General features: G+C 43.0%; 2 protein-coding genes across 4 annotated transcripts; one reads left to right on the top strand and one right to left on the bottom strand.

Moving 5' to 3' along the window:
* Window positions 1–21,897: 21,897 nt before the first annotated feature.
* Window positions 21,898–23,173, bottom strand: LOC109891725 (relaxin-3 receptor 1-like). The gene has a single exon (XM_020484216.2). The coding sequence runs from the start codon at window positions 23,171–23,173 to the stop codon at window positions 21,911–21,913; it is 1,263 nt and encodes a 420-aa protein (XP_020339805.2). The 3' UTR covers window positions 21,898–21,910.
* A 29,561-nt stretch (window positions 23,174–52,734) lies between these two features.
* Window positions 52,735–135,051, top strand: LOC109892469 (ankycorbin). Of its 3 annotated transcripts, XM_020485026.2 has the most exons (18): window positions 52,736–52,953; window positions 53,486–53,565; window positions 91,685–91,815; window positions 97,607–97,695; window positions 111,535–111,599; window positions 114,896–114,953; window positions 115,928–115,998; window positions 125,505–125,611; window positions 125,825–126,012; window positions 126,414–126,442; window positions 126,933–127,019; window positions 127,427–127,516; window positions 127,809–127,964; window positions 128,311–128,412; window positions 128,621–130,150; window positions 130,317–130,481; window positions 131,549–131,614; window positions 131,714–135,051. In XM_020485026.2, the coding sequence occupies exons 2-18, from the start codon at window positions 53,530–53,532 to the stop codon at window positions 131,798–131,800; spliced, it is 3,057 nt and encodes a 1,018-aa protein (XP_020340615.1). In that variant the 5' UTR covers window positions 52,736–52,953; window positions 53,486–53,529; the 3' UTR covers window positions 131,801–135,051. The 3 variants fall into 3 exon arrangements, with proteins under 3 accessions (XP_031682220.1, XP_020340615.1, XP_031682219.1); XM_031826360.1 differs by lacking the exon at window positions 126,933–127,019 and having other exon boundaries at window positions 52,735–52,953; XM_031826359.1 differs by lacking the exons at window positions 52,736–52,953; window positions 53,486–53,565 and adding an exon at window positions 74,277–74,831.
* The last annotated feature ends 9,128 nt before the right edge of the window (window positions 135,052–144,179 follow it).

Raw genomic sequence — 144,179 nt, 5'->3', positions numbered from 1 at the left:
GCGGGCCTCTTTCTAGATCTCCGACCTGAAGATCACTGAAGTCATGATTCAACCATGTTCTTTTAAACCCAGAGAATGACAGACTTTGATGACAAGGTTTGATGACAAAATTTGCCCACAACGACCGCCGCTCCACCTTCCTGCTCAAGTGAGCACAGCAAGGTGAGTCCAAAAATGTCTTGTATGCTGCTGCATAAATTATGTAATATACCAGGGAGATATATATACTGTAGCAAAGAAAGTAATACTAAGTGTATGTTGTGTAGTAAAGTGTTAGAAGCCTATGTGCCCTGATTGGTGGGTAGTCTCTCGTCACAGCCTTGGCTGATTGGTTCTGTGTGCCCAACTATTAATTGCCCTGTAATGAAGACATTGACAGACCGGCTTTATGGTGGTCAGGTCTCATCTGATCTGTATGCTGATGACTGCTCTTACGCAGGCTGCAGTCGCACGGTGGTGGTGATTTAGTGGTTGAGACTGAGGCAAACTAAGCAGCAGGTCAGACCTAAAGATACCGTGCTTTCACTGTATCAATAGAGAGCAGTGGCAGATGTTGTTTATGTTGTTGACACAGGCTTTGGCAGCTATAATAACAAATGGGATGGGACTTGTTAACTGTTACAAGCTACTGTACAGCACATGCATTATAAGATAAATACATCATCGTCCTCCATCACTTCATGCAGGCACGGGCTTTTATCTTAACCCTCAACCACCATACCACCACTTATTGATTATATGTCAAAGGAGTGGGTAGAGATTAGAGAGACATATTGAATCAAACACCACAGTTATGTAAGTAACTAGTTCAATTCGTATTCAGCTGTGGTGGTGACTTTGTCTCCATTGTGCATGTAATTATCATAATGATGATAATCATCATTATGAATCATACTTCATAAAGTGTGTGTCAAACCCTGACCATAGTTTGCTTTGTATGTTTCTATGTTTTGTTTGGTCAGGGTGTGATCTGAGTGGGCATTCTATGTTACATGTCTAGTTTGTCTATTTCTATGTTTGGCCTGATATGGTTCTCAATCAGAGGCAGATGTTAGTCATTGTCTCTGATTGGGAACCATATTTAGGTAGCCTGTTTGGTGTTGGGTTTTGTGGGTGATTGTTCCTGTCTTTGTGTTCATGTTTAGTTGTCTTATTAAAAAACATGAACTTCAACCACGCTGCCTTTTGGTCCGCCTCTCCGTCAACACAAGAAAACAGTTACAGAATCACCCACCACAACAGGACCAAGCGGCGTGGTAACGGGCAGCAGCAGGAGCAGCGAAATAAAGACTTCTGGACTTGGGAAGAAATCCTCGACGGGAGAGGACCCTGGGGAGTGTCGCCGTCCCAAGTTGCAGCAGGAGAAGCGGCAGCAGGAGAAGCGGCAGCAGGAGCAGCGCAAGGAGGAATGGACATGGGAGGACGAATTGGACAGAAAAGGACCCTGGGCACAGCCAGGAGAATATCGCTGCCCCAAGGAAGAGCTGGAGGGCGGTGAAGGCGGAGAGGCGCTGGTATGAGGAGGCAGCACGGCGGCGTGGATGGAAGCCCGAGAGTCAGCCCCAAAAATGTATTGGGGGGAGGCACACAGGAAGTGTGGCGAAGCCAGGTAGGAGACCTGCGCCAACTTCCTGTGCTTACCAGGGGGCGAGAGAGACCGGGCAGGCACCGTGTTATGCGGTGGAGTGCACGGTGTCCCCAGTGCGGGTGCATACCCCGGTGCGGTACATACCAGCTCCGCGTATCGGCCGGGCTAGAGTGGGCATCGAGCCAAGTGCCATGAAGCCGGCTCTACGCATCTGGTCCCCAGTGCGCCTACTTGGGCCGGCTTGCATGGCACCAGCCTTGCGCACGGTCCCCGGTTCGCCTGCATAGCCCAGTGCGGGCTATTCCACCTCGCCTCACTGGCAGGGCGACCGGGAGCATTCAACCGGGTAAGGTTGGGCAGGCTCGGTGCTCAAGGGCTCCAGTGCGCCTGCACGGTCCAGTCTATCTAGTACCACCTCCACACACCAGCCCTCCGGTGGTAGCTCCCCGCACCAGGCTTCCTGTGCGTGTCCTCGGCCCAGTACCACCAGTGCCAGCACCACGCATCAGGCCTACAGTGCGCCTCGCCTGTCCAGCGCTGCCAGAGCCTTCCTCCTCTCCAGCGCTGCCGGAGTCTCCCGCCTGTCCAGCGCTGCCGGAGCCTTCCTCCTCTCCAGCGCTGCCGGAGTCTCCCGCCTCTCCGGCGCTGCTAGAGCCTTCCTCCTCTCCAGCGCAGCTGGAGTCTCCCACCTGTTTGGCGCTGCCAGAGCTCCCGCCCCTCATTCCAGAGGCGCCAGAGCCCCTCATTCCAGAGGCGCCAGAGCCCCTCATTCCAGAGGCGCCAGAGCCCCTCATTCCAGAGGCGCCAGAGCCCCTCATTCCAGAGGCGCCAGAGCCCCTCATTCCAGAGGCGCCAAAGCTCCTCAGTCCAGAGGCGCCAGAGCTCCTCAGTCCAGCGCTGCCAGAGCCTTCCTCTCCAGCGTTACCGGAGCTTCCCATCTGCCCAGCGCCATCTGAGCTACCCGTCTGCCCAAGGCCGCCTGAGCCACCCGCCTGCCCAGCGCCGCCAGTGCCGCCAGTCTGCCCAGTGCCGCCAGTGCCGCCAGTCTGCCCAGCGCCGCCAGTGCCGCCAGTCTGCCCGGCGCCGCCAGTGCCGCCAGTCAGCCAGGGGCCGCCAGTGCCGCCAGTCAGCCAGGGGCCCTCAGCCCAGAGCCCCTCAGCCCAGAGCCCTTCAGCCCAGAGCCCCTCAGCCCCTCAGGCGCCATAGCCCCTTAGCCCCAGAGGCGCCAGAGCCCCTCAGCGCCAGAGCCCTTCAACGCCAGAGCCCCTCAGCGCCAGAGCCCCCAGATCCCCCAGAGCCCCTCAGCGCCCAGAGCCCCTCAGCGCCCAGAGCTCCTCAGCGCCCAGAGCCCCTCAGCGCCCAGAGCCCCTCAGCGCCAGAGCCCCTCAGCGCCCAGAGCCCCTCAGCGCCAGAGGCGCCAGAGCCCCTCAGCGCCCAGAGCCCCTCAGGCGCCAGAGGCCCCTCAGCGCCTCAGGCGCCAGAGGCCCCTCAGCCCCTCAGGCGCCAGAGGCCCCTCAGCCCCTCAGCGCCAGAGGCCCCTCAGCCCCTCAGCGCCAGAGCCCCTCAACGCCAGAGCCCCTCAGCGCCAGAGGCGCCAGAGCCCCCAGAGCCCCTCAGCGCCAGAGCCCCTCAGAGCCCAGAGGCACCAGAGCCCAGAGGCGCCCAGAGCCCCTCAGCGCCCAGAGGCGCCAGAGCCCCTCAGCACCCCTCAGCGCCAGAGCCCCTCAGCGCCCAGAGCCCCTCAGCGCCAGAGACGCCAGAGCCCCTCAGCGCCCAGAACCCCTCAGCGCCCAGAGCCCCTCAGCGCCCATCAGCGCCAGAGCCCCTCAGAGCCCAGAGCCCCCAGAGCCCCTCAGCGCCAGAGCCCCTCAGAGCCCAGAGGTGCCAGAGCCCAGAGGCGCCAGAGCCCAGAGGCGCCCCTCAGCGCCCAGAGATGCCAGAGCCCCTCAGCGCCCCTCAGCGCCAGAGCCCCTCAGCGCCCAGAGCCCCTCAGCGCCAGAGGCGCCAGAGCCCCTCAGCGCCCAGAGGCCCCTCAGCCCTTCAGCGCCAGAGCCCCTCAGCCCCTCAGCGCCCCTCAGCGCCAGAGCCCCTCAGCGCCAAAAGGTGCCAGAGCCCCTCAGCGCCAGAGCCCCTCAGCACCCAGAGGCGCCAGAGCCCCTCAGCGCCCAGAGCCCCTCTTAGCCCCTCAGCGCCCAGAGGCGCCAGAGCCCCTCAGCAGCCAGAGCCCCTCAGCGCCCCTCAGCGCCAGAGCCCTTCAGCGCCAGAGGCTCCAGAGCCCCTCAGCGCCCAGTGGCGCCAGAGCCCCCAGAGCCCCTCAGCGCCCAGAGCTCCTCAGCGCCCAGAGCTCCTCAGCGCCCAGAGCCCCTCAGCGCCAGAGGCTCCAGAGCCCCTCAGCGCCCAGTGGCGCCAGAGCCCCCAGAGCCCCTCAGCGCCCAGTGGCGCCAGAGCCCCCAGAGCCCCTCAGCGCCCAGAGCTCCTCAGCGCCCAGAGCTCCTCAGCGCCCAGAGCCCCTCAGCGCCAGAGGCTCCAGAGCCCCTCAGCGCCCATTGGCGCCAGAGCCCCCAGAGCCCCTCAGCGCCCAGAGCTCCTCAGCGCCCAGAGCCCCTCAGCACCAGAGGCTCCAGAGCCCCTCAGCGCCCAGTGGTGCCAGAGCCCCCAGAGCCCCTCAGCGCCCAGAGCTCCTCAGCGCCCAGAACTCCTCATCGCCCAGAGCCCCTCAGCGGCAAGAGGCGCCAGAGCCCCTCAGCGCCCCTCAGCGCCAGAGCCCCTCAGCGCCCAGAGCCCCTCAGCGCCAGAGGCGCCAGAGCCCCTCAGCGCCCAGAGTCCCTCAGCGCCAGGGGCGCCAGAGCCCCTCAGCGCCCAGAGCCCCTCAGGCGCCAGAGGCCCCTCAGCCCCTCAGCGCCAGAGGCCCCTCAGCCCCTCATCGCAAGAGGCCCTTCAGCCCCTCAGCGCCAGAGCCCCTCAGCGCCAGAGGCGCCAGAGCCCCTCAGCGCCCCTCAGCGCCAGAGCCCCTCAGCGCCAAAGGCGCCAGAGCCCCTCAGCGCCAGAGCACCTCAGCGCCCCTCAGCGCCAGAGCCCCTCAGCGCCCAGAGCCCCTCTTAGCCCCTCAGCGCCCAGAGGCGCCAGAGCCCCTCAGCGCCCAGGGGCGCCAGAGCCCCTCAGCGCCCAGAGCCCCTCAGGCGCCAGAGGCCCCTCAGCCCCTCAGCGCCAGAGGCCCCTCAGCCCCTCATCGCAAGAGGCCCTTCAGCCCCTCAGCGCCAGAGCCCCTCAGCGCCAGAGGCGCCAGAGCCCCTCAGCGCCCCTCAGCGCCAGAGCCCCTCAGCGCCAAAGGCGCCAGAGCCCCTCAGCGCCAGAGCACCTCAGCGCCCCTCAGCGCCAGAGCCCCTCAGCGCCCAGAGCCCCTCTTAGCCCCTCAGCGCCCAGAGGCGCCAGAGCCCCTCAGCGCCCAGGGGCGCCAGAGCCCCTCAGCGCCCCTCAGCGCCAGAGCTCCTCAGCGCCCCTCAGCGCCAGAGCTCCTCAGCGCCCCTCAGCGCCAGAGCCCCTCAGAGCCCCTCAGCGCCAGAGGCCCCTCAGCCCCTCAGCGCCAGAGGCCCCTCAGCGCCAGATGTACCAGAGCCCCTCAGCACCCAGAACCCCTCGGCGCCAGAGCCCCTCAGCGCCCAGAGCCCCTCAGCGCCAGAGGCCCCTCATCCCCTCAGCGCCAGAGGCCCCTCAGCCCCTCAGCGCCAGAGCCCCTCAACGCCAGAGACGCCAGAGCCCCTCAGCGCCAGAGCCCCTCAGCGCCCCTCAGCGCCCCTCAGCGCCAGAGCCCCTCAGCGCCGAAGGCGCCAGAGCCCCTCAGCGCCAGAGCCCCTCAGCGCCCAGAGGCGCCAGAGCCCCTCAGCGCCCAGAGCCCCTCAGGCGCCAGAGACCCCTCAGCCCCTCAGCGCCAGAGGCCCCTCAGCCCCTCAGCGCCAGAGCCCCTCAACGCCAGAGACGCCAGAGCCCCTCAGCGCCAGAGCCCCTCAGCGCCCCTCAGCGCCCCTCAGCGCCAGAGCCCCTCAGCGCCAAAGGCGCCAGAGCCCCTCAGCGCCAGAGCCCCTCAGCGCCCCTCAGCGCCAGAGCCCCTCAGCACCCAGAGCCCCTCTTAGCCCCTCAGCGCCCAGAGGCGCCAGAGCCCCTCAGCGCCCAGAGCCCCTCTTAGCCCCTCAGCGCCCAGAGGCGCCAGAGCCCCTCAGAACCCAGAGCCCCTCAGCGCCCGGATGCGCCAGAGCCCCTCAGCGCCCAGATGCGCCAGAGCCCCCAGAGCCCCTCAGCGCCCAGAGGCGCCAGAGCCCCTCAGCGCCAAAGGCGCCAGAGCCCCTCAGCGCCAGAGCCCCTCAGCGCCCCTCAGCGCCAGAGCCCCTCAGCGCCAGAGCCCCTCAGCGCCCCTCAGCGCCAGAGCCCCTCAGCGCCCAGAGCCCCTCTTAACCCCTCAGCGCCCAGAGGCGCCAGAGCCCCTCAGCGCCCAGAGCCCCTCAGCACCCCTCAGCGCCAGAGCCCCTCTTAGCCCCTCAGCGCCCAGAGGCGCCAGAGCCCCCAGAGCCCCTCAGCGCCCAGAGCTCCTCAGCGCCCAGAGCTCCTCAGCGCCCAGAACCCCTCAGCGCCCAGAGTCGCCAGAGCCCCTCAGCGCCCCTCAGCGCCCCTCAGCGCCAGAGCCCCTCAGCGCCCAGAGCCCCTCAGCGCCAGAGGCGCCAGAGCCCCTCAGCGCCCAGAGTCCCTCAGCGCCAGTGGAGCCAGAGCCCCTCAGCGCCCAGAGCCCCTCAGGCGCCAGAGGCCCCTCAGCCCCTCAGCACCAGAGGCCCCTCAGCCCCTCAGCGCCAGAGCCCTTCAGAGCCCAGAGGCGCCAGAGCCCAGAGGCGCCCAGAGCCCCTCAGCGCCAGAACTGCGCAATCTGTCTCACAATCTCTCTCTCTCTCTCTCTCTCTCTCTCTCTCTCTCAAAATTCATCCACCATCTCTCTCTCTCTCTCAAAATTCATCCACCACCTCTCTCTCTCTCTCTCTCTCTCTCTCTCAAAATTCATCCACCATCTCTCTCTCTCTCTCTCAAAATTCATCCACCACCTCTCTCTCTCTCTCTCTCTCTCTCTCTCTCTCTCTCTCTCTCTCTCTCTCTCAAAATTCATCCACCATCTCTCTCTCTCTCAAAATTCATCCACCATCTCTCTCTCTCTCTCTCTCAAAATTCATCCACCACCTCTCTCTCTCTCTCTCAAAATTCATCCACCACCTCTCTCTCTCTCTCTCAAAATTCATCCACCACCTGTCTCTCTCTCTCTCAAAATTCATCCACCACCTCTCTCTCTCTCTCTCTCTCTCTCAAAATGCATCCACCATCTCTCTCTCTCTGTCAAAATTCATCCACCACCTCTCTCTCTCTCTCAAAATTAATCCACCACCTGTCTCTCTCTCTCTCAAAATTCATCCACCCCCTGTCTCTCTCTCTCTCAAAATTCATCCACCACCTGTCTCTCTCTCTCTCAAAATTCATCCACCACCTGTCTCTCTCTCTCTCAAAATTCATCCACCACCTGTCTGCAGCTCAAATATGGAGTGATGCGAACAGCTGCCCTTTTAAACTTGAATGCTCACCATGTCATTTACCACAGTGGAGAGGTGAACTCCCCTTTTCCTTTTGATGGAGGTGTAAAGGTACTTTCCAATTATCTTTATTGATTGCCTCTATAGTCTGGTTTCTGTCCAAAGTGTCATAAATCACTTGTAATTCACATAGCAAATGTAATCCCACTGTAGGTTGGTGTCCGTGGAATACTTGAATATCATCTATGCCAAATTACTTTTTACCCTAATTTCTTTTGAGTTTATTCCAAAACTGTCTAAATCAATACCCATCACCCTCCAAAGAAGAGGGAATTTACCCGCCAGCTTGGCCCGAAAATATTTTTGGGTATTACAGATTGTTCTCGCAGTTCTCACATAAAAACTTCATTGTGTAATGTGTAACTTGCTTTTTACATTTGAAAAACACAAACAATGTTTGGGAAAATCATGCTGAAAGTGGCCATTCTTGGGCCTTTTAGACCCTATTCTAAATCCACTTTGAGCCAGGAGAGATTCACATGCATATTATTAATGTTAGCTCTCCATGTACATTTAAGGATCAGTGGCACTTTACCATATCCCTGGACAGTAGTCCGGGTGCAACAAAACTATGGCCTGTAGGTCTTGTTTTGTTGATAGCAATATCAAGAAAGTAGAGCAGCGCTTTATTTCGGACAGACCTCTCCCTATCTTAGCAATATGTTTTGACCATAACAGTTTACAGTATTTAAGGTGCTCCAATGCTTGGTAAATGAATCGCACAAAGTCAAAGAACTAAAAATCCTACAGCCTATCCCACCCCGAGCTGCAACACTGACAGGCTAGGGGCTGTCCACACTTGAAGAGCTGAGTGAATATTTGTTTTTAGAAGCTCTGTGCACAGGCATGACAGTTGGTATAATTTACTTGAAACAAAAGTCTACTGCAATGAGACTTTGTCCTTGTGTTTCTTGGCTATTTACATTGTTATGTTCACAAGCTAGGTTGTTTTCAATGTTTGAGTTTCAACTGATAGGGAAGAGAAGACAACGCAGCCACAGATAGAACAATGAGACAGATATTTCACCGGATGTGTAAATGTGACGCATCTGCTTGGCATTTCCACTCACTACCCAATATGGTAATGAGAGAAAGCCCAGTGGCTAACATTCTGCAAATGTTCTCATCGATAGTTCCCACTCTTCCCTAGTTTTCTGTTCGCAAAACTAAAATCTGTTATGAACAGAGTTGGCTACGTTTTAAATACTTTAACCTTTGTCAAAAAAAATAAGTGTTGTTTAGGAGTGCAAAGGTGAATTTAGTTATTGCACACGTGCACTTCACAGAGTAGGCGTTCCCTAGTGGAAATATGCAGATGTATGCTAGAATGGGCTAATAGGACCTCCTTGCTTGTTCTGCCCACGATGATTCATTTGTTCCCATTGGAAACGACAGTCTATCTTGGTTTATTTATACAAATCTTTGATGCAGTCAGACTCATTCTCACAGGAGAATGACTCAAGTCGCATTGCCACGGTAATCTCCCACCCTTACAGGGACAGGTGAACATCTGTTAAACAATATACCACATTACTTCTTATTAGTAATGCATTTGTTGTTTTTGAAACATTACAAAGCATGCTCACCCATTTTTGTTTTGTTGGTGTAATTTTTGCTGAAAAAAAAATATTTTGGCTGGTAAAAATCTGAGTGGCTGGTAGACTTTTAAATCTACCTGACACAGTGGCTGGTGGACAAAAAAAATACATTTTTGGCCCTGATAATACTATATTGAATGCATTAACAGAAATGACCATAACCAAACAAACATTGCAGATTAGAAATGGACAGTAACGGTAAATGTAGGCTACTACTGGTGATATATGTAATGGGGAATTGATAGACAGCAAACACACACAATGAAGTTATGAAACAATGAATACGCACAAAAAGGAGGTAGTGAGCACATCCTGGAGAGAGATGTACCTAGTGCATCTGAGCCACAATCCCCATATTCTTGGTCCGTGTCATCCCTACGGCTTCTTCAATGGATTAGTCCACTGAGACAGGCGCAAATCAGACAGGTCTTGTGTGATGCTTAACTTGACATTTCTGCCATCCTTTGTGAGATCGTGGGAGGACAACCAACCTTTCAATTAATGGCAATGCATTTCTAATATGCAATAAATGCTAGGTTACACAATTTCTTATAATAACAGTCTCCAGTATCATCATTTCCAAGCAAACAAAAACAGGGAGAAGGTCGTATCTGTAGACATGCTGAGATAAAAGAACATCCTCTTTGTCAGAATTCAGTCAGCCTTCACAAGATCATAACATGCAAATGTGTCCCATTATGTGTTTTACACCTTCAGCAGAGATATTTTTTATTTATTTATTTAACCTTTATTTAACTAGGCAAGTCAGTTAAGAACAAATTCGTATCTACAATGACGGCCTACACCGGCCAAACCTGGACGACGCTGGGCCAATTGTGCTCCGCCCTATGGGACTCCCAATCACAGCTGGTTGTGAAACCAGGGTGTCTTTAGTGACACCTCTAGCACTGAGATGCTGTGCCTTAGACCGCTGCGCCACTCAGGAGCCCATAATAACATTTCTGAGTGCATGATATTCAGTTTCACTGGCAGATACTGTAGTATGTTCTATAGATGGTCTTAAACTGCAGTAATGTATGTCTGAGATGATATGAACATGACTGGGCATTCAAAAATATCTGTATCCACTTGTCATCATCAATAGTGTCTCCCAGGTCTTCCTCACATTTTAGTTTGACATGTTTTGTGTTATTGGGAAAAGCCTCTATCAACCTTAAATACAGTTTGGAAATCAACTTGAGGTTTGTCAGACTGCCTTAAAATAGTTTCAATCTTTGAAGTTTCTGGCTTGTCCAGTGTTTTCTGCACTGAGAGAATAAAGTGTTGTATCTGCAAAAGTTCACCTCAGCGACGTCACAGACTGGTCTTGCCTGGTTGCCTGGCCCTGATGAGACCCCTGTCACCATCTGATCCTGCTCAGATGAGGCATGACAAAGAATTACCTTGGTGTACATTTATACATTGTTTTATCCAATAATATAATCAATGGTTCTATAATTGAAATAAGCATTATTCCCAGATCCCAGACTGTAGCCCACCCATCAACTCAAGAAGGAACTTTATACATTCATTGATTGTAATAATATACTGCAAAATTCACCTGTTCTCCGTAGACTGCTCTTCCCTGGCTGTCTGACCCTGCTGGGACACCTGTCACCATCTGATCCTGCTAAGACTGACTGTGCACCATGACAGCATAGCCTGTAGAGCTTTTTATACTGTGTCAGTGTGAAAAGTAGGGAATTAGCTAGGGAAACCGAAAGATCAATAACGTTACATTGCTTTACAATCATTTGGCTGCTGGTTTCATTGTTTGATTCAGGTCTAGTGTGATTGAGGCAAAAATAATAGCTAAAGTTAGTAAGATAGCTACCTAATGTTTGCCAACTTATTGCTAGCTCTAAGGGTACATCAACTGACGAAAACTAGCCAAGTTAATTGCCTTCTGTTGAAACGGGACAAAAAGGATACAAAACATTTTCATACACACCCCAGCTGTTAGATACTGCTACCAGACAGATAACTCAAGCTGCACTGGCTGTGGTAGCTACTAACTAGCTAGGTAGTTCATTCTCTTCAGACAGAACTTCAATCGAGAAAGGATGAAACATCACCATAGCTAAAATTACATGTTAGTTACACTACTAGTTCAACAGTTACCTCGCCAGCTACATCAGTCAAATAAAGAGTAGCCAGTTTCTGCTCTGCTCGCTTTTACAGCTAAGAGAAAATGCTCAACACACACAGCGAAAGCAGCTGCAGAGTGTCTTTCAGAATCTTTGCCTTCATGCAGCCTATCTGCATGCTCTGTGGTGTCCGCGTGGTACTAAATCTATCCAGCCTGCTGAAACCGCCAAACAGCCTATCCGACTGCTCTGTCGCATCTGCATGGTCCTAGAGCACACCAGTGGGACTTCTGGTATCACAGTGCAATGAAAAACTGGGAGAGGCAAAAATGCAATTTTAGAAAGTGGAGGGTCATGCCCCCCCCCCCCATCCCCTTTCTGTCCTTACAACCCCCATCTCCCAATTAACATGACTATAATAGTCTGGCCATAGTTCAGCGTTACCTGCTGAGCCTGTCAATGCTGAGTGATCAACAATTTGTTGGTCAGTATGTGACCTAAGCTAAGAACACACGTCGCAAAAACCCTCCCCTCTCTTCAGACAGAGGACAACCTCTTCCTCTCCTTAAATCAGCAGTCAGCTGTAGAAACAATAAAGCAGTCACCCAGGCCCTGGTTCGGAAAAAAGCTGAGGGATGGGGCTGGAGAAATTTAACCACTCTAAAATTCATAGACAGAGCTTTGGATGCAAGGACTGACTATCCATGATAACACAATTATTGCTTTAACCATGTTTTAAGGCTATATAGTGTTTGTTTATATTTTTTGTTCAAAAATGTTGAAATAAAACCAGATGTTATTTGGGGTTCTGATGGACTAAGCTCATGAGGCATTTATAAGTAAGTTATTGTTACGGTTTTCTAGTGGTGATGAAGGAGAGTCGGACCAAACTGCAGCGTGTCGATTGCGATCCATATTTATTTAAACAAAACGTAAACACGACTAACCACTAAACAATAAACGTAATGAAAACCGAAAACAGCCTATCTAGTGCAAACTAACAGAGAGTACAAGTAAGACACTAAGGACAATCACCCACGACAAACTCAAAGAATATGGCTGCCTAAATATGGTTCCCACTCAGAGACAACGATAAGCACCTGCCTCTGATTGAGAATCACTCCAGACAGCCATAGACTTTGCTAGAAAACCCCACTAGCTACAATCCCAAATATATACACACACCAAAACCCCAAGACAAAACACACCACAATACAAAAACTCCATGCCACACCCTGGCCTGACTCAATACATGAAGAAAAAACACAAAATACTTAGACCAGGGCGTGACAGAACCCCCCCCCCCTAAGGTGCGGACTCCCGAACGCACCTCAAAACAATAGGGAGGGTCCGGGTGGGCGTCTGTCCATGGTGGCGGCTCCGGCGCGGGACGTGGACCCCACTCCTTTAATGTCTTAGTCCCCTCTCCCTTCGTCCCTGGATAGTCCACCCTCGCCGCCGACCATGGCCTAGTAGTCCTCACCCAGAAACCCACTGGATCGGGAGTGAGGGGAAGCTCGGGAGTGAGAGACAGCTCGGGAGTGAGAGACAGCTCGGGAGTGAGAGACAGCTCAGGCAGGTAGGTAGATCTACCAGATCCTGGCCGGTTGGCAGATCCTGGCCGACTGGCCGATCTGGAAGAGTCTGGTCGACTGGCCGATCTGGAAGAGTCTGGTTGACTGGCCGATCTGGAAGAGTCTGGTTGACTGGCCGATCTGGAAGAGTCTGGTTGACTGGCCGATCTGGAAGAGTCTGGTTGACTGGCCGATCTGGAAGAGTCTGGTTGACTGGCCGATCTGGAAGAGTCTGGTTGACTGGCCGATCTGGAAGAGTCTGGTTGACTGGCCGATCTGGAAGAGTCTGGTTGACTGGCAGATCTGGAAGAGTCTGGTTGACTGGCAGATCTGGAAGAGTCTGGCTGAATGGCAGATCTGGAAGAGTCTGGCTGAATGGCAGATCTGGCGGCGCTGGGCAGACTGGCGGCGCTGGGCAGACTGGGCAATACGTGGAGCTGGAATATACCGAACCGGGCTGTGCACCCGCACTGGAGACACCGTGCACTCCACAGCATAACACGGTGCCTGCCCGATCTCTCTAACCCCCCGGTAAGCACAGGGAGTTTGCGCAGGTCTCCTACCTGGCATAGCCATACTCCCTGTGAGCCCCCTCCCAAGAAATGTTTGGGGCTGACTCAGGCTTCCATCCGCGTTGCCGTGCTGCTTCCTCATATCTGCGCCTCTCAGCTTTCTCCGCCTCTAGTTCTTCTTTGGGACGGCGATATTCTCCAGGCTGAGCCCAGGGTCCTTTACCGTCCAGTTCCTCCTCCCATGTCCATTTATCCAGGTGGTGCAGCCTCTCCCATTGCAGCTGCTGCTCCTGCTGCTGCTGTTGCCTCTGTTGCCTCCGTTCCTGCTGCTCCTTTGGGCGGCTACACTCCCCTGGTTTAGCCCAGGGTCCTCTCCCGTCGAGGATTTCCTCCCATGTCCAGGGATTCTTATTGAGCATCTCCTTTTTCGGCTGCTCCTGCTTGTTGACACGCCGCTTGGTCCGTTGGTGGTGGGTGATTCTGTTACGGTTTTCTAGTGGTGATGGAGAGTCGGACCAAACTGTAGCGTGTCGATTGCGATCCATATTAATTTAAACAAAACGTAAACACGACTAACCACTAAACAATAAACGTAATGAAAACCGAAAACAGCCTATCTAGTGCAAACTAACAGAGAGTACAAGTAAGACACTAAGGACAACCACCCATGACAAACTCTAAGAATATGGCTGCCTAAATATGGTTCCCAATCAGAGACAACGATAAGCACCTGCCTCTGTTTGAGAATCACTCCAGACAGCCATAGACTTTGCTAGAAAACCCCACTAGCTACAATCCCAAATATATACACACCAAAACCCCAAGACAAAACACACCACAATACAAAAACTCCATGCCACACCCTGGCCTGACCCAATACAAGAAGAAAAAACACAAAATACTTAGACCAGCGTGACAGTTATATTCTTCAAGAATCAATGAGTACATATCCAGTCCAAAAATGCTAAAATGTAGTCCAAAAATGTATGTGGCTCATTGACCCTTTGACTTTAACGCAGATGGGTCATCCCAGCTCAAAAAGTACAAGAAAGAGTATTTCAACACCCACCATCTCAGATTGTTCTGAAATCGTTTATGTTAGATACAGATAAGATTAGCATTCCTGCAACATTATTCTGAGAAATTAAGCTAATTGATTGCACCCAAAATGGCCATTTTAATATATAGCATTCATATAATATTTAATAAATATAGTACCTAACATCTGATTTTTCTAACAATGAGTTAGGAATCCAAAGAAATTGTGAAAAGCCACCCAAGGACACCCCACGTCAATCCTACCATAACAACCAGTATATAGTATCAGTTCTCTATCTCTGACAAGTAGTATGGAGCTGCAGCTCAGAGTATTGTTTCTTCACCCTATGTAACATATTCTCAGTGAATTTGGTGATGTTCAGAGAAAATAGTAATTGAAGTTGTTAGGTTTTTGTCCCACCCCACATTCTGATATTACCAGGTTCTGACCAATAGATGGTGGTGTTCCCTCTATTAGGTGAAAATCTGACACTTTTGTTGGCCACTGTTTCAAATGTTGTTTCACAAGTCAACTGTACATACAGTGCATTCAGAAGGTATTCAGACCCCTTGACTTTTTCCACATTTTGTTACGTTACAACCTTACTCTAAAATGGATTCAATACTTCCCCCCCTCATCAATCTACACACAATACCCCATAATGACAAAGCAAAAACAGGTTTTTAGACATTTTTGCACATGTATAAAAAAAAAAATGAAATATCGCATTGACATAAGTATTCAGACCCTTTACTCAGTACTTTGTTGAAGCACATTTGGCAGCGATTACAGCCTCGTGTCTTCATGGATATGACGCTACAAGCTTGGCACACCTAAATTATATTTGGGGAGTTTCTCCCATTCGTCTCTGCAAATCCTCTCAAGCTCTGTCAGGTTAGTTGGGGGGTTCAGAGAAAATAGTCATCTGAACAGAGGAAAACAAATCCCACAACTCACTGAGAACACAGGACATAGGATGAAGAAACAATACTATTTGCCACAGCTCCATACTACTTGTCAGACATAGCAAACTAATACTACACTGAAGAAAAATATAAACGCAACATGTAAAGTGTTGGTCCCATGTTTCATGAGCTAAAATATAAGGTTCCAGAAAGGTTCCATATGCACAAAAGCTTATTTCTCTCATTGTGCACAAATGTGTTTACATCCCCGTTAGTGAGCATTTCTCCTTTGCCAAGATACTCCATCCACCTGACAGGTGTGACATATCAAGAAGCTGATTAAACAGCATGATCATTACACAGGTGCACCTTGTGCTGGGGGACAGTAAAAGGCTACTCTAAAATGTGCAATTTTGTCACACAAACACAACTCCACAGATGTCTCAAGTTTTGAGGGAGCTCGCAATTGGCATGCTGACTGCAGGAATGTCAACCAGAGCTGTTGCCAGATAATTTAATGTTAATTTATCTACCATATGCCACCTCCAATGCCGTTTTAGAGAATTTGGTAGTAAGTCCAACCGGCCTCATAACCGCAGAGCACGTGTATGGCATCGTGTGGGTGAGCGGTTTGCTGATGTCAAAGTTTTGAACAGAGTGCCCAATAGTGGTGGGGCTATGGTATGGGCAGGTATAAGCTACGGACAATGAACACAATTGCATTTTATCGATGGCAATTTGAATGCACAGAGATACCGTGACTATATCCTGAGGCCCATTATTGTGCCATTCAACCACCGCCATCACCTCATGTTTCAGTATGATAATGCATGGCCCCATGTCGCAAGGATCTGTACTCAAATCCTGGAAGCTAAAATGTCCCATTTCTTCCATGGCCTGCATACTCATCAGACATGTCACCCATTGAGCATGTTCCACCCAATATCCAGCAACTTCACACAGCCATTGAAAAGGAGTGGGACAACATTCCAAAGGACACAATCAACAGCCTGATCAACTATGCTGTGTGAAGTGTGTGTCGCACTGCATGTTTTCCCAGTCATGTGAAATCTGTAGATTTGGGCCCAATGAATTTATTTCAATTGACGATTTCCTTATATGAACTCAGTCAAATCTTATAAATGATTACATGTTGTGCTTATATTTTTGTTCAGTGTATATATACTTGTTGTTGGGGTGAGATTGGCATGCAGGGGTCCGTGGATGGCTTTTCACCATTTCTTTGGATGCCTCATGTCTTACTCATTGTCAGAAAAAACATTTGGCCCAATTTGGATGATAGGTACTATATTTATTGAATGTTATATGAATCCTATTAAATTACATTTTATCTTATATTTCAAAATGATAATGTTTCAGAAATGATAATCTTATCTCTTTCTAACTACAGAAACGATTTCAGAACAATCTGAAGTGGTGGGTGTCATGATTTGCTGAAATGACATGGAACTACCCAGATGTGAAACAGGCTTCGCTAAGACATAATGCTTGGAACCATGGAACCATGGAACCATGGAACTACCCAGATGTGAAACAGGCTTCGCTAAGACATAATGCTTTTCTATTAGTGCTTTGGTTTAGGATGTAAATAGGGAAAGGTTTGGTTTAGGATGTAAATAGGGAAAGGTTTGGTTTAGGATGGAAATAGGGAAAGGTTTGGTTTAGGATGTAAATAGGGAAAGGTTTGGTTTAGGATGTAAATAGGGAAAGGTTTGGTTTAGGATGTAAATAGGGAAAGGTTTGGTTTAGGATGTAAATAGGGAAAGGTTTGGTTTAGGATGTAAATAGGGAAAGGTTTGGTTTAGGATGTAAATAGGGAAAGGTTTGGTTTAGGATGGAAATAGGGAAAGGTTTGGTTTAGGATGTAAATAGGGAAAGGTTTGGTTTAGGATGTAAATAGGGAAAGGTTTGGTTTAGGATGGAAATAGGGAAAGGTTTGGTTTAGGATGTAAATAGGGAAAGGTTTGGTTTAGGATGTAAATAGGGAAAGGTTTGGTTTAGGATGTAAATAGGGAAAGGTTTGGTTTAGGATGTAAATAGGGAAAGGTTTGGTTTAGGATGTAAATAGGGAAAGGTTTGGCTTTGGATGGAAAAAGTGATTAATGAGATTATCTTCGGCCGATCTGCACTTTACCTGATATTCAACCCTTCCTGTCACCTTCAGTAAGGACATCTCTGGACAGCACTTTTCACTGGTTAGTGAAAATATCTATAAACCTAGGACAGTTTTGATCCAAATCAGAATTTGATCTAAATCATTTAGATTGATTATGGTAATATATCTCAATGAAAATCAATTTTCTTTGAGATTTAATTAGCATAATCAATCTAAATGATTTGGATCAAATTCAGATTTGGAACAAAACTCTCCTGAGTTTAAAGATGTCTACTATTTTATCAATATTATCTTATAATATCCATATTATCCACGTGAGAACATAATGTACCGCAATAAAGTCCCAAATTACTAACTGTAGTCCAGTCTGCCGATGCACGAGGCTGATTAATTTTAGTAGAGATAATCCTTAAATCACTGCTTTCACTATAAATTGGGGAAATACTAATACTGCATAATAAAACAGATGGAATGATTCCAAACAAGTCCATAAGTGACAAAGCAAAGGTTTTCCACCCTAGCTCCCGGGTGGTCAGCGGTCGAAGGCACTGCAGCTCAGTGCAAGAGGTGTCACTACAGTCCCTGGTTCAAATCCAGGCTGTATCACATCCGTCCATGCTTGGGAGTCCCATAGTGCAGGGCACAATTGGCCCAGCATTGTCCAGGTTTGGCCGGGGTAGGCCGTCATTGTAAATAAGAATTTGTTCTTGACTGACTTGCCTAGTTAAATAAATAAACACATTTTAAAAATCCTCAATTTCACTACCATAGAGCACACATTTGTAATGTGCCTGCTTTCCACTATCCCCTCTGATAGATTAGTCAATTACACAGATTTATTTCAAACTCAGCTCCATTGCCTAGTAATCTATTGTGTTATCAATTTATTTACTCCCTGTTGTAATGATGGGGCGGTGAGTCAGAAGCAGGTGCAGATGAAATGTTTTAATAAAACAACAAGAACACGACACTAACATAAGGCAGGACATCAATACACAAGAACAATGCAAACTGGTGAATGAAATGGGGACTGACATATAAAGAGGAGGAAATTATGAAGGTAACAGAGTCCAGGTGTGAATCATAATGATAATGATTCCCAGGTGCACGTAATGATGAGTGCCAGGTGTGAGTAATGATGAATCCCAGGACCGGTGGTTAATATTCATTCTGGCGATGTCGTATGCCAGAGGGGAGGAGCAGGAGCAGACGTGTCACCTACAGTATAGAGCAGGACATGAAGGGGATTTGTGTTAACTAGTTTATTGATTTGGAGATGAGGCATTGCTTCTAATTCTGCTTACCAGGCATGTTCACAAGACTCTTCCCCAGCCACTCTTATTCAAGTATTGTGTCACCATGTCTCCCATTCCCTTCAGTTTTACCACATGATTTTCACTACATGTTTTATAGTGTGAACTGTGAATACGTTTGTCATGAAAACATTTTGTTGTGTGTGCATATGTGTGTGTGTGCATATGTGTGCACATGTGTGTGTGCGCATATGTGCATATTTGTGTGGTGTGCACACTTGAGTGTGAGAGTGTTTCTTATGGAATTTCTGAAAGGAATTTTTCCTCTTGTGACATTATACTTGTAAAAATGGAACGTTTTCCATCCTCCCACCTGGGGAAAGGTAATCTTGCTGGACAGGATTGAGGTACCGGCATGGATTGTGCAGCGGTCACGTGTATGATGCAGCTGACTCAGATCATCGTAGGGGCGGGACTGGGTCGTTGGTCAACATGGCAAGAAGTGTGATTGTGGTGGTCCTCTTCACATCAACAATGTCTTTACTTGGTTGTCTGTTCATCACCCTCCACATCAGATATACGTGGAATAATCTCTTTTAATAAAGATATTTACGAAGACCCTGTATTAACCTGGTCTCCCTCTATTCTTTAAATCCTTTGAAGGGTTTTGTAAATGGCTTCAAAAGATGCATTATACAGTTGAATTCTGAAGTTTAAGTACACCTTAGCTAAATACATTTAAACTCAGTTTTCACAATTCCTGACAATTAATCCTAGTACAAAATCCCTGTTTTAGGTCAGTTAAAACCACTTTATTTTAAGAATGTGAAATGACAGAATAATAGTAGACATAATGACTTATTTCAGCTTAAATTTCTTTCATAACAATCCCAATCAAAAATGTACATACACTCAATTTGTATTAGTATTAGGTAACATTGCATTTAAATTGTTTAACTTGGGTCAGATGTTTTGGGGAGCCTTCCACAAGCTTCCCACAATAAGTTGGGTGAATTTTGGCCCATTCCTCCTGACAGAGCTGGTGTAACTGAGTCAGGTTTGTAGGCCTTGCTCGCACACACGTTTTCAGTTCTGCCCACACATTTTTTATAGGATTGAGGTCATGGCTTTGTGATGGCCACTCCAATACCTTGACTTTGTTGTCCTTAAGCTATTTTGCCACAACTTTGGAAGTATGCTTTGGGTCATTGTCCATTTGGAAGACCCATTTGCAACCAAGCTTTAACTTCCTGACTGAGGTCTTGAGATGTTGCTTCAATATATCCACGTAATTGTCCTTCCTCATGATGTCATCTATTTTGTGAAGTGCACCAGTCTCTCCTGCAGCAAAGCACCCCCACAACATGATGCTGCCACCGCCGTGCTTCACAGTTGGGACGGTGCTCTTCGGCTTACAAGCCTCCCCCTTTTTCCTCCAAACATAACGATGGTCTTCATGGCCGAACAGTTCTGTTTTTGTTTCATCAGACCAGAGGACATTTCTCCAAAAAGTATGATCTTTGTCCCCATGTGCTGTTGCAAACTGTAGTCTGGCTTTTTTATGGCAGTTTTGGAGCTGTGGCATCTTCCTTGCTGAGTGGCCTTTCAGGTTATGTCGACATAGGACCTGTTTTACTGTGGATATAGATACTTTTGTAGCTGTTTCCACCAGCATCTTCACAAGGTCCTTTGCTGTTGTTCTGGGACTGATTTGCACTTTTCGCACCAAAGTACGTTTATCTCTAGGAGAAACCGAACCCGTCTCCTTCCTGAGCGGTATGACGGCTGCATGGTCCCATGGTGTTTAAACTTGCGTACTATTGTTTGTACAGATGAACGTGGTACCTTCAGGCGTTTGGAAATTGCTCCCAAGGATGAACCAGACTTGTGGAGGTCTACATTTTTATTATTTTTTACAATATCTTTTGATTTTCCCATGATGTCAAACAAAATTACTTGCACTGAGTTTGAAGGTAGGAAATACATTCACAGATACACCTCCAATTGATTCAAATTATGTCAATTAGCCTATCAGCAGCTTCTAAAACCATGACATCATTTTCTGCAATTTTCCAAGCTGTCTGAAGGCACAGTCAACTTAGTGTATGTAAACTCCTGACCCACTGGAATTGTGATACAGTGAATTATAAGTGAAATAATCTTGTCTGTAAACAAATGTTGGAAAAATTACTTTTGTCATGCACAAAGAAGATGTCCTAACCGAATTGCCATAACTATAGTTTGTTAACAAGACATTTGTGGAGTGGTTGAAAAACTAGTTTTACGCCATCCTAAGTGTATGTAGACATCTGACTTCAACTGTACAGTATATGTTACTGAGCATGGCAGAACTAACTGTGTGCAGATCAATGATTTCCATTCCACCTCCCTCTCTTCCGGTGTAGATGTTCTCAAAAAGATCTTGATAAAAACATATGAAGCATTCTGATGTTGTACCCTTAGGCAAGGCTTTCAACCTGACTACTCTCCAACATCAATCCATCTATTAAAGCCTAAACAGTGAACCAAGTGGCTCCAGATGAATTCTGCCAGGCACATAAATCGAAATGTAATTAATAAAAATTAAGAAGTTTAACTCCTCTGAAAGGGATTTACACAGAAGCATGTATTGTGCAGTTTATCGCATGGTATGCATCCACAGAGATGCAGTTTGTCATGCGGTCTACACTGAGGGTTATTGTCAATGATGTGCCCCTTGCAGTGCTATTTATAGTTGGTGCAGAGTGAGTAGGTGTCTGTCAACCCCCCACCTTTCGTAAGCAACTTTACAGGTCACTGCACACCTCTGGCATGCCAATTTTTCCTAGAAGCAATTAGCTCAGAATAAAGGACTAACTGCTGGTGTATGCTCTTATAATAGTCATGATTACAAGTGATGTCAAATAACTATCTCACACATTGCACCTCTAAATTGAACTCCGAAAGACAATGAAGGACAGAACATTCAGATAAATGTGGGGGAAGAGAAGAGGGTAAGATAGCCCACTGTTTTTTTCCACTTCAATTACTGACTTCTAACATCTTTGTGCAACTTAAATAGATTCTGCACAACTGAATACATTCCCTACCGGTTAGATATATCACAGTAATTGTAAAAAGGCAGTGCAAGTCATGTAAAACCAAGGAGCATGTGTAAGATTGATTTACCACATCACAGTTGTAATCTATCAAGCTGTGTATGTCAAGATGATCCAGGTCTTTATTTTGATGTGCCACACATAGACATTAAAGCCCACAATTTACATAAAATTAACCGACTGACTTGTTTTACACATGAATGATGTGCATCTATGAAACACATTTCGAAGAGGGAAATGCCCGTTATTCAGTTGTAACACGATTGAGTGGCATTGGAAAAGGTCTCTACAATACATTTCTGAATCTGTCTAGGCAAGTTTGGCTTCAATCAGTCCAGGGCATGACACATTTGTTTTGACAAAAATAGTGTTGATAGAAATAAATAAATACATGTATACATATTTAATTAATAAATAAATCGATCAACACATTAATACATCCAAATAAATCGACTTGGCACCGTTGACAGCTTGGTAGGCTGCTTGTATTAAGACAGGCTACGTACTGTTCGGGAGCATATCGTTTCTCCCATTGTAAATGACAACACCAGGTGGATAGAAAACCAAGGCTGGCTCTGCCGGACTTAACGGTACCAACGCATGTCCATGCTCGTCTTGCTCTGGCTTGGTCGTCGCCGTAAATGGTCTCATGTTGGTCACGGATGGAGAAGTTATTTGCCAAAAAAGTTTTTTCAAAGCCTTTCTGAACTCTCTTCTCATTAGACAATACAATATGGGGTTTAGACAGCTGTTAGAGTGCGCCAAACAGACAGACACTGGGAATAGATATGCCTGCGTGGTGTAATATGCCCAACTGAAATGCACAACGTTGAGTTTTATGAGAATCCCCCAAGCCGTTAGTGCCTGGTTCGGCAACCAACAGAGGAAGAATGACAGAACCACTATAGTCACAGATTTTGTCACTTTGGAGCGCCTCTTTGCGCTGGAGGTGTTCACATTCCTGGATGTGATGAAGCGCAAAAGCAGCAGGTAGCAGACGGAGATGATCCCCAGCGGTATTAGAAACCCGATCAGTACTTTTTGACTATGGTAAAGTCCAAGCCAGAATTGTGCGTCAACGGTGTCTGGAAATTTAACAAGGCACAATTCCTCGTTGGAGACAGTCGCGGTTGTGGAGAACACCGCATGGGGCAAAGCTGCGGATATAGCAGCAACCCATATGACAATGCTCATAAAGCGCGCGGAGCAGCAGCGGTGACGGCGCCGCCTGCTCTTGAGAGCCGATGCAACCGACCAGTACCGTGCCACACTCATAGCAGTCAGGAAAAACACACTTGCGTACATATTCATCGCTGTCACGTAAGACACTATCTTGCACATGGCTTTTCCAAAAAGCCAGGTGAAGTCCAAAGCGTTCTCCACTGCCCAAAAAGGAAGAGTTAATACAAACTGGAAATCAGTCAAAGCTAAACTCGTCACGAAAAGGTTAATGGACGATTTCTTCCATACTTGTTTAGACTTCATGAGATATAAGACAAGGATGTTTCCTATCAACCCCAAGGTACAGACCACAGAGTAAATTACAGAGATTATTATTCTCAGGACGGCGGATCCATCCCCGAATAAATAACTTTTCTCCAAATCAGACAAGTGAGCGTACTCTCCAAAGGACTGGTTCGTTTCGTTAAGCATGAACGAGAAGTTGAAGTCAGCAACAGGATATAATCCTGAACCTTCCTCGCTTTGTTCCCCATGCATCTCCGACCTCAGCCCCGCACCGCTGCCGCTCAGAAAATCCATTTATTTTCCTGACAGTTGCCTCGGATGTTATGGGTATCCCAAGTGTCGAGACGCACCTGCTGCAGCTTGGTCTCTCTCACAATGTTATGGGTAGTGTTCTTGTTGAGTCTTGCAGAAACACACACAACAACCTGCTAGATGCCAAATCCGCTTTGAAATGGTCGAATCACGATCCCAGATGACCATTATCAAGTTTTGAATTGAATTAAAAAATAAATAATAATATCAATAAAACATAATGCGTAAAAACATTAATATTGTGTGAACGGTTATATCATCATGAAGAAATGAAGGGACCCTTCCTCTGAGTGTTAAGTGGGGTATGACTTGAAAGGATCTACCTGGGACGTGTCTTATTTAAACATCGCCGCAGGGATTGGACAATGTGCCTTTTTACGCATGTGCATTTATGGCGCTGGCAGCAGTGCTGGTTTTAGGGAGTTTGTGAACATGAGCGACAATGGATCTATCCAAATCTCTTCTCCCCGCTGCAGTACATCTTTAATGGAACGAAAAGGGAGTCATAAACCATTTGAGCTCATGCATTATATCATAGACCCATAATTGTATTACTCTGCCATTAATCCTGGAGAGCTCCATATTACCTGAAAAATGTATGAGGTAAACTTAAGTTTGTGGCTTCAATTCCACTGCCACGTGATCTGCAGTTGTGTGAGAGAGCCATGCCTTCCAGTTAGGCTTTTCAGTACATTACATACATTTATTTTGATTATAAATACAAATGTTATCTCAATCATCAACTGTAAACCACTTTTTGACAACTGTTGATGCAAAACGGATTACTACTTATAATGTAATTGATTGATTTGATGAAGTGAGATAATAAAACAATAATTATCTTTATCCTCCTCATCAGTTTTACCAGGCACGTCGCCCTGCTCCACATCCCCAACACTGTCTCGGGACTCGTCTGAAGTGGGTAAAGCTGATATGGCAACTTCTGTCTGTAGCGTATGAACCGTTTGAGCTACAAACTAATATGACCTACTATGGAAAGGGGAGATTCTCACGAACACGATGGTACTCTCCTTCTGAAGGCAATCCATACAAACAAATGGAAATATGGAGGTAGTTTTGTGCCAACAAAATAAAGGGTTAAATATGTGTCCAAGAAAACCAAAACATTTCCTAGATATAGGACAGACACTTCAAAACCTTATTCTTATACTTTATTTTTTGACTGTCTTTTTAGCCATTTATGAATGTGTTATTCAGGCGAAATTCAATATTTTATTAAATCATTTGTTTTAAAAAATCTTGATACCTGAAGGCTAAATTATCTATGGCATGTATTGAATTACAGACATTTTGTCGTGGCGTATTCATTTTGACAATAGATGTTATGCCGGTTAAAGCAACTGTTATATTATTCCATCTACAGAGGTCCGATTGAATTGATTGGACTGTTCTGTTAATGTTTCTGTCTGTTTTATCTAAGGAAGTGCCGAGGGGCAGTAGGGCTGACTTGTTTAGATTCCTTTTATAACTTTTCTTGAGATGAAGCTGCATTTATCTATGCTCTTCAAAGCGTTTGGGAGCGGTTAATATGCATTGCCTAGATAGAGTAAAATATCATCTGCATATAATGAGATAAAGTGATCAGTAGATTTGAGGAAAAGTGGATGGCAAGGTTTTGAAATGATTTTGACATTTGATAGCAGTCATACAGCCAAGAAAGGGGAAGATATCAAACGCTGACAACTATAAAATCCCATCAACGGACATTTTCATCTTCTTTAAGACATTCCATGCTAAATGATTCAACCCTTTATAAAAATGTATCCATTATTTTTATATTGGTCGTTTCATAGCAGCAGGAAGTAGTTTAGAGTTGGGGGTGTTGCGATGCAGAAAACAAATATTTGCCCCTGCTGAAGAAGTCTATTGGTCCACTAATATAGACTAGTAAAGGCCCAGTACACTACTTTTGTAATTTTTTAAAATACGACATCTATTTGAGTGTTTACCAGCATTTGTGGCTTGAGTCTGATAATTATCTGTACAAAACAGTTAATCTAATAATATTTGTGGAATATAAAAATACTTGCTTGATATACAGCAGGTTTTCCTACTTACAAAGCATGTAGAGGTCTGTATTTTTTAAAATCATAGGTACACTTCAACTGTGACAGACGGAATTTAAAACAAAAATCCAGAAAATCACATTGTATGATTTTTAAGTCATTCATTTTATTGCATGACATACTGTAAGCATTTGATACATCAGAAAAGCAGAACTTAATATTTAGTACAGAAACCTTTGTTTGCAATTACAGAGATCATACGTTTCCTATAGTTCTTGACCAGGTTTGCACACACTGTAGCAGTGATTTTGGCCTACTCCTCCATACAGACCTTCTCCAGATCCTTCAGGTTTCGGGGCTGTCGCTGGGCAATATGGACTTTCAGCTCCCTCCAAAGATGTTCTATTGGGTTCAGGTCTGAATACTGGCTAGGCCACTCCAGGACCTTGAGATGCTTCTTACAGAGCCACTCCTTAGTTGCCCTGGCTGTGTGTTTCGGGTCGTTGTCATGCTGGAAGACCCAGCCACGATCCATCTTCAATGCTCTTACTGTTGGAAGGAGGTTGTTGGCCAAGATCTCGCGATACATGGCCCCATCCATCCTCCCCTTAATACGGTGCAGTCGTCCTGTCCCCTTTGCAGAAAAGCATCCCCAAAGAACGATGTCTCCACCTCCATGCTTCATGGTTGTACTCATACTTCTTCTTCCTCCAAACACGGTCTCATCAGACCACATGACCTTCTCCCATTCCTCGTCTGCATCATCCAGGTGGTCATTGGCAAACTTCAGACGGTCCTGGACATGCGCTGGCTTGAGCAGGGGGGACCTTACGCTCACTGCAGGATTTTAATCCATGACGGTGTAGTGTGTTACTAATGGTTTTCTTTGAAACTGTGGTCCCAGCTCTCTTCAGGTCATTGACCAGGTCCTGCCGTGTAGTTCTGGACTGATCCCTCACCTTCCTCATGATCATTGATGCCCCACGAGGTGAGATCTTGCATTGAGCCCCAGACCGAGGGTGATTGACCGTCATCTTGAACTTCTTCCATTTTCTAATAATTGCGCCAACAGTTGTTGCCTTCTCACCAAGCTGCTTGCCTATTGTCCTGTAGCCCATCCCAGCCCAGTCTACAATCTTATCCCTGATGTCCTTACACAGCTCTCTGGTCTTGGCCATTGTGGAGAGGTTGGAGTCTGTTTGATTGAGTGTGTGGACAGGTGTCTTTTATACAGGTAACGAGTTCAAATAGGTGCAGTTCAAACAGGTAATGAGTGGAGAACAGGAGGGCTTCTTAAAGAAAAACTAAAAGGTCTGTGAGATCCGGAATTCTTACTGGTTGGTAGGTGATCAAATACTTATGTCATGCAATAAAATGCAAATTAATTACTTAAAAATCATACAATGTGATTTTCTGGATTTTTGTTTTAGATTCCGTCTGTCACAGTTGAAGTGTACCTATGATAAAAAATTACAGACCTCTACATGCTTTGTATGTAGGAAAACCTGCAAAATTGGCAGGGTATCAAATACTTGTTCTCCTCACTAGGTTTTCCAGTTTCTTGAAATACTATGCAAATGAAACTTTAAAAAAATGAAATGGTCTATTCATTCCTTTTACTAAACACTCTACTTACAGTAGTGAATGCATATATTTTCGTACTGCCCCACTGTTGGAATTAAACCCACAACCTTAGCATTGCAAGCACCATGCTCTACCATCTAAGCCACATCATCACATCACATCATCACAAACCACTTGATGTCTCATTGTAGGCCTACTCAATTATTGTATTGCACATGTTTTTCTTCATGGTGATGGAAAGTCTACAGGTTCCAAACCTAGATGACCATCCAATGTACAATACAGTAATATACATTTACATTACGAGGTTTGTAAGGATGGTAAATTAATACTGCAGAAAAGGTGGTTGTTTCAATGTTATTTGATGAAGAAAAATATTTAATTTGAGGTGAATGTTTTGTGTCTTTGCCCATAACTTTGCACCTTTTGATGTAAATGTTTGAGGACAGGGTTTTGTTCATTATGGATTCCATTAGAATGACAATAGCAGAGAAAGTGACAAGGCAATAACTCTTACAATTCAAACTATGGCATCCTGAAAAATACTATTCTTAATTACACAACTACCGTTTTTGCCAAGGCAGAGATGCTGAACATTTTTGGGGGGCCTGCTACAAGGTCTATATCTGTCCATTAGTACAAGACCCAGTGCACTACTTTTGTGAACAAATATTTATAAAAACAATAATTATATATACAGTGCATTTGGAAAGTAATCAGCCCACTTGACATTTTCACATTTTGTCATGTTACAGCTTGATTCTAAAATGGGTTAAAAAAAAGAAGTAAAAATCATCAATCTAAACACAATACCCCATAAAGACAAAGCAAAAACAGCTTTTTAGAAATCTTTGCAAATGTATGAAATATCACATTTACATAAGTATTCAGACTCTTTACTCAGTACTTTGTTGAAGCACCTTTGGCAGCGAATACAGTCTTGAGTCTTCTTGGGTATGAAGTTATAAGCTTGGCACAACTGTATTTGGGGAGTTTCTCCCATTCTTCTCTGCAGATCCTCTCAAGCTCTGTCAGGTTGGATGGGAAATGTCACTGCAGAGCTATTTTCAGGTCTCTCCAGAGATGTCCGATCAGGTTAAAGTCCGGGCTCTGGCTGGGCAACTCAAGGACATTCAGAGACTTGTCCCGAAGTCACTCCTGCATTGTCTTGGCTGTGTGCTTAGGGTCATTGTCCTGTTGGAAGATGAACCTTCGCCCCAGTCTGAGGTCCTGAGCACTCTGGAGCAGGTTTTCATCAAGGATCTCTCTATACTCTGCTCCATTCATCTTTCCCTCAATCCTGACCAGTCTCGCAGTCTCTGTCGCTGATATAACACCCCCACAGCAGGATACTGCCACCACCTATGCTTCTTGTGGTCTGAGAGTCCTTTATGTACCGTTTGGCAAACTCCAATTAGGCTGTCATGTGCCTTTTACTGAGGAGTGGCTTCCGTCTGGCCACTCTACCATAAAGGCCTGATTGGTGGAGTGCTGCAGAGATGGCTGTCCTTCTTGAAGGTTCTCCCATCTCCACAGAGGAACTCTGGAACCTTCGGGTTCTTGGTCACCTCCCTGACCAAGGCCCTTCTCCCCCGATTGCTCAGTTTGGCCGGGCAGCCAGCTCTAGAAAGAGTCTTGGTGGTTCCAAACTTCTTCCATTTAAGAATGATGGAGAGCACTGTGTTCTTGGGTACCTTCAATGCTACAGATATTTGTTGGTACCCTTCCCCAGATTTTCGCCTCGACACAACCCTGTCTCTGAGCTCTACGGACAATTCCTTTGACCTCATGGCTTGGTTTTTGCTCTGACATGCATTGTCAACTGTGGGACTTTATGTACAGTGAGGCAAAAAAAAGTTGAGTCAGCCACAAATTGTGCAAGTTCTCCCACTTAAAAAGATGAGAGAGGCCTGTAATGTTCATCATAGGTACACATCAGCTATGACAGACAAAATGAGAAATAAAAATCCAGAAAATCACATTGTAGGATTTTTTATGAATTTATTTGCAGATTATGGTGGAAAATAAGTATTTGGTCACCTACAAACAAGCAAGATTTCTGGCTCTCACAGACCTGTAACTTCTTCTTTAAGAGACTCCTCTGTCCTCCACTCATTACCTGTATTAATGGCACCTGTTTGAACTTGTTATCAGTATAAAAACACCTGTCCAGAACCTCGAACAGTCACACTCCAAACTCCACTATGGCCAAGACCAAAGAGCTGTCAAAGGACACCTGAAACAAAATTGTAGACCTGCACCAGGCTGGGAAGACTGAATATGCAATAGGTAAGCAGTTTGGTTTGAAGAAATCAACTGTGGGAGCAATTATTAGGAAATGGAAGACATACAAGACCACTGATAATCACCCTCGATCTGGGGCTCCACGCAAGATCTCACCCCGTGGGGTCAAAATTATCACAAGAACGGTGAGCAAAAATCCCAGAACCACACGGGGGGACCTAGTGAATGACCTGCAGAGAGCTGTGACCAACGTAACAAAGCCTACCATCAGTAACACACTACGCCGCCAGGGACTCAAATCCTGCAGTGCCAGACGTGTCCCCCTGCTTAAGCCAGTACATGTCCAGGCCCGTCTGAGGTTTGCTAGAGAGCATTTGGATAATCCAGAAGAAGATTGGGAGAATGTCATATGGTCAGATGAAACCAAAATATAACTTTTTGGTAAAAACTCAACTCGTCGTGTTTGGAGGACAAAGAATGCTGAGTTGCATCCAAAGAACGCAATACCTACTGTGAAGCATGAGGGTGGAAACATCATGCGTTGGGGCTGTTTTTCTGCAAAGGGACCAGGACGACTGATCCGTGTAAAGGAAAGAATGAATGGGGCCATGTATCATGAGATTTTGAGTGAAAACCTCCTTCCATCAGCAAGGGCATTGAAGATGAAATGTGGCTGGGTCTTTCAGCATGACAATGATCCCAAACACACCGCCCGGGCAACGAAGGAGTGGCTTCGTAAGAAGCATTTCAAGGTCCTGGAGTGGCCTAGCCAGTCTCCAGATCTCAACCCCATAGAAAATCTTTGGAGGGAGTTGAAAGTGCGTGTTGCCCAGCAACAGCCCCAAAACATCACTGCTCTAGAGGAGATCTGCATGGAGGAATGGGTCAAAATACCAGCAACAGTGTGTGAAAACCTTGTGAAGACTTACAGAAAACATTTGACCTCTGTCATTGCCAACAAAGGGTATATAACAAAGTATTGAGATAAACTTTTGTTATTGACCAAATACTTGTTTTCCACCATAATTTGCAAATATATTCATTAAAAATCCTACAATGTGAATTTCTGGAGAAAAAAAATCTCATTTTGTCTGTCATAGTTGAAGTGTACCGATGACGAAAATTACAGGCCGCTCTCATCTTTTTAAGTGGGAGAACTTGCACAATTGGTGGCTGACTAAATACTTTTTTGCCCCACTGTAGATAACTCTCCTTCCGTGGTCTCCAATTGCTCTTAAATACAAGTAAAACTAAATGCATGCTCTTCAACCGATCGCTACCTGCACCTACCCGCCTGTCCAACATCACTACTCTGGACGGCTCTGATTTAGAATACGTGGACAACTACAAATACTTAGGTGTCTGGTTAGACTGTAAACTCTCCTTCCAGACCCATATCAAACATCTCCAATCCAAAGTTAAATCTAGAATTGGCTTCCTATTTCGCAACAAAGCATCCTTCACTCATGCTGCCAAACATACCCTTGTAAAACTGACCATCCTACCAATCCTCGACTTTGGCGATGTCATTTACAAAATAGCCTCCAATACCCTACTCAACAAATTGGATGCAGTCTATCACAGTGCAATCCGTTTTGTCACCAAAGCCCCATATACTACCCACCATTGTGACCTGTACGCTCTCGTTGGCTGGCCCTCGCTTCATACTCGTCGCCAAACCCACTGGCTCCATGTCATCTACAAGACCCTGCTAGGTAAAGTCCCCCCTTATCTCAGCTCGCTGGTCACCATAGCATCTCCCACCTGTAGCACACGCTCCAGCAGGTATATCTCTCTAGTCACCCCCTATAGCCCACCTATAATTTAGCCCAAACAACTACCTCTTTCCCTACTGTATTTTATTTATTTATTTATTTTGCTCCTTTGCACCCCATTATTTTTATTTCTACTTTGCACATTCTTCCATTGCAAAACTACCATTCCAGTGTTTTACTTGCTATATTGTATTTACTTTGCCACCATGGCCTTTTTTTGCCTTTACCTCCCTTCTCACCTCATTTGCTCACATCATATATAGACTTGTTTATACTGTATTATTGACTGTATGTTTGTTTTACTCCATGTGTAACTCTGTGTCGTTGTATCTGTCGAACTGCTTTGCTTTATCTTGGCCAGGTCGCAATTGTAAATGAGAACTTGTTCTCAACTTGCCTACCGGGTTAAATAAAGGTGAAATAAATCAAATAAATAAAAAAGGTGAGTGCCTTTCCAAATCATGTCCAATCAATTGCATTTACCACAGGTGGACTGTAACATCTCAAGGATGATCAATGGAAACAGGATGCACCTGAGATCAATTTCGAGTCTCATAGCAAAGGGTCTGAATACTTATGTAAATAAGGTATTTCTGTTTTAGTTCTTTTAGACATTTGTACATTTCAAAAAAACTGTTTTCGCTTTGTCATTATGGGCTATTGTGCGTAGATTGCTTAGACATGTTTTTTAATTTATAAAAAAAACAATTGAATTCATTTTAGAATAAGGCTGTAATGTAGCAAAATGTGCAAGAACGTAATGGGTCTGAATACTTCCTGAATACACTGTAAATAGAGTCATTGAACACTGGTCACTTTAATAATGTTTACATACTGTTTTACCCACTGTTTATGAATATACTGAATTCTGTCATGGCTCATCCTATATAACTACTGCTGTACACACCTTTTCTATTCATATCTGTCCATATTGTCTATACAAACCATTTATATACGCTGAGTATACCAATCATTTGGAACACGTTCCTATTATTGACAAGGTGTCAAAACGTTCTACAGGGATGCTGGCCCATGTTGACTCCAATGCTTCCCACAGTTGTGTCAAGTTGGCTGGATGTCCTTTGGGTGGTGGACCATTCTTGATACTCACTGGAAACAGTTGATTCATACCCCGTTCAAAAGCACTTGTGTATTTTGTCTTGCTCATTTACCCTCATTATTAATTTAATCCATTTTAGAATAAGGCTGTGATCTAAAAAACTGTAGTACACGCTCCGAATGCACTGTAAATATATTTTATATCACAATTCTTCAGCACCCCTACTTCCCGTGGCTATTGGTGGTTTGTCCTTTCTGTTATACTTTGAGCAGTGATGAAAAGTAAGGGTTGAAAGAAGAAGAAAGCATTTGTTTTTCAAAGAAAAGAAAGCGAAAGGTTAACATATGGGTTAACAGAGAACTGTGCTTTGCTGGTAAAACCTTTGAGCGACACAGTGTGATTATATTCACCTCTGAATAAAAAGCTTTGATTTAGCCCCGGGGTGAAAAACATGCATGATACCTGCTCCTCGATTATAGAAACACATGTCCAAAAGCCATATCAAGACCCCCACATCTCTCTTGCGTTCACACACACACACACACACACACACACACACACACACACACACACACACACACACACACACACACACACACACACACACACACACACACACACACACACACACACACACACACTTTGTGTATTATGTAGGTGTGAGTGTCTCACTTGAAGGCATGTTTGTTATCATTTATCGTCTCCTCTTCAGAATGGCCTCTAACAAAAGTTCACATCCCGCAATCCTCTTTTCTATCACTGTCACCTGCCAACCTCTGTCACATACTCTTGAGGCATTGCAACTTAAAATAAGTCACTTTCCTTCAATTGTACTAGCTTGCTTTGAATACACATACTCAGTCGAATCAATTTGTATTCTGCTTAGTAGGAAATCATTTTTATTTTCTTGTTTTACCACAATACTTATTGAGGGGCTCACATCACAGGACCCAGAATAAGGGCTTTGGCACTCTTACTTACATAAAGCCCCTTGTCACCTGTGGAGCATAAGGCCTTTACTGTGACACAAACTGTAAGTGTACACAGGGTTGGGTAGGTTACTTTCTAAATGTAATCTGTTACAGTTACTAGTTACCTGTCCAAAATTGTAATCAGTAACGTAACTTTTGGATTACCCAAACTCAGTAACGTAATTAGATTACTTTCCCCTTAAGAGGCATTAGAAGAAGACAAAAATGTATGTTACCAATTGAATGTCATCTATTGCAGGATATATCAATGTTAAAGTTTACATAGCTGGCCATATATGGATGTTATATTTTACTTTATGGGTTGGTTATGTATAGTACGCTTCTTCTAACCCATCGCTTTCTACTACATATAATACGATTAAATAATACGATTACTCTTTACATTAAAATCCAAAGTCTATCAGTATTCCAGTCTTTCCAATAATTGTTATACCCCTTGATCTTCAAGAATAGGACTTGGAAATATGGAAGTATAGATTCGCCAAATTGTTTTACATGAGCATGACCCCAAAATTAAGGACTTATTAGCCAGCCCTACTCTGTTGTTTGTGATTTTCTTGTCATGGAGGACTGATTGGGCTCATTGATTCAAGTCGAAAAATGAATGCTGCGCTCATGGAATGGCATGCTTTGTGCACTACTGAAAAGTGCTATTTACACGTGAAAAAAGAATGCCAAATGCTGCATTTGCTAGAGGCCTATTGTTTACCTTTTGTTGGTGAAACTTTGATATCTAGGTAATATGCAGCTGTTTAGAGGTCAAATCCAGAGATGAAACAATAACAAAACGGTTGTCCCACCTCTGTTTTGGTAAAAAGCTGAGGGATGTGCCTGGAGAAATGTAACCACTTTCAGATTAATAGGACTGACCATGCATGATATAAAAAGTATTGTTTTAACCATGTTATGAGGCTATACAGTGCTTGTTTACATGTATAATGTTTACAAACATTGGAATAAAACAAGCTTATATTTTGGGTTCTCATGGAGTGTGAAAGTTGATCTAAGCTCAAGAGGGATATGTAAATTATATTCTTCAAGAATAAATGTTAATATATCTATAATTTATACGTCTAAACATGTATGTAGCAATTACGGATTGCTCTTGTAAGTCTATCAAAAGTGTGCAAGTTTGAGCATGAGTCCATTCGGCCGATGGATTATTATTATTTAGATCAGCATGAATTAGACTGAGCATGAAAGGCCCACTTTTATTCCATAGGCTTGGAACCGCACTATGCAGCTGATGCAAGAGCCCATTTTTTTCACTGGCTGTCCACTGGTGTCAAAACAATGATTGACAGGCAGTTTAAACTTCTTGAATTCAACAATTGTTGTGGTCAAAAACACATTTAGATTTGTGAACAGCCATCCACAACAACCACAATCAGTAATGCGCAAATAGTTAAATGAGAGAGCAGCAGTGTGATTCACATCAGTGCGCTACTGTATGTAGTCAGCGGCGGTTCTAGCTTGTATGGCTCCCTGAGCGATAGAAAACCGATTGTGCAAATGCCACCATTAGGATTTTATTTGTGCGGGCACCACGCAAGATGCCTCCCCGGGTGGCCGCCCATGTCGCCTATACCTAAATCCGCCACTGTATATCAATAATAAGTGATATCCATATCGCCGTAGACTAAACCTCTGCTTTCATTCTTATCACCAAGCATTTATTCAAGTTGGATAATCTTTGGATGCTGACAGCAGTCGTACCATTGGAAGACATAGCTTGGACTGTAGCCGACAAAAGCCTTTTCCTGCTCTTTTCCCGCGATCCATCAAACACATTTGGTGTGTCATCGTAGTGGTCTTTGACTTGTGGTCAGACCCACTCAGGTGCAACAAACTTAAAATTGCCCTTTTTTCCAATGCTGATTTGAATGTCATTGAGAAAACAGAAAAGTGTCAAATATTTTTTTCTGCAGACATCCTTTCTGAATTTAAAAGTAATCCTTGAAGTAATCATCTAGTTTTTCAAAAGTGTCTGTAATCTGGTTACAATATTTTTGCTGGTAATGTAACGGTTACCGTTACCGTTTTTTTTGTAATCCCTTACATGTAACAGTACGTTATATACAACCATTTTCAAAAATGCCTCTTAGGTGAAAGATTGTAAAGTTTAGTTACACTTAAATTGAGTTCTTTCCTAATGCCAACCCAAGGTTATCATGAATATGATTTAGAACTTTAAACTATGTATTACATTTATGACAATTTGATCCTAGTCTCTGTTATATCACCTTATGTTCCTCTATGCTGCACTCTTTTTAACACTTCAATTCTCAGGTGTCATGGTACCTTCATCTTTAAATCAAATCAATGTTTATTGGTCGCGTTCATAGTTTAGCAGATGTTATAGCAGGTGCAGCGAAATGCTTGTGTTACTAGCGCCTAATGCAGTAAAAATATCAAACAAGTTTTTTCTCCTTCAGACTGCATTATTTATTCAAGAATATGTCATGACAGCATGAGAATAATCAGTGAATTCTGCTACAGCACTGAACACAGGGACATCTAAGAGCATGTTGTGGAGAGACACCCAGCTGATATGTAAAATTGAAGATTTGCCAGTGTGCTTTTGCTCTACTCGCTATGCAAAATCAACCACAAGTCAATGGGTCTAGATGTGAGCCCTGGGAAGATGACAGTTTGTTTTGAAAATACTTTCAGTGAGAGACTTGGAAGAAGAGAAAAAGTAATATAACTTTTTCAGTTGAATAGAGTGCTTTCTCTGCTGTTTCTATTCAGGTGAGTACAGAAAACTACATTAATAATTTACATGATATGAATTACCTAGAGGCAAAATACAGTGTGTGAGGCATGATTTACTATTTCACATCTAAATGATAATATTTCCATGGCAAAATTATACCCTAGAGATAGTTAGCTTGATCTATTCCTATTACTTTTTATTTTTGTTCATTTTTCCCAATTTGTAATATTTTGTTAGCAATTAAGTAACGCATTTGGCAGTAGTGAAGAGAAAGTCTAAATGAATTTCAGGTGATACAACACAGGTTACAATAATAGCTTTTTTATTATTATTATTATTCACCACGCACGCACGCACGCACGCACGCACGCACGCACGCACGCACGCACGCACGCACGCACGCACGCACGCACACACACACACACACACACACACACACACACACACACACACACACACACACACACACACACACACACACACAGCAATCCCAGTAGAAGGGTTTGAAGGACATTGTGTAGGTGTCTTACATGAAAGCATGCTTGTTATCATTTATCATCGCTTCCTCTTGAGAATGGCCTCTAAAAATTGATCACATCCAGCAATATTATTTTCTGACACTGTCACCTGGCGACCTATGTCACCTTGCTTCAATTGTTCCAGCTTGCTTTGAAAACAGCAGCTTGCTTTGAAAACAGATATTCAGGTGAAACATCTTCAGCTGCCAATCTGTATTCTGCTTAGTAGTTTTTATACTGGACCAATTAAAATAATTGGTATTCTCAAAAACAGAAGAAAAAGAATAACCCCACCCCCCTAGGACTCTTGATCTACAGCCTAGTCAATTCACTCAGACTATTCTAAAAAATGTTTTACCTCGAGGCTAATGGATGATCATGGTAATAGGGTCGGTCAAAGAAGGAGCTGTGTCCCATGGGCATTCAAATGTATCTCTTATCTTCTTCTTCCAAACTTTGGACTGTTATCCTTCCTGTTCTCTCCTTAGGAAAAAAAATGCATATACTCCCCCCCACCCCCCACTATTTTTTAAAATGTTTTATTTAACCTGGCAAGTCAGTTAAGAACAAATTCTTATTTACAATGGCAGCCTATGAGCAGTGGGATAATTGCCTTGTTCAGGGGACAACAGATGTTTACAGATGTAAACAACAGATGTTTACTTTCACTTACTGGTCCAATGCTCTAACACTATTTTGTGTATTGCTATCAGCTTCTTATGAGGTTTCTTATAAGGTATAATGCCAGCAAGCCTCCCTGTGAGATTTTAGTTGTACTGTTATTGTCATCAGATAAAACAGTGAGAGAAAGATACTGTGAATGTTTTGTAAACTCTTAGTTTCTATGTGTCTGTCATCTTCAACTCAGAAGTTGGGAAGAGGGTTGATGACCACAAGTTACTCATACACACCACATAGTCCCTATACCTTGTTTGAACAGTTAACCTCACGCTCTATACTGGTGACAGGTAGCCTCGAGGTTAGATCGTTGGGCCAGTAACCGAAAGGTTGCTGGTTGAAATACTGGAGCTGACAATTAGAAAAATGTGTTGCTGTGCCCTTGAGCAAGGCACTTAACCCTAATTGCTCCAGGGGTGTTGTACAATGGAGCCCCTGGGAGTTGAAATATGCAAAGCAAATGTTTCCATTTCACACTTGTGTGTAACAGGACTAATATAAGCACCCCCCCAGTTATTATTATCTTTGTCATATGGCAGTTTTCTTGGTCCCAGGTCATCTGACATGTTTTTGTGTCTAACAGCAGCTAACATTTGGCCCCTTCAATCGTTCAAAAGCAGTTGCAACAGTTATAGAAGTTGCAATTGACTTTCTTCATCTTTTATAAAGGTTGTCTGCAGTACATTTCCTCCAGTGAGTTTTCTTCGCCAACCATTGTTCATACACCCGGAGCATCTGTAGTTAAAGTAGAACAAAGACATACTGAACTGTAGTTGCTTAGTATTTTCCTTGTCAATGAAGTGTGTGTGTGTGTGTGTTTTTGTGTGACTACATAGGACAGAAATTATATTTCTAATTGCACAAAAACAAAACAGTCCATATCCGTGTCTACAACTGGAAACATTTTTAAGGACAGTTGAGTTGACAATGTCTTAGATGTCAACTTTGAGTGCCCAAGGAACCATATTGGATGGTGTGCTGTACATCTCTGACAGAGCATAAAGAACAATCTGGCCATTAATTGTCTGTTTGCTTGTCTATGATAGAACAAAATACAAGTGTCTTGAAGTTTAAAAGATCACCACAGAAAGTATAAAGATGAATATGTGTATAATCTGCAGGTATGAGGTAGGCCTAAAACAGAGACAAAGTTAATTAACAATGGATTAAGCAAGACACTTTTATCTCAGGTAGTGCGGCTGATAAGATATACTTCTTCGGGCTACTCTTCTTCAAAGAATTCTGAAATATGATGAAAGGTGATCTACTGTTGCACAAGACCCCTGTCTCTGAACTGATAGAAAGGTAACAACTCAGCCCTAGGTCTAAACTTAAGTTTGATTGTCAGTGTCAAAAACTGTTAAAAGAGCCACATTTTACAGTGTAAGAGTTGTGTCTTTAAATGTTTGATATCTTTACACAGCGCTAACATTTCAAGAACGACAATGGATTAAGCAAGACAATATATTTAACATGACACATTAGAGATTTAGAAAATCCTCTGAGACAAAATCAAATCTTCAAACTCATACTGCATTGCCTTGAAAATTGTACATTACTCTCTGTTATAAAAATAAAAATAAACATTGAGTGAACAGTGTTGACAGGAAGTATCTCTGCTCTGCTGTGTCTGACTGAGAAGCAAGCACTGGGTTGAGTCCACTAGCTTCCATAGCCAAAAAGTCAGATTGCACAGCCAAAAAGTCAACATGTGCTTTTTGGTCTTAATTTAAGTTTACGGTTAGGCATAAGGTTAACAGTGTGGTTAAGGTTTGGGTTAAGGTTAGAGTTAGAGTTAGGTTTAAAATAATATTTTAAGAACATAAATTGTGGAAATGGGTGGGGTTTATACCTTTGTGCACTGGGGAGAAAGCCCTTTTCTCAAAAAGCTTTTAACACCTCTTAGATGTAAAGTTCCCTGCCCTGGTTCCCATTTTTTGCACCTGTCTGATGTAGGATGTGAAATCTGAAACCACTTGATGCTGGGATGTCCCTCCTACCATTTCATTTTCTCTTCTGACTGTCCATCAACTCCTGACTGAACCAACTCAAACCTCCCCTAACTCTGACGACGCTGAGTCAATTGCGGGCTGTCAGGGAAATTGTAAGGAGTAAAACGTACATCATGTTCTTTAGGAATGTAGTGGAGTAAAACTACAAGTTGTCAAAAAATATAATAGTAAAGTTAAGTACAGATACCCCAAAAAACGACTTAAGTATTTTTACTTAAGTACTTTACAGCACTGCGTAGATTACATTTTAGAGTACATGTCGTTACATTTATTAAAACAACAGTGTTAAACCTTAAGTAACAGCCTTAGACAAGTGTTGTTTCAGAAGATCCATGTAACGGCTGTTGGAAGGAGTGGAGGACCAAGGCGCAGCGTGGTACCGGTTCATCTTTATTATTTGAACTGAACACTGATTAACAAAAAAACAACGAAGAGCACGAACGAAACCAAAACAGTTCTATCTGGTGCAGAAAGACAGAAAACAGAAAACAATTACCCACACCACACAAGTGGGAAAAGGCTACCTAAGTATGGTTCTCAATCAGAGACAATGATAGACAGCTGCCTCTGATTGAGAATCAAACCCGGCCAATCACACAGAAATAGAAAACATAGAACACACAACATAGAATGCCCACCCCAACTCACACCCTGACCAAACCAAAATAGAGACATAAAAGGATCTCTAAGGTCAGGGCGTGACGGTACCATCCCCCCAAAGGTGCGGACTCCGGACGCAAAACCTAAACCTATAGGGGAGGGTCTGGGTGGGCATCGATCTCTAAGGTCAGGGCGTGACAATCTACCTTAAATCAAACTTTTATCAATTTATCATGTACACTATTTCAATTTGAGTCTGGTCTGAATGAGACAGTGCATTCGGAAAGTATTCAGACCCCTTGACTTTCCTCACATTTTGTTACGTTACAGCCTTATTCTAAAATGAATTAAATGGTTTTCTACACACAATACCCCACAATGACAAAGCAAAAACTGGGTTAAGAATCGTTTACAAATGTATTAAAAATAAAAACTGAAATATCACATTTACGTAAGTATTCAGACCTTTTACTCTGTACTTTGTTGAAGCACCTATGGCAGCAATTACAGCCTTGAATCTTCTGGGGTATGAAGCTACAAAATTGGCACACCCTTATTTGGGGAGTTTCTCCCATTCTTCTTGCAGATCCTCTCAAGCACTGTCAAGTTGGATGGTGAGCGTCACTGTACAGCTATTTTCAGGTATCTCCAGAGATGTTTTGATCGGGTTCAAGTCCGGGGGTTTTCTGGGCCACTCAAGGACATTCAGAGACTTGTCCCGAAGCAACTCCTGCGTTGTCTTGGCTGTGTGCTTGTGGTCGTTGTCGTGTTGGAAGGTGAACCTTGCTCTGGAGCAGGTTTTCAGCATGCATCTCTATGTACTTTACTCCGCTCATCTTTCCCTTGATCCTGACTAGTCTCCCAGTCCTTGCCACTGAAAAAAATCCCCACAGCATGATGCTGCTGCCACCACCATGCTTCACCGTAGGGATGGTGCCAGGTTTCCTCCAGATGTGACGCTGAGCATTCAGGCCAAAGAGTTGAATCTTGGTTTCATCAGTCCTGAGAATCTTGTTTCTCATGGTCTGAGAGTCTTTAGGTGACTCCAAGCGCTCTTTCATGGGCCTTTTATTGAGTAGTGACTTCCATCTGGCCACTCTACCATAAAGGCCTGATTGGTGAAGTGCTGCAGAGATGGTTGTACTTCTGGAATATTCTCCCATCTCCACAGAGGAACTCTGAAGCTCTGTCAGAGTGATCATTGGGTTCTTGGTCACCTCCCTGACCAAGGCCCTTCTCCACAGATTGCTCAGTTTGCCCGGGCAGCCACCTCTAGGAAGAGTTTAGGTGGTTCCAAACTTCTTCCACTAAGAATGATGGAGGCCACTGTGTTCTTGGGGACCTTCAATGCTGCAGAAATGTTTTGCTACCCTTCTACAGATCTGTACCGCAACAGAATCCTGTCAAGGAGCTCTACGGACAATTCCTTCGACCTCATGGCTTGGTTTTTGTTCTGACATGCACTGTCAACTGTGGGACCTTATACAGACTGGTGTGTGTCTTTGCAAATCATGTCCAATCAATTGTATTTACCACAGGTGGACTCCAATCAAGTTGTAGAAACTCAAGGATGATCAATGGAAACAGGAGGCACCTGAGCTCAATTTCGAGTCTCATAGCAAAGGGTCTGAATACTTATGTAAATAAGGTGTTTCTGTTTTTATTTAAATCATTTTGAAAAAATTCTACAAACCTGTTTTCTCTTTTCACTATGGTGTAGTGTGTGTAGATTTTTTAGAATAAGGCTGTAACGTAACAAAATGTGGAAAACGTCAAGGGGTCTAAATACTTTCCGAATGCAATTTTTGGGACAGTGAAGAATGTTTTCTTCTTTAGGCTCTATACTCCAAAAGTTTGGATTTTAAATCAAACAATGACTCTGAGGTTAAAGTGTAGACTGTCAGCTTTAATTTGTGGGTATTTTCATCCATATCCGGTGAACCGTTTAGAAATTACAACACTTTTTGTACATTGTCCCCCCATTTTAGGAGATCAAAAGTTTGGGACAAATTCACTTATGTGTATTAAAGTACTCATAACTTTAGAATTTGTTTCCCATATTCCTAGCACTCAATGATTAAATCAAGCTTGTGACTCGACAAACTTGTTGAATGCCTTTGCAGTTTGTTTTGGTTGTGCTGCAGATTATTTGGTTCGCAATAGAAACTAAGTAAGGGATAATCAAAGAGGGGCTATGTGTTTGTTTTATGGAAAATATTGAAAAACGTGGAAGGTGTGTAACTGACCTTCCACGGAGTTGCATTATTTTCCAGAGAACGCAGAGAGCCCCGAGTTGATTATCCCTTTTATACCATGGCTATAATTTAACACATTTTCCACTAGAAATGTGTTCATTTGCTGGTAGAAATGTGTTCAACATCCACTGAAGTAGCTAGCAAGTTTACTAGATGGCTACAGTAGTTGCCGTGGTAACCATAGACTTGCTAGTTTGGCTTACCAAACCATCAGTCCTAGTTTGCTATTATGAAAATCAAATTCAACAATACCAATACTGTTTTCAATTTGACTTTTGCTTTTAAAAGCAGCTCAAACAAAACATATAAAAATGAACTATAGCCTTTGACTTCTACCATGCAAATACACTGTGTGTTATAGGGAAATAATACATGCTCTAGAACGGCAATCAGAAAGGAGTATTCAACAATGCCATGGTATGATTAGGGCAATAATTTCCGAGGAGGTGTGGCATATGGCCAATATACCACGGCTAAGGGGTGGTCTTACGAACGATGCAACGCAGAGTGCATGGACACAGCTCTTAGCCGTGGTATATTGGTGTAACGTCCATCGTTAAATGAAGACCAAGGTGCAGCGTGGTAGGCGTGCATTTTCTTTAATTATACACGTTCCACCAAAAAACAATAAACAACTCAATGAACGTAAAGCTAGGAGTGCAACATATGCAACACAAAAAGACAAGATCCCACAACCTAAATGTGGGAAAAAGGTTGCCTAAGTATGATCCCCAATCAGAGACAACGAGAGACAGCTGCCTCTGATTGGGAACCACACTCGGCCAAAAACAAAGAAATATAAACATAGATTTCCCACCCTAGTCACACCCTGACCTTCCAAATAGAGAATTTAAAGGATCTCTAAGGTCAGGGCGTGACAATACCCCCCCCCCCCCCCCCGCAAAGGTGCGGATGCCTGGCTGCAAACCTGTACCTATAAGGGAGGGTCCGGGTGGGCATCTACCCTCGGTGGTGGCTCCTGTTCGGGACGTAGCCCCCGCTCCCTACGCTGATCCCTCCGCTTCTGTGGAACCGGACCGTGGATCATCGCCGGAGACTCTGGACTGCGGATCGTTGCTGCAGGCTCCGGACCGGGGACAGTCACTTCAGGCTCCGGACAGGGGACCGTCGCTGCAGGCTCCGGACAGGGGACCGTCGCTGGAGGCTCTGGACTGGGGACCGTCGACTGGAGGCTCCGGACTGGAGACCGTCACCGGATACACTGGACCGTGGAGGCGCACTGGAGGTCTCGAGCGTAGAGCTGGCACAACCCGTCCTGGCTGGATGCTTACTTTCGCCCGGCAAATGCGGGGAGCAGGCACAGGAAGCACTGGGCTGTGAAGGCGCACCGGAGACACAGTGCACAGAGCCGGCGCAGGATATCCTGGGCCGAAGAGACGCACCGGAGACCAGGAGTGCTGACCCGGCTCAATCCGTCCTGGCTGAATGCCAACTCTAGCACAAATGCGAGGAGCCGGCAACGAGCGCACCGGACTGTGAATGCGCACTGGAGACACAGTGCGCATCATCGCATAACACGGTGCCTGAACGGTCACAGGCTACCCACGGTAAGCGCGGGGAGTTGGCTCAGGTCTAAACCCTGACTCCAACAATCTCCCCGTGTGCCCCCCCCAATTTTTGGGGGGAGCTGCCTATCAGGCTTCCGTCGTTGCCGTGACTCCTGGTCTCGTCGCCATTTCTCCCTCGATGCTTCCACCTGTTCCCATGGGAGGTGATCCCTTCCGGCCAGGATCTCCTCCCACGTCCAGGATCCTTTGCCATCCAGGATGTCCTCCCATGTCCACTCTTCCTGGCCACGCTGCTTGATCCGTTTTTGGTGGGATCTTCTGTTACGTCCGTCGTTAAATGAAGACGGTGCAGCGTGGTAGGCCTACATTTTCTTTAATTATACACGTTCCACCAAAAAACAATAAACAACTCAACGAACGTAAAGCTAGGAGTGCAACATAAGCAACACAAAAAGACAAGATCCCACAACCTAAATGTGGGAAAAAGGGCTGCCTAAGTATGATCCCCAATCAGAGACAACGATAGACAGCTGCCTCTGATTGGGTACCATACTCGGCCAAAAACAAAGAAATATAAACATAGATTTCCCACCCTAGTCACACCCTGACCTACCAAATAGAGAATTTAAAGGATCTAAGGTCAGGACGTGACAATTGTCCATATATCACAAACCCCTGAGGTGCCTTATTGCTATTATAAACTGGTTAGTAACGTAATTAGAGCAGTAAAAATACATGTTTAGGCACGATGCAACCTTGAACCACCCTGTTTACATTGGTAAATAATGTATTGTGTAATTTTGGAGTCACTTTTATTGTAAATAAGAATATAATATGTTTCTAAACAGTTATGATGAGTGAGAAAGATACAAATACATAGATAGCAACTTGTCAAGACGCTGACTGTCCACGTGGTCACTTTTAAATGTTTCTAAACACACAGAAAGTTACAGATGCACAAATATCATACTTTCAAGTCACGCTAACCTTTCACCATTGCAATAGCAGGGGAAGATAGCATTTTGGGGGGTGTATGATATTTGTGCGTCTGTAACTTTTTCACTCATCATTATTCACAATTAATTCAGGACTATCCGTAATCATGGTAGCATCCACATTCATGTAGAAGTGTTTAGAAACATGTTCCATTCTTATTTACAATAAAAGTGACTCCAAAATGACACAATATATTATTTATCCATTAATTTCTATAGGGCACAAAATAATCTGAAAAAAAAACCCCAACCAAAACAAACAGCGAATGCATCCAATAAATTGGTAGAGTCACAAGCTTGATTAATGGGAATATAGGAATATGGGACCAAATACTAAACTTTTGAATACTTGAAAAAACACAAGTGAATTTGCCATAATTCTTTTTCTCCCCGAAAATGGGGGGACTATGTATAGAAAGTTCTGTAATTTCTAAACGGTTCACACAATATGCATGAAAATACTCTCAAAGTAAAGCTGACAGTCTGCAGTTTAACCTTATAGTCATTGTATAATTTAAAATACAAAGTGCTGGAGTACAGAGCTAAAATAACAAACAATGCTTCACTGCCCCAGTAATTACGGAGGGCACTGTAAATACTGTACGTGCTAAAACACATGACACGTTTCTCCAGCTAGTTCACACTTTTTGCAAGCAGTGTAACAGTCGGAAAGAGACCAGAAACACAGTCTTGAGAAAACATCTTTCAAGTCAAAGTTGTCAAAACCAAGGCATCGTCTGCAGGTGGTGTGAACAGCATATTGGCTATGTGTTTGTATTTTCCAAACTTGAAAATCAAAACCACAAGAGAAAAAAAAGAACCACAGTAAAAGCAGAGCCCTGTCTTATGTCAGCCCCCTCACCCCTCGTGCTGAACACATACAAGGTGCCTTCTTCCATGGACTCAGTGGGCTGCTCTACCAGGCCACAGGATGGACAGATTCAGCAGAATCATATGTTTTGGGGAACACTAGTGCAAACCACCCTCTTGATTGCCTCTGTTTGGAAATTAGCAAGTAGTTACCTTTATGTCCATTTTTCAATCTGTCAGTGGCTGTCACGTTGTGTTACTCTAAAGCACTGTGCTGTACTGTATCTACTGTGACACAGCTTGCTCTGAGGTTACCATCGTGGGAGGACATGAGGTCAAGCCTCACTCCAAGCCATGGATGGTGTCCCTTCAGGTCTATAATGAGGTCTATAAAGATGGTGTCCCTTCAGGTCGATATAGTCACCTTTGTGGAGGGACTCCGAGACCAGTGGGTTCTAACAGCAGCTCAAATCAAATCAAATTGTGTTGGTCACGTACACATATTTAACAGATGTTATTGCGGGTGTAGCGAAATGCTTGTGTTCCTAGCTCCAACAGTGCCGTACTATCAAACATTCACAACTATACACACAAATATAAAAGTAAAAGAATGGAATGGAATTAAGTAATGTATAAATATGAGGACGAGCAATGTCGGAGTGGCATTGACGGAGTGGCATTGACAAACATACAGTAGAATAGAATACATATGAAATGAGTAAAACAGTATGTAAACATTATTAAAGTGACTAGTGTTCCATTATTAAAGTGACCAGTGATTCCATGTCTATGTATGTTGTGCAGCAGCCTCTAAGGTGCAGGGTTGAGTAAACGGGTGGTAGCCGGCTAGTGATGGCTATATAACAGTCTGATGGCCTTGAGATAGAAGCTGTTTTTCAGTCTCTCGGTCCCAGCTTAGATGCACCTGTACTGACCTTGCCTCACTGGATGGTAGCGGGGTGAACAGGCTGTAGCTCGGATGGTTGATGTCCTTGATGATATTTTTGGCCATCCTGTGACATCGGGTGCTGTAGGTGTCCTGGAGGGCACGCAGTGTGCCCCCGGTGCAGACCACACCACCCTCTGGAGAGCCCTGCAGTTGCTGGCGGTGCAGTTGCCGTACCAGGCGGTGATACTGTAAGGGGTAGGTTAATTGACTGATAGCCTGTATTAACACCATGGTAATACAGTATCATATTTACAGAGTTCAGGCAAGGACACCATACATACACCGTACTGTAAAAATTATCGTTTTTTTGCTTTCATTTATATTGTGTGTGATTATACTATTTAGAAATGGCCAGTTCAGAGGAAAGTATACTGCATAATGTGAACAAGAAAAACTGTGCCTTGAATTGCAGTTTCTTTGGGGAGTCTAAGAAATCAGTGACAGCCCTCCTTGGAGCTCACTCTGACGAGCAGCAAAGACACACAGTGGGTGAACATAGAGGAGTACTATATGCCGGGCACCTACAGTGACAAAACATAGGCAGAAAACATCATGTTGATCAAGTTGAATTAATCACAGCAACTGTAGACACATTAGGGCCTCATTAGTAGAACATGCGGCATCAATAGTTCTATTTAGGTTGATGTCTGAATGTATTTGTTTATTGAAGATGCCATGACGACGCTTGCATCATGTAGCGCAAGATACACCAATATCCATTTCAGACATAGGATGTGGTAAAAGAAAAGGTCTGGATCATCATCACAAGATAATTACCTGGTGCTAAACAGTAGGGGGGTATTTTTGTTCTTACTTTTTCTTTATTAAACTAGGCAAGTCAGTTAAGAATAAATGCTTAACATTAAATGACAGCCTATTCAGGGGCAGAACAACAGATCTGTACCTGGTCAGCTAGGGGATTTGAACTTGCAACCTTCTGGTTACTAGTCCAACGCTCTAACCACTAGGCTACCCTGCCGCCCGAAATGGCAAGAGTCAAGACAACAAAGTCAAGACAACAAAGGCAGACGCTTGCCAGGTATGGTGTGTGGGGGTACTGGTAGATCTAACTCTATTGATTACCACTTTTTTGCAACATACTGTGTGTGCATTTTTCCATGGTTAATTACCTTTTGAACCAGTCAGATGCCATGAGGTCTAGCTACTTTGCATGAAAGATCAAATGTGCAACTAGAGTGGTGCCAACTTTTTCCTGACAGTTATTTTTCTTTCTAGGGGATGTATGTTTCAATGAAAAATAGAGAGGGGCTTTTCAGTGGGCTTTTCAATGCATTCTCAAGCTGACTTGAAACTTAGGCAGGTTACATTAGATAGGCTACATGGATGAGGTGAGGTAAACATTAAGCATTGGGCTGGGCAGTACATGCTAGTTGCTGCCTTTGTTCACACAGATTTTTGATGCCCATAGCACATTGACATTATGCAAAGATGTGAAGATTCACAGGGCAAGAATGAACTACAGTATAAAGACCACAGCACAGCGAAGACCACAGCAAGGACAAGCACAATAATAACTTTTAACTTTTGTTTTGTTTGCAAAATATATTTCATTATGCAGTAAAACAGGTCCTGTCACTTAATAATTTACAAAATCCATAAAACAAGAAAAGCAGCTAGTTTGAAGGATTTATTTTCTCCGACAATAACACTATTCTCGGTCTACCATTATTTCTAAAATTAATATAGTCGTATTCTTGATTTTCCAAATATTACAACACCAACATCAGACTAAGGATGGATGAAAAGGACTAAAATATTAATGAGAGGAGAGACTCATGGGAGCAGAATTCTTGTTGCTGTAGGACTGCAGCAGGACTTTCAGTACCAATCTTATTCCCAAAAGACCTGTGGAAATTGGGGGAAAATATCAAGATAAACATACAAAATGTTGAAATATGACTGCTGTGCTGTCATGAGATCCTTTTCTGTGGATGTGTCATGTCAAAGTAATGCTCGCCGAAAAGGCTTCTGGAAAAAGGCTTCAATCAATGTAAGAGCTGACAGTTTATTAAATCCAAGAGTAGAAGCCTAAAGGTGGGTTCTACTCTTGACAGAAAAGGCTATACGGACACTCCTGACCTGCAAACAAACATTTTATTACCGAATTGGTTCAAATTAAATTAAAGTTAGGATTAGGGTTAGGTTTAGGGTTACGGTTAGGTTTAGTGGCTTGGTTAAGGCTAAGGTTAAGGTAAGGGTCAGTTTTAGATGTTGGTTAGTCGTTTTACAAGTCAGGAGTGTCTTTATAGTCTCCCCCCTATGACCGAGCCAAGCAATCTCTTCTCTAGGCCAAGAGAGGCCAGAGAGTGGCCATCTAATAGACAGGCATTGAGGCATTCATTTGCTGTTAGATGGGAAGTTAAAATGGGCAAAACGGGTGACCGAAGTGACTTTGAGCGTGATATGATCGTCAGTGCCAGGCGCCGGTTTCAGTATCTCAGAAATGGACGGACTCCTGGGCTTTTCACACACAAGGCTGTCAAGGTTTTACCGAGAATAGTGCGACAAACAACAAAACATCCAGTCAGAGGCTGTCCTGTGGGTGAAAACAGCTCGTTGATGAGAGAAGTCAAAGGAGAATGGCAAGTATCGTGCAAGCTAACAGGTGAGCCACAAACAGGCAAATAACAGTGCAGTACAACAGTGGTGTGCAGACTGGCATCTCTGAACACACAACTCGTTGGTCTTTGTCATGGATGGGTTATTGCAGCAGACGACCACACCGGGATCCAGTCCTATCAGCTTAAAACAAGAAGCGGCTCCAGTGGGTACGCGATCACCAACACTGGACAATTGAGGAGTGGAAAAACAATGCCTGGTCCGACAAATCCCAGTTCCTGTTGCGTCAGGATTTGGCATAAGCAGAATGAGTTCATGGCCCCATTCTGCCTGGTGTCAATGGTACAGGCTGGTGGTGGTGTAATGATGTGGATAATTTTTTCTTGGCACACGTTAGGTCCCTTGATACCAATTGTGCAACATTTGAACGCCACAGCGTATCTGTAGCTGTTCTGGAGGCAATGGGGGGTCTGACCCGGTATTAGATGGGTGTTCCTAATAAACTGTCCACAGAGTGTATATATCTCGAGAGCAGAGCATCTTGCACTTTCAGCCCACACACCCCTACACGATCTCAGCACCATAGTGAGGATGAATGAGTAGAGAGGAAATTACAGAGCATTACCACCATCTACTGGACAGATTTATAGAAAGAACTTCCCATAGTGTAACAGCACCAACAGTGTAATCCCTGCAGAGCGTGCAACATTGATGCAATCTCACTCTGGGTATTATGCAGTCCTGACTACAAAGCCCACATAGGAGGGTTTTGGTGCAGTAATTGCCCATCTCTGTTAACAGTTAAACAGAATGGAAAAAAAGAAGACCGATACTATTGAATTTTTTGCTGATGCCCCTCGTCAATTGCTAAAGTCTTGCGATAAAACTCTCAGTGGATGATATTTCACTGCTATTACATCATGAATGAGACTTGAGCAATGATGCTCCTTTAATCTCCAGGGTAGAGTTAGCTCAATATCCATCATGCTGAGGCAAAATTGAGGTCAGCCTGGTAGAGGCTGTTCTTCAGTACTGATCGTTACGTTGAGACCTATAGGGTGTGCATGTTTTTGTTCCAGCCCAGTATTGTAGGCAGGGTCGGCCCTAGCCTTTTCGGGCCCTGAGCGAGATCTACCTTGCGGGAAAAACATTTTAGTGTCCCTCCTGTTGACAGAGAGAAAATAAATGTTTTAAAGAAAATGTCCTTCAATTTTACACCTTTTGCCATGGGACGTAGAGAAAGTGTTGCAGTTTTAAAGCAAGCTTTCTGCAGTTCTACACATTTGCCATGGGACAGAGAGATCATTTTGCAATTTTACAACAAATTTCATGCAATTCTACTAATTTTGCCAGGACTTATGCCATATTGATAATATGAGAGTGTGATACAAATCAATCGGAGCCAACTGGAAGTCCCCTGTGTCGCCCTGACCGTAGATTGCTTTGTGTGTTTCTAGTTTTAGTTTGGCCAGGGTGTGATGTGGGTATTCTGATTTGTTCTATGTTTGTATTTCTGTGTGTTTGGCCTGGTATGGTTCCCAATCAGAGGCAGCTGTCAACCGTTGTCTCTGATTGAGAACCATACTTAGGCAGCCTGGTTTCGTGCATTCCGTTCCCAGTTGGCATTCGTCCATAATTACTACAAGTTTAGATAGATGGTTTGACTAATTTACCAATCTTAAATTGTTAGCTGAGTGACTGACATAACAAGAGAAACTGCTGATGAACAACCAAATTCTAACCTTGCACTATTCTAACTATTAACAGTAAGTTGAGAGCTAACTGAGTTCCTATATAAAGTGGGGAGAACAAGTATTTGATACACTGCCAATTTTGCAGGTTTCCCTACTTACAAAGCATGTAGAGGTCTAACTTTTTATCATAGGTACACTTAAACTGTGAGAGACGGAATCTAAAACAAACATCCAGAAAAACCCATTGTATGATTTAAGTAACTAATTAGCATTTTATTGCATGACATAAGTATTTGATACATCAGAAAGCAGAACTTAATATTTGGTGCAGAAACCTTTGTTTGCAATTACAGAGATCATATGTTCCCTATAGTTCTTGACCAGGTTTGCACACACTGCAGCAGGGATTTTGGCCCACTCCTCCATACAGACCTTCTCCAGATCCTTCAGGTTTCAGGGCTGTCGCTGGGCAATACGGACTTTCAGCTCCCTCCAAAGATTTTCTATTGGGTTCAGGTCTGGAGACTGGCTAGGCCACTCCAGGACCTTGAGATGCTTCTTACAGAGCCACTCCTTAGTTGCCCTGGCTGTGTGTTTTCGGGTCATTGTCATGCTGGAAGACCCAGCCACGACCCATCTTCAATGCTCTTACTGAGGAAAGGAGGTTGTTGGCCAAGATCTCGCGATACATGGCCCCATCCATCCTCCCCTCAATACAGTGCAGTCATCCTGTCCCCTTTGCAGAAAAGCATCCCCAAAGAATGATGTTTCCACCTCCATGCTTCACAGTTGGGATGGTGTTCTTGGTTGTACTCATCCTTCTTCCTCCAAACACGGCGAGTGTAGTTTAGAAAAAAAACTATTTTTGTCTCATCAGACCACATGACCTTCTCCCATTCCTCCTCTGGATCATCCAGATGGTCACTGGCGAACTTCAGACGGGCCTGGACATGCGCTGGCTTGAGCAGGGGGACCTTGCCTGCGATGCAGGATTTTAAATCCATGACGGCGTAGTGTGTTACTAATGGTTTTCTTTGAGACTGTGGTCCCAGCTCTCTTCAGGTCATTGACCAGGTCCTGCCGTGTAGTTCTGGGCTTATCCCTCACCTTCCTCATGATCATTGATGCCCCACGAGGTGAGATCTTGCATGGAGCCCCAGACCGAGGGTGATTGACCGTCATCTTGAACTTCTTCCATTTTCTAATAATTGCGCCAACAGTTGTTGCCTTCTCACCAAGCTGCTTGCCTATTGTCCTGTAGCCCATCCCAGCCTTGTGCAGGTCTACAATTTTATCCCTGATGTCCTTACACAGCTCTCTGTCTTGGCCATTGTGGAGAGGTTGGAGTCTGTTTGAGTGAGTGGACGGGTGTCTTTTATAAACAGATAACGAGTTCAAACAGGTGCAGTTAATACAGGTAATGAGTGGAGAACAGGGGGCTTCTTAAAGAAAATTTAACAGGTCTGTGAGAGCCGGAATTCTTACTGGTTGGTAGGTGATCAAATACTTATGTCATGCAATAAAATGCAAATTAATTACTTAGAAATCATACAATGTGATTTTCTGGATTTTTGTTTTAGATTCCGTCTCCCCCAGTTGAAGTGTACCTATGATAAAAATTATAGACCTCTACATGCTTTGTAAGTAGTAAACACTGCCGATTTTGCAGGTTATCAAATGCTTGTTCTCCCCACTGTATATATATTATTAAATATATTTATTTTCAAATTGGTCTGGGGCCTCCTAGTGGCCAGGGGCTCGAATAAGCGACCGCTTAAGTCGCTTATGTCTGGGGGCCTTGACTGTAGAACAAAAATCTAACCAGGCTGGTGACATCCTTTATGGCAATGTGGATTAGATGGACAGATGTAGGCTACCACAGGCAACTTTTGTTGCTTCATTAATCCAGCCAGATGTCTTTGTAACATGGCTTCATGCATGATTCAAATGCTGTAGGTCTACCATGAAATAGCCTATATATCTGGTGAGGCTAGATTGCACTGATGTTTGGGGTCTAAATGTTTGTATAGTAAACCATTCTGCTGAGCTAAGAGAGCAAGAGCCTGATGATATCACAGATGTTCACATTGGATAGACAAAGCATTAAAGCAGACATAAACCATCTCATAAGTAAAACAATTAATGTTAACAGTGAGAGAATAGATTTGCATCGGAGAAAATATGAAAAATAGACAGAAGGGCAGAACACTGTCTATTTGTAGCTTATACAGTAGTGTTGCTATTTTTGCGCATACCTATGGGGTGCAGCCTTTAGGAGAAATGTAGTGTGCTTTTGCGTATATGCTATTGCTGTCTACCTATTAGAGAAGTGTGATCAGTCACGTTGGTGTTGTAAAGTGTTTACCTGTTGTAATTGTTGTCAAATATTACAATAAACACAAGACTATAATTCAATTGCACATTTAGCCTACAAAAGGTTTATTCATGATTGGGAATATGCAGAAATATTTGGTCACGGGGGAGGAATGACGTCACCATTTCAACTGGAGTAACACTCAGTGAGCTAGCTTCCGAGCAAAGCGATAGGCACTTGAATAGTCCAACTTTTAATGTATTCAGCCTGAGCCTAGCCAGCATAGCCTATCTAGGCGGGCTATTTGTTCACACTAGCTATTCCTTTTCTGTTTGTCGATTCTATTTTAATATATTTCTACCGACTGACAATTTAGTCAAATCTGTAGGCTGTCGAACAGAATATTACTGTGAGTCCCAACTTTTAAAGGGTAAGTGTGCAGCGTGTTCATACATTATTTACAAAGTTGATGCTAGACTGAATTGTTAGCTTGCTAGCTGTTCCTATCTTTCGCTAAAGAGCAAGCGTGGTTGAATGATACAAATGTATCGGAGTACAAATAAAATCTGTTGCCGTTGAACGTTGTGCACTAATTGTAGCAATTATATACAGCAATCTATTGCTACAGGCTAACGTTACTGTGACCACCTCAAAATAACTTCAAACCGTGCCATGGGACTCGCGATGGATACTTTGTATCAGCCTATACGTTCTGTCCCATAGTTTGTTTTTATTCATTAGTGCTGGGAAGGCTATTGCGCGGATGAGTGCAAGACACGTTTATATTGCAAATGGTTAAAATTACAGTTACACATGCATAATAATAAGGGCCAACTCTCAAATAAGTTACCATGAAATCAGAGAAAAGTGTTACATTTGCACATGTTGCTTCTCCCTGTTGCACTTTAGAGACGACTTATGAGTTACACATCTTATACTTTTAATATTTTTGTTTGTTTCAGAGGCTCACCTGGACACGTGGGAAACTGTATGGACCAGGCCTAAGATGAAGAGTTTTAAAGCAAAGTTTAGGAAGAGCGATGTAAGAACATGCATTACTTTTCAATGGGGTTTTGCGGTTGTGGTGGTATGTTCTTGCCTGACAATGTTTTCATTCATTCATCGATCCGTATGGCTCTGTGACTGTCATAGCGACGAAGCCCTCTGCCATAAAGTTATTTCAGTAACAGCCTCCATGGTAGTTTCTCCATAGTTGTGACTGAATCATTTGGGAGTGACTTTTCCAGGCTGTGTTTCCTAAAGATCCTACAGGGAGTGACTAACTTCCACTGAGTGTGACTCATCAGTAGTCACAGTTAAATAGTTTCCTACTTAAATAAAGTTTAAATTAAAAATGAAGACAGTGACTGTAATCAGATGGCATCAGTGCCAGAGAGGAAGTGTGGCTATGAAGGGGGTGATTTAAACACTTTAAATTGGGTACATCCGTCATCTTGGATGAGTACGTACCTAATCTGGAAGCTGGGGATAAACCAAAAGTCAGGCAACTAGTTTTTTTGTTTTTTTTAACACATTACATTTCATAAATCAATGTACATTTCAGAACTGTTCCAATGTTTTTGACAGATGGATTTTTAAGGCAGAATACATTCACTGAAATATGTAGGAGTTGAAGATTCCTTCTGAGTCACTGGAATACTTTGTTTTCAAGAGGCCCAAGGCAGTTTTGGGGTGTGATTGTCTGTAGGAAAGTACTCTGTGTTTAGTACTATTAATTAATGTGCCCATATGACATACGGAAGATAAGATATACGTAGATTATAAACCTAGAAACCTTTATTAGCTTGTAATTATAAAAGTGAGAGACTATATGCAAATATTATTTCCACAAATAACAGGGTATTGTATCTGATGCTGTTGTAAAACATAACCATTGCTTATGGCTGACTAACGTATTTTAACAGTAGGAGTTGCAACCCGTGGGTGTTTTTCACATTTAGGTTGCTTAGGAACAGTCCGTCCGTATCTCTGTAACCATCCTCTTTGATAGTTAACACCCACATAACCACTTCTCACACTTGCTTTGCTATTTAAAAAAATAATATTCTGTCCACAAGATTGGCTACAGTTTACTGTTTCCACTGGTCCCCTTAGTGTTAGTAGATAGAAAATGATCTAAACTGTGATCCGATAGTCAACTCTCATTCTCCCTGGCGAAACATGCCATTGGCGGTTGTGGAAGAGTCTTGGACTGAAACACACTTTCCAAAGTGTTCACTCATGAAAAAAATATCTGAAGCAGTTGAAGACCTGCCTTTTTAATAACAGATTTATTATGTTTTGGTTGAATTCTGGTTTTGCATAGAATTCACCCCATCATATGAATTTACTAGTTTTGGGAAGTGTCTCATGAGTGGTTTAAGTTGAGCTATTGGCCCATACATATTATATGTGGCCTATAGATGGACAGCCTTAGTCAATACCATACCCATGTGTCATTATGTCTATTGACTGAGAAAACCCTCCTCATATACTGTAGTAGTGGGGTTACTGTGGATCATCTAGCTCCACAGACCACATTCATTTTGCTTTCAGCAATACCACATACTGTGCTTTTTATAAAGAGCTCATCAAGAGCAATAGAAACAAAATATCCTGATTCTATTTTAGGGCTATGTGTCAGCTTGACCTTGCAGTGGAATTCATTCCAGAGCCAGACATTCATTCTTTTCACAAAAACAAGGAATGCCAGTATAAATAGTTGTATGAAGTCAGCCATTTGCCAAATAGCCCTTGTAATATAATAGTTATTTTATCCAAGGACTACCACAATGTTAGTGTCAAATCAATGCTAAATGTCTTTCAGGATCCCTTTAATCTACAACGATCTACCTGCAATAGGGATTCAAGTTAATGAGCAACTCAGCTGAGAATAAATTTTTTATTTTATTTATTTATTTCACCTTTACTTAACCAGGTAGGCTAGTTGAGAACAAGTTCTCATTTATAACTGTGATCTGGCCAAGATAAAGCAAAGCAGGGCGACACAAAACAACACAGAGTTACACATGGAATAAACAAACATACTTGATCAAGAATGATCAGGAATTAAGTGGAGTGTCTACAGTAATTAAAAAGTCTTGCTCAGCGCTTCCAGCTGTGTCTTTAAAGTTCATAGAGTACATCCTAGTCCCAGCTACTCTTCCCTATGCACCTCCTCCCCGCCCCCCTGTTTCTCACGGCCCAAGTGCATCTTTTTGTTTTGAAATAGGAGACAGACCAGACAGTAATCCCCTAAAGGCATGTCCTCACCTGACACCTCCAGTCTGTTACAGGTTAGCCTATTTTGCTGCAACTTTATCTTACTGGTTAGGCTAGACCCTGTTGCAACTGTTTCATACAGGTTAGACTGTGTTGCATTGACCTAAGGCTGTTACGAAGTGCAAGCGCCTTCAACACCCTAATTGGAACTGGATCATTTATTGTAGACATGTATTGACAGGGCCAGGTGGTGTAAATGTACTCTCCCAGTTTAGTATTAAACACAATGTTGCATGAAGGAAACTGTTATATCAGGAAGCAAGCCATGTCTAAAAAGAAGTTTCACTGGTAAAGAAAAAACAACAAAACACAGTAGCAGGTGTCTTACAGTTCCTAGCTATACAAGGTCATCCTAAAGGAGAAGAGCTCATGCATTTTTTTGTGTCTGTGAATACATTGTTAGAATTTTAGCCTAAGCATTTTTGGCCCTGTTTTTCTGTCTCAGTAAGTCCGTCTGTGGTTAATGGCCAAGCACATTCCCAGAAACCAGGTTATATCCAGTCTGCTCCATCCTAGGCACCAATCAGAAATCCACAGCTGCATCTTGACTACAGAGCCAATCAGGAGAGAACTTGAGACCTGGTCAAACTGCAGGTGACCAGTCATAGAATCTGTTAGTGGTTCAGCAAAAGGAATGAGACTGGCTGGGTGCATCAATGGGACAGGGAGGTGTTCAAGCCTTTTGAAGTACTACGATATTAGAGTCCTTGTGTAGCCCTATTCCTGAGGTCTCTGTGATTTACAGCACTTAGCTCCCTTCTGGTCTGGCTAAGTTATCATGCACCACACACCTACACATTTCACAATATTCCTCATTTTAAATATTAGTGAAATATAAATATTGGGAGTGTAGTCAATGTCGTTCCATTAATTAATATGAGAATCGTGCTTTTCCATCTAGACTTACCCCCACACCAGGGTATCGCCAGTGTTTTATGTTAATCTGAGCTCTAGTGTTATTGTGTTTCCTAAAGACTTGTGGTGAGCAGTATCAACAACCTCTGCATCACTCAAGACTGTTGCTTTGTGAGGAGGTGTTAAAGTTCATAGTTAGCCATTGTTATGTAAATGACAGATGAAAAGTACCCAGGGCCTTGTCTTGGCTCCAAGTCAGAGCAGGTTGTCATCTTGGCCAGTGAGACACGGGTGTCGGTCCACGTAGATGGAAACAGAAAAGTCACTTAAACACCTTGGTAAATCCTTAGTGGAAATGTCCCATAGTGTTCTTACATTACCCTTCTCCTTCCCAGACAGACTCTTTAGCTTACTACCATACAGTTTAAACATTACACTGCTCCCAGCTGCCCTGCATTGGCTGCTCAGAGGGATTAAGTAAGGCTTGTAAAAACACACTGCCCCCTCCACAACCCTCTCCAGCCTGTGCCTAATTCATGTGTGTGGTGGATTATGCATCCTCGACTCAAACACAGCTGTCTGAATGGCTTAGAATGATCTCAGAGCAGCAGACTGTCTCTTATCGCTGTCATCTCACTGAAAGGCCTCTTAATGGGGGACAATGACAGTAAACCAGTGTAGTATGGCATTAATCTGGGCTGCCTGGAGGGGTGTGGGGGGATGGTTCCTCGAGGCTTGTTTTAGGGGGGTCCCAGAGACAGCCCAAACACTGCAATGAGTCTATTAAAAATAGGACCATGCGATTTCTTTATCTGTTGTTTACAGAAGCAGAGAGACAGTAGGGGAACTTCTGGTCAACAACAGATGGCTTGACTCAGTAATTGTAGATTGAGCTGACTCTATCCTTGAGCATGGTATAGAATGACTCTGGATGTTGGAGATGTTTAGTGTGGCACTAATTCTGTCTCTGTTTGAACACAATAATGAAAAAGATGTGTTAATAAATCAAATGTTCCTTGCCTCCCTGGGCTCAGACTGGTGTCGGTTACTGTATCGCCAGGAACGAGGTAATGGTACATGCCAATGATCACAGTTACTAGAGCAGAGTAAGAGAGAAATGTAAGCAGTGGGGAGCAGAGAAGTCAAGGAAGGCCTCACTTTAATGTTAACTTGGAGCATATTGTGTTACTGGATCCATGGCAAGTGAACTGAAAGAGTTCAGGTGAAAAGCTTGGCATGAGATCAATGACAAGGTCATACTGCTATCTGTAAAGATTTGGCAACCTTGTGTTCATTTGTTGTTCTCATAACATTCCTCAGTCATCTGATTTAGCCGGTATTTTGTCAGTTGCTCCTCCTACTGCATAGATTCAGGGTAAGAAGAAGATATTCACATGCCTTACCGTAACCATGTTACATGTATGAATGTGTGTCTGTGAGGGAGAGGTGTTTTTCCTCAACCCCAATTTCTGAACAGGCATTCAGTCTTTTCAGAAATGTTTATTTATAGAACAGGCTATTTTTGTTAAAGGAAGTGTAGTACTCTGGCAATTTTTTATATTTGCTTCAAAAGTGACAATTAGGCCTCTGCTCTGGGACGTAAATGTAAGGAAACTCCTGCACAATGAACCTCACTCCACCAACTGCAATGGTTCAGAAAACCAACATCTTCACCAAGATCACATATGAGGGAAAACATGTTGTTCTTACTCTTCAACCCATAGCATATACATAGATGCATATGCCACGTTATGTCTGTGACTTTGTGTTGTTTGGCTCCCTGCTCTCTCTCTGACTCAGCGCTCCTCCAACAACAGTCCCTTGTCTGTACTCTGCCTTGGCCTACTCAGAACCTTCACAATAAGTGAAGGCCATCTAGCCAAGCTCAGAGTCAGCTCTGTGGTGATGGGGAGGGAACAACTGGGACTTAAGGCAAAAGGAAATGTTGACATTATAATATATAGCAGCTGTTTATATAGCAACTGTTGATGCCATGGCAATACTGTATACAGTAGTGTTTGCATGATTTTAATACTCCACATGTTTATCTGCGATTGCTAGTCTAAATAGGCTCTAAAGTTAATTTGACTAAATGTGCGGTTATGCATTCAAACACATTTTTAGATGTTTAATACCATGAGGTGATATATGGGAAAATGTATAATTTTGTATGAAAAAAGAACGCTGTAGTATCTGAGAGTGGAAGTCTGTCTGAAACGTACCATATGGTCTTTGTTTAGCCATGATTTCTCTGTGGTTTCCAGTCCCTTATGTTGGTTAGAGTTTCTGTCATGTAAACGGCTCAAGTCTATTTGAGACTGCTTAAGCAGTTTCAGCTGTTATTTAGTAGAACGGAGGCATTGTTTGGGGACATTGTGCATATGCTTTGTATTAGGAAGTGCTTGAAATGAACATTTAATTGTTTATCGTAAGGCTGTAGATACTATACTTGCCACACTTTCTACACAAACATGCATCGTTGTGGTGGTAGACAGACAATACCCATAGGGACACATTGGCATTGGTGTCAAAACTCAGGTCATCAGCTGTTCCTCTGATCATTGTTTTATTCAGTTTTCTTTGCTGAGACATATGAGAGAGATATGGCATTGCCTGTAGCAAGTTTTTGCTCCAGTATAAAACTTTACTCACATTTCAATTATGAAAAGCGTACTAGTCTACACACAGTAAGGCATACACTAGATCATGGCTCTGGGGTTTCGGTTGTCTTTGGGGGGTCCAGAGCAGAGAGAGTGACTTTTACAGCTGCTGTCTGTCTGCACTTACTGGTATCAGTATAAATCTAGGCTGATGATTTCACCAGCAGGCCGTAGTGGAAGTCGTTCAGACCAGACCCCAGACTTGGATGCTACTGTAGTATAGTGCGAATACTGGAAGCAGCAGGTATGTTGCTCTTATTGTGTGGAGAAGTAATCATTGAAGAATTGGCACAGTCCAGTATAGTGAGCATTGGAATGAGAACAAGTCTACATATTTGAAAATTTGGGTGGAATGGCAATCCAGAACAGAACACCCCATATACTTTAGTATTGTGTAGAAAGTATATGCCTTGTTTTGCAGTATTTACAGGAATACTGATGTTGAAGGAACACACTTTCCATGGACTGCTTGATGTTGAGTTTGCCCCCCCCCCCACAAGCTCCATGATCCCTCTCTCCCAGGTCATTGCCCTCTCCCTCTGTTATGGATTTCATCAATATGTAGAGCAGAAGAAAATCTATTGGGCTGCAGATTATGGCTTTAGTTTACTTTTGCCCTAAGGAAACTGCATCCAGGATAGAGCTTTGCAAGATGTCCTCATCTTTGTTTGACTGGAAAACAACAGTGCAATTGAAGCAGTTTCCAGAAATGCTGCATCTGCATTTCTCATGGTTAATCTCTGCTATATAGGGAAAGCTGTGCTGCTAAACTGGTGTGACCCAGTGAGCATCATTTACAGTGTGTTTATGATGTTGGCCCAGTTGTCTGCTGTACTGTAATGTAAGTGGTACGTTATGTTTATTACATACCTGGCACAGCTAGCAGACCCTTGCATGACCTGTGGCTAAATAAGTTCTGCACTACAGTTTTTTTAGACAGACGGCACTCAGTCTTTTGATGCGTTATTGTTATTATGTAATTAGCAACATTGGTATGTTTTTTTTGTTTTAGCCTCATACTCCAGTTACTGCTTGAGAGGATGTGAAAGTCTTCTGATGTAGACATTTCCTTTTTTGATTTTTGATCTCCCTCTTCCTAATTTAAAAAGTGGGTAAAACTAAACAAATACGTTGAGTGTAGCTGAAGGAATTACAACTTTGCGGGCCGGGTTTGTTTTTTCTTTTGGAGACATGGGGGCCTCAGAGGACAGGAAATGGACTCTAGGACAGATTTGGAATAACATTTGATGTGAACATTTACGTTCCCCTAATTAATGTCTATTTTCTTTTAATTCTCCAGGCTTCTTAGCAAAATGCTTATGATGACTTGGGATGCATTTGTATATATATGTGTTGCATTCAAAAATTATTTTGTTATTTGCTATGAGGATAAGCATTTAAAGTGATACAATGTGTCACCTAAATGTCTCCCAGAGACTGAAATTGATAACCTGTTGGGGTTTTGACAGACACACCCAGTGAGGTTTACAGTTCTCACATAAAGTAGTCCCTCTGGACACCGTAGTGTTACCGGACTCACCAGGGATAGAGCAGTTTGTGGAAAACATGCTCGGATGCATTACAATAATACAATTTCAAAAATACTCTCGGGCTACTTTATGGCAAATTTAGTAGGGATGCATGATATCGGTGAACATATCGGAATCCGCTGATATTAACTAAAAATTCCAACATCGGTATCGGCCAATGTCTAGTTTAATGCTAAACCGTTGTCAAAGCTGACGTGTATACCTATATAACTTAGGTACATGCCGTAATGACGCCACATAAAATGTTGCGCTATATGTGCAACACAGCATTCGTAGCCTAGCCCACAATGTCTGCTGTGTGGATCGAGCAGTCATTTGAAAGAGTAAGAACATTTCAGCGAGATAATTCAAAGTGAAATCCATTAAAGCCAAGATAATGAAATTCATTGCCCTTGACAATCAACCGTTCTCTGTCGTGGGTGATGTTCGCTTTCGCCGACTGGTCGAGCACCGGTACACAATACCAAGTGCGCTATTTTTCAGATGTTGCCCTACCGGAGTTACACAGTAATAGCGTCACTGTTATTAGCTTGAAGACATACATACTTTGGAAAGCCATTTGGGTCTTTGCGTGTCAAAAAAGATACAGCAGCACTGTCAAAGCTGTACAAAAAAGTCTGCAAACACAGGCCACGAACGATGTGTTTACAATACCGCGTTGGTAATAAAGCATTTGTTCGACCGCAACTTCTGGGGTAGCTAGTTTTAGCTTGGTACCTAGCTAGCACCAATACAACCAGCCTGAAAATAATGACCAGTGGAAGCTGCAGTAATTTTCATTATTCTTGGCAATGATTTACGAATCCTTGCGTGTAAGTATTAGCTAGATTACCACTTGCTGTTCCCCTATTGAAATTGAACTTCAGTTCATGAAAATAAATAGCTAGCCAGCTACTTAACCCTGTTGCCCAAAGCTAACATTATAAGCAGTCGTGCTAGCTTCATCTGGCTAGTGAGGCTCAACTGGACTTGGCACAATAGTGAAATTTACGGTTTGCCTTCAAAATTACTACTACATACTTTTATTTTGAAGGCTAACTGCAAAGTCCACTATTGTGGCTAATTCTTATTGTGGCTAGCTAACTGGAGCTCCTGAAACTGATTGTCATTTTGCTATGTTTTTAGCGAAGAACATTATTTACATCCATGAGCTAGCTAGCTTTTTTATGACCAGCACGGTAGGTGTGCGAGGCAACTTTACTAGCATCATAGCATACGTATCGATGAATCGTTGTGACATGAAATACAAGTGATGGTGTAATAACGCCGTAAAAAATGTATGAAGGCGTTCAATTATTATGTGATGTGCAGTCATATTCAGGTCGTGATTGGTCAACAAGCTTTTTTGACACGTCAAATAATGTTATCTACTGGTCATTGTTTTCTTTGACACGCAAAGACCCACCCAAACGGCGTTCCATAGCAAAGACCCACCCAAACGGCGTTCCATAGCAAAGACCCACCCAAACGGCGTTCCATAGCAAAGACCCACCCAAACGGCGTTCCATAGCAAAGACCCACCCAAACGGCGTTCCATAGCAAAGACCCACCCAAACGGCGTTCCATAGCAAAGACCCACCCAAACGGCGTTCCATAGCAAAGACCCACCCAAACGGAGTTCCATAGCAAAGACCCACCCAAACGGCGTTCCATAGCAAAGACCCACCCAAACGGCGTTCCATAGCAAAGACCCACCCAAACGGCGTTCCATAGCAAAGACCCACCCAAACGGCGTTCCATAGCAAAGACCCACCCAAACGGCGTTCCATAGCAAAGACCCACACAAACGGCGTTCCATAGCAAAGACCCACACAAACGGCGTTCCATAGGAAAGACCCACACAAACGGCGTTCCATAGGAAAGACCCACCCAAACGGCGTTCCATAGCAAAGACCCACCCAAACGGCGTTCCATAGCAAAGACCCACACAAACGGCGTTCCATAGAAATCCTGGTTGAATGAAACGACTGAACAAATGAACAACGAAACAGCACAGTAAGTAAGTGAAAGAAATAGGTTTTGATTATGTTTTACTTGTAATGGGGACATACATAAATGCCAACCATTACTTTTTGGTCAGTGTGGTGTGTGTGTAACTTTTATTTAGCTAGACAAGACGGTTCAGAACAAATTCTTATTTACAATGACAGCCTACCCCGGCCAAACCCGGACGACGCTGGGCCAATTGTGCGCCGCCCTATGGGACTCCCAATCACGGCTAGATGTGATACAGCCTGGATTCGAACCAGGGACTGTAGTGACGCCTCTTGCACTGAGATGCCGTGTCTTAGACCGCTGTGTTCATGTGTGTGTTAATTATTTAACTTCTTGACGCTACCCATCCCTGTCGAGGGATCATTTGTCAGAAACCGCTGAATAGCATAGCGCAACAGTCAAATAATATTACTAAAAAATATTCATATTCATGAAATCACAAGTGCAATATTGCAAAACACAGTTTAGCCTTTTGTTAATCCACCTGTCGTCTCAGATTTTTAAATGATGCTTTACAGCGAAAGCAATCCAAGCGTTTGTAAGTTTATCGATAGCCTAGCATAGCATTATGTACACTTAGCATCAGGAAGCTTGGTCACAAATCAGAAAAGCAAGCAAATTAATCGTTTACCTTTGATCTTCGGATGTTTTTACTCACGAGACACAGTTACACAACAAATGTTCCTTTTGTTCCATAAAGATTATTTTTATACCCCAAACACATTTTGTTTGTCACGTTATGTTCAGAAATCCACAGGAAAGAGCAGTCACGACAACGCAGATGGAAATTCCAAATAGTCTTCATAATGTCCACAGAAACATGTCAAACGTTTTTATAATCATTCCTCAGGTAGTTTTTAAAATATATATTCGATAATATATCAACCGAGTGTGTAGGTTTTTCAATAACAGTGGGAGGAACAATGTAGCGCAAAACTCTGTAGCGCAAAAACTCACTCTGAGAGCCCCCACCTATCCACTTACGCAATGTGATCTTTCACGCTAATTTTTCAAAATAAAAGCCTGAAACTGTCTAAAGACTGACACCTTAGGGAAGCCAGAGAAAAATGAATCTCGTTGATATCCCTTTAAATGGAGGATAGGCATGCATAGGAACAGAAGGGTTTCAAAATAAGAGGCACTTCCTGATTGGATTTTCCTCAGGGTTTCGACTGCAATATTAGTTCTGTTATACTCAGACAATATTTTGACAGTTTTGGAAACTTTAGAGTTTTCTATCCTAAGCTGTCAATTATATGCATATTCTACCATCTGGTCCTGAGAAATAGGCTGTTTACTTTGGGACGTTATTTTTCCAAACATGAAAATAGTGCCCCCTAGCTTCAAGAGGTTAACTGTACTAGAATGCTTAAAAGGCCGCAACAAATTTTTATGTGATAGGAGTGAAGCCAAATACGAACTGGCTTCCCTTTAGTCTTTTTTTGGTGTTCCAGGACCATTCACAGTTGAGCTCACTAATTGTGTATTTATACTTTTTTAACAAGGGAGGCTCGCTGGCTTCCCTTGCATTCAATGCTTCGGGCGCCAACAATGTCATACTCTTTTTGACCAGACAGCATTGGATATATGGCCTGCCTACACATACAGAGGCGCTGTTTCGCTCACTTGGATGCTTTCTCTGGTGATATACAGTTGATGTCGGAAGTTTACATACACTTAGATTGGAGTCATTAAAACTCATTTTTCAACCACTCCACAAATGACTTGCTAACAAACTATAGTTTTGGAAAGTCAGTTAGGACATCTTCTTTGTGCATGACACAATGTTTCCAAGAATTGTTTACAGACAGATTATTTCACTCATAATTCATTGTATCACAATTCCAGTGAGTCAGAAGTTTACATACACTAATTTGACTGTGCCTTTAAACAGCTTGGAAAATTCCGGAAAATTATGTCATGACTTTAGAAGCCTCTGATATGGTAATTTACATAATTTGAGTCAATTGGAGGTGTATCTGTGAATGTATTTCAAGGCCTACCTTCAAACTCAGTGACTCTTTGCTTGACATCATGGGAAAATCAAAAAAATTGTAGACCTCCCCAAGTCTTGTTCATCCTTGGGAGCAATTTCCAAAATGCCTGAAGGTACCACGTTCATCTGTACAAACAATAGTACGCAAGTATAAACACCATGGGACCACGCAACCATCATACCGATCAGGAAGGAGACGCATTCTGTCTCCTAGCGATGAACATACTTTGGTGCGAAAAGTGCAAATCAATCAGCAAAGGACCTTGTGAAGATGCTGGAGGAAACACACACATGAACGCAGCGGTCTAAGACACGGCATCTCAGTGCAAGTGGTGTCACTACAGTCCCTGGTTTGAATCCAGGCTGTATCACATCCAGCCGTGATACAAAAGTATCTATATTCACAGTAAAACGAGTCTTATATCGACATAACCTGAAAGGCCGCTCAGCAAGGAAGAAGCCACTGCTCCAAAACCGCCATTAAAAAATCCAGACGACGGTTTGCAACTGCACATGGGGACAAAGATCATACTTTTTGGAGAAATGTCCCCTGGTTATTTATACGTGCCTCCAAAATAAATGTCCAACAAGTGGTGGGAGTTAAATCATGAAACAAAAATAGAACTGTTTGGCCATCGTTATGTTCAGAAGAAAAAGGGGGAGGCTTGCAAGCCGAAGAACACCATCCCAACCATGAAGCACGGGGGTGACAGCATCACGTTGTAGGGGGTGCTTTGCTGCAGGAGGGACTGGTGCACTTCATAAAATAGATGGCATCATGAGGAGGAAAATTCTGTGGATATATTCAAGCAACATCTCAAGAAATCAGACAGGAAGTTAAAGCTTGGTTGTAAATGGGTCTTCCAAATGGATAATGACCCCAATCATACTTCCAAAGTTGTGGCAAAATGGCTTAAGGACAACAAAGTCAAGGTATTTAGTGTGGCCATCACAAAACCCTGATCTCAATCCTATAGAAAATTTGTGGGTAGAACTGAAAAAGCGTGTGTGAGCAAGGAGGCCTACAAACCTGACTCGGTTACACCAGGAGGAATGGGCCAAAATTCACCCATCTTATTGTGGGGAACCTGTGTAAGGCTACCCAAAACGTTTGACCCAACTGAAACAATTTAAAGGCAATGCTACCAAATACTAATTGAGTATATGTAAATTTCTGACCCACTGGGAATGTGATGAAAGGAATAAAGCTGAAATATATAATTCTCTACTATTATTCTGGCATTTCACATTCTTAATAAAGTGGTGATCCTAACTGACCTAAGACAGGGAATTTTTACTTGGATTAAATGTCAAGAATTGTGAAATTGAGTTTAAATTAAAACATTTGGCTAAGGTGTATGTACACTTCTAACTTCAACTGTACATTCAGCCTCTTGCGAATTGAAGGAAAATGATGAAACACAGATTTCTGACTCGGATCAGGCTCTAAATTGTTTTACTACTTTGCTAAACTGTATTGCAGACAAGTATTCACCGTTCAAGAACCTAAAGTTAAAGTATAGAGCTAATTCCTGGTTCACACATTAACTATCAGAGAAACCTCAGGAGAGAAATTCAGCTTGGGCTGACTGATTCTTCGTCTGACTGGCAGTCCTTCAGACGCTTGAGAAATAGATGTCTATCCCTGATTAGAAAAGCTGAATGTACATACTTCTTGAAATATCTGTGAATGGTGTAAATCCAGCTGCCTTCTGGAAGATAGTCAATTCATTGAAACAATACTCCACCCCGTCATTGCCCCAGCAGGTTTTGACGGCCTATGGTCCCATAATATGGACATTTTGTGGTGCTTTTAATAACCACTTTGCATAAGCAGGCCACTTATTTAAAAAATAATTGCTTCTGAAAACTCTGATTCCAGTAGAGGGAGTCCTTAACTCACCTCAAGCCAGGTTGCAGAGAACGATACATTCCCAGATACACATTCCTCATTTTAATTTCTACCATTTTATGTCTATGATGTACTAAGTGCCTTATTGAAATCACTATTTAAAAAATCTACTGGGGCTGACACTTATTGCAGAATCATTAACTTATATTTTTAACTTGACAATTGTTTCTGGTGTTATCCCTAAGATCTGGAAAATGGCACAAATCCTCCCCCTACACAAAGGCGGCGATCCTTCTGATTTCGATAACTACCGTCCAATTTCCAAGCCATTTTGCCGTGACAAATTTTAGTATCCCTGGCCAACTCTCAGCTTTTTACTTCTCATTCTGTTCTTAATGAGCACCAATCTGTTTTTAGACCTGGACATAGCAAAGTTTCAGCGGCTACACTTTTATTAGATGATGTGCCTTGTTGTTTAGACTTTAGACCATAAAAATCATGTACTGCCTCATTTATTGACCTGTCGAAGGCGTTTGATAGGGTTGATAATTTCTTAAGGTTGTCTGAAATTGGCTAGATTAGGCATCTTGCAATTTGTTCATGGACAGTCTAACGGACAGGACACAATGTGTGCATACCTTTTTTTTGCGATGGTTTTCTTCTTCAAACAATGCCAAACAAACACATATACAAGACAGCATACAAACACACTCAAACATCAAAAGAACATGCCCAGACCCACCTGCTCACAACCCCATCTCCAGCATCCTCATCACTCTCTGCCACATTTATTTTATTTATTTAACCTTTATTTAACATGGCAAGTCAGTTAAGAACAAATTATTATTTACAATGACGGCATACCCTGACCTCAAGCTCCACCATTTTGTTTACTCGACGTCACCCCCAGAAGGCATGGATTATTGAGTCATTGTTAGTTTTACACTTAAGACATGACTCTCCGTTGTGCTGTAGAATGAGAATTTTGTCTCGTATAATACATTCTATACATTAATTTATACTGGATTAAGCATACATTTTTGTTAATTGTAATTTTGTTAGTTATGTTCCAACATTCCCTCCATCTTGTTCCAATATAATTTATTTTTAAGTCTTTGTTCCAATAGTTTTAAAAAATGTAATATGAATATCCTTTTCTGACACAAATAGGATTCCTTCAAGGTTGCTCTGATGTCCAAAAGATTTCAAATATACATTTCATCATATGTTAAGTTGCATGTATTTGAACATTTTACATTGGTCAGTCCAAAATTGCTTTTTAATTCTGTCATGAAAATAAATGTATTCATTAACAACAAATTTACAGTTTCTACTATGTCTTTAGTTTTCCATGTGGACCAATGTATCAGTGAATCCTTTAAACCCATCCAAGGATTGTTCCATAGGATTGTGTTTTTAGGGAGTGATATTGGTTCTTGTAGAAAATAAGTTTAACTTTCTTCCATATTGGGGGTGGCAGGTAGCCTAGTGGTTAGGGAATTGGACTAATAACCAAAAGGTTGTAAGATCGAATCCCTGAGCTGACAAGTTACAAATCTGTCGTTCTGCCCCTGAACAAGGCAGTTAACCCACTGTTCCTAGGCCATCATTGAAAATAAGAATTTGTTCTTAACTGCCTTGCCTAGTCAAATTAAAATATTGTTATAGTGTTCTTAAGTATGAAGTTGTTAATGTTCTTAGCTCCATCCTTTGAAAATATAAACGTGAAAAGTTTTTGGAGGTGAGCATGCACATCTTCAAATGTACCCATTGTTCCTCTTTAGTTAATTCAACTATTATGTCTCAAGTAAAAGCCTTGGGTGGCGAGTTCATACAGTTCCATATCTGGAAGGTTAAAACCACCCTCAGACTGTCACGCTTTGACCTTAGATATCGGTTTTCATTATATTTAGGTTATATTTAGGTTAGGATGTGACGAGAGTGGGTATCCTAGCTTTTGTATTGTATAGGGGTTTTGTAGGTCTAGGTATTTGTATGTCTATGGTGGCCTGATATGGTTCCCAATCACAGGCAATCTGATTGGGGATCATATTTAGGTAGCCATTTCCCTTTTGTGTTCGTGGGTTCTTGTCTATGTTTAGTTGCCTGTCAGCACTAGTTTGGATAACTTCACATTTAGTTTGTTCTTTATTGTTTTTGTTCGGCATTCATTTAATAAATAGAGAATGTACGCATACCACGCTGTACCTTGATCTCCTTCGTATAACGAACGTGACAGACTTTATTCTGAGTTTTAGTTGCCCATATAAAGTCTGTTATGACCAAGTATACACTACCGTTCATAAGTTTGGGGCCAATTAGAAATGCCTTTATTTTTTAAAGAAAGCACATTTTTTTTGTCCATTAAAATAAACATCAAATTGATCAGAAATACAGTGTAGACATGGTTATTGTTGTAAATGACGATTGTAGCTGGAAGCGACTGATTTTTAATGTTCAAATCCCCAAGCTGACAAGGTACAAATCTGTCATTCTGCCCCTGAACAAGGCAGTTAACCCACTGTTCCTAGGCCGCCATTGAAAATAAGAATTTGTTCTTAACTGACTTGCCTTGTTAAATAAAGGTAAAAAATAAATAAATAAAAGGTGTAAAACAAAAATACCGATTTCCGATTGTTATGAAAACTTGAAATCGGCCCAAATTAATCGGCCATTCCGATTAATCGGGCAACCTCTAGTTTCTGGTCATTTTGAGCCTGTAATGGAACCCACAAATGCTGACGCTCCAGATACTCAACTAGTCGAAAGAAGGCCAGTTTTATTGCTTCTTTAAATCAGGACAACAGTTTTCAGCCGTGTTAACATAATTGCAAAAGCCTTTTAAAATGATTAACTTGGATTAGCTAACACAACGTGCCATTGGAACACAGACGTGATGGTTGCTGATCATGGGCCTCTGTACGCCTATGTAGGTATTCCATAAAACATCAGCCGTTTCCAGCTAAAATGGTCATTTACAACATTAATAATGTCTACACTGTGTTTCTGATCAATTTGATGTTATTTTAATGGGCAAAAATATAGATTTTCTTTCATAAACAAGGACATTTCTAAGTAACCCCAAACTTTTGAACGGTAGTGTACTTTTTAAAATAATGTATTCGTTGGGGTAATTGGTATTACCGAGAATAAATATAACAAAGTGTGCTTACTGACGGTATCAAATCTACTCTATTCTGGTTAGAGCCTCAATATTACGTAATGTGGTCGATTTTTGGGCCCTGCTCTCATCACTATTTTATAAATAATATTGGGGTTTCTGTTAACCTGTAACGTTCATGTCTACGCAGATGGTATTTATTTACTCCCGTGTCCTCTCAGTACAGCAGGGCATTCATGACCTTCATCATGGTTTTGACTCAATTCAAAAATCGCTTACTGTTCTTAAACTAGTACTAAATGCTAATAAAACCAACTTTATGTTGTTCTCTAGGTCTTGTTATATTGACCTTGAGGACCTGCATATTTGCACATTGAAGGGAGCCCAAATTGAACACGTTCCCCATTATAAGTACTTGGGTGTTTGGATTGATAAGCATTGTAAATAAGAATTTGTTCTTAACTGACTTGCTTAGTTAAATAAAAAAATAAAAAATAGACCACACCTGTTGTTTAGGGTGGGGGTTATGTTTGTCCCATGTCTTTTTTTCCCCCCCTGACTGTCATTTTAGCCACGCAAGCCCCTCCTGATAATAATGTTGAGTGTTTCTTGTTTTTCCAGGGCCTGGCCCCAACTCAAAAGAGATTTGGGCCGTTTTACACAATCTCTCTCTGGGCTTTCGGTTTCTGAATTGATGTAGCTAATCTTGGTTTAGTTTTATATGCATCCAAAACTAATTGAGAATCTGTTCAATTGTTTACCCGTTCACTTTTGCATTAGTTTGAGTCTAAGCATATGCCTCGAACCCCACTCAAACTGATCACCTGTCTCCCTGTTCATGTTAGACAAAAAAAAAGCATATTCCAGCCAGAGTCGACCCATGCCGACCCATCACTAATGTGATCCATGTCATTCTACTGATCTGTAGCTAGTGTTTCCATGCTGTTTGCTGGGGCTCCCCTGATGCAACCGTATACTGTATTCTGAGTTAAGAGTTAATTTGGTAAACTCTGGATTAGCCGTTGCTCCAGATTAGTTTTAAATATGTGTAAATCTGCGCTGGTCCCCTATAAGTAGGCCCTAAGCTCTGAGCAGGGAGGACTCTCGTTCCTCTCATGCCTCGTGCAAGGGCTGATGGAAGATGGCGCTGACAGACATGGCAGCTCTGCTTCTAGCTCCTAAGCAACTCTGCAGTATTTTGTTTTTGTTTGTGTAATTTCTTACATTATACAAGCATTTCGCTTCATCTGCTAAATATTTGTATGTGACCCCAGCCCCCCCCCCAAAATAAATGTTTGATTTTAGTGTAGTGACTGAGTGTTCTAAAGTGTTCTAGTAAAGTGTGAATACTTTTTGAAGGCACTGGTAAGTGTGTATTACTGTGCTCTAGCATTTGCAAGCACTAATATTTCAAGGACAGCTTTTTTCCATCTACGTAACATTGCAAAAATCAGAAACTTTCTGTCCAAAAATGATGCAGAAAAATTAATCCATGCTTTTGTCACTTCTAGGTTAGACTACTGCAATGCTCTACTTTCCGGCTACCCGGATAAAGCACAAAATAAACTTCAGTTAGTGCTAAATACGGCTGCTAGAATCCTGACCAGAACCAAAAAATTTGATCATATTACTCCAGTGCTAGCCTCCCTACACTGGCTTCCTGTCAAGGCAAGGGCTGATTTCAAGGTTTTACTGCTAACCTACAAAGCATTACATGGGCTTGCTCCTACCTATCTCTCTGATTTGGTCCTGCCGTACATACCTACACGTACGCTACGGTCACAAGACGCAGGCCTCCTAATTGTCCCTAGAATTTCTAAGCAAACAGCTGGAGGCAGGGCTTTCTCCTATAGAGCTCCATTTTTATGGAATGGTCTGCCTACCCATGTAAGAGATGCAAACTCGGTCTCAACCTTTAAGTCTTTACTGAAGACTCATCTCTTCAGTGGGTCATATGATTGAGTGTAATCTGGCCCAGGAGTGGGAAGGTGAATGGAAAGGCCCTGGAGCAACGAACCGCCCTTGCTGTCTCTGCCTGGCCGGTTCCCCTCTTTCCACTGGGATTCTCTGCCTCTAACCCTATTACAGGGGCAGAGTCACTGGCTTACTGGGGCTCTTTCATACCGTCCCTGGGAGGGGTGCGTCACTTGAGTGGGTTGAGTCATCTTCCAGTCTTAGTTGGCGCCCCCCCCCCCCCCCCCCCTTGGGTTGTGCCGTGGCGGAGATCTTTGTGGGCTATACTCGTCTCAGGATGGTAAGTTGGTGGTTGAAGATATCCCTCTAGTGGTGTGGGGGCTGTGCTTTGGCAAAGTGGGTCAGGTTATATTCCTGTTTGGCCTTGCCCAGGGGTGTCCTCGGATGGGGCCACAGTGTCTCCTGACCCCTCCTGTCTCAGCCTCCAGTATTTATGCTGCAGTAGTTTGTGTCGGGGGGCTAGGGTCAGTTTGTTATATCTGTAGTACTTCTCCTGTCCTATTCGGTGTCCTGTGTGAATTTAAGTGTGCTCTAATTTTCTCTCTCTCTCTTTCTTTCTCTCTCTTGGAGGACCTGAGCCCTAGGACCATGCCTCAGGACTACCTGACATGATGACTCCTTGCTGTCCCCAGTCCACCTGGCCGTGCTGCTGCTCCAGTTTCAACTGTTCTGCCATAATAATAATAATATTGGACCATGCTGGTCATTTATGAACATTTGAACATCTTGGCCATGTTCTGTTATAATCTCCACCCGGCACAGCCAGAAGAGGACTGGCCACCCCACACAGCCTGGTTCCTCTCTAGATTTCTTCCTAGGTTTTGGCCATTCTAGGGAGTTTTTCCTAGCCACCGTGCTTCTACACCTGCATTGCTGGCTGTTTGGGGTTTTAGGCTGGGCTTCTGTACAACACTTTGAGATATCAGCTGATGTACGAAGGGCTATATAAATACATTTGATAATATTACATTTAATTGCGGGGTTTACTGTTGTGCATTTTATGGCAACACAGCATCCAGTCATGACAATATTACAGTGGTTTTGAATTCCATTCCATGGAATGTCACTTCCATTGAAACTTGAGCATTGCATTCTGCTTTACTTAGTCCTCTACTGTAGATCTGTCAAATATGTTATTAAGGCATCCACATACTGTACCACTGCAGCAGTAGCCCTCCTCCTGTGTGTCTGTCTCATCTACCGTATTACATAGTACAGTTACACAATAGTGTTCTGTTTGGTCAGTTCTGGAGCACATTAGTCTTTAGCTTTTATGATGTTCTTCTCTGTTCAGCTGCAGTTTGAGTAATGCTGGTGCAACCACAGTTCCACAGACATCCCCTGGGTGCAAATTAAAGAGAACTGAACTCTGGATGTGGATGTAGGTCGGAACGGCAGAGTTTTGAAACTGTGAATTTTTTTTCCTCAGGCTCCTCATCAGAAGAAACACAGTATATGCAAAACAATAACTGTGAAACAACTTTCTTTTATACCTTTTTCTAAATGTGAACATCTAGATGGAGTGTAGGCCTAATGGTCAGGGAGCTAATGTGGACTTTTACCCCAGTCTATATGTGTTGGAGAATAGAGCAGAGCAGGCATGTCACCAAATACAGTAGCTACACTGTATCTTTATTCATCTGTAATCCTTGTGGTTAGTGTTAACCCTCCTACACATTCTGTCTGCAGCCACTATAGTCCCTTTATCTGGCTGTCTGGTTCACTCCCTTACTTTACACTGACCGAGTCTGTTACTGTCTGTGTCTTGATCTGGTTCACTTCTTGCTGCAATACCACCTACTACTGGTTATTTTACTATACTGACCGATCAATCAAATGTATTTATAAAGCCCTTTTTACATCAGTGGTTGTCACAAAGTGCTTTTACAGAAACCCAGCCTAAAATCCGGAAAGAGCAAGCAATTCAGATGTAGAAGCACGGCGGCTAGGAAAAACTCCCTGGAAAGGTAGGAAGCTAGGAAGAAACCTAGAGAGGAATCAGGCTCTGGGGGGGTAGAGATTATAAGAATACATGCCCAGTAAGGCCAGATTGTTCTTCAACATGTTCAAACGTTCATAGATGTCCAGCAGTGTCAAATAATATTCAAGGTGGTTATAGAGGGTGCAACAGGTCAGCACCTCAGGAGTAAATGTCATTTGGATTTTCATAGCCAGGCATTCAGAGGTCGCGAGAGAGACCACAACAAACTGGATTAGCAACATGACAAGGTAGCTCTTCCGGTGAACAGGTCAGGGTTCCATAGCCACAGGCAGAACAGCAGAAACTAGGTCAGCAGCACGACCAGGTGGAACATGTGGACTTGGGACAGGGACAGCCAGGAATTGTCAGGACAGGTAGTCTTGAGGCATGGTCCTAGGGCTCAGGTCCTCTTGGAAGGGGAGTAGAAATGGGAGAATTAGAGGGAGCATACCTAAGATCACACAGGACACCAGATAAATTACACCAGATAGGACAGGTGACCCTAGCCCCCCGGGACATTGACTATTGCAGCATAGATACTGAAGACTTAGATGGGAGAGGTGGCCCTGTCCAAAGTGGACAGGGCCAACCAGCAAGGATATAACCCCACCCACTTTGCCAAAGTACAGCCCCCACACCACCAATGGAATATCCACCAACTTACTACCCTGAGACAAGGCAGAGTATAGCCCACAAAGATCTCCGCATGAGCCAAAACTGGACTGCAAGATCACGTCAGTGACTCGACACACAAGTCGGGTATAGTGAGAAAGCCTGGCACAACATAATGCGCCCCTCCTTGGGACGGAACGGGAGAGCGCAAGCAAGCCAGTAACTCAGCCCCCGTAATAGGGTCAGAGGCAGAGAATCCCAGTGGAGAGAGGGGAGCCGACCAGGCAGAGACAGCAAGGGTGGTTCATCATGGATAGGCAGACCATTCCATTTTTTTTTTGCTCTATAGGAGAAAGCCCTGCCTCCAGCTGATTGGACATTCTAGGAACAATAACGAGGCCTGCATCTTGTGACCGTAGCATACGTGTAGGTATGTACGGCAGGACCAAATTGAAGAGATATGTAGGAGAAAGTCCATGTAATGCTTTGTAGGTTGTAGGCTTTGTAGGTCCAATCTTGAAATCAGCCCTAGTCATAACAGGACTAGCTTTGGAGTAATATGGCATTTGGGGGGGGGGGGGGTTTAGTCAAGATAGCAGCTGAACTTTAGCACTAGCTGAAGTTTATTTAGTTCCTTATCCAGATAGCCAGAGTAGAGCATTTCAATAGTCTAATCTTGAAGTGACAAAAGCATGGGTTATCTTTTCTGCATAATATTTTGACAAAAAGTTTTGGATTGTTGCAATGTTACGAAGATGGGGAAAAAAGCAGCTATGGATTTCAAATATATATACACTACCATTCAAAAGTTTGGGGTCATTTGGAATGGTCCTTGTTTTTGAAAGAAAAGCTACATTTTTGTCCTTAAAATAACATAAAATTGATCAGAAATACAGTGTAGACATTGTTAATGTTGTAAATGACTATTGTAGCTGGAAACGGCAGACTTTTGATAAAATATGTACATATGCGCACAGAGGCCCATTATCAGCAACCGTCACTCCTGTTTATAATTTTGAAAGGTTAATTGATCATTAGAAAACCGTTTTTCAATTATGTTAACACAGTTGAAAACGGTTGTGCTCATTTAAGAAGAAATAAAACTGGCCTTTAGACTAGTTGAGTATCTGCATGTCACGTTCGTCGTATACATAATGAGCGGACCAAGGCGCAGCGCGAGTAGAGTTCCACATATTTATTCAAGTGAACCTTCAAAAAACAAAGAATAAACAAACATGAAGTTCATAGTGCACATAGCACTAAACCAAAATAAAACAATATCCCACAAATGCAGGTGGGAAAGGACCACACTAAGTATGATCCCCAATTACAGACAACGGTCATCAGCTGCCTCCAATTGGGAACCATACTCACACCAACATAGAAATTCAAGATTAGAACACCCCCTAGTCACGCTCTGACCTATTGCACCATAGAGCACCCCAAGGGCTCTCTATGGTCAGGGCGTGACAGTACCCCCACCCAAAAGGTACGGACTCCGACTGCAAAACCTGAACCTGGATGGGGAGGGTTAGGGTGGGCAACTAGCGTCGGTAGCGGCTCCGGTGCGGGACGTAGCTCCGGTTCAGACCACGGATCTGACCCTGAAGCCGGGCTGAACACCGTGCCCGGACTGAGCACCGGCGCAGAGGAAGGCTCCGGCCATGGAGCGGGACTGGACGGCGTGCCTGGACTGAGCATAGCCCAGAGGAAGGCTCCAGCCATGGCACCGGCGCAGGAAGCTCTGGACCGTTGACCGTCACTGGAAGCTCCGGACCGTTGACCGTCACTGGAAGCTCCGGAACGTTGACCGTCACTGGAAGTTCCGGAACGTTGACCGTCACTGGAAGCTCCTGACCGTTGACCGGCCATGGAGCGGGACTGGACGGCATGCCTGGACTGAGCACCGGCGCAGAGGAAGGCTCCAGCCATGGCACCGACGCAGGAAGCTCTGGACCGTTGACCGTCACTGGAAGCTCTGGAACGTTGACCGTCACTGGAAGCTCCGGAACGTTGACCGTCACTGGAAGCTCCTGACCGTTGACCGGCCATGGAGCGGGACTGGATGGCGTGCCTGGACTGAGCACCGGCGCAGAGGAAGGCTCCAGCCATGGCACCGGCGCAGGAAGCTCTGGACCGTTGACCGTCACTGGAAGCTCTGGACCGTTGACCGTCACTGGAAGCTCTGGAACGTTGACCGTCACTGGAAGCTCCGGAACGTTGACCGTCACTGGAAGCTCCTGACCGTTGACCATCACTGGAAGCTCCTGACCGTTGACAGTCGCTGGAAGCTCCTGACCGTTGACAGTCGCTGGAAGCTGAGGACTGTGAACCATCTCTCGAAGCTCTGGACTGTGAACCGTCGCTGGAGGTTACGGGCTGTAGAATGTCACAGGAGTCTTCAGCCCGTTGCTGGAAGTTCTGGACCTTGAACTGTCGCTGGAGACTCCGGACTGTACACACGCACTGGTGGACGAGTGAGGGGCGCCAGCACAGGACGTACCGGGCTGGAGAGGCGCACTGGAGGCCTGGTGCGTGGAGCCGGCACAGGTGGCACCGGACTGATGACACGCTCTTCGGGCGAGTGCGAGGAACCGGCACATGACGTACCGGGCTGGGAAGGCGCTCTTCAGGGCGAATGCGCTGCAGAATACACGTGACCAACATTTCTCTCCGATCTCCTTCCTCCAACAGCTCCATCGACTCCCCGACAGTCTCTGGCTCTGTCCTCGGCTCGACCGACAGCCCCTTGTTCCTCCTCCCCCAAAAATCTTGGGGTTTCTGTGGCCGCGGACCCCGGTGTCGTCGCTGTCCTCCTATACTCCCGCCAAGGAAGGGTCTCGCATCCACCCATTATTTCCTCCCATGTCCAGCCCTCCTTTACCTCCATGGTACGCTGCTTGGTCCTGTAGTGGTGGGATATTCTGTCACGTTCGTTGCATACATAATGTGCGGACCAATGCGCAGCGTGAGTAGAGTTCCACATATTTATTAAAGTGAACCTTCAAAGAATAAACGAACGTGAAGTTCATAGCACACATAGCCTAAACCAAAACAATAACCCACAAACGCAGGTGGAAAAAGGACCACACTAAGTATGATCCCCAATTAGAGGCAACGATCATCAGCTGCCTCCAATTGGGAACCATACTCACACCAACATAGAAATTCAAGACTAGAACACCCCCTAGTCACGCTATGACCTATTGCACCATAGAGAACCCCAAGGGCTCTCTATTGTCAGGGCGTGGCACTGGAGCATCATCATTTGATAACAGACTAAAAATGGCCAGAAACAAAGGACTTTCTTCTGAAACTCATCAGTCTAATCTTGTTCTGAGAAATTAAGGCTATTCCATGCGTGGAATTGCCAAGATACTGACGATCTGGTACAATGCTGTGTATTACTCCCTTCACAGAACAGCGCAAACTGTCTCTAACCAGAATAGAAAAGGAGTGGGAGGCCCCGGTACACAACTGAGCAAGAGGACAAGTACATTAGAGTGTCTATTTGAGAAACAGACGCCTCACAAGTCCTCAACTAGCAGCTTCATTAAATGATACCCGTAAAACACCAGTCTCAACGTCAACAGTAAAGAGGCAATTCCGGGATGCTGGCCTTCTAGGCAGAGTTCCTGGCAGAGTCTGTCTGTCTTACTCAACCCTCTCTGTCTATCCTGTAACACTCACTGTGTTTACGGACATATTCAATCAATCCCTATACCAGTCTGCTGTTCCCACATGCTTCAAGAGGGCCACCATTGTTCCTGTTCCCAAGAAAGCTAAGGTAACTGAGCTAAACGACTACCGCCCCGTAGCACTCACATCCGTCATCATGAAGTGCTTTGAGAGACTAGTCAAGGACCATATCACCTCCACCCTACCCGACACCCTTGACCCACTCCAATTTGCTTACCGCCCAAATAGGTCCACAGACGATGCAATCTCAACCACACTGCACACTGCCCTAACCCATCTGGACAAGAGGAATACCTATGTGAGAATGCTGTTCATCGACTACAGCTCGGCATTCAACACCATAGTACCCTCCAAGCTCGTCATCAAGCTCGAGACCCTGGGTCTCGACCCCGCCCTGTGCAACTGGGTACTGGACTTCCTGACGGGCCGCCCCCAGGTGGTGAGGGTAGGCAACAACATCTCCTCCCCGCTGATCCTCAACACTGGGGCCCCACAAGGGTGCGTTCTGAGCCCTCTCCTGTACTCCCTGTTCACCCACGACTGCGTGGCCATGCACGCCTCCAACTCAATCATCAAGTTTGCGGACGACACAACAGTGGTAGGCTTGATTACCAATAACGACGAGACGGCCTACAGGGAGGAGGTGAGGGCCCTCGGAGTGTGGTGTCAGGAAAATAACCTCACACTCAACGTCAACAAAACTAAGGAGATGATTGTGGACTTCAGGAAACAGCAGAGGGAACACCCCCCCATCCACATCGATGGAACAGTAGTGGAGAGGGTAGCAAGTTTTAAGTTCCTCGGCATACACATCACAGACAAACTGAATTGGTCCACTCACACAGACAGCATCGTGAGGAAGGCGCAGCAGCGCCTCTTCAACCTCAGGAGGCTGAAGAAATTCGGCTTGTCACCAAAAGCACTCACAAACTTCTACAGATGCACAATCGAGAGCATCCTGGCGGGCTGTATCACCGCCTGGTATGGCAACTGCACCGCCCTCAACCGTAAGGCTCTCCAGAGGGTAGTGAGGTCTGCACAACGCATCACCGGGGGCAAACTACCTGCCCTCCAGGACACCTACACCACCCGATGCTACAGGAAGGCCATAAAGATCATCAAGGACATCAACCACCCGAGCCACTGCCTGTTCACCCCGCTGTCATCCAGAAGGCGAGGTCAGTACAGGTGCATCAAAGCTGGGACCGAGAGACTGAAAAACAGCTTCTATCTCAAGGCCATCAGACTGTTAAACAGCCACCACTAACATTGAGTGGCTACTGCCAACACACTGTCAATGACACTGACTCTACTCCAGCCACTTTAATCATGGGAATTGATGGGAAATTATGTAAATATATCACTAGCCACTTTAAACAATGCTACCTTATATAATGTTACTTACCCTACATTATTCATCTCATATGCATACGTAGATACTGTACTCTATATCATCGACTGCATCCTTATGTAATACATGTATCACTAGCCACTTTAACTACGCCACTTGGTTTACATACTCATCTCATATGTATATACTGTACTCGATATCATCTACTGTATCTTGCCTATGCTGCTCTGTACCATCACTCATTCATATATCCTTATGTACATATTCTTTATCCCCTTACACTGTGTATAAGACAGTAGTTTTTTTGGGAATTGTTAGTTAGATTACTTGTTCGTTATTACTGCATTGTCGGAACTAGAAGCACAAGCATTTCGCTACACTCGCATTAACATCTGCTAACCATGTGTATGTGACAAATCAAATTTGATTTGATTTGATATTTAATTACCAGGAAATTGCGTGTGATGAGCTACTGGATTTTATGGCTTGACTTTTCCCTACCCTCAACTAGCTGGCTGTAGTTAGACTAGCCGACTGGAATAACGCTGGCTATTCCCAAATCTCTTGCAGAGCTGTGTCTCATTACGCTGCATACCAAAAATAGTGACAGAGACGATAACAGCCAGCAGACACTCAGCCCCTCTACAGTATCTATCAGAGCTGACCTCGCTGCTCTACTTTCCCCTGGCCCCTGCTGTGGCCCTGCTGTGTACAAACTGCAGGTCACAAGGTCCTTCACCAGCACGGCTCAGATAGTGTTACAACAGCAAGGGATACATTAATTTATAAACCAAGCACTGTCAGCAGTAAGCAGTGAACACCACTGTTCAATCACAACACATGGACAAATTCATGCGGTATAAAAGCATTTTTGTGAGTACATACAGTGTCTTCAGAAATTATTCACACCAACTTTTTCTAAATGTTGTTTTGTTACAGCCTGCATTTAAAAGGGAGCCTACACACAATACCTCATAATGAATGAATATTAATAAATTAATAAATGAAAAGCGGACATGTCTTGAGTGAATAAGTATTTAATAACCCCTTTGTTATGGCAAGATTAGTTTTGAATAACTACCTCGTCTCTGTACCTCACACATACAATTATCTCCAAGATCCGTCAGTCGAGCAGTGAATTTCAAACACCGATTCAACCACAAAGACCAGGGATGGTTTCAAAAGATCGAATCAAACTTTTTGTCACATGCGCCGAATACAACAAGTGAAGACCTTACCGTGAAGTGCCTACTTACAAGCCCTTAACCAACAAGTTCAAGAACAGTTATGAAAATATTTACCAAATAAACTAAAGTAAAAAAATTATAAAAAGTAACACAATAACATTACAATAACAACGCTATATACAGGGGGTACCGGTATCGAGTCAGTGTGCGGGGGTACAGGTTAGAGGTACTATGTACATGTAGGTAGGGGTGAAGTGACTATGCATAGATAATAATCAGAGTATCAGCAGTGTATAAAACAAATGGAAGGGGGTGGGGCGCGTCAATGTAATAGTCCGGTGGCCATTTGATTAATTGTTCAGCAGTCTTATGGCTTGGGGGTAGAATCTGTTAAGGAGCCTTTTGTTCCTAGACTTGGCGCCCCGGTGCCGCTTGCTGTGCGGTAGCAGAGAAAACAGTCCTCTGACACCGCCTATTATATAGGTCCTGGAGTGTAGGAAGCTTGGCCCCAGTGATGTACTGGGCCGTACGCACTACCCTGTGTAGCGCCTTACAGTCAGATGCCGAGCAGTTGCCAAACCAGGCAGTGATGCAATTGTTCAGGATGCTCTCAATGGTGCAGCTGTAGATCATTTTGAGGATCTGGGGACCCATGTGTTTTGTCGTGCCCTCTTCACGACTGTCTTGGTGTGTTTGGACCATGATAGATTGTTGGTGATGTGGACACCAAGGACATTGAAACTCTCGACCCGCTCCACTACAGCCCCATTGATGTTAATGGGGGCCTGTTCATCCCGCCTTTTCCTGTAGTCCACGATTGTCTTGCTCACATTGAGGGAGACGTTGTTGTCCTAGCACCACACTGCCAGTTTTCTGACCTCCTCCCTATTGGCTGTCTTATCGTTGTTGGTGATCAGGCCTACCACTATTGTGTTGTCAGCAACCTTAATGATGGTGTTGGAGTCGTGTTTGGCCACACAGTCGTGGGTGAACAGGGAATACAGGAGGGGAATAAGTACACACACCTGAGCAGCCCCAGTGTTGAGGATCAGCGTGGCAGACGTGTTGTTGCCTACCCTTACCACCTGGGGACGGCCCGGCAGGAAGTCCAGGATCCAGTTGCAGAGGGAGGTTTTTAGTCCCAGGGTCCTTAGCTTAGTGATGAGCTTCGTGGGCACCATGGTGTTGAACGCTGAGCTGTAGTCAATGAACAGCATTCTCACATAGGTGTTCCTTTTGTCCAGGTGGGAAAAGGCAGTGTGGAGTGCGATTACAATTGCGTCATCTGTAGATCTGTTAGGGCGGTATGCAAATTGGAGTGGATCTAGGGTATCCGGGAGGATGCTGTTGATGTGAGCCATGACCAGCCTTTCAAGGCACTTCATGGCTTACTGATGTGAGTGCTGGGGTAGTAATCTCGTAGGCCCGCTGGGTTTATGAATTGTTGACCTGATTAAAGGTCTTGCTCACATCGGCATCACACAGTCATCCAGAACAGCTTGTGCTATCATGCCTGCTTCAGTGATGCATAAAAGGCATTTAGCTCGTGTCACTGGGCAACTCGCGTCTGGGTTTCCCTTTGTAATCCGTAATAGTTTTCAAGCCTTACCACATCCGACGAGCGTCGAAGCCGGTGTAGTAGGATTAACTTCTTGCATCGAGTCATCCCGGATCTGGGATCGTGAATACAGCCTCAAACTCATTACCATAACGCAATGTTAACTATTCATGAAAATCGCAAATTAAATGAAATTAATATGCTAGCTCTCAAGCTTAGCCTTTTGTTAACAACAATGTCATCTTAGATTTTCAAAATATGCTTCTCAACCATAGCAAAACAAGCATTTGTGTAACAGCTAGCGCAGCTAGCGTAGCATTTAGCGTTAGCATTAGCAGGCAACATTTTCACAAAAAACAGAAAATCATTCAAATAAAATCATTACCTTTGAAGAACTTCAGATGTTTTCAATGAGGAGACTCTCAGTTAGATAGCAAATGCTCAGTTTTTCCTGAAAGATTATTTGTTTAGGAGAAATTGCTCCGTTTGGTGCGTCACGTTTGGCTACAAAAAAAAAACGAAAATTCAGTCTTCAAAACGCCAAACTTTTTTCCAAATTTAACTCCATAATATCGACTGAAACATGGTAAACGTTGTTTAGAATCAATCCTCAAGGTGTTTTTCACATATCTCTTCATGATATATCGTTCGTTGAAAGCCTCCTCTCTCCTCTCAATCACTGGATGACTGCGTGCAGCTTGTAGATTACACACCAATTTAGACAAAGGACACCGGGCGGACCACTGGTAAATGTAGTCTCTTATGGCCAATCTTCCAATGATATGCCTACAAATACGTCACAATGCTGCAGACACCTTGGAGAAACGATAGAAAGGGCAGGCTCATTCCCGGCGCATTCACAGCCATATAAGGAGACAATGGAAAACAGAGCTTCAATTCTGCCCATTTCCTGGTTGAAGTTTCATCTTGGTTTCACCTGTAGCATGAGTTCTGTGGCACTCACAGATAATATCTTTGCTGCCAATTTGCTGCCAATTATATGCATAGTCGAGCATCTTTTCGTGACAAAATATTGCGCTTAAAACGGGCAAGTTTTTTTATCCATAAATTTAAAGAGCGCCCCCTATATCCAAGAAGTTAAATCTTAATCCTGTATTTACGCTTTGCTTGTTTGATGGATCATCTGAGGGCGTAGCGGGATTCCTTTTAGGTGTCCGGATTAGTGTCCCGCTCCTTGAAAGAGGCAGCTTTAGCCTTTAGCTCGATGCAGATGTTGCCTGTAGTCCATGGCTTCTGTTGGGATATGTATGTACGGTCACTGTGGGGACGTCGTCATCGATACACTTCTTGATCAAACCGAAGACTAAGGTGGTATACACCTCAATGCCATTGGATGAATCCCGGAACATATTCCTGTCTGTGCTGGCAAAACAGTCCTGTAGCGTAGCATCCACGTCATCTGACCGCTTACGTGTTGAGCGAGTCACTGGTACTTCCAGCTTTAGTTTTTGCTTGTAAGCAGGAATCAGGAGGATCGAATTATGATCAGATTTTCCAAATGGAGGGCGAGGAAGAGATTTGTATGCATATCTCTGTGTGGGGTAAAGGTGGCCCTCTGGTTGCACATGTGAAAACCTAGTGAACCTGAAAAACCGGCCACTAGGAGTGCCGCTTCTGGGTGAGCATTTTCTTGTTTGCTTATGGCCTTATAGAGTTGGTTGAGTGCAGTCTTAGTGCCAGCGTCGGTCTGTGGTGGTAAATAGACGGCTACGAATAATATAGATGAGAACTCTTAGTAGATAGTGTGGTCTACAGCTTATCATAAGGTACTCTACCTCAGGCGAGCAATACCTCAAGACTTCTTTAATATTAATGTTGCGCACCAGCTGTTATTGACAAAAAGACACCCCCACCAGACGTAGCTTCTCTGTTCTGCCGGTGCATTGAAAATCCCTCCAGCTCTATATTATCTTTGTTGTCGTTCAGCCACGACTCAGTGAAACATAAGATATTAGTTCTTAATGTCCTGTTGGTAGTGTTAGGTTCTTATTTTTCAGAGTAAATAACCCACGGACACTAGAGAAGCTTTAACCAAGTTTAATTCTTCCCAAAGGTTCTGTACAGCTGTAATCAGAGGGCAAAACATTTCTCTCCATTGGTTATATACATCCTACTTAAGACACTCCCTCTCTCCAATCCTTAGTTTATGCCCAAGAGAAATAAGGTAACCAAAAGCTAACTCTGATTACTCCCTTAAGGGGAACTGACCTCACCCCCTGACCTCAACCCCTCCTTCAGCTAATCCACAGATATCCATCTGTCTGCCCTATATCAACACATCGCTCTCCTCTCCTCCATCAAACACATTCCAAAGCCTTCTGGCTTTCTACAGAGAACCCTTAACTTCTGAAACAAAACCCATTCTCTTCCACTCTTTCTATTCAAGGCATCTTCTCTATAATTTATTTAATATCTCAATGTTCAAAGTTTAGCTGATTCCAACAGTAGGATAATCGTACCTCATCAATTTTATTTTCCAATGATTGTATGTTATCAAGTAGAATTGATGGCAGTGGGAATTTACTCGCTCACCTACGGATTCTCAAAAGGCAACCGATTTGCGTCCTTTTCCTTCGTCTTTTCTTCATGCAAATGACAGGGATTTGGGCCTGTTCCCAGGAGAACAGTATATTTTTCTCATTGGACTCGTTAAAGGAAACCAGTTCCAGTTCGTTTTGAATAATCCCACTTCTGATGTTCAAAGTTATTTTCGGTCATTTGAGACATTATGTACAAAATAAGTAAAACAAATAAGTTACAAACCATGCAAAAAAAACAAAAAACAATTGGTTATGGGCATGTAAAACGTCAGCTATCCTCTTCGGCGCCATCTTAACAGATCCTGTGTGTTTTCCAATGCCTCGCAAAGGGCACCTATTGAATATTCCTTTGAGCATGGTGAAGTTAATTACACTTTGGATGGTGTGTTAATATACCCATTCGCTATTTATTTCATTTTTAAAATATTTGTTTAACCTTTATTTAAGGTTAAACAACTAGGCAAGCCAGTTAAGAACACATTCTTATTGACAATGAGGGCCTACCAAAAGGCAAAAGGCCTCTTGTGGGGATGGGGGCTCAGATTAAAAATAAAAATATAGGACAAAACACACATAACGACAAGAGAGACACCACAACACTACATAAAGAGAGACCTAAGACAGCTTCACAGCATGGTAGCAACTAGAGGTCGACCGATTATTTTTCAACGGCGATACCGATACCGATTATTGGAGGACCAAAAAAGCCGATACCGATTAATCAGACCATTTTTTATTGTATTTTTTATTTGTAATAATGACAATTACAACAATACTGAATTAACACTTATTATTTTAACTTAATATAATACATCAAAATAAATTTAGCCTCAAGTAAATAATGAAACATGTTCAATTTGGTTTAAATAATAAGTGTTGGAGAAGAAAGAAAAAGTGCTATGTAAGAAAGCTAACATTTAAGTTCCTTGCTCAGAACATGAGAACATATGAAAGCTGGTGGTTCCTTTTAACATGAGTCTTCAATATTCCCAGGTAAGAAGTTTTAGGTTGTAGTTATTATAGGAATTATAGGATTATTTCCCTCTATACCATTTGTATTTCATTAACCTTTGACTATTGGATGTTCTTATATGCACTTTAGTATTGCCAGTGTAACAGTATAGCTTCCATCCCTCTCCTTGCTCCTCCCTGGGCTCGAACCAGCAACACAACGACAATTAGCGCGTGCTAACTTGCTGGCCATTTCACTTTGGTTACACGAGCCTCTTCTCGGTAGTTGATAGGCTTGAAGTCATAAAAAGCGCAAAGCTTGACGCACAACGAAGAGCTGCTGGCAAAAGCACGAAAGTGCTGTTTGAATGAATGTTTACGTGCCTGCTTCTGCCTACCACCGCCCTGTCAGATACTTAGAAACTTGTATGCTCAGTCAGATTATATGCAACGCAGGACACGCTAGATAATATCTAGTAATATCATCAACCATGTGTAGTTAACTAGTGATTATGATTGATTGTATATTATAAGATAAGTTTAACGCTAGCTAGTAACTTACCTTGGCTTACTGCATTCTTGTAACAGGCAGTCTCCTTGTGGAGTGCAACAAGAAAGAGCCAGGTCGTTATTGCGTTGGACTAGTTAACTGTAAGGTTGCAAGATTGGATCCCCCGAGCTGACAAGGTGAAAATCTGTCGTTCTGCCTCTGAACAAGGCAGTTAACCCACCGTTCCTAGGCCGTCATTGAAAGTAAGAATGTGTTCTTAACTAACTTGCCTAGTTAAATAAAGGTGTGTATATGTGTGTATTCAAGGGGGCTGAATACTTTCGCAAGGCACTGTATATATTTAGTCCATTTTGAATCCAGGCTGTAACACAACAAAATGTGGAATAAGTCAATGGGTTTGAATCCTTCCTGAAGGCACTGTACATGCTAGAAGTATTGTATTGATATTTGATTTAACTATTCACTTTTTATGTTCCTGCAGTGCACACTATGTCATATTGTACATCTATAGGAGCTTTAAAGGGGCCTTTCTTCAGACTATATACATATCAGGTTATCTACAGATCACAGCTTTCAGATGTGTTGACTAGTCTGCTGTTACAGTACTTGAGCTTGATGTTTATAAGAGGATTCATCTCTACATATAACAACAATGTCAGATCATCCTGACAGTATATCTCCTTCACCACTTAACCACTACTAAGAGCAGGAGTTCTACAGGGCAGAAACATGCGTCCACTAATTGGTACCGCTAGACTTGTCTCACGTAATGCTGTAACAGAGACTGGTCTGAGTTTATCAAAGAAAACCAGTTGTCTAAATCCAGATGCATGTTTGGGAAGTTGGAAACCAGTCAGCTGTAAAGAGGTTTCAGATTTCTTTACTTATTTGTCCACTTAGGTATGTTAGTTTTTAGTCATACCCTGCTGTGTTTACCAGGTCAAATAGTGCCTTTTGCCGGTGTGGAGTTGGTAAGGTTTGTTATTCCCAGACTGTCTGTGAGTTGTCATCTGTTACAACATTCCCAAAATTGAATGTTGTAACATAATTAAAAAAAAAATATTAGTCGTATGTACAGGATACACACGGTATACACCATCCAATGAAATGCTTACTTGCAGCTTCTTTCTTCGACAATGCAGCAACAATAAGAAATAATAAAAGATTAGAATACGAATATCAAGTAAATTGCTCAGTGGAATAGGATAATAATTCTTGCAGAAGTATAATACAGGAAAGCACAATTTATAGTAAAACATTTATACATATATTGGGGGTCAAGTGTTTAAATGTAAAAGGGGTGATTGACTTCAAATGGGTGTGAGACCGTGATCGTCTTGGAATTTGAGGTTATGTTAATTGGCCAGGGCAATGTACATGGTCACCAACAGTACAGTGGGGGGATTGACACATATCAGACTCAAAAGAAACACTTGGTTTTTATCTGCAACTTCACTATTAACATTACACTTCGTTATTATCAGTATCATTATTATTATTATTCAAGTTACTACCTCTAAATATTAGTCTAGTATACCAATTAAGGAATGTCAGATAGGAGAGGATTTCTGAAAAAATACAGATCCCGATATTGACGCACTAAACCATTCACACCAAGTTTGATGCGTTTTTCCCTCCACTTTTCCGAACAATTTGCATAAGGTCACGAACGTTTCTACGGTTATTCTCTGTGGCAATTCGTTGTTCAATGTGGCTAGAGAGGATGGATGCAGTAATGAGAGAAAAACCATATACTACTGGAAAAATAATATGCTGCTGAGAAGATTAGAATATGGCTACGTTTCAGTCTGTTGCACCCCATTTAATAAGAGAAGAAATTAAAAACTGGCTCCTGTCATCATTCCTAGCACATATGCAGACAATACTTTTTCTATCTGATTAAAGAGATGAAGTCGAGACAGTCTAGGCCTATTTCAGGGAAACTTTCTGAATGGATATAGAGAATTAGTCTAGGCCTATTTCAGGGAAACTTTCTGAATGGATATAGAGAATTAGTCTAGGCCTATTTCAGGGAAACTTTCTGAATGGATATAGAGAATTAGTGAACTCATACATGCTCACCCACCCACCTAAAATTACCCATCAATCAAAGCCACCTGCAGCACATCTCACTCAGACACGTAAGCAAATCAAATTTGTCCTTTACGAAAAACGTATTAAAAACTTAGCTTCAAATCCTTTCTGTAGGATAGGGAAAAAATGGTCTACATTATAGGATGATGCTACATCAATGTAGCCTATCATATACACTGCAGAGAAAAGTTAAGGGTGATATTCAACGAGTGTACAAAAGATTAGGAACACCTTCCTAATATTGAGTTGCACCCCCTTTTGCCCTCAGACCAGCCTCAATTAGTCAGAGCATGGACTCTACAAGGTGCTGAAAACGTTCCCCAGGGATGCTGGTCCATGTCGACTCCAATGCTTCCCACAGTTGTGTCAAGTTGACAGGATGTCCTTAAAGTGGTGGACCATTCTTGACACACCATCCCCCATTCAAAGGCACTTCAATATTTTGGCTTGCCAATTCAGCCTCTGAATTAGACAAAAAATCCACGTCGCATTTGTCTCAGAGCTTAAAAATCCTTCTTTAACCTGTCTTCCCCATCATCTACACTGAGTGAAGTGGATTAAGCAGTTGACATCAATAAGGGATCATAGCTTAATGATCAACCTGTCAATAGCATAATGATCAGCCTGTCCATAGTCTAATGATCAACCTGTCAATAGCCTAATGATCAGCCTGTCCATAGCCTAATGATCAACCTGTCAATAGCCTCATGATCAACCTGTCAATAGCTTAATGATCAACCTGTCAATAGCTTAATGATCAGCCTGTCCATAGCCTAATGATCAACCTGTCAATAGCTTAATTATCAACCTGTCAATAGCCTAATGATCAACCTGTCAATAGCCTCATGATCAACCTGTCAATAGCTTAATGATCAACCTGTCAATAGCTTAATGATCAGCCTGTCCATAGCCTAATGATCAACCTGTCAATAGCTTAATTATCAACCTGTCAATAGCCTCATGATCAACCTGTCAATAGCCTAATGATCAACCTGTCAATAGCCTAATGATCAACCTGTCAATAGCCTAATGATCAACCTGTCAATAGCTTAATGATCAGCCTGTCCATAATATAATGATCAACCTGTCAATAGCTTAATGATCAGCCTATCCATAGCCTATGGATCAACGTGTCCATAGCCTAATGATCAACCTGTCCATTGATCAACTGGATACATTTTTGTAAAGCAATGGCTGGTTATGTTGACACTACATTTTGAGTCAATACTTTATCTAAATTTGTGCAACCACTTATTGATAAGGGTAAACTCCAGCTGATATTTATTTTCTTCTGTCTTTTACAGTTGCCTATAGCACAGGTGGTCTAGGCCTAGATTCACTTTAGCAGGCCTATAATATATAGCCTATTATAAACTGGTTACCAACGTAATTAGAGCAGAAAAATCAGTTTTTTTCATACCCATAGTATACGTCTGATATACCATTTCTGTCAGCCAATCAGCACTCAGGGCTCGAACGTCCCAGTTTATAACAGACTGTATACCAGACCATATACTAATGGATTAGCTGATGGTGCATCAAACAAATGTTGGAAAGAGGAGGAGATATACATTTATATAAGATATACATTTCTTATAATCATTAGTAAACATTCCCGCTATTAGGTCAAGTTTATCTACATGTTAATACATTATTTAAAAAAAATGTTTTAATGTTCCTATTTAAACAGTTTACTTATTTTATTTCCATGGCGGTCTTTATCTGTAACCGTCAGTTACACAGTTATTCAATACCCATCACAGCCCTACCCCTCTGCTCTTTCTGCAGCTCATCTATGCATACCTGAGTTTACAGGCCCCTTCCTCACGTGGCAGTGTAGAGATGGTAGAACCCATAAGAACTGACAACATAGCTTAACTTTGAAATGGCGTAGGAAAGGACACCATGGAATAGCATCTCCTACCATTCATATACTTTAAAACCTCTTGGCCTTGTGAAATGTCTGTCTCATAGAAATCTTGACTTATGATGACACTTCTATTGAAGGATCATGGCCCTAAAAAAAACTGAATTTATGCAAGCTACCAGACCAGACAGTTTATTTCAAAGCAGCACATACAGGTGCACCATCCTGATTTGACCCTGCTTCTCACAGCAGGAAAATAATCTTGCAGCAACAGGAAACGTAAATTATTATGTGGATTATTACATTTTTGTAGGGGTTGGGGCAAATCAAGTCATTAGGGCAAATTTTTAAGTGGAAATTACAAACTTTAGATTTTGCATTTCTTACTGTGCAGGAAAATTCTATGTGACAAAAGAGTGATCAAATAAAGATGTCAGATCTGTAAAGCTCAGTACATGAGTCATGCACCTTACTTTCCTTCCTCCTTTCTCTCTCTGTGTGTGTGTGTGTGTGTGTGTGTGTGGAGAGAATAGATACTCTTTCCTCCCGGTTCATAACTCTTCTCTTTCAGACTGAGCCTCCCATCATCCTAACAGTTAAGCCAGTGCCTTAACCCTACGAATAGATGGAAGTGAATGGGTGCATGGCTGCTATAATCAAGCCTGTGTGTATGAGCATGCCAGGCAGGGTAGGACAGAGTCAGTGAGGCCAGCCAGTCACCTCAAGAAGGAACACACAGCCCCCATTATGAGGTCAAGCTGGAGCCCTGCATGTCTTGACAGTCAATCAGGGTTGCAAATGTGGGAAATTCGTTGTGAAAATGGACTGCAACTGAGTTTAGGACATTAGTCATTTTTGGTGCATTTCAACCGTTCATGGGCTCTGGTGAAATTCATGCCCATGTAAATCTCTGCAGAGAAGCTTTCATTTGAGGCATTGATTTCATGGTTGAGGTGCAGGGGGATGCTGGCTTCCTTAGGCATTGTGTTATCACAGAAATACGATCCAATGGTTTCAGGTGAGAAAGCAAAGTATAGGCTAAGCGTTTCGAACTGAATGACTGTCGTCATGACTGGCCACGGTCTTCAAGGTTGAAAATATGTTGAAAGTGAAACAACTTCTGTTGATGGTGTTGAAACAGAGCTCTGGTTCAGCATGCCTAATGCCTATATGCCATAATGAAACGTGTTTTCCTCAGGTTATGTAATGGGAAGCTCCCTACTTAAGGATTAAGCCTAAATGGGATAATCACCCTCTAGACTAGAGGTTACCAGAGAGACATGGCTGGCCGCGTTCACAGGCTGAATTGCGTTAGGTTTACGGTGGAGTAAAACCAACAAACAGCTATGACATCTTTCATCTTTTATGCTAATTGTCTACAACGGGTAAGGGGCTGTGGTTTTCGCCACACCAGGTTTGAACAGTAATGATTAAGTAATAGATATATTCAACTGTGAATGAGAAGCATTAACCTCTGTGATGTTTTATATCTCTCTCTCCTCAGGCCCATGAATGGAGCAAAAATGATGAGCGCCTCATGGCAGCTGTGGAACATGGGGAGGTAGAGAAGGTGGCCTCCCTCCTCACCAAGAAAGGAGCCAGCGCGTTCAAACTGGACAGTGAGGGCAAGTCAGCGTGAGTATCAAGGGTTGAGGGACAGAGTTTGGTCAGACACAGATTAGAAACAGGGAATTGGGACCGCTTAGGATGTGTGTTGTGCAAACTGAATTGAGGGACAATGTGGAATATCAGTATAGTAATGTTTATTGTTAAAATCAATCACATTTCTGCTCATTTTCCCTGAAACATCTAACATTCCAATATTGATACCTTTTCAGTGCAGCAATGAAGTTACAGTACTTAGATATTCCCTCAAAGTTCTATAATGACACATCTACAATAGTTGATAGTGATAGAATTGCCCCCAGGCAAATGTTCAGATCGATAAGCCAGTGTCCCTGTCACTATTGGAGATGCTACTGTACTGAACTGAACTGCCCTAGATACAGTATCTTGAGACGACTTCTGTTGAAAGAGGACTCAGTCATGTGGAGTTAGATTAGTTTGAGATTTTATCATGGTTAGAGACCTGTGATGGTCAATGGCCTTTCATTGATAGCCTATAAAACAAATATACAATTCCCATAATGTACAGTAGGCATGGTCTCCTTTGTGTGTTTAACAAGCTCCCAATTATCACGCAGCGTGATTGTGTCCTGATATTTTCCTGATTTCTATAAGCTCTGAATGGATGTGACCGCCATTTTTATTTTATTTATTGTGACCGCCATGCTTCCTAACTGGACCTGATAGTGTTCATGTTTGACCATTAGGAAAATGTGCCTAATTCCATTCATTGCATGATGTGTTATTGCAAGAACAAAGACATCGTCATTAATTAATACTGATTTATTGTCTTCTAGGAGTTAAATTGTGTCCTTCCACTAGTGCTTGTTATTAAAAATGAATCATATCAAATTGTATTAGTCACATGCACCGAATACAACAGGTGTAGACCTTACAGTTAAATGCTTACTTTACAAGCCCTTAACCAACAATGTGGTTTAAAAAAGACGAATAAGAATAAGAAAGAGGCTATATACAAGGCATACCGGTACAGAGTCAATGTGCGAGGGCACCGGTTAGTTGAGGTAATTAAGGTAATATGTTATTAAAGTTAGAGAGTTATTAAAGTGACTATGCATAGATAATAACAGAGAGTAGCAGCGGCGTAAAAGACAGAGGGGCAATGCAAATAGTCTGTGTAGTCATTTGATTAGATGTTCAGGAGTCTTATGGCTTGTGGGTAGAAGCTGTTTAGGGCAAATAAGGAGTTGGACCTAGACTTGGCGCTCTGGTACAGCTTGCCATGCAGTAGCAGAGAGAACAGTCTATGACTAGGATTGCTGGAGTCTTTGACAATTTTTAGGACCTTCCTCTGACACCACCTGCTATAGAGGTCCTGGATGGCAGGAAGCTTGGCCCCAGTGATATACAGGGCCGTACACATTACCCTCTATAGTGCCTTGCGGTCGGAGGCCGAGCAGTTGCCATTCCAGGCAGTGATGCAACCGATCAGTAAGCTCTCGATGGTGCAGCTATAGAACCTTTTGAGGATCTGAGGACCCATGCCAAATCTTTTCAGTCTCCTGAGGGGGAATAGGTTTTGTCGTGCCCTCTTCACGACTGTCTTGGTGTGCTTGGACCATGTTAGTTTGTTGGTGATGTGTACACCAATGAACTTGAAGCTCTCAACCTACTCCACTGCAGCGCCGTCAATGAGAATGGGGGTGTGCTCGGGCCTCCTTTTCCTGTAGTCCACAATCATTCTACAAAGCATGTAGAGGTCTGTAATTTTTATCATAGGTACACTTCAACTGTGAGAGACAGAATCTAAAACAAAAATCTAGAAAGTCACATTGTATGATTTTTAAGTAATTAATTTGCATTTTATTGCATGACATAAGTATTTGATACATCAGAAAAGCAGAACATAATATTTGGTACAGAAACCTTTGTTTGCAATTACAGAGATCATACGTTCCCTATAGTTCTTGACCAGGTTTGCACACACTGCAGCAGGGATTTTGGCCCACTCCTCCATACAGACCTTCTCCAGATCCTTCAGGTTTTGGGGCTGTCGCTGGGGAATACGGACTTTCAGCTCCCTCCTAAGATTTTCTATTGGGTTCAGGTCTGGAGACTGGCTAGGCCACTCCAGGACCTTGAGATGCTTCTTACGGAGCCACTCCTTAGTTGCCCAAGATCTCGCGATACATGGCCCCATCCATCCTCCCCTCAATACGGTGCAGTCGTCCTGTCCCCTTTGCAGAAAAGCATCCCAAAAGAATGATGTTACCACCTCCATGCTTCACGGTTGGGATGGTGTTCTTGGGGTTGTATTCATCCTTCTTCTTCCTCCAAACACGGCGAGTGGAGTTTAGACCAAAAAGCTATATTTTTGTCTCATCAGACCACATGACCTTCTCCCATTTCTCCTCTGGATCATCCAGATGGTCACTGGCAAACTTCAGACGGGCATGGACATACGCTGGCTTGAGCGTGTGCTGCAGGATTTTAATCCATGACGGCGTAGTGTGTTACTAATGGTTTTCTTTGAGACTGTGGTCCCAGCTCTCTTCAGGTCATTGACCAGGTCCTGCCGTGTAGTTCTGGGCTGATCCCTAACCTTCCTCATGATCATTGATGCCAGACCGAGGGTGATTGACCGTCATCTTGAACTTCTTCCATTTTCTAATAATTGCGCCAACAGTTGTTGCCTTCTCACCAAGCTGCGTGCCTATTATCCTGTAGACCATCCCAGCCTTGTGCAGGTCTCCAATTTTATGCCTGATGTCCTTACACAGCTCTCTGGTCTTGGCCATTGTGGAGAGGTTGGAGTCTGTTTGATTGAGTGTGTGGACAGGTGTCTTTTATACAGGTAACGAGTTCAAACAGGTGCAGTTAATACAGGTAAAGAGTGGAGAACGGGAGGGCTTCTTAAAGAAAAACTAACAGGTCTGTGAGAGCCGGAATTCTTACTGGTTGGTAGGTGATCAAATACTTATGTCATGCAATAAAATGAAAATTAATTACTTAAAAATCATACAATGTGATTTTCTGGATTTTTGTTTTAGATTCCGCCTCTCACAGTTGAAGTGTACCTATGATAAAAATTATAGACCTCTACAACCTTTGTAAGTAGGAAAACCTGCAAAATCGGCAGTGTATCAAATGCTTGTTCTCCCCACTGTAGTTGTGCATGCTCGCAGTACACGTTCTGGTAATCAGTCTTGTGAATGTTGATCTGTTCAAAGGTCTTACTCACATCGGCTGTGGGGGGTGTGATCACACAATCGTCCAGAATAGCTGGTGCTCTCATGCATGTTTCAGTGTTATTTCCCTCGAAGCAAGCATATAAGTAGTTTTGTTCGCCTGGTAGACTCGTGTCACTGGTTATCTCTCGGGTGTGCTTCCCTTGGTAGTCTGTAATTGTTTGCAAGCCCTGCCACATCCGACGAGCTTTGGAGCCGGTGTAGTACGATTCGATCTTAGTCCTTTATTGACACTTTTCCTGTTTGATGGTTCGTCAGAGGGCATTGCAGAATTTCTTATATAAGGTTCCAGGTTAAAGTCCAGCTCCTTGAAAGTGGCAGCTCTAGCCTTTAGCTCAGTGCGGATGTTGCCTGTAATACATTGCTTCTGGTTGGAGTATATACGTACGGTCACTGTGGGGACGACGTCATTGATGCACTTATTGATGAAGCCAATGACTGATGTGGTGTGCTCCTCAATGCCATCGGAAGAATCCCGGAACATCCAGTCTGTGCTAGCAAAACAGTCCTGTAGCTTAGCATCTTCTTCGTCTGACCACTTTTTTATTGACCGAGTCACTGGTGCTTCCTACTATAATGTTTGCTTGTAAGCAGGAATCAGGAGAATATAATTATGGTCAGATTTGCCAAATGGAGGGCGAGGGAGAGCTTTGTACTCATCTCTGTGCGTGGAGTAAAGGTGGTCTAGAGTTTTTTTCCCCTCTGGTTGCACATTTAACCTCTCTGGGATATGTGGGATGGTAGCGTCCCACTTGGCCAAAATCCAGAGAAAATGCAGAGCGCCAAATTCAAATAAATTCCCATAAAAATCTAACTTTCATGAAATCACACATGTAAGATACCAAATTAAAGCTACACGTGTTGTGAATCCGGCCAACATATCAGATTTCAAAAAGGCTTTTCGGCGAAAGCAAACAATGCTATTATCTGAGCATAGCACCATAGTAAAAGAAAGAGAGAACATTTCAACCCTGCAGTCGTGACACAAAACGCAGAAATAAAAATATAAATCATGCCTTACCTTTGACGAGCTTCTTCTGTTGGCACTCCAATATGTCCCATAAACATTACAAATGGTCCTTTTGTTCGATTAATTCCATCCATATATATCCAAAATGTTCATTTATTTGGCGCGTTTGATCCAGAAAAACACCGGTTCCAACTTGCGCAACGAGATGACAAAATATCTCAAAAGTTACCTGTGAACTTTGCCAAAAAATTTCAAACTACTTTTGTAACTTTAGGTATTTTTAAAAAGTAAATAATCGATAAAATTGAAGACGGGATGATCTGTGTTCAATACAGGAAGAAAACAAACTCAAGCATGCTTTCTGATCTTGCGCCTCGATCAAACAGTACACATGAAGTGACACTTTTTCAAGATGGCCGTACTTCTTCATTACACAAAGGAATAACCTCAACCAATTTCTAAAGACTGGTGACATCCAGTGGAAGCGGTAGGAACTGCAAGCAAGTCCCTTAGAAATCTGGATTCCCAATGAAACCTTATTGAAAACAGGGTTTGTCCTCGTGGTTTCGCCTGCTACATAAGTTCTTATATACTCACAGACATGATTCAAACAGGTTTAGAAACTTCAGAGGGTTTTCTATCCAAATCTACTCATGATATGCATATCTTATCTTCTGGGGATGAGTAGCAGGCAGTTGAAATTGGGCATGCTTTTCATCCAAAATTCCAAATGCTGCCCCCTATCCTAGAGAAGTTAACATGCTGATAGAAATGAGGTAAAGCAGATTACAATTTCCCTGCATGGACCTTGCAATTGATGTACTTGAGGAAGTGTAATTGATGTTGAAATGTGGGCTATCTGAGGAAGCTGTTGTAGAAAACAGAATTACCCCTGAAAGTTATCGGTCTGTGCCAGGCATATCAAACATGTTCGTCAGGCAAGTGTGTTTTAAATTGCTTTCCATTCTGAGGGGAATACATTTCACGAGAAAGGTCAATGAAATAGTCTAAACACTTGCTTTTCTCAGTATTCCTATATTAGATCATCTCTGTTCATTAAATAAGTGACAACAACTATTTGGAAGAAATGCTGTTTCCTGTTTCAATGTAGTGAAGACATCCTCTATAGCAGTGGGAATTGCTCTGTCTTTGTGTTCTTCAGTGGAGGGGTCCTATGGGTAACCCAGCTGCCTGTGTTAGCTCTGTGTGTGTGTTAGCTCTGTGAGTCTGCGTGATGGCCTAGAGAGCAATGCTCATTGATCCACAACAGTGCACTAACCCTGTTCTAACAACACATGCGAAAGGCAAAGCTCAGAACATAATCAGTACATTGGCACATGCTGAATAAACTCATTCTCTAGCACAGAATTCAATAGTCCCCACACTACTTAACATTTTCTTGATGTTTCCACCTTAATTAAAGAAGCAGATCTAGCCAGTGAAAATTATATTGACCGATGTCAATTACCTTCATTTTCTTTTTATAGAAGGAATTGTAGGGATTTCTTTTTTCAGATTTGATTGCTGTACTTTCTGTTTATTCATCCAATGACCTGTTGAATCTCCCAGGTATTAGACTGATCATGTTGTTGCTCTGTGCTGTCTCTCTCTCCCCATACAGTCTCCATGTGGCTGCCACCCGTGGTCAAACTGAATGTCTGGCAGTCATGCTGGCCCATGGTGCAGACACATCTGTCATAGACGCCTCAGGTTAGTGGACTACAAACCTGGTACTGTGCCTGCCCAACAATGAATCAAAAGGCCACCCAGACTATTTGCATTGACACCCCCCCACCCCCCCATTTCTTTTTAAACTGCTGCTACTCGCTGTTTATTATCTATGCATAGTCACTTTACCCCTACCTGCATGTACAAATTACCTCGACTAACCTGTACCCCCACACATTTACTTTGTACCGGTAGCCCCTGTATATAGCCTCGTTATTTTATTGTGTTACTTTTTATAATTTTTTACTTTAGTTTATTTGGTAAATATTTTCTTAGCTGCATTTCTTGAACTGCATTGTTGGTTAAGGGCTTTTGAGTAAGCATTTCACTGTAAGGTCGACACCTGTTTTATTCGGCGCATGTATTTGATTTGAGATCCAGATGAATATTTGAAGGCAGAGCTACTTACATAACGTGAGTCTATCCTGAGCATACTGTAGGTGAACATTCCCTGTAGAACTAATCTGCCCAAAAACTTTTCTCAAGTCTGATTTTATTAATAGTTGTTACATATATTACTGCTAGTGGTTACAGATATGACTGCTAGTGGTTACAGATATGACTGCTAGTGGTTACAGATATGACTGCGAGTGGTTACAAATATTACTGCTAGTTGTTACATATATTACTGCTAGTGGTTACAGATATGACTGCGAGTGGTTACAGATATGACTGCTAGTTGTTAAATATGACTGCGAGTGGTTACAGATATGACTGCTAGTTGTTAAATATGACTGCTAGTGGTTCAGATATGACTGCGAGTGGTTACAGATATGACTGCTAGTTGTTAAATATGACTGCTAGTGGTTCAGATATGACTGCTAGTGGTTACAGACATGACTGCTAGTGTTTACATATGACTGCTAGTGGTTCAGATATGACTGCTAGTGGTTACACATATGACTGCTAGTGGTTACACATATGACTGCTGGTGGTTACATATTTAACTGCTATTGGTTACAGGTATGACTGCTAGTGGTTACAGATATGACTGCTAGTGGTTACAGATATGGTTACATATGACTGATATGGTTACATATTTAACTGCTAGTGGTTACAGATATGACTGCGAGTGGTTACATATATTACTGCTAGTTGTTAAATATGACTGCTAGTGGTTCAGATATGACTGCTAGTGGTTACAGATATGACTGCTAGTGGTTACAGATATGACTACTAGTGGTTACAGATATGACTGCTAGTTGTTACATATATTACTGCTAGTGGTTATAGATATGACTGCAGGTGGTTACAGATATGACTGCTAGTTGTTACATATATTACTGCTAGTTGTTACATATATTAATGCTAGTGGTTACAGATATGACTGAGTGGTTACAGATATGACTGCTAGTGGTTACAGATATGACTGCTAGTGGTTACACATATGACTGCTAGTGGTTACACATATGACTGCTAGTGGTTACACATATGACTGCTAGTGGTTACACATATGACTGCTAGTGGTTACACATATGACTGCTAGTGGTTACACATATGACTGCTAGTGGTTACACATATGACTGCCTGGGGTTATAGATGAGACTGCTAGTGGTTACAGATATGGCTGCCTGGGGTTAGAGATATGACTGCTAGTGGTTTTAGATATGACTGCTAGTGGTTTTAGATCTGACTGCTAGTGGTTACAGATGACTGCTAGTGGTTACAGATATGACTGCTAGTGGTTACAGATATGGCTGCCTGGGGTTAGAGATATGACTGCTAGTGGTTTTAGATATGACTGCTAGTGGTTTTAGATCTGACTGCTAGTGGTTACAGATGACTGCTAGTGGTTACAGATATGACTGCTAGTGGTTACAGATATGACTGCTAGTGGTTGCAGACATGACTGCCGGTGGTTACACATATGACTGCTGGTGGTTACACATATGACTGTTAGTGGTTACACATATGACTGCTAGTGGTTACACATATGACTGCTAGTGGTTACACATATGACTGCTAGTGGTTACACATATGACTGCGAGTGGTTACAGACATGACTGCTAGTGGTTATAGACATGACTGCTGGTGGTTACAGATATGACTGCTAGTGGTTACAGACATGACTGCTAGTGGTTATAGACATGACTGCTGGTGGTTACAGATATGACTGCTAGTAGTTACAGATATGACTGCTAGTGGTTATAGATCTGACTGCTAGTAGTTACAGATGACTGCTAGTGGTTACACATATGACTGCTAGTGGTTACAGATATGACTGCTGGTGGTTACATATTTAACTGCTATTGGTTACAGGTATGACTGCTGGTGGTTACATATTTAACTGCTATTGGTTACAGGTATGACTGCTAGTGGTTACAGATACGACTGCTAGTAGTTACAGATTTTACTGCTAGTGGTTACAGATCTGACTGCTAGTGGTTACAGATGACTGCTAGTGGTTACAGATGACTGCTAGTGGTTACAGATATGACTGCTAGTGGTTATAGATATGACTGCTAGTGGTTATAGATATGTCTGCTAGTGGTTACAGATATGACTGCTAGTGGTTACAGATATTACTGCTAGTGGTTACAGATATGACTGCTAGTGGTTACAGATATGACTGCTAGTGGTTACAGACATGACTGCTAGTGGTTATAGACATGACTGCTGGTGGTTACAGACATGACTGCTAGTGGTTATAGACATGACTGCTGGTGGTTACAGATATGACTGCTAGTAGTTACAGATATGACTGCTAGTGGTTACACATATGACTGCTAGTGGTTACAGATATGACTGCTGGTGGTTACATATTTAACTGCTATTGGTTACAGGTATGACTGCTGGTGGTTACATATTTAACTGCTATTGGTTACAGGTATGACTGCTAGTGGTTACAGGTATGACTGCTAGTGGTTACAGATATGACTGCTAATGGTTATAGATATGACTGCTAGTGGTTAGAGGCTAGTGGTTACAGATATGACTGCTAGTGGTTACAGACATGACTGATAGTGGTTGCAGATATTTATTTGATTTAATTTGACCTTTATTTAACTAGGCAAGTCAGTTAAAAACAAATTATTATTTAACTGCTATTGGTTACAGATTTGACTGCTAGTGGTTACAGACATGACTGCTAGTGGTTACAGACATGACTGCTAGTGGTTACAGATATGACTGCTAGTGGTTACAGACATGACTGATAGTGTTTACAGACATGACTGCTAGTGGTTATAGACATGACTGCTAGTGGTTATAGACATGACTGCTAGTGGTTATAGACATGACTGCTAGTGGTTATAGACATGACTGCTAGTGGTTATAGACATGACTGCTAGTGGTTACAGACATGACTGCTAGTGTTTACAGACATGACTGCTAGTGGTTATAGACATGACTGCTAGTGGTTATAGACATGACTGCTAGTGGTTACAGATATGACTGCTAGTGGTTACAGACATGACTGCTAGTGGTTGTAGACATGACTGCTGGTGGTTACAGATATGACTGCTAGTAGTTACAGATATGACTGCTAGTTGTTATAGATCTGACTGCTAGTAGTTACAGATGACTGCTAGTGGTTACACATATGACTGCTAGTGGTTACAGATATGACTGCTGGTGGTTACATATTTAACTACTATTGGTTACAGGTATGACTGCTGGTGGTTACATATTTAACTGCTATTGGTTACAGGTATGACTGCTAGTGGTTACAGATACGACTGCTAGTAGTTACAGATTTTACTGCTAGTGGTTACAGATCTGACTGCTAGAGGTTACAGATGACTGCTAGTGGTTACAGATGACTGCTAGTGGTTACAGATATGACTGCTAGTGGTTATAGATATGTCTGCTAGTGGTTACAGATATGACTGCTAGTGGTTACAGATATGACTGCTAGTGGTTACAGACATGACTGCTAGTGGTTATAGACATGACTGCTGGTGGTTACAGATATGACTGCTAGTAGTTACAGATATGACTGCTAGTTGTTATAGATCTGACTGCTAGTAGTTACAGATGACTGCTAGTGGTTACACATATGACTGCTAGTGGTTACAGATATGACTGCTGGTGGTTACATATTTAACTACTATTGGTTACAGGTATGACTGCTGGTGGTTACATATTTAACTGCTATTGGTTACAGGTATGACTGCTAGTGGTTACAGATACGACTGCTAGTAGTTACAGATTTTACTGCTAGTGGTTACAGATCTGACTGCTAGTGGTTACAGATGACTGCTAGTGGTTACAGATGACTGCTAGTGGTTACAGATATGACTGCTAGTGGTTATAGATATGTCTGCTAGTGGTTACAGATATGACTGCTAGTGGTTACAGATATGACTGCTAGTGGTTACAGACATGACTGCTAGTGGTTATAGACATGACTGCTGGTGGTTACAGATATGACTGCTAGTAGTTACAGATATGACTGCTAGTGGTTACAGATATTACTGGTAGTGGTTACAGATATGACTGCTAGTGGTTACAGATATGACTGCTAGTGGTTACACATATGACTGCTAGTGGTTATAGATCTGACTGCTAGTGGTTACAGATATGACTGCTAGTGGTTACAGATATGACTGCTAGTGGTTACAGATATGGCTGCTAGTGGTTACAGATATGGCTGCCTGGGGTTAGAGATATGACTGCTAGTGGTTTTAGATCTGACTGCTAGTGGTTACAGATGACTGCTAGTGGTTACAGATATGACTGCTAGTGGTTACAGATATGACTGCTAGTTGTTGCAGACATGACTGCCGGTGGTTACACATATGACTGCCGGTGGTTACACATATGACTGCTGGTGGTTACACATATGACTGCTAGTGGTTACACATATGACTGCTAGTGGTTACACATATGACTGCTAGTGGTTACACATATGACTGCGAGTGGTTACAGACATGACTGCTAGTGGTTATAGACATGACTGCTAGTGGTTATAGACATGACTGCTGGTGGTTACAGATATGACTGCTAGTGGATACAGATATGACTGCTAGTGGTTACAGACATGACTGCTGGTGGTTATAGACATGACTGCTGGTGGTTACAGATATGATATGACTGCTAGTAGTTACAGATATGACTGCTAGTGGTTATAGATCTGACTGCTAGTAGTTACAGATGACTGCTAGTAGTTACAGATGACTGCTAGTGGTTACACATATGACTGCTAGTGGTTACAGATATGACTGCTGGTGGTTACATATTTAACTGCTATTGGTTACAGGTATGACTGCTGGTGGTTACATATTTAACTGCTATTGGTTACAGGTATGACTGCTAGTGGTTACAGGTATGACTGCTAGTGGTTACAGATTTTACTGCTAGTGGTTACAGATCTGACTGCTAGTGGTTACAGATGACTGCTAGTGGTTACAGATGACTGCTAGTGGTTACAGATATGACTGCTAGTGGTTATAGATATGACTGCTAGTGGTTATAGATATGTCTGCTAGTGGTTACAGATATGACTGCTAGTGGTTACAGATATGACTGCTAGTGGTTACAGATATGACTGCTAGTGGTTACAGACATGACTGCTAGTGGTTACAGACATGACTGCTAGTGGTTATAGACATGACTGCTGGCGGTTACAGATATGACTGCTAGTAGTTACAGATATGACTGCTAGTGGTTATAGATCTGACTGCTAGTAGTTACAGATGACTGCTAGTGGTTACACATATGACTGCTAGTGGTTACAGATATGACTGCTGGTGGTTACATATTTAACTGCTATTGGTTACAGGTATGACTGCTGGTGGTTACATATTTAACTGCTAGTGGTTACAGGTATGACTGCTAGTGGTTACAGGTATGACTGCTAGTGGTTACAGATATGACTGCTAATGGTTATAGATATGACTGCTAGTGGTTAGAGGCTAGTGGTTACAGATATGACTGCTAGTGGTTACAGACATGACTGGTAGTGGTTGCAGATATTTATTTGATTTAATTTGACCTTTATTTAACTAGGCAAGTCAGTTAAAAACAAATTATTATTTAACTGCTATTGGTTACAGATTTGACTGCTAGTGGTTACAGACATGACTGCTAGTGGTTACAGATATGACTGCTAGTGGTTACAGACATGACTGATAGTGTTTACAGACATGACTGCTAGTGGTTATAGACATGACTGCTAGTGGTTATAGACATTACTGCTAGTGGTTATAGACATGACTGCTAGTGGTTATAGACATGACTGCTAGTGGTTACAGACATGACTGCTAGTGTTTACAGACATGACTGCTAGTGGTTATAGACATGACTGCTAGTGGTTATAGACATGACTGCTGGTGGTTACAGATATGACTGCTAGTAGTTACAGATATGACTGCTAGTGGTTATGGATCTGACTGCTAGTAGTTACAGATGACTGCTAGTGGTTACACATATGACTGCTAGTGGTTACAGATATGACTGCTGGTGGTTACATATTTAACTGCTATTGGTTACAGGTATGACTGCTGGTGGTTACATATTTAACTGCTATTGGTTACAGGTATGACTGCTAGTGGTTACAGATACGACTGCTAGTAGTTACAGATTTTACTGCTAGTGGTTACAGATCTGACTGCTAGTGGTTACAGATGACTGCTAGTGGTTACAGATGACTGCTAGTGGTTACAGATATGACTGCTAGTGGTTATAGATATGTCTGCTAGTGGTTACAGATATGACTGCTAGTGGTTACAGATATTACTGGTAGTGGTTACAGATATTACTGCTAGTGGTTACAGATATGACTGCTAGTGGTTACAGACATGACTGCTAGTGGTTATAGACATGACTGCTGGTGGTTACAGATATGACTGCTAGTAGTTACAGATATGACTGCTAGTGGTTACAGATATTACTGGTAGTGGTTACAGATATTACTGCTAGTGGTTACAGATATGACTGCTAGTGGTTACAGATATGACTGCTAGTGGTTACAGACATGACTGCTAGTGGTTACAGACATGACTGCTGGTGGTTACAGATATGACTGCTAGTAGTTACAGATATGACTGCTAGTGGTTATAGATCTGACTGCTAGTAGTTACAGATGACTGCTAGTGGTTACACATATGACTGCTAGTGGTTACAGATATGACTGCTGGTGGTTACATATTTAACTGCTATTGGTTACAGGTATGACTGCTGGTGGTTACATATGTAACTGCTATTGGTTACAGGTATGACTGCTAGTGGTTACAGGTATGACTGCTAGTGGTTACAGATATGACTGCTAATGGTTATAGATATGACTGCTAGTGGTTATAGATATGACTGCTAGTGGTTAGAGGCTAGTGGTTACAGATATGACTGCTAGTGGTTACAGACATGACTGATAGTGGTTGCAGATATTAATTTGATTTAATTTGACCTTTATTTAACTAGGCAAGTCAGTTAAAAACAAATTATTATTTAACTGCTATTGGTTACAGATTTGACTGCTAGTGGTTACAGACATGACTGCTAGTGGTTACAGACATGACTGCTAGTGGTTATAGACATGACTGCTAGTGGTTATAGACATGACTGCTGGTGGTTACAGATATGACTGCTAGTAGTTACAGATATGACTGCTAGTGGTTATAGATTTGACTGCTAGTAGTTACAGATGACTGCTAGTGGTTACACATATGACTGCTAGTGGTTACATATATGACTGCTGGTGGTTACATATTTAACTGCTATTGGTTACAGGTATGACTGCTGGTGGATACATATGTAACTGCTATTGGTTACAGGTATGACTGCTAGTGGTTACAGGTATGACTGCTAGTGGTTACAGATATGACTGCTAATGGTTATAGATATGACTGCTAGTGGTTAGAGGCTAGTGGTTACAGATATGACTGCTAGTGGTTACAGACATGACTGGTAGTGGTTGCAGATATTTATTTGATTTAATTTGACCTTTATTTAACTAGGCAAGTCAGTTAAAAACAAATTATTATTTAACTGCTATTGGTTACAGATTTGACTGCTAGTGGTTACAGACATGACTGCTAGTGGTTACAGATATGACTGCTAGTGGTTACAGACATGACTGATAGTGTTTACAGACATGACTGCTAGTGGTTATAGACATGACTGCTAGTGGTTATAGACATTACTGCTAGTGGTTATAGACATGACTGCTAGTGGTTATAGACATGACTGCTAGTGGTTACAGACATGACTGCTAGTGTTTACAGACATGACTGCTAGTGGTTATAGACATGACTGCTAGTGGTTATAGACATGACTGCTGGTGGTTACAGATATGACTGCTAGTAGTTACAGATATGACTGCTAGTGTCTGGATGGTTATGGATCTGACTGCTAGTAGTTACAGATGACTGCTAGTGGTTACACATATGACTGCTAGTGGTTACAGATATGACTGCTGGTGGTTACATATTTAACTGCTATTGGTTACAGGTATGACTGCTGGTGGTTACATATTTAACTGCTATTGGTTACAGGTATGACTGCTAGTGGTTACAGATACGACTGCTAGTAGTTACAGATTTTACTGCTAGTGGTTACAGATCTGACTGCTAGTGGTTACAGATGACTGCTAGTGGTTACAGATGACTGCTAGTGGTTACAGATATGACTGCTAGTGGTTATAGATATGTCTGCTAGTGGTTACAGATATGACTGCTAGTGGTTACAGATATTACTGGTAGTGGTTACAGATATTACTGCTAGTGGTTACAGATATGACTGCTAGTGGTTACAGACATGACTGCTAGTGGTTATAGACATGACTGCTGGTGGTTACAGATATGACTGCTAGTAGTTACAGATATGACTGCTAGTGGTTACAGATATTACTGGTAGTGGTTACAGATATTACTGCTAGTGGTTACAGATATGACTGCTAGTGGTTACAGATATGACTGCTAGTGGTTACAGACATGACTGCTAGTGGTTACAGACATGACTGCTGGTGGTTACAGATATGACTGCTAGTAGTTACAGATATGACTGCTAGTGGTTATAGATCTGACTGCTAGTAGTTACAGATGACTGCTAGTGGTTACACATATGACTGCTAGTGGTTACAGATATGACTGCTGGTGGTTACATATTTAACTGCTATTGGTTACAGGTATGACTGCTGGTGGTTACATATGTAACTGCTATTGGTTACAGGTATGACTGCTAGTGGTTACAGGTATGACTGCTAGTGGTTACAGATATGACTGCTAATGGTTATAGATATGACTGCTAGTGGTTATAGATATGACTGCTAGTGGTTAGAGGCTAGTGGTTACAGATATGACTGCTAGTGGTTACAGACATGACTGATAGTGGTTGCAGATATTTATTTGATTTAATTTGACCTTTATTTAACTAGGCAAGTCAGTTAAAAACAAATTATTATTTAACTGCTATTGGTTACAGATTTGACTGCTAGTGGTTACAGACATGACTGCTAGTGGTTACAGACATGACTGCTAGTGGTTACAGATGACTGCTAGTGGTTACAGACATGACTGCTAGTGGTTATAGACATGACTGCTGGTGGTTACAGATATGACTGCTAGTAGTTACAGATATGACTGCTAGTGGTTATAGATTTGACTGCTAGTAGTTACAGATGACTGCTAGTGGTTACACATATGACTGCTAGTGGTTACATATATGACTGCTGGTGGTTACATATTTAACTGCTATTGGTTACAGGTATGACTGCTGGTGGTTACATATGTAACTGCTATTGGTTACAGGTATGACTGCTAGTGGTTACAGGTATGACTGCTAGTGGTTACAGATATGACTGCTAATGGTTATAGATATGACTGCTAGTGGTTAGAGGCTAGTGGTTACAGATATGACTGCTAGTGGTTACAGACATGACTGGTAGTGGTTGCAGATATTTATTTGATTTAATTTGACCTTTATTTAACTAGGCAAGTCAGTTAAAAACAAATTATTATTTAACTGCTATTGGTTACAGATTTGACTGCTAGTGGTTACAGACATGACTGCTAGTGGTTACAGACATGACTGCTAGTGGTTACAGACATGACTGATAGTGTTTACAGACATGACTGCTAGTGGTTATAGACATGACTGCTAGTGGTTATAGACATTACTGCTAGTGGTTATAGACATTACTGCTAGTGGTTATAGACATGACTGCTAGTGGTTATAGACATGACTGCTAGTGGTTACAGACATGACTGCTAGTGTTTACAGACATGACTGCTAGTGGTTATAGACATGACTGCTAGTGGTTATAGACATGACTGCTGGTGGTTACAGATATGACTGCTAGTGGTTATGGATCTGACTGCTAGTAGTTACAGATGACTGCTAGTGGTTACACATATGACTGCTAGTGGTTACAGATATGACTGCTGGTGGTTACATATTTAACTGCTATTGGTTACAGGTATGACTGCTGGTGGTTACATATTTAACTGCTATTGGTTACAGGTATGAATGCTAGTGGTTACAGATACGACTGCTAGTAGTTACAGATTTTACTGCTAGTAGTTACAGATCTGACTGCTAGTGGTTACAGATGACTGCTAGTGGTTACAGATGACTGCTAGTGGTTACAGATATGACTGCTAGTGGTTATAGATATGTCTGCTAGTGGTTACAGATATGACTGCTAGTGGTTACAGATATTACTGGTAGTGGTTACAGATATTACTGCTAGTGGTTACAGATATGACTGCTAGTGGTTATAGACATGACTGCTGGTGGTTACAGATATGACTGCTAGTAGTTACAGATATGACTGCTAGTGGTTACAGATATTACTGCTAGTGGTTACAGATATGACTGCTAGTGGTTACAGATATGACTGCTAGTGGTTACAGACATGACTGCTAGTGGTTACAGACATGACTGCTGGTGGTTACAGATATGACTGCTAGTAGTTACAGATATGACTGCTAGTGGTTATAGATCTGACTGCTAGTAGTTACAGATGACTGCTAGTGGTTACACATATGACTGCTAGTGGTTACAGATATGACTGCTGGTGGTTACATATTTAACTGCTATTGGTTACAGGTATGACTGCTGGTGGTTACATATGTAACTGCTATTGGTTACAGGTATGACTGCTAGTGGTTACAGGTATGACTGCTAGTGGTTACAGATATGACTGCTAATGGTTATAGATATGACTGCTAGTGGTTAGAGGCTAGTGGTTACAGATATGACTGCTAGTGGTTACAGACATGACTGATAGTGGTTGCAGATATTTATTTGATTTAATTTGACCTTTATTTAACTAGGCAAGTCAGTTAAAAACAAATTATTATTTAACTGCTATTGGTTACAGATTTGACTGCTAGTGGTTACAGACATGACTGCTAGTGGTTACAGACATGACTGCTAGTGGTTACAGATATGACTGCTAGTGGTTACAGACATGACTGCTAGTGGTTATAGACATGACTGCTGGTGGTTACAGATATGACTGCTGGTGGTTACAGATATGACTGCTAGTAGTTACAGATATGACTGCTAGTGGTTATAGATTTGACTGCTAGTAGTTACAGATGACTGCTAGTGGTTACACATATGACTGCTAGTGGTTACATATATGACTGCTGGTGGTTACATATTTAACTGCTATTGGTTACAGGTATGACTGCTGGTGGTTACATATGTAACTGCTATTGGTTACAGGTATGACTGCTAGTGGTTACAGGTATGACTGCTAGTGGTTACAGATATGACTGCTAATGGTTATAGATATGACTGCTAGTGGTTAGAGGCTAGTGGTTACAGATATGACTGCTAGTGATTACAGACATGACTGATAGTGGTTGCAGATATTTATTTGATTTAATTTGACCTTTATTTAACTAGGCAAGTCAGTTAAAAACAAATTATTATTTAACTGCTATTGGTTACAGATTTGACTGCTAGTGGTTACAGACATGACTGCTAGTGGTTACAGACATGACTGCTAGTGGTTACAGATATGACTGCTAGTGGTTACAGACATGACTGATAGTGTTTACAGACATGACTGCTAGTGGTTATAGACATGACTGCTAGTGGTTATAGACATGACTGCTAGTGGTTATAGACATGACTGCTAGTGGTTATAGACATGACTGCTAGTGGTTATAGACATGACTGCTAGTGGTTACAGACATGACTGCTAGTGTTTACAGACATGACTGCTAGTGGTTATAGACATGACTGCTAGTGGTTATAGACATGACTGCTAGTGGTTACAGACATGACTGATAGTGTTTACAGACATGACTGCTAGTGGTTATAGACATGACTGCTAGTGATTACAGATATGTAATCGCACTCCACACCTGGATTTAACCTGCCTAAATGACTACGGACGTGAGTCCATGAATAGCTTTGAGAGGATTGTCAGGGCTGACATCAACACCGTTATCCCAGAAACCCTAGACCCACCCCAATTTGCATGCCGCCCTAACAGATCTACAGATGAAGCAATCTCTATTGCGCTCCACACTGCTCTTTCTCACCTGGACAAAAGGAACACCCATGTGAGAATGCTGTTCATTGACTACAGCTCAGCGTTCAACACCATGGTGCCCACGAAGCTCATCACTAAGCTAAGGACTCTGGGACTGAACACCTCCCTCTGAAACTGGATCCTGGACTTCCTGACGGGCCACCCTCAGGTGGTAAGAGTAGACAACACGTCTGCCACGCTGATCCTCAACACTGGGGCCCCTCAGGGGTGTGTACTTAGTCCCCTCCTGTATTCCCTGTTCACCCACGACTGCATGGCCGAACACGACTCCAACGGCATCATTAAGTTTACTGATGACACAACAATGGTAGGCCTGATCACCGACAACGATGAGACGGCCTATAGGGAGGAGGTCAGAGAACTATCAGTGTGGTGCCAAGACAAAAACCTCTCCCTCAATGTGAGCAAGACAAAGGAGCTGATCATGGACTACAGGAAAAGGCGGGCCGAACAGGCCCCCATTAACATTGACGGGGCTGTAGTGGACCGGGTCGAGAGTTTCAAGTTCCTTGGTGTCCACATCACCAACGAACTATCATGGTCCAAACATACCAAGACAGTCGTGAAGAGGGCATGACAAAACATTTCCCCCCTCAGGAGACTGAAAAGATTTGGCATGGGCCCCCACATCCTCAAAAGTTTCTACAGCTGCACCATCGAAAGCATCCTGACCAGTTGCATTACTGCCTGGTTATGCAACTGCTCGGCATCTGGCCGTAAGGTGCTACAGAAAGTAGTGCGAACGGCCCAGTACATCACTGGGGCCAATCTTCCTGCCATCCAGGACCTATATAATAGGAAGTGTCAGAGGAAAGCCCATGAAATTGTCAGACTCCAGTCACCCAACTTATAGACGTTTTTTTCTGCTACCGCACGGCAAGCCGTACCGGAGCATGAAGTCTAGGACCAAAAGGCTCCTCAACAAGTTCTAACCCCAAACCATTAGACTGTTGAAAAAATCATAAAAATCGCCACTGGACAATTTACCTTGACCCTCCCCTCCTCTTGTACACTTCTGCTACTCGCTGTTTGTTTGTTACCTATGCATGGGCACTTCGCCCCTACCTACATGTACAGATTACCTCAACTAGCTTGTACCCCCGCACACTGACTCGGTACCGGTGCCGCTGTATATAGCCTCATTATTGTTATTATTGTGTTTACTTTTTATGATTGCTTTTTATTTTAGCCTACTTGGTATATTTTTTCTTCTTCTTGACCTGCACTGTTGGTTTAAGGGCTTGTAAGTAAGCATTTCATGTTAAAGTCTACACTTGTTGTATTCGGCGCATGTGACAAAGTTTGATTTGAATTGTACTTGGGAGTTGAATGCAACGAAAGTATGTCTTACCTGGATGTCTTTTTCTCCTCAGGTTTTAGTGCTTTACACCTCGCTGCCAAAAACAACCATCAGGAGTGTGCCAAAAAGCTTATACAGGTAAGATGGAGCTACTGAATGAATGAAACTGCAAACATAAATGGTGACTGATAACTCACTCACTGACTGTATCGGATGAAGCCATTGATTTGTTCTTGGGTAGTTCATTATCACCCTTATTGATGGGTGATTTCTATGCCGGAGAGCTAAAACAGTTGTGCTTTTGTTGAATCACAATTTAAAAATGCACTCTGACCAATGTGAAGATGTGTTCACTGACTGACTGTAACACAACTTGTGATGGGAGGCATGTGATATCTGTCTGTGTTCTGCCTGGTGATCCTCCTGTCTGTCCTAATGTATCTGCTGATCTAACACGTGAACCCCTCTCTATCTTCCACACAACCCTGATATGACCTCAGTTTAGCCATACATAAAATAACACTATAAAAGGCTTCTGCAGGAGCAATATTTATAGCTTGTGGAAAACAGTACAGTACAATACAGTACAGTGGACAGCTGGTTCAAGTCCTATTGTAGTTCAGGTATTTTTGTGTAGTTCAGATATTAAGAACACATTATCTGTGCATGAACTGTTGTTAGTTAGTATTATTCAGCATGTCATAACTGTGGTACAGTGAGGGTGAAAAGTATTTGATCCCCTGCTGATTTTGTACGTTTGCCCACTGACAAAGAAATGATCCGTCTATAATTTTAATGGTAGGTTTATTTGAAAAGTGACAGACAAAATAACAAAAAAAGAATCCAGAAAAATGCATGTCAAAAATCGTATTAATTGATTCGCATTTTAATGAAGGATCCCTCTGCAAAACATGACTTAGTTCTTGGTGGAAAACCCCGTTTTGGCAATCACAGAGGTCAGACGTTTCTTGTAGTTGGCCACCAGGTTTGCACACATCTCAGGAGGGATTTTGTCCCACTCCTCTTTGCAGATCTTCTCCAAGTCATTAAGGTTTCGAGGCTGACGTTTGGCAACTCGAACCTTCAGCTCCCTCCACAGATTTTCTATGGGATTAAGGTCTGGAGACTGGCTAGGCCACTCCAGGACCTTAATGTGCTTCTTCTTGAGCCACTCCTTTGTTACCTTGGCCGTGTGTTTTGGGTCATTGTCATGCTGGAATACCCATCCACGACCCATTTTCAATGCCCTGGCTGAGGGAAGGAGGTTCTCACCCAAGATTTGGCGGTACATGGCCCCGTCCATTGTCCCTTTGATGCGGTGAAGTTGTCCTGTCCCCTTAGCAGAAAAACACCCCCAAAGCATAATGTTTCCACCTCCATGTTTGACGGTGGGGATGGTGTTCTTGGGGTCATAGGTAGCATTCCTGCTCCTCCAAACACAGCGAGTTGAGTTGATGCCAAAGAGCTCCATTTTGGTGTCATCTGACCACAACACTTTCACCCAGTTGTCCTCTGAATCATTCAGATGTTCATTGGCACACTTCAGACGGGCATGTATATGTGCTTTCTTGAGCAGGGGGACCTTGCGGACGCTGCAGGATTTCAGTCCTTCACGGCTGTTACGAATCCCTTTTGGCCCGACAGTCTAGGGGAGATGGTAACGAGACCCGTAACATAACTCATGCAAATTATAATAGTGAAAAAGTACAAGTGAGAACGAAATAACCACGACAACTGAGATCCACCGTCAAACTCAGGGTTTATTGGAAAACACACGGTAATGGGGGGAGCAGGAAAAGGGGCTGAGCTGAACCCAAGGAAAGAAATAATAAGTATTCAAAAACACCCCTAAGCTAGACTAGCCTATTTCAACAACAGCTAACTAACTAACCAAAAATACAGTGGGTGGTCCGCCTAGTTCTAACTAGGGTATTTAACAAAGTTTACCTACGGGTAGTGTATGCCCATGGGTGACTTGTCTTGGTTCCCCCTTTTCCCACCAGCAAACAAACACCATAACCAAAAACAATACTCACAGGTGAGGACAAAGTGATATGGAGGTGCTCAAACAAAAGATGGCTCAATACATAAAGAGAGTGAAACAGAGAGATCTACAGACATGGCATTTACAGAGAGATTGAGCTCCAGAGCAAACAACTGACAGGGTTTTTAAACCAAGGGAAAGGAACTGTGATTGGGTAGGAAACAGGAGAAGATGTGTCTTCTGATTGATGATTGATTGGTGACTGATTGGGGAGTGATGATTTTCACCTGTGAAGGGAGAAGGAGAGAAAAGAAACACACACACACAGGATACACACACAGGATACTTGTATCCGTAACAACGGCGTAGTGTGTTACCAATTGTTTTCGTGGTGACTATGGTCCCAGCTGCCTTGAGATCATTGACAAGATCCTCCCTGATTCCTCACTGTTCTCATGATCATTGCAACTCCACAAGGTGAGATCTTGCATGGAGCCCCAGGCCGAGGGAGATTGACAGTTCTTTTGTGTTTCTTCCATTTGCGAATAATCACATCAACTGTTGTCACCTTCTCACCAAGCTGTGATGGTCTTGTAGCCCATTCCAGCCTTGTGTAGGTCTACAATCTTGTCCCTGACATCCTTGGAGAGCTCTTTGGTCTTGGCCATGGTGGACAGTTTGGAATCTGATTGATTGCTTGCTTCTGTGGACAGGTGTCTTTTATACAGGTAACAAACTGAGATTAGGAGCACTCCCTTTAAGAGTGTGCTCCTAATCTCAGCTCGTTACCTGTATAAAAGACACCTGGGAGCCAGAAATATTTCTGATTGAGTCAAATACTTATTTCCCTCATGAAAATGCAAATCAATTTATAACATTTTTGACATGCGTTTTTCTGGATTTCTTTGTTGTTATTCTGTCTCTCACTGTTCAAATAAACCTACCATTAAAATTATAGACTGATCATTTCTTTGTCAGTGGGCAAACGTACAAAATCAGCAGGGGATCAAATACTTTTTTCCCTCACTGTACATGAAATTCAAAGCTTTGGTGTAGCAATTATGTACTAAAGCTATTTTTGTGATTGATATGTAGCCTATTTTCAGTGGGTTAATTTTATGTCTATCTATTCTGAGATTGAGACCATTTTCTGATCAGTTGGGAAGCTGAAGTCAGATGTAATACATATCCTTCCCTCTCTGGTCATACCTGTCAAATGAATGGCCAGCTAAGCCATGGCCCATACAGATCGACTTGACACACTGTCGGAAATCTGATGCAAGGACACTATCATTAACTCCAAATTAAAATGCATCTCAAAAACATCTGACATACTCTTAGCAAACACAGTTCATTAAGGCTCAGTCACATTTTTCAGATCAACCATCACAGTGATAAAGAAATAATATGGTCATATAGATGTTGACCTAAACCTGTGTTTTCCCACCAGAGTAAATGTGTGTTGGATACTCTGGACTGCTCAGGGAAGACAGCCCTTCACCACGCAGGTAAGACTTGGTTAGAAATAACTTAATGAGTGTTATACCTATGATTAAGGGCTCTATAATGCCTACGTAAAGGTATGAAAAGTTATGGCTGGGAAATTGTAATTTAGCCATTAATTAAAGATTCAACCTGAAATTAGATTAATTTGTATTACTTAAATTGACATCCATCAAACTAGGAGGATAATACGTCTCAATGATTCTTCTTCTTAGGCGCAAAGCAGCAGATAGCGTATCTACTAAGCACCTGATCCCCATTCCCCTCTTTCTGTCGCGGTCCTCCAGCTGCAACTATGACAGTACCAATCTATCTCACCATCCATCCATTGCACCCTGCTGTACCTCAGCTAAAAGGCTTGTTGATGATTACCGAAGATTAGCTGCAGCTCTAACACCAGACTACCCATTATGTGTCTCCGTACAGTAGATGACAGGAATGTTTCTAAGCCTGGAGTGAACCATACATGTACTGTACTCTTGAATGGCTCAAAGAAGAACATATTTCGCTGTACACTCACTGTGACACTAGTCAATGAATAGGCCACTTAGTTAGACAGATATAGATACAGGAGTGCTGTTCCAGTTGTTAGTGTTTGTGAAATTGGAGGCATACTGGAGAGTTTCCTACCATTTTAGAGAGCTTTCAGCCAGCAGGGGATGCTTTTATCTTTGGATGAAAGACCTGGATCAAAGAGAACTGTATAAAGGACCATATCAATTACACAGGAGACTCTCTATTGCCAGGTTCTGCCTAATTATCTCCAGGGTCCCAACTTCCAGCTATGAACAACTGTAGGATAATTCCACCATGTTGGACACAGTGGAGTTCTATTCATGCAATGAACAGCTAGATAAGTAGTCATGCCTGGCTCCTGTGGGAGATCAAAAACATGTGGTTTTGTATTAGTGCCATATATAACTCCATGGTAGACAAGGCATTTTAGGTGTTCAAATTATTATGTTATTTTCTCCCTCAGCTGCCAGTGGAAACATTGTGATTGTCCAAACCTTATGTGAGCGCAAGTGTCCAGTGAACGTCAGAGACATGGTATGTATGCCATTCAATCAGATGCAGTCCAGTTCCCTCATTCAGTTCAAGTTATTGTTTGTATAGGGCTTCTTTGAAGGTCTTCAACTCAAACTAAAGAAATAGGGAAAATACTTCCACATAAATGCAGCATGCAGTAGTCCTATTGTTCTGGTTCTGCTGTGCCTTAAACATGACAAACAAACTAACATCCTCTGACTGACTGACTGTGTGGGGGTGTGCATGTGAGTGTGTGTTTCTTTGGTTGATGTCATGTTATTGTGGTGTTAACTGTGTGTGTGATGTGGGTTTGCTGTGTGTGAGAGGCATGCATTGCATATTTGTGTTGAGGTAGCTGGGCTGCGTCCCCGACTAAAAAAATTATTGGTTGACCGAGAGTCATCCTGTCTCTCGACCAATCGATTGGTTGAAATATTTTAACTTATGTGTCCATATATAGACAGACACACCCTATGTGTTTGAATAAAATTGCCTACATATGCTTGTATGATGCTTTAAGCACAAATAATTAAGACACACAAATGACTCAAGAAAGAGCCCAATGGTCACACTGTTTAAAAAAATTACAGCGAATTACTGTGTGACTGGTGCACGTTGTCTCGCTCTCCTCCCTAGTGCAGCGAAAAGGCACCACAGCACAGCAAGTGTATTGCGCTGTCCATGCTAAAGCTGCAACATCATTTCAGCCATTTAGTTTCTTATTTGTTTCTGACTGAAAAGTTCTGTTTCCGAAATGTTTAGGAAAAACATTCCCTATTCCCTCAACCCTTGCTCTCTTTACGGGAAACATGTTAACCATCGCATGCATGTGACCAATAGGGCCTGACGTCAGTAAATGGATTATTATAAACTCTCAAAAACAGTAACACGTGACAGCAAAATGGATGCGGAGCATGTGAAAAAGAAACTTGAAATTGGCAAATGTTTACTGGTTGCTCAGGAGGGAAAGTGGAAGTCAGATCTGTGGAAGACATTTGACTTAGTTATGGAAACTGGAAATCAAGAAAAAAGGAGGGTATAGGAGCAGGCCTTGTGTGAATATTATGTGAGCCAAACCCTGTTGGAGAGCCTTCTGCATATACTCCTCCATGGCCTCTGTCTCAGCCTTTCGGAAAATGATGATCGCGGAGTACTTATGCCTTTCCTGGGAGTCGGATGATCAGATGACCGCCCCTCTGCTCTCATGGATCCCGGGCTGGGACGCACCAAACATCGCTGGAGTTGGTGCCCCTCCTTATCACTATATGTGCAGAGCCCCAGCTGTCTCCCATTCGACGCAGCTCTGCTGCAGGGAGGTGTGTGGACCCTATCTTCATGGATTCAGGCTCTCTCTCTGGATGGCCAAAGGAGGGAGGTGAGTGGTGAGGTGGGCACTGGCGCTCCCGAAGAAGGTTATCTAGACGGATGGCCATCGCGATGACTGCATCCAAGGATGTCCTCCCGACACGCCAACTCCATCTGGACCTCTTTGCGCAGTCCTCTCCGGAATAGATTTTACAATCTCGGTTGACCAACAGCCTATCGACCAAACAATCGACCAGCCGACTAAATGGGGTCAGCCCTAGTAGCAGCGAACTTGTGGTCTCCATTGGGGCGAGGTTACATGTCTGTGGTTTTTTTCAGCTCTGTGTTGTTTTTCCTCCTCCTCTTTGGCATGTGTGAGGCCACATCCCTGCTGTTCAAGATGTCTCCCTCCCTCTCGCAAGCTTCACTGACCAACTCTCCCAGCACACATTCATTGACATCTAAAAATGCCCATGTTTTTTTCCCAATTACATTAATTGCAGCACAGGGGTCATATAAAGAGCTGTGAGGACTTTTATGTTTTTATTTTTTACAGTTATTCTGATCCAGTAATCTACAATGGAGATACATGTTTAAGAATGTATAACTTGGTATTATGAACTGGGTGGTTTGAGCCCTGAATGCTGATTGGCTGACAGCCAGGGTATATTCAGACCATATACCACAGGTACGACAAAATATTTATTTTAACTTAACTGCTCTAATTAAGTTGGTAACCAGTTTATAATGGCAATTACGCACCTCGGGGGTTTGTGATATATGGCCAATATCCTCTTACAGCTACCCCCCTACTATTTTCAATTTCTGCCTGAAGACATACCCAAATCTAACTGCCTGTAGCTTAGGCTCATAACCAAGGATATGCATATTCTTGGTTTCATTTGAAAGAACAAACTCTGAAGTTTGTGTAAATGTGAATTGAATGTAGGAGAATATAACACAATAGATCTGGTTTAGATAATACAATGAAAAAACCATATGTTTCTTATTTTAATTGTTGTATCTTTAAAATGAACAAGACAAAACAAACATTCACATAGGATGATGGGGACAATTTCAGTGAAAATCATAAGAGGGCAACAGTACCTGTGCAAAGTTTCAGAATGATAACTTCCTAAATGAGTGTGCTACATGACATTTATCATGAAGTCACCCAGGTGTCCCACACAAGTAGCCCAAATGTACCCAAGTGGCCAAATTGGTGAAGTTATACATTTTGAAGGGAATAACTATATACAAAATACCAAAATGGTATTCTAACACCCCCCCCCCCAAAAAAAAAATGGAGAAAAAACATGAAAAAAATATATATACATTTACAAAATAGCACTTTCAATATTTGGAAAGACCCTCAGTCATCTACACAATATTGTGCTGCTGATGCCAGGTGCCATAGCAGTCTCTTTCTGCTGTAAAGCAGAGGGTCACCAAGCATGTGGTGCAGGTGATGCAGAAATACATTTGGGCAGATGAACACCAATTGTGGCAGGAGCAGAAGGGACAGCGGTAGAGGGGCCAGAACATGGTGCTGTGGTGCTGTAGCCAGCAAGCTCCTTGATGAGCAGCTCTCTGAAGGCTAGCTGTGAGATGGGGGGCTTTCCACAGCTCTTAGCCATTTCCTTGTGTAGGATGAATGCATTCACCACAGCAATGTCGATGAAATGATAGAAGGTCTTGTACCATTTCATCGTCTTATGGAGAACATTGTAATAGCCTATCAGCGCATCTGACCGGTCCACACCTCCCATGCTCTTGTTGTAGTCCTTTATTGCAGTTGGAATGGGGACATTTTTTGCGGTCCATGCCCCAGTAGCGCTGAGACAACAGGTGTCCGGCTGGATGAACCAGCTTCAGTGGGGGATGGACACCTTGGCACTGGGGGCTCCCATTCAGAGTCAGTGTCACTGTGAAAGAAAATGTTCAGTTAGAATAGTTTCACATATGAGCCCTGTATCAACAGGTATAATAAACATATATATATATATATATATATATATATATAGTACAGGGAACATAAGGTTGAATATATTATTATATATTATTATTATAGACCTGCTAGATCTATATATATATTATTATAGACCAGCTAGATCTACTGTCTATTTTATATTATGACATTTCAGCTAGATCTACTGTCTATTTTATATTATGACATTTCAGCTAGATCTACTGTCTCTATTATATTATGACAGACCAGCTAGATCTACTGTCTTTATTATATTACAACAGACCAGCTGTATCTACTGTCTCCATTTCACTTTAGCCATTGTTGCGGGCCTGCCCTCCCCCAACAGCCTCAAATAGGCTATTTCATGTGGGGGTGGGGTGGGGTGGAGCGGCAGACACACGCATCTCGGCCATGCTCCCTCTAATCCACAATATGTATATATACACACACAAACATAGGCTATGGGTCATACACATACATACAAACATACCCCCACCCACAATGTATAGCCAACGTGTACTTTACACATTTCATTACATTTTTATATATTGCGACTAAAATTTGAAAAAAATCACAAATAATATTTTATATTATTAATTTCAAACAACGGCATTAGCATGAGAAGAACTTACCAGTCCAAAACGATGTCCTCTCCGTTCAAAAAATATTCCTCCATTTGGGAATCAAAGCTATGCTAGCTAAATTAATCATCCTCCAACAATCTCTGTCTCACTTTCCCGATCAATTTCTTCTACAATTGTGTGTACATCTGTATATCTAGACTTAGATTTAGCTTTCCCTGACTTAGTCGCCATACTGATTGATATATAAACAGCTAAAGATGCGCTTTACCAAAATAGTGCTGTGCGTAACATGCGTGGCTTCTTCCAGTATGAATCTTCAATGGCAATAGACCCTCTTTACGCCAGAGTTTACTACATGGGTTGGTCTTCCAACACATAACCATTACATATTGCCGATTACCTCAGCTTATTGGCTATTGACCAAGCTAGATTTCAAGACAATCAGTGGTCATTGGGTTAAAATACAGTCAATCAATGAAACAGCGGTCATAACATTGGTGCACAATGATGTCATTACTTGTTGTCTGCAAATCGGTTTCTTTCAGTCAATACGTCCCGCGAAATGACCCATCATGTTTGGTTGTGTTATAAACATCCAGTTGATTGCAATGAAACCAAACATGACTGGATAAAGTCACGTTTAGTGTGTTAATTTACAGCGACTGTGTCGTCGAAAATTGAATGAGACGGAATTCATGACACAAGCGGTTCACAAAATATTTCATGTTAGTCTATAAAAATTGAATTTATCAAACAAAAGACCATTCATTGTGTAACAATGAGCATTGGGATTGCAAACAGAGGAAGATCGTCAAAGGTAAACATTTATTTTATTGCAATTTGTGATTTTGTTGCGCCTGTGCTGGTAGAAATCTATTTTTTTATGGGGCTCTGTCCTCAGATAATCGTATCGTATTCTTTCGCAGTAAATCCTTTTTTAAATCTGACAACGCAGTTGGATTAGCACGATTCTAGGCTTTCGAAACATGTGAGACACTTGTATTTTCATGAATGTTTAATATGGCTATTTATGTAGCGATCACTGTATGTTGTCGAATTTAATCCCGCTAACGGGTTCGGTGCGCAGAGAGGATATTCCATGGCTAAGGGCTGTGTCCAGGCACTCCGCGTTGCGTCATGCATAAGAACAGCCTTAGCCTTGTTATATTGGCCATATACCACACCCCCTCGGGCCTTATTGCTTAAATAACCAATACAGCACATTCAGAACCTCTGATTCAACTCTGCCATAGAGAATCATACTCTTCCTTTAGTGAGGGTTCGTGTTACATACAATCCTCAATACTTGATTGTTTTAAACGTTTCTCAAATCCTGCATTACCAAGTTTAACACCTGAGAGAAAATTATACACACAACAAGATGGGAATTAGAAAACTATTTTGTTAACAAAGGAATCCATTTGGTGCAATCAAAGATGTTAGCTTTTGTTGCAGAAGTATAAGAATAAGCACTTGTGTGCTGTAATGTAGATGAAAAAACCCTCTCCAATCAATCTGTGGGTTCTTATCTATCCTCCCTGGTTCTAAAATAGCAATGAACACTGTTATTCTCCAAGGAACTAACTGGGCTCTGGAGGGTCCTGAAAGGGAGTCACACACCAGTCAGAGCATTTTTTTCTTGCCCCACTCAAAGCCGGACATGTCTTCATTACTGTGAGCTTGTTATCATGTCTGAATCCTCTAGATGGTAAACACACAAGATTACTGTGTTGTGTCTCTGTCAGAGAGCTATTGCTGCAATCAAAATTGTCTCTCTCAGAAACAATGTAATGTAAACAATGTAATGTAAACAATGTAATGGTGTAGTGCTCCACAGTGTGATCTATCCATCAGATATAAATGGGCTTTGATGCCATCTGAACAGAGATACTTTAGCTGTGTGGGCAGAGCCTGCTGTTCAGACAGAGAAACAGTCGGGGCGGGAGATAGGGAGCAGTAGGTATCCTTGTTGAGAGGTTTTGTAACTTTACAGAGTATGACCACACTAGAAGGTGATGAAGACGGTCGTCAGCAAGGTCAGGTCAAAGAATGTAATTTGGCTGCATTTCACATTCAGTGGGATGAGCTGTAGCTTATGTACTGTGGACATGCACACACACACACATACATTTGTTTTACTATCCTTGTGGGGACCAAACAATTTATTCCCATTGAAAATCCTACTTTCCCTAAACCCTAACCATAATGGGTTTACTTCGGGATTTTGACAATTAAGCCCTTTATCTACTTCCCCATAGTCTGATGAACTATTGAATATGATTTGTAAGTCTCTGCATCCAGTATGAAGGAAGTTAGAGGTAGTTTCGCGGGCCAAAGCAAACTAGCGTTAGCGCAATGACTGGCAGTTTTTTACCATAGACTTATAGACTTCCAGTCATCGTGCTAATGCTAGTTAGAAACTTCCTTCAAACTGCACGCAGAGACATACAAATGGTATCCACTGGGTAAGTAGATAACGGGCTTAATTGACTAATTATCCCTTTAACCCGAACATTAACCCCTAAACCTAACCATAGTTCTAACCCTAATTATAACCCAAACCCTAAACTCTGAGCCTAAAATAGCCTTTTTCCGTGTGGGGACCAGCAAAATGTCCCCACAAAATGTCCTTGTCAGACATAGAGTTCTTAAACATTCACGGTCATGGAGGAGTGGATGTTTATAGTGTGGTTGTCTGTAAACCATGTTCATGTCAACGTACCGATACAACACACAGAGACAGAAGTATCTCAGTATTATACAGGATGTTGATGAGGTGTAGTCACTCATGCCTTGCCTTTCACTTGCAAGTGGGACACATACATACAGTGTCTTCGGAAAGCATTTTGTTACGTTACAGCCTTATTCTAAAATTGATTAAATTGTTTTCCCCCCCCCCCTCAATCTACACACAATACCCCATAACAAACACAGGTTTTTAGAAATGTTTGATCATTTATTAAAATAGAAAAACGGAAATATTACATTTACATAAGTATTTAGACCCTTTACTCAGCACTTTGTTGAAGCACCTTTGGTAGCGATTACAGCCTTGAGTCTTCTTCAGTATGACGCGACAAGCTTAGCACACCTGTATTTGGGGAGTTTCTCCCATTCTTCTCTGCAGGTCCTCTCAAGCTCTGTCAGGTTGGATGGGGAGTGTTGCTGCACATCTATTTTCTGGTCTCCTCAGAGATGTTCAATCTAGTCCATGTCCAGGCTCTGGCTGGGCCACTCACAGACACTCAGAGACTTGTCCCGAAGCCACCCCTGTGTTGTCTTGGCTGTGTGCTAAGGGTCGTTGTCCTGTTGAAAAGTGAACCTTCTCCGCAGTCTGAGGTCCTGAGTGCTCTAGAGAAGGTTTTCATCAAGGATCTCTCTGTACTGTGCTCCATTCATCGTTCACTCGATCCTGACTAGTCTCCCAGTCCCTGCTGCTGAAAAACACCCTCACAGCATGATGCTGCCACCAACATTCTTCACCGTAGGGATGGTGCCTGGTTTTCTCCAGATCTGGCGCTTGGCTTTCAGGCCAAATAGTTCAATCTTTTTTTTCATCAGACCAGAGAATCTTGTTTCTCATGGTCTGAGTGTCTTTAGGTGCCTTTTGGCAAACTCCAAGCGGGCTGTCACATGCCTGACCACTACCACAAAGGCCTGATAGGTGGAGTGCTGCAGAAATGGTTGTCCTTCTGGAAGGTTTTCCCATCTCCACAGAGGAAGATGGGAAACCATCGGGTGACCATCGGGTTCTTGCTCACCTCCCTGACCAAAGCCTTTCTCTCCCAACTGCTCAGTCTGGCCGGGCGGCCAGCTCTAGTAAGAGTCTTTGTGGTTCCAAACTTCTTCCATTTAAGAATGATGAGGCCACTGTATTCTTGGGGACCTTCAATGCTGCAGAAATGTTTTGGTACCCTTCCCCAGATCTGTGCCTCGAAACAGTTTTTGCTTTGTCATTATGGGGGGCTATTGTGTGTAAATTGCTGAGGATTATATATATTTTTGAATCCATTTTAGAAAAAGGCTGTAACGTAACATAATGTGGAAAAAGTAAATGGGTCTGAATACTTTCCAAAGGCACTGTAATTAATGTAACATTGTGGCTTTGCTAGGACCCTGTACCCACTCCTTCATGATTAACCCTCTCCATCTCTCTGTGTCAGGCCAGACAGCCTTAGCCACAGCTCTCTGTGTCAGGCCAGATAGCCTTAGCCACAGCTCTCTGTGGTGCACTGTGCTGAGTGCTGAGATTACACATGGCTTAAATGTCAAATTGTTACATAGGCTTCCTGGGCCCTGGCAGACAGCCTCTGCTCGGCTGGCCTCAATCACAGATGCCATCCTGTGGCTTTATTTAGGAATGAGGATCAGACCACCTATTTCTCATCCCCCCAGACTGCGAGAGTATGAAAACATTCAAGCTCTGCGGCTGCCAGAGCTTTGTTTTTTTGTCATATAAATCCTTAGAAACCTGCATAATAGCTGTGCCCTTTGTGATATACAGTGCCTTGCGAAAGTATTCGGGCCCCTTGAACTTTGCGACCTTTTGCCACATTTCAGGCTTCAAACATAAAGATATAAAACTGTATTTTTTTGTGAAGAATCAACAACAAGTGGGACACAATCATGAAATGGAACAACATTTATTGGATATTTCAAACTTTTTTAACAAATCAAAAACTGAAAAATTGGGCGTGCAAAATTATTCAGCCCCCTTAAGTTAATACTTTCCATACTTTCCAACATTTCCATCTACCAGTGAGACAGTAGATCCATATGATCCTGTTAAGTAACGAGTCAACGCCCAGTGCAGTGTGTAATGTTCTGTGAAGCGAAGACTGGGCCTGTAGATATTGCCTGACTCTGCTTTTGATGAGGTGTCAGTTTCCTGAACCTTGTTAATAAGGCAAGCCAAACCCTGGGAAAGAAAGGTAGAAATGAAAGGATAGATGAAAAATAAACACATGGGTGGCTGGCTGGCTGGCTGTGTTGTGTTGTGTGCATTATTTGATAGTGAGGACTGTCTGTGCGTCAGCGGATGTTTGTGGAGGTGTAATGAGGGGTTTGTGTATGTGGGTGTGTGTGGCTGCCTGGTAGAGAGCGAGGGGGGGGGGGGGGGGGGGGGTAGAGTAAAGTTTTTATTTCTCTCTTTCTCTCTTTTTCCCTCTCGCTGAACTGTGGGGGAGAATGGCCAACTCAGTGTGCCAAAAGGATACAATAAAAGGACTTGGCTGCTTTGCTTTCATGTGTTTCAGTGGAGGTTGGAGCTATAAAGTCATCCTACTTTAGCAGGATGCTGAAGGATGTAGCCCAGCCTGTTACTGCTCATAGTGTTGTCTTTGGAATTGCATTGTGGTCATGGACTACATGACTGAAACAGCTTTTTTCTAGTATGGTATGCTTTCATTGCAGCAGACCAAACAATGTACTATCTTCTAGTGTACACAAGCTGAATGTACTGTAAAGCTTACATTCCAACCACTTCTTCCTCTTCTTCCTTTCACTTCCTGAGAAACAAGGTCATGGAGCCTTTTACAGTACATTATGTGAACTTCAGTATGTCAGTACAGTATGCAAACCTCTGTTCCGTGTTACTATGATCAAGGCATCTGTACACACTGTATGCAATATACTGGTAGTGAACTATGATGTGTGTGTGTGTCCTGCAGGATGGCCTCAGCCCCCTGCTGCTGTCTGCCAGACACGCCCATGCTGATGTTTGTAGCAGCCTCCTGGACTGGGGAGCTGACGTCAACGCGTGTGATAAGAACGGCAGGTAGGGAAGGAGTCATTTGTCAGATCTCACGTGCATTCTACTTCATAACTTAATTTAATCATTACAGGGGCATCTTCAAGCACATTACATCATAATACCCTGATGGTGATGTGGTTGATGGTAATGATGGTGATGAGGATGATGATGATGAAGAATGTTAATGATGAGTATTGTGATGATGATGATTATACTATTTCTGACTGTTTGATACAGGACAGCAGTGATGCTGGCCAGTGAGAGCAGCAGTATGTCTGTAGTGGAGGTTCTGGTCCAGAGAGGAGCTGTTCTTCAGGCTGTGGACTCTTTGGGTCATGACGTTCTGCACTACGCCAAGCTGTCTGGCAGCAGTGAGATCAGGGCCGTCCTCACTGCCGAGTTGCACAGTGCACACTCAGACAGCGGTGAGATAGGAACTGTCTTTAGTACTGATCGGGCTTACTATGAGGCAATTAACCAGACACTCTAGCAGACTCCTTCAGACTTAATTTCCCTTCAAATCCATTTGAGGTGACTGAAAGTTATGTAATTCAAGCTTTCGGATGCATGTAAATGGTTGTAACATGAAGCATTGTTCTATTGTTCACTCTATGAAGTTATAAAAAGAGAGATGCTTCGACTAGAAGAACTTCAGGCTTTTCTTTCCTTTCCTCCATAATCGACCCAGATACATCACTGACCTCCTTGTGGTCAAGCTTTGAAATGCAACTTTTCAGTTGGCCTGTCATGCAGAATTTATCCAACACTGCCATCTTCAGGCTGTGTCTTGAATGTTGTTCTTCCCCTCTCTCCTCCCTATACACAGACACCCCAAAGTCCCCCAAATCTCCTCAGGTAAGTTAGGTCAGCTTGTGCAATCTTTCTATCTTCTTCCAAGCTTCACAACTGCATCCAGTTTTTCCTAATCATTGAACCTACACACATTTAACTTGATATCAACATGATAAATTACACCTATTAGTCTAATCAGAATGAATAGTACACATTAGACAGTCAAACCAACCTCTTTCCACTGTAGTGTCATCATTGACAACCTTATCTTTAATGAGAGGATAGCTTTGTTTAAACCTTATGTTTCTTTTACGTAATGACTCATTTTGAAATGCACCTCAAGCAGCATGTATGAGCACGAATATAACACCTTAGCTAAACAGATACATCTCCACGGCCTTGTTACTCCTCGATAAATACCTTCTCTTTGATCACAAATTCTCCAAATGTTTGATGATTCTTCTCTTTCACTAACTAACCTAACTAAAAACTGCTGGATCGTTCTTCTGTTTTTGTTCTTCTCTTTATTCCCACTCCTTCACTCACACCTCAGCATGATCAAGTGGCTAGGTTAGGTGGCGATCGAAGCACAACTCCCAAAAAACGAAAAGCACCTCCACCTCCCATTAGCCCTGTGCAGGTAAAGGCATGTCTATGTCTGTCTGTCATCATGTTGGTCGGTCTGTCTGTTGGTCTGCCTGTCTGTTTTTGGTCTGTCTGTCTCCCTTCTGTCTGGTGTCTTCCTTTTTGGGTCCCTTTTGAATGGTCCTCAGCCCTGCTTGTGTCAGGTACCATTTTACTCATAATGAAGTTCTTAAACGTTATAATATGTGTTTACCTTGTCAGGTTCTGTTTGAATTCCTGTGTTTTTTTCGGAGCCTCACCCTGCTGCTTTTATTCAAGGACTCTTGAATTCAATGCTGCATTAGTGTTGTTTTTCTGTCTGTGTGAGTGTATTTGTATGTATAGATAGTAATTACTGTGTCTATGGTGCAGAATGCAGGAGTAAACCATAAGAAATGTAATTCATGTTTCCAAACTTTCTAGATGTCTAGTCCCAACTCTCCTGCGTACATGACCCCAAATGAAACTCCAGTCTCCAGTAAAAGTTGTGGATTTAAAATATTTAATTATAAGGTACATGCACTTACAATCAAGAACATTTCTTATCAGTCATTAGGCCTCTCATTTGGTTGTTTTCCATCATGTTTTATTTTCTGTCACCAACTTTTGTTTATGTTGGTTTTGCTCTCTCTCTCGCTCTCTCTCTGCATATCTTTCTCGCTCGCTCTCTGCATATCTTTCTCGCTCGATCTCCCTCCCTGAATAACTTTCTCACTCGCTCTCCCTCCCTCCCTGCATAACTTTCTTTCTCGCTCTCTATCTCCCTCTTCCCCTCCTCTTTCCCTCTCCTATCTCTTTCTGTCAGGAAGGGGAGTTGCATGGCATGTCTCAGAGGGAGGAGGTGGAGAAGCTACATGAGGAGAAGTGCATGCTGCTGGAGACCATTGAGAATCTGAAGCAGATTGTGGACCAGACTGTGACTATAAGCCAGACTGAGACGGAGCCGGGGCAGGAGCCCAAGGCGAGTTACATCTACAGCGCAGGCCTTTAATATCACTGGCCTGCGCTGCTTTGATCCCAGTCCACTAGCTTTCTCGGTCCCATTTCTCTCTCTCTAGAATCCATTTACACAGCACAGCAGCTCAAAAACCCACACTGTAATCTAGTCAGTTACCAGTACAAGTTAACCACCCGCTGCACTACTTTACTTAACACAGTCTGAAATGTTGACTAATATTACTACATGTACCTCAGATATTACTAATGGAAGTGTGATGTAAGTTTCATGAGATGTCCCAAACTCCTAACATAATATTCCCTGGTGGTCCAAACCATTGTATGTTAACTGTATAATTGTGTTGATACAGGCAGAGGACTGTGGGAAGGCAGACTCAGCTCTGGTAGTGGCCCTACATGCCAAGATTACAGCTCTGTCTCTGGAGAACCAGCAGTTAGCCCAAATACTCAAGGTAAGCCAGATACTCAATATAACTTGTCATTCCAGGGACGTAGATATCCCAATATGGTGAAATATGGTGATATCCCTGTGTGGTTTTTACTGTAATTATGCCTTCTACCTAAGAAAGATCCACTTAATAAGATCCTAAATAATCAACTAAATATCATTTACTTATCTTTCCCCATCTCATATTTCCTTATATCTACATCTCTCTGTAGAAGCGTCCGTCACCCCAGGGAGGTGAGGTTAGCCACGAGGACTCGTCCCGCCCCAACAGTATGAACTCTAATGCCTCCTACCACATCACCCACAAGTCCCCCAGCGGGTCCCTGCTCCAGCCCCAGGGGACGGAGGAGGACATGTCTGAGGGGCCTGCCCTGGAGCTCAGTAGCTCCTCTGTGAGACAAGAGGAGGAAGAGAGTGGGGAGCAAGGGAAGGAGGGAGGTGAGGAGGAGATCCGACTGCTGAGGGAGACCCTAGGGAGAGTCCACTCCAAACTGCAGGAGACGCAGAAGGAGAACCTCACGCTCCATGCCATGCTCAAACCTGAGCAGGGGGAGGTGACAGGGAGGGAGGGGGAGGTGCTGCTGGAGAGTCTAGCAGAGCTCCAGGCCAAGCTGACGGAGACACAGGAGAAACACCAGCAGGCCAGAGAGGAGGTGCTGGCCCTCATGGCACATATTGAAAGAGGAGATGGTGGAGGAAGTGAAACGACAGAGCAAGAGCTCCAGAGACTGAGAAGCTCTCTGGAGCAGGAAGTGAAAGAGCTGAGGTCCCAGCTGGCCCAGTCAGAGCAGCAGAGGGAGAGTGATGTAGGCCGGATCAGAGAGCAGGAGGCCAGGCTGAAGGCAGCAGACGACAGCGGTGATCGGGAGAAGAGCCTGCTGGTGGTCCAGTACAAGGAGGCGCAGGAGGAGATCAGGATGCTGCAGGAGGCTCTGAGGGGGACGGTCCCCGTGGAGGCTGCAGCTACAGACTTTGAGGAGATGAAAGGCGAGCTGGGGAGCGTGATCGATGGGCTGCAGCGCCGCCTGCTGGAACTATCCAAGTCCTACAGTGAGGCCAAGAGTGAACTGAGCTCCACCAGGAACCATCTGGAGGAGATCCGGGCTGTCAAGTCTAAGCCTGGCAGCACTATAGCCTCCCCAGACAAGGAGCAGGCCATGCTGAGAAGCAGAGTAGAGGAGCTGCAGGCATCGCTAGCCGACACACAGAGCAAGTACTCAGCCTCTCTGGAGGAGATTGCCCTCCTGAAGCAGGAGGCTGAGGCTCAGGAGTCAGTAGCGTTATCTGACCACACCCAGATGGTGTCCTCTCTAGGCAGCGCCATCAAGGACTTGGAGGCCCAGGCAGATGCTCTAAGACAACAGCTGTCCCAGAGGACCTTGCAGGTGGACACCCTACAGAACAGACTGACCATGGAGAAGGACCACACACCGGATGACTCTATATCACGGCTGGAGCACGAGCAGATGAGAGAGGGCCTGGAGAAGGAGGAGGGCAACCTGACGCAGCTCCTCCAGGGGGCCCTGAGGAAGCAGGATGAGATGGCTCTGGAGGCGGCTGCAGCGTGGCAAGAACTGAGGGAGGGGAGGAGTGAGAGGGAGGCCCTGCAGGAGCTGGCCATCAGCAGGGAGAAGGAGAACCACACTCTGAGCACCAAGCTCAGAGAAGCCCAGGATGCAATCGTTCAGCTGAAGAAACTGGTGGAGAAACATGTCAGCTCAGAGAGAGAGAAGAATAAGAAGGTTTGTTATTTACTGCTTTCTGTTGGTAGAGTGCTTTATACAATGTTCAATGGTAATGAATAGCTAGCAAATTCCCTGGTTTGGCAAAGGAAACACTTAAAGGCCCAGTGCAGTCAAACATGTGAATTTCCTGTGTTGTATATATATTTCCACATATATTTCTCAGATTGATGACCTGTCGAGAGAGGTGGGGAAGTTAAAGGATGCCTTAAACAGCCTATCCCAGCTGTCTTACAGTGCAGGCTCAGCCAAGAGACAGCAGACCCTGCAGCAGCAGCAGCAGCTGGACAACCTACAGCAGCAAGTCAAGCAGCTGCAGTACCAGCTAGGGGTAAGTCATACTCATTCAAAATATATATAATATGGCTTATTCAACCAACAATCAGTGTACTGCATTCAACCTCACTCAGAGAGCATCAGAGACAGAAGACAGGATATACCATTTCACACGAATTCCTAAGACTAAATACTTTCCTGGAACATCTGTCAGACAGTTGGAAGCTAACAGTTGGGTGAGTTACTGTGAATCTCTGTACTGTCATGATTAGCCAATACCTTTAGTTTTTTAGAGCCAAGACATCTAATGTCCTGATACAGGGCAGCCTCCTCTGGTCCAAGACATAATGAGTCACAGGCATGTGTGGACTGGGCGGCCAAACTGGATCATACTCCCACTGGCCAAAAACTGGTTGAATCAACGTTGTTTCCACGTCATTTCAACAAAAACATTATATGTCATGACATTGAATCAACGTGGAAAACTGATTGGATTTGCAAAAAGTCATCAACATAAGGGAATTTAATCTTTTAACCTAAATCCAATTACATGGTAACATGTTTTGTTGATTTCACATTGAATTTACATTAGTTGACAACTCAACTAAATGTACATTTAAAATAGACGTTGAACTGATGTCTGTGCCCAGCGGGCTGTATCTCCCCATCTGTGGCTGCTTCTCACAGGCTGCAGTACACACGGCTTCTTAGTTATTGACCACCCTGTTTCTTTGGAAGTACTTAGATAGCTATGACTAAAGACAATGTAGATGCTGATCTAGAAAGTCTACTGAAGATTATGCGTTTTTTCTATGTCACTGCTGGGGGTTTGCCTGAATATGCAGTCTTCATTTTTGATGGTTATCTTTCATAATTCTGAGCAATTTCAGCATGGTTTTATAGCTGATGGATATTTCACTAGCTAATTGGGTGGTGGTTAATGGTTAGGATTGTTGGGCTAGTAATCTAAAGGTTGCTCGTTCGAGTCGGCTAGGCGATGAATCTGCCAATGTGCCCTTGAGCAAGGCACCTAACCCTAATCGCTCCTGTAAGGCACTCTGGATAAGAGCTTCTGCTATGTGTAAAAATAACACACTAACCTGTTTCTGCATTTTACTATAGGAGTCAAAGAGGCAGCACCATGAGATAGTGTCCGTCTACAGGATGCATCTCCTATACGCCGTCCAGGTATGTTCTTATGCATACTGTGTACTCTGTATACGATCTCATATTAAACGTTGCAGGTGTGGTTTTAATGTTATGTCACCATTACTTTATTCCTTACAGGGTCAGATGGATGAGGATGTTCAGAAAGCCTTGAAGCAGATTCTGATGATGTGCAAGATGCCAACAGAAGCCAAATTAAGTGTCTGAAATGGAACAGCCTATCTGTTTACTGACCATGCTGGAGAGGAGACGCATGGAAACTATATCCTTGGTCTCCTAACCTATCTGATCTATCACACTACAGTGCACGTGTGCCCATCAAAAGCAAAGATAATTATAAAAATAAAAATAAAAGACATTCTTCATCTGTCTACAAATGATGTCAGCGGGGAGCTATGAAGACAAAGGTAGGATGGCAGTCAATATATTCGACTGCCATCCTACCTTTGAACTAGCAGTGCTCGTTTTGTAATGTTTTTTAGTTTTCTAGTCTGGCTAACACCTAACTCGAAGTCCTCGACTTCACAGTGTGAAAAGGCTATTTTGATGTTGTCGGCACGACCACTCACAGCCCCTGAGCGCTGTCCCTTCCAATATAACTGTTGGATTTTCAAATCCAAACAACGTGAGGTCTCAACCCCCCAGGAAAGAAGCCATTTTTGAGGGAACCAATCAAAGCTCAACCCATTTCAGCGCAAATACTGCATTTACGAACAGACTCCTCTCCAGACCATTGTGTCACAGCTCTCTTTCAGCTGTGTACCATGTGAGTCGCGTCAGCCAGGCTAATGGTGTTCATGATATAATCAAAATCATTTTTTAGATCTCTGCATGCAACTTCCAAAATCATTTTTTAGATCTCTGCATGCAACTTCCAAAATCATTTTTTAGATCTCTGCATGCAACTTCCAAAATCAACCAAAGAAGAACACTGCTAAACGCTTTAGCGACACTTCAAATGATAAAAGTAATATTTTCAAATATATGCAAGATTTTTCAAGATACATTTATAAATTAAAACAAAGTTTGGCGGTTGTATTTTTTAACAACCCTATTTGGTGGTTTTTGTATGAATTGAATATTGTGTGTGATAACCTAGGCCCTTTTTAGTGTCTGCAATCTGTGAATGCCAATTTTACCCAATTGTGGGTTTTTGTCCTCATTTACACCATATTCCCTTGGGGGTCTTTTTAACTCAATATGACTTTATGAACCGAATTGACTTTTAAAATAATGAAACCCACCGTTCGTTGCTTCAACAATTATACTCATTGAGCAATAATCCAGTACTTGAAGGGTGATGTGGTATCAGAGCTCTGGGTAGTCTCTCTGAGGACAGAACATACCCATGTGACTAATGCACTTTCCTCATGCTTTCCTCAAACTCTATAGTCTGCAAGAATATATGGCCTCTGCAGATTACCTGTTACACCTTTGTTTTGTGCCAGCTCTTTTTGTGTTGAAGCCTGACAGATTTGTCTTGATTCTTGAAGGGTTTAAAAGTTATATTGCAGTGTTCTTCTTCCGTGCTTTTGTAATATCATTATAGTGTAAGCTGTATCAGGTATTGTTTCTTGATTTTTTTTGGGGGGGGGGTGAAACATCCAACCATTTCAATGTTGGTATGGCAGCATGTGAGGCTCTGGGATGTTGAGCAAGTTGCTCAGCCTCATTCAATCCACTTCATCCACCTACTTACTATACCTGAGCAGTACAGTATGTATTGTATTGCATTGTGAAATTCATTACGCATAAGTAAGAACTCTAATCTCTCAATGACAGATGCTCGTAACATACAGTAAATGGTAGTAGCATCTGTCCACAGACTGTGGGATCTGACAACTAACGAGAAACTTTGTACCGGTATGCAGATTTCATGTCACTGATCATTTGGACAAATCACGATTTCGCAGGTGCCCACATCTTTAAAATTTCAGAAGGGGAGGGGATATTTGACACCTAGACTTGCCCGAAACTGGCTGAGAGTTTATGTATAGAGGGGCGAAGACTTCGCTAGCCTCGTTAGTACCTTTTCTAACACATCTCCCCCCAAAATTTAAACAAGCATCTGATACAATCACTTAAGATTTTAGTACAGTGTGTCCTAGATAAGTATGGCTCCAATGTGTCTGTGGTGCTGTTTGTTGTACTGTATTACGTTTAAATCAAGTGCTGTATGATCTCTTTGTAGCCTGATAAGTGTAACAACTGCACTATTTCAGCCCTTCACTTCCACTGTTGTCCTCTACAAATCATGTCTTTTCAAATGCCTAGGAAATCTGAACTCTTTTCAGTACAAGCAACTTTACGGTTGTACAACTGCAATGTTACAAGGAACAATGCAGCAGATGCATCCAATGATAAATAACTGAGCATGTTAGTGGGTGGAACACACAGGATTGTCACAATTACATGGAATGTGACATATCTTACACATAGTGTACTTCCATAGAATGATCACTGTGATTGATGTACAATTACATCAGAGCTGTGATATGCAGGATAGCTCCAGATATGGATGACATACTGTACATAACCCAAACCCACCAAAGTGCTGTACTTGATGTTCTTATCATACATTTCTACACTTAAGGCTCCTCTGATGCTGCACTGTAAACATGTTTGTTTTTTTACCTGGCAATAAGTTACTGTAAAAAGAAAAGTACAATATGTTACCATAAATTCCAAATAAACTTTTGTTTAACAGTACATACTGTACTTTTTTTTTTACAGTAACATACAGGTAACTAGCTGCCAGTAAGTTACTGTAAAAACAACAGGATTATTTTTTATTTTTTTTACAGTTTTTGTTTACTCATGCAGCCCAATTCTGTTCTTTTCTCCAATGGAGAAAAAAAGAAAGACCAATTAGTGGCAAAATATCAGTATTGAGCTGCCTGTGTAAACGCAGCCTAAATGATTTAGGATTATGCACTACATACTACTCATTGGAATACATTTCGAAATGATTACCTTTACAATATCTATGAGTACTTGATCTTTCAGACTAAGTACACGGTACAGACAGGAGTGAAGTTGCCCCTTTATCGCAGGTCACTAAGGCTGTGTTTAGACAGGCAGCCCAATTCTGATATTTTTTCCACTAATTGGTCTTTGGACCAATGACATCAGATCTTTTCACATCAAATTATTTTCAGAGCTGATCTGATTGGTCTGTAGACCAATTAGTGAAAACAATATCAGAATTGGGATGCCTATGTAAACGTAGCCTAAGAGTTTCTCAAATAACTCTTGTTAATAAGGTAAAAAGAAGACTCCTCCCTCAATGACAGAGAAGTTAATAAGCGTTGCCTGAATGTTTTAAATTTAGAAAGGGATAAGGAAGGATACATGTCCTTTGTGCTTCCTGTTTTCCAACTTGTTTTTGTAATTCCAGCAGATTTTTGTGTTTGTTTGCCAATTTGCTTTTCACCCACTTCAATAAATTGTGAATGCCTCGCCTGTTCCCTTATCCATAAATATGGCATTGAATGGCTGTGGTGATGATTACTTTTGATTTCAACCCGCCAGAGAGCACAAGGGCCCTTGATCAATTGATCAATAATCAATTAGGATGATAGAGGTAATCAATTATGATGACAGAGGGGCTTCTGTCAAACAATAAAGAATGTCTAGGCTCTGATTTCAACACACGCACACACACACACACACACCACTTTTGGTGATGTAAAGCAGGTGGAAATAATTTGTTCTCTGCAAAACTAGCTTGTTATTTATAGAAGTTGTAGAGCATTAGATGGATGTTGATATGGGTAGCTGCTTAGGTTACCCCAGGCATGGATAGTTGTGTTAGATAATGGCTATTAGATAAGGATTTATCTCTACTAGCCTGACAGTAGACTGCATTTATAGCCCTGATGACATCCTCCATTTGTATAAAAGTCTGGACCGTCACAATGCCCCATCTCAGGCATTATTCACGTCTGTTCCTCTCAGGCCTAGATTCAATCAGTGCCGCGGAAGATCTGCACTATAGCGCAATTTTAATTTATAGGCATTGTTCCCGTATTCGCTGAGACCGCATTCACTGTAAACTCTGCAAATGTCAGCTCAATCAGAAATTACCTTACAATTGCGCTATAACACAGATCAACGGGTTGAGTATAGCTCTGTGTCCAACACTCTTACCAGTACCCACCCTGGAGGTTCCGATCAAACCCTTCTGACAGTGGGAAAAGCTCAAAGTATTCTATCTAGTTGATACTTTTCTCCATATTGTGTTGCTTTAGCTATTTCTTTATTATAATTTAAAATCAAGCTTTATTTATACAGCACATTTCAGACATGGAATGCAAAAAAATCTGAAACAAACAAAAGAGGATAAAAAACTAAAGAATAACAATAAAAACTGCATGACTAAAAAGCACCCTAAGGAAAGGCAAAGCTAAAAAGGTGTGTTTTAAGATATCTTTTAAATATGTCCACATTTTCAGGTCCTCTGGCAGGCTGTTCCAGAGCCGTGGTGCGTAGTAACTAAAGGCTGCCTCTCCATGCCTCTTGGTCCTAGACTTTGGAATAGTTAAAAGGCCTGTGTCAGAGGACCTGAAGGACCTACTGGCTACATAACTTAAAAGCATGTCTGACATGTATTGGAGTGCACAATCGTGGATTGATTTAAAAACCAATAGAATAATCAATTCTAAAACTCACAGGCAGCCAATGCAGAGACCCTAAAATCAAATAAAATGTTATTTGTCACATGCTCCGAATACAACCTTAGCGTGAAATGCTGACTTACTGAATGAAGCCCTTAACCAACAATGCAGTTCAAAAAATAGTTATGAAAATATTTACTAAATAAACTAAAGATATAAATTAAAAAGTAACACAATAAAATAATAATAACGAGGCTATATACAGGGGGTACCGGTACCGAGTCAATGTGCGGGGTACAGGTTAGTCAAGGTAATTTGTACATGTAGGTAGAGGTAAATTGTCTCACTGTGAGAATTGGAGCTGTCCTCCACCCCTTTTTCAGATTGATACAGAACCCCTCTCTTTTCCCCTCCAGGAGACGGAAGGAGCATTTTGAGGGCCCATGGCTCACTGACTGCTGCTGTAGCCTCACTGACTGCTGCTGTACTCTAAATGACTGCTGCTGTACTCTCACTGACTGCTGCTGTAGCCTCACTGACTGCTGCTGTAGGCTCACTGACTGCTGCTGTAGCCTCACTGACTGCTGCTGTACTCTAAATGACTGCTGCTGTACTCTAAATGACTGCTGATGTAGCCTCACTGACTGCTGCTGTACTCTAAATGACTGTTGCTGTACTCTAAATGACTGCTGCTGTACTCTAAATGACTGCTGCTGTACTCTCACTGACTGCTGCTGTACTCTCACTGACTGCTGCTGTACTCTAAATGACTGCTGCTGTACTCTCACTGACTGCTGCTGTACTCTCACTGACTGCTGCTGTGGCCTCACTGACTGCTGCTGTACTCTCACTGACTGCTGCTGTACTCTAAATGACTGCTGCTGTAGCCTCACTGACTGCTGCTGTACTCTCACTGACTGCTGCTGTACTCTCACTGACTGCTGCTGTAGCCTCACTGACTGCTGCAGGACTCTCACTGACTGCTGCTGTACTCTAAATGACTGCTGCTGTGGCCTCACTGACTGCTGCTGTACTCTCACTGACTGCTGCTGTACTCTAAATGACTGCTGCTGTACTCTAAATGACTGCTGCTGTTCTCTAAATGACTGCTGCTGTAGCCTCACTGACTGCTGCTGTAGCCTCACTGACTGCTGCAGGACTCTCACTGACTGCTGCTGTACTCTAAATGACTGCTGCTGTACTCTAAATGACTGCTGCTGTACTCTAAATGACTGACTGCTGCTGTACTCTCACTGACTGACTGCTGCTGTACTCTAAATGACTGCTGCTATACTCTAAATGACTGCTGCTGTTCTCTAAATGACTGCTGATGTACTCTCACTGACTGCTGCTGTACTCTCACTGACTGCTGCTGTAGCCTCAGACTGCTGCTGTAGCCTCACTGACTGCTATTGTAGCCTCACTGACCTCTGCTGTAGCCTCACTGACTGCTCCTGTAGCCTCACTGACTGCTCCTGTAGTCTCACTTACTGCTATTGTAAACTCACTGACTGCTGCTGTAGCCTCACTGACTGCTGTAGCCTCACTGACTGCTGCTGTAGCCTCACTGACTGCTGCTGTACTCTAAATGACTGCTGCTGTACTCTAAATGACTGCTGCTGTACTCTAAATGACTGCTGCTGTACTCTCACTGACTGACTGCTGCTGTACTCTAAATGACTGCTGCTGTACTCTAAATGACTGCTGCTATACTCTAAATGACTGCTGCTGTTCTCTAAATGACTGCTGATGTACTCTCACTGACTGCTGCTGTACTCTCATTGACTGCTGCTGTAGCCTCAGACTGCTGCTGTAGCCTCACTGACTGCTGCTGTAGCCTCACTGACTGCTGCTGTAGCCTCACTGACTGCTATTGTAGCCTCACTGACCTCTGCTGTAGCCTCACTGACTGCTGCTGTAGCCTCACTGACTGCTCCTGTAGTCTCACTTACTGCTGCTGTAGACTCACTGACTGCTGTAGCCTCACTGACTGCTGCTGTAGCCTCACTGACTGCTGCTGTAGCCTCACTGACTGCTATTGTAGCCTCACTGACTGCTGCTGTAGCCTCACTGACTGCTGCTGTAGCCTCACTGACTGCTGCTGTAGCCTCACTGACTGCTTTTGTAGCCTCACTGACTGCTGCTGTAGCCTCACTGACTGCTTTTGTAGCCTCACTGACTGCTGCTGTAGCCTCACTGACTGCTTTTTTAGCCTCACTGACTGCTGCTGTAGCCTCACTGACTGCTGCTGTAGCCTCTCTGACCTTTAGTCTGTGGTACAGACAGGAAGCACAAATAAGATGTTTTTGTCTTTGCTTTGACTTCTTGGAAGTCATTCTCAATTGTTTCCTGTTATCAATCACCCTCCAGCTAGCTGCTAGCGAGTCATCATGTGGCTTAGGAAGATATTGAGGCTGAGATGAGAATCTGATTTATCCTGAAGACATTCTATTGATAATTGAAATTGATAATGTGCTTCAGAGAAGTGGAAATAAGGTTATTGTACCCTGCGGACATCTACTGTAACTTATGCACAGTCATGCTCCTGCTGACACACACTCATTTTATGTCCATATTATTGTGCCTTCAGACGAGCATGACTGGTACCTGCGGTTCTTTATGATTGTAATCTACCCTGAAAGTGGTTTTCTAATAGCATTCTAATTTCTCCTGAAACTCATATTAACATCACTGCTATACCTTGGTACAGGAAAGCTGTTCTTTTAAAAGATTCAGGGAAGTTAGGAGATGGGCTGACAAGGGTGGAGGGCACTCTACTTCCCCACAGGCCTGTGCTGACCTTAGGACATTGACAGCTCCTTTTGGTATGCACCCGACACGTCAACCGATTTTCCTTGCTGTGCCGTGGTCTCAGATGTGCTGCCAGCTGAATTTCGGGTAATTTATCCGCTCCATTTTCCTCTTCCCAGTGGCACGACCCTTTAGAGTTTCCTCCCCTGGCCCACTATCATCCCCCTAGGGCTAGAACAGAGAGCCACCACTATAAACCTCTGCCATATACTGACTGAATTCTCCTAGCTCCAACAGACTAGTACACATCTCATGACTCATAACAATAGATCTTTATAACCTCTCAATAAATGTTTTTTTCTGGTGGGCTAATGGCTGAATTGTTGCTAGGAGAGGCAATGATAAAACCTGTAGAACTTCAAGGATTTAAGTCAACCACACTCCCATGTAGGGTTGCAAATTCTGGTAACTTTTCCAAAATTCCCAGCTTCCAAAACAGTTTTTTTGGAAAACCTTGGAAATGTGGGAAAGTGATTTTGCAATCCTACTGCCATATTTCCTCAAATCAGGCAGTTTCGTGCAGGCACTAGGCCAGGGATCATCAGCTAGACTCAGCTGCGGGCCATTTATTTTCTTGAGTGGATGGTCGGGGAGCCGGAACATATTTACAAATCATGGGCAAGAAGCCCAAAGAGATATGTTTGACTAAAACATAATAATTTCAAACCTTGCTTACATTTGTATATGATCACGTTTCTCTCTATTTTGCATGGGAATACTTTGGAACAGATTTCTTAAATAAAAATTATTTGGTTGATTTCTTGTGTTTTTACAGTCTTTTATGTCCAACAATAAAAAATTATAATAATTCAAAAGAATTGTGCTCTGAAAACTTGGGGAGACATATAAAACCACCTGCGGGCCATATTCCCCACCAGTTGGGGAACCCTGCACTAGGACTTCCAGTGCATTGAAGTGCAAGATTGTGAGGTCCAACTCAAATCATTCAAATTAGTTTGACGAAGTTCAGGAAAATGGTTTTAGAATTATGTTAATGGTTGACCATATATCTTTACTTCACCAGTGAAGAGGTCTACTATTTACCATATACTGTATTAAACATCTCTTTGGAAATGTGGAAACATCTTCATAGCAATTCTCTCAGCCCCTGGTAGGTGGCAGTATGGACTTACCAACATTATGGTCACACACAATATGGGCTAAATTATAGACAGAAGTTCAACTTTGTGTGAGTTATTGCTTTGTGAAGTCATCAAACTCAACTGCAGTAAAAGTAAGTCATACTAATCAATACCCTGTCTCTAGGCTTTGCATCTGGACTTTATAGGGACATAGGAAGTTTGGGGAAAATAAAAAATATGAAAGATGTGTTGATGAAGTTGGCAATAAAGTCAGGTAGTCTAGTGGTTAGAGCATTGGACTAGTAAACGAAAGGTTGCAAGATTGAATCCCGAGCTGACAAGGTAAAAATATGTTGTTCTGCCCCTGAACAAGGCAGTTAATCCACTGTTCCTAGGCCGTCATTGAAAATAAGAATTTGTTCTTAACTGACTTGCCTAGTTAAATAAAATTATAGGTACAAATAAAAATGATGCTTCTAGAAAGATGATCTCTTGTCTCTGAAAAAGTTATAAAGCTGTCCAAGGTTTGTTGTAATTCATCACCCAATAATTTATGACGTTTTCTAATCAGTCAGTGTTGCTACTGATGTGGTGTCAATATTTGATTTGGTGTTGTCTTCAGCCAAACATGCATCTATGCAGCACAGGCCCATGATTTTCCCAAACCTCCAGGGATATCTGGGCAACCGCATTTGATTGTTGAGTAATTTACTGATGTCCGCAACATTTCCTGCCTCTGTTCATTATGCCTCAACCGTGCCATCAAAAGTTGTGCCTAATATACTGGCCAAGAATCAGAACTGATTAATGTATTCACTGTAGAAGACGCATGCTGCTAAATTGCTGCAAGATGGATGGCCAACTTCTTACCCATAGATCACACATAGTGTGGTGGTGCTCGCTCATGAACCCAGGTCAGGGCGATTGAGTTCCACTGCCAATTTGCAATCAAAATTTGTGGAATCCTAGAGCCTGCTCTGGTACATTTACACACAGGTAGGTATGTGAGTTATAATGTGGGTTTGAAATTATCTATCCACAGCGAATGGCAAATCTAATCATATACGGGCAAATAGCTTTCTCTCTTTATCTCTTATTTCTGTGTGTAACGACTGTATTCATTTGTGAGTGTTCACTCATATAGCCTAACTTTATGTATTATTTAGGATATCCACAATAGTCTGCAGACATGCCTTTTCCCGGGGACGCAGGCTTTGAGAGTATGCAGGGCAGAGACTCACTCATCACAGGTAGTGTCAGCACGCTGTGCTGCTAAACCAGGAAACCTACCATTGCCCTCTGGATCCTTAAATCTGCACACAGCATCCACATCAAGTTCTGATGAGCCTAAATCTAAACGTGCCACAACTGGTTTTCAAAACAAGTTATATTTTATTATTAATGACAAAGAGAGCTTCAACCTGGGGGGGACTTCTCAAAGTCTGGGCTTAAATAGCTCAACACACGGTTTCTACTAAGGAAGTTTCTCTGAGCAGGGAGAACCAGAGAATTCCTCTGATTGTCTCAGCAGTAACTGCTCAACATACAGAGCTTACCCCGATCCTAAGCCGACCCCACAAACACTCTGTTAGACACATGCTGTTAACAGAGGTGCTACCGCCTTGAACTAAAACCCTGGTCCCCTTTGACCTTAACCACCCGCCGAGGTGCCACTCTAACCCTAACCACACCAGCCCAATGTGCTTTGTTTGAACCCAGGGTGGCACATATAAAGCAATTAGCGCACCCAACTCCCTAAGAAATGGCTTCTTTAACATCCAGTCACACCTGATTCACCAAAATGGTGTGGAAGCTGCATTTGCACCGAGTCAAAAAACAAGCAAACAGACACCTTGGGGGAAGAGGTTTAAATGTTTGCAACCAAGTGACAGAATTTATGGGCACACTTAAGGTCTAAGAGTCTGACACCTTTGCCAAATTGTCTATGAGTGGCTTACTAAAAAGGTGAGAAGTGAGTGTCTGGAGGGGGGAATAATTGTGCTTTTAAAAAGGCCAGCGGTGTCGGTGCAGTGTTAGCAAACATGTGAAGGGAACCCAGGGAGCAAGGGTTCGCTTCTTTGGCGTGGAGGGAGACACTTCCTGGTTGGACGGGGAAGGTGGAGGGAGACACACCGGCTGTTTGGGGAGGTGGAGGGAGACACTGCCTGGTTGGAGAGGGGAGGTGGAGGGAGATGCACCACTTGGTTGGAGGGGAGGTGGAGGGAGACACACCGCCTGGTTGGAGGTGGAGGGAGATACTCCGCCTGGTTGGAGAGGGGAGGTGGAGGGAGACACACTGCCTGGTTGGAGAGGGGAGGTGGAGGGAGACACTGCCTGGTTGGAGAGGGAAGGTGGAAAGAGGCAAAGACATATGTCCAGGTAGCCATGGCCGTAACTACATATGAGGACAACGAGGTCCGGACCTCTGTAATTGTTTCTATTTAAAAATATATATATATACAGTGGGGCAAAAAAGTATTTAGTCAGCCACCAATTGTGCAAGTTCTCCCACTTAAAAAGATGAGAGAGGCCTGTAATTTTCATCATAGGTACACTTCAACTGTGATATATATACACTGAGTGTACAAAGCATTAAGGACACCTGCTCTTTCCATGACATAGACTAAACATGTGTTCTTAATGTTTTGTGGACTCTGTGTATATTTTATACACAATAAAGAAAATAAATTATGCGTCAACATTTCCCAGCATTGATTAATCCCCTAGAGTCAATGGCCCCGCCCAAGCATAAATTAATTAGCATAATAGCAACATCCCCATCAAAATCCAGCTATTTAAACTGGATATATGTTTTTTTTGCAATCCACTGCATCCACTGATTTCGCCCCTCTGCATCTGCAGTAAAAGGTGGCAGAGCTAGAGCGATGTTTGTCAGACCATGATACATTACGAAAATCATTCTGTAGCGTCTGAACGGTTAGGCCTAGAAACTATGGAAAGATGGGACTCTCATGATAACTATGGTGTTCTCCGTTTTGCTCTACGGCCCTCGCAAGCATCATGGGACTCGTCTGAAGTCGGTACAGCCGATCTCCCAACTTCTGTCTGTAGCCTTCTAACAGTTTGGACTGCACAATAATATGACCCATATATGGAAAGGTGAGTTTCTCACAAAAACGAGCGTCAATTGTTTTGCTCTAGGACGCACACAAGCCTCACAACACTAGTCTGAAGGTAGCTGGACACCAGTTAAAAAATGTATGGAAGTACAGTATATATAGAGATAGTTTAGTGCCTAAAATAAGTGGTTAAATACATGTAAAATATATATTTACTGTACAGTACCAGCCAAAAGTATGGACACAACTCATTCCAGGGATTTTCTTAATTTTTTTACCACTTCCTATATTGTAGAATAATAGTGAAGACAACAAAACTACGAAATAACACATATGGAATCATTTAGTAATTTAAAAAAGTGTTAAACAAAGATAAATATATTTTATATTTGAGATTCTTCAAAGTAGCCACACTTTGCCTTGATGACAGCTTTGCACACTGTTAATGGGATATGTTTTAATAAATTATTAGAATGTTACACTCTGAAACCATATGATTGTATGAAATTGATTAGAATCATTAGATTATTTTAATGCTGTGTGGGTTTAGTCAGTAGAATGATATATCCGGGAGTGTAGTTCTTAATCAGAATGAATGTTTTGGTGACAATATGTCTAGTATCTTGATAACAGACTGTCTGAGCAAGATTCGGTGCCGACCTTGGCTGGGGGCACTGAGAACTTCCCAGGGTCTCCCCCTATCTTGAGGGAAGAAGTTATTCTCACGGACTCCCCTAATCCCTGTCGGCTGGGTATCAGGACCGTGTGGGCGTAGGATACCTAATGTTTTGTGTGGAAGTATGTGTGTCGCTATAAAATGAAGGTCTTTGTACTGTGCACGCTCGAACGTGCGTGCACAGTAAACATTTGACTATTGTAGACTGGGCCTCTGTCTGTTTTCATTTCAATCAGTATTTTACCAATCCTGATTTAGCAGACTGAGTAGTTTAATTGAATTGGTTTATGAACATTGAGAACATAATTCTCATGACAATTG

Source organism: Oncorhynchus kisutch, linkage group LG6 (genome assembly GCF_002021735.2).
Source record: "Oncorhynchus kisutch isolate 150728-3 linkage group LG6, Okis_V2, whole genome shotgun sequence".
Classification (NCBI taxonomy): domain Eukaryota; kingdom Metazoa; phylum Chordata; class Actinopteri; order Salmoniformes; family Salmonidae; genus Oncorhynchus; species Oncorhynchus kisutch.
This window is presented reverse-complemented; position numbering and strand designations above follow the sequence as displayed.

Excerpts from the sequence above, each read along its gene's own strand:
- LOC109891725 (XM_020484216.2), bottom strand. The coding sequence starts at position 23,173 with ATGGATTTTCTGAGCGGCAGCGGTGCGGGGCTGAGGTCGGAGATGCAT.
- LOC109892469 (XM_020485026.2), top strand. The coding sequence starts at position 53,530 with ATGAAGAGTTTTAAAGCAAAGTTTAGGAAGAGCGAT. Across the intron at positions 111,600-114,895 it reads GTGCCAAAAAGCTTATACAG|AGTAAATGTGTGTTGGATAC; the intron begins GTAAGATGGAGC and ends TTTTCCCACCAG. Across the intron at positions 126,013-126,413 it reads CAGTGCACACTCAGACAGCG|ACACCCCAAAGTCCCCCAAA; the intron begins GTGAGATAGGAA and ends CCCTATACACAG.